This window comes from Megalops cyprinoides, chromosome 10 (genome assembly GCF_013368585.1).
Source record: "Megalops cyprinoides isolate fMegCyp1 chromosome 10, fMegCyp1.pri, whole genome shotgun sequence".
NCBI lineage: Eukaryota > Metazoa > Chordata > Actinopteri > Elopiformes > Megalopidae > Megalops > Megalops cyprinoides.
Window position 1 is genome coordinate 6,108,180 of NC_050592.1, and position 135,802 is coordinate 6,243,981.

Sequence of the window (135,802 nt, forward strand, 5' to 3'; positions counted from 1 at the left end):
GAGAAATGCACTGTGATGTAGTTGAGAGTGCTGTCTTCCTCCGAGCTCTGTGTCACTTCTTTCATGGGGACGATACAGGGATGTATGTTCTCATACACATCTTCAGGCTCCTCCTGGGATAAAAAAAAAAACACAGTGAGATTGCACTTAACTATTTATTAAACTAAATACATACACTCTCTCTCTCTCACACACACACACTCACACACACTCACACACACTCACACACACACACACACACACACACACACACGCACACACACGGAGCAATTATGTGAACTAAACTTTGGGGCAATGGCAATGGTAAAACATTGCATTTTGCTATTCTTTTACACTTTTTATTTTCTTTGCACTGCATGCACAAAACCATCTTCTAAAGAATACAAACTGAAAGACTTTTTTCTATTTACAACAGTACTGGCTCCCTCTTGTGACAGCCTAGGGGAGTGCAGCATTCACTTACTGGTATATCTGACATCTTTGAGGCTCCTGAATTAAATGTTTCTTGAAACGTTTCCAGAAACAGCGTGTCTCCTGGCATGGCTGATATCTGGTCCATCAGATCAACCTAAACACATTTCATAGTTTAGTGAAAAGATGAGGATGAGAAGTACTCATTCCGCAAACTGTACCATCACATTTTTGCTTGCAGCTCAGAATAATGGAGGGTAATAGTATAGCAAAATATGGTACCATTGAAAAGCTGATTATATGAGCACCCTCCCAAAATATGAGCCTTGTTTCAAAGAAACAAAAAAACCAAGTAAGAATAACGCTGAAATGAGGCGCCATCAGAGCTGTAAAGCAAAGCGCTGTCGTATGCTTTAAAAGACAGGAAGCAGTGGAAAAGTAAATGTTACCTGTTTGTCTTCTTCAGCAGGATCAGTGTCTACTCTGTGCATGTTCTTACTGGGGGGAACAGAAGGAAGAGAGATGAACCATTATATGTAACTATGCAATATATGGAAGGAACTTTTAAATAAAAGTTAGGTGCTTGGTACTTCCTGTAAATAAATTGCTAACTGCAAACGAAAGCATAGGTTACAGTATGTATCAAGATTCATTATGAGTGCCCCGTAGAAATTCAGAAACAATTAAAAAAAAAAAAAATCTTTGGCCAAAGGTATGTTTATATAGGGCCTTGTTTGAATAACATTTCCTGTAGATGGTATTCAGCGGTTTCAAAAAAGGAAGCGAGGCGAGGTTAATGAACAAAGAGGAAATGGCTGCGTATTGCGCAATCCATCAGAACGACCAACCCAGGTGACTAACACACGAGGTTGTGACATGTGCACAGCCGTATGGTATCTTTGCAATGCTGCTACCTTATCATGATCATCACGGTGAGAGTGATCAGCCCAGCGGACACGCCCACAGCAGAGGCCAGGGCAATCACTTTCAGCCGGCCTGCCAATCAGAAACAAGACACATCCTTCAGCCTGCAGTTATTTTACAGTACACTGTTCACTGGCTTGTTAGACGTCCTTACCTAGGCCAGCTCCGATAACATACATTTGCATGCATTATCCATCAATATAGACATTAACAGTAGCAATTCCTGTTGAATTCCTGTTGTCAAGGATACTCTACTCAACAGCTGTGCCCCACCTGGGAATCAAACTGGCAGCCTTTGGAATACAGGCCCATCTCTTTAACCTCTGAAACATACTGCAATGCCTTATCCTTACTGTTGGTTGCTAAGACTTGTCAATGCATGATGTTGTCTTGTGTCTTCTTTATGCAAATTGAATCACATACTAAATATACTATACTATAACTACTACACTGCTGTTATACCCTTCACATAACAATAAATTTGAACTTGAAACTGTCTGACTCATATTATCGTAAGCTACACTTGTTTGTCAATTCCATCTATACCCAATGCTGGTATCCCCCAGCATAGGGAAACCTTTGTGGAAATAACCTCTTTTATTAAATTTTCTTTGCTTCCCTCTCTTATATTTGTATATATATGTTCTTTAGCTGCCTGTGCAGACACCAGGCTCAGTTCAAAGGGGAAGCAGAAGCAAGAAGGGGAAAGGGCCATAAATGACCAAGCAGGGCATTCACAATGACAACATGTCTAGTGAAAGCTTACAAATGTTCTGCAAGGATAATGCAAAATAGGCCATAAGGCACATAAAATAATGTTTGATCAAAGTTCAAAGACTGCAGATGACCTCAGTGCACATAGAATCTGCCCAAATAGGAAATTCAAGAGCAATGATAAAACAGCATCAAATATAACATAACATAAAGGCTTATTGAGGGGTCAGTGTATGGGCAAGCAGTGTTTGCCAATTTAATAGTCTCTAACTACAGTACCAATAAAACACTTGGTTTATGTAGTTCAGCTGTTTTAATTAAATCCAAATTTTCCCCACAGCACTTTTCAAAAAAAAAAACACATACACACTCACATTGTAGGATATACGAACATGTGTTTTTGTAATTAATCACTCACAGGATAAACAGCAGATTTCCCTTATATTTTGATATCTTACACTAAGTTCCACTTCTACTACCTTCCACATGTAAGGTGAAAAAAAGAGAAGGCACGAGCTGTTTGTCATACCGTCCCACTCTCCATACCATAATGCTATATTTTTTTTTCCACAGGTTCTAACAGACAGGACAGGCAGCCCATATCTATAATTGTGCCCACAGCAGCAAGTAACTCCCACAAGGGTTTCGTATTTGTCAAAGGATCAATAGGAGTGCTCCATTCGATTTCTTTCTCCTTGTGTTCTATTTAAAACAAGTACCCCCTGCCTCCCAATCATCGGTGGAAGGGGGGGGGGGGGGGGTTATGTCATACCCAGCAAACAGACAGGGATGTTCGGGTTGTAACGCCTCATAACAGACCAGGCTTTGATGGGGCCCCCCTTACTGCGTCTTACTGGCACGCCTTCCCATCACACCTACCTCGAACCCGGACGGTGAGGACGGGCGAGAGGTGCGCCCCGATCCTGTTGCGGGCCTCGCAGTAGTACTGGCCGCTCTCCCTGGCGCTGACCTCAGCGATGGTGAACCTGGGGCCCGATCGAGTTTCCCAGGCCTCAGCTTCATTGATCCTGAACCAGGTGTAGTTCTCCACCTCCGGGTTGGCGTTGCTGCTGCAGGTCAGGGTCACCGAGCTGCCCGCTTCGATTTCACTCGAGGGCCGCGCCGACACTGACGTGTTCTTGGGGGCGTCTGAAAGAGACATCGAGCCATTTCATACAGGGCAGCCAGGGCGTTGCTTTCAGCAAGCAAAATCAAGTGCTAGGGAGCAGCAAGCGCTAGGGAGTGGGGCATAATTACCATATGAACTCTTGACTCACTCAAACAGCTATTTCATAGCCCTTGTAAATGGAATTACACTGTTCTCAATATTATTATGGACAATTTAATACCACACTGTATTGCCAGAAATGAGCTAAACAGCTGAAGGATAACAGGTGTGCTGTTCTCAGTGCATGGATTAATGGGATTTGGTGATAACCTAACTAGTTAGCCAGCAAATTGCCTTGACCCTCTTTTTTAATATACCCTTCTCAAACCAGAAACACTGGAGAGGTTCTTGAAGATTAGTGCAGTTTTCATAAAGGTGACATGATTTTACTGATAGTACGAGAAGAAAAGCTGATTGCCATTAAATTATTGCATGAGAAAACCTGTGGGTTCATTCTGGGCCTGCGCTGGTGATATTTGTGCACACTCACACAGCACGGGTAATTCAACAACAGGGGACGTCTCGTGTCCGTGCGGGTTCCAGGCGGTACAGTAATACCGTCCCCCGTGCAGGGCACGAATGCTAGGGAAAGTGAGGTTCTGCGTTGCTGCTTTTTTCCAGGACCGAGTCCCAGCGATCTGAAACCAGCCGTATCCCTCCGCTGGCGGGTTGGCGTTAGTGCTGCAAGTCAGGTTTACCGAAGAGCCCTCAGTTATGTCACCCAGTGGGTGGATTAGCACAACGGTGCCCGTCGGGGCGTCTGGAAGACAGGAAACAGACATGTCATGTGACACGGTCAGGTGACACTCACTGGAATGGAAAGAGGAAAGACTCATCTTCATATAAAAAACCAGCAAACCCACATACTTTCACCCTTCAGCCACTGGTTAGGTTCAATAGAGGTCAATGCTCTGAGATATGTTCCAGGGCAGAAAATGTCAGAGACACAAGTGAAAAAAATCTTGAAGTTCCTCCTCAGGACAGAAATGGCAGAAGTCTTGTGAAATGTTAGTTCTGCCCTTGCTGTGTTTTAAATAGATTATACAAGACTGAATGACTTCAGATACACTTTCAGATCAACAGCTGACTAACTGGAAATTTCTCAATGTCTAGACAAATACACAGGTAACCATATCACTGGATAAAGTAAAAACCTACAATGATGCAAGTCACTCGAGATGAATTTGCTAAGCAAATTTAATGTACATTATATTATTGTCATTTAGCAGATGCTCTTACCCAGACTGACTTACACAGTTTGTAGTTTTACATGTTATTCATTTATACAGCTGGATGTTTACTGCAACAATTATTAGTTAAGTAGTATTAACAGCTAAGTACCTTGCCCAAGGGGACAACAGCAGTGCCCCAGCAGGGAGTCAAACTGGCAAGATATGTACCTTAGGTGAGTTTTTAACTGTCTATAGCCCCATAAGATCAAAATGTGAACTACTTTGATAAATTTGATGTGAAACAAATTTACCTTTCCCTGATTTGATTCCAAAAGGAGAGCAGCCTTAATACTTTTTAGAAGCTGTACTCCTTGCATTTTCAACTACGTGCAGCCTTTAAATGAGTCCAGAGTCATATTTTGAGTAAAGAGTCCATTTAGGGTGACCTCAAAGGAGATTGTAGATTGTAGAGGTGGTGGCAGGGGGGCTGGGTGAGTACTTTTTATCAAATCAGGGAACACATCAACATTATCATGATATTTTCTAGCAGAATCCAAAACAGTGCATCTACAGATTTTGTCGAAATGGCACACAGAGACCTACACCCATGTCCAACTTTCACTAAAGCATGGCTACAGTCGCAGGTACCTACGGGTGACGTTGAGCAGGACGGGTTTGGACCTCTGGAAGCCCAGCGAGTTCCGGGCCACGCAGTGGTACTCCCCTCTGTCCGATGGCCCAACATTCCACAGCTGGAGCCGGGGCTTGAAGCTGTCCGGGATGCTGCCGCTCTGTCTGTCCTTGAACCAGGCGTAGCTCTCCACTGGTGGTTCAGCGTTGCTGTCGCAGGTGAGGGTCACAGAGCTGCCTTCCGCAATCTCTCCAGGAGGGCTGACCACTACAGTGGTGGACCGCGGGGCATCTGGCCGAAGGAAAGGAGACAGTCGAGGATATAAGGCAGGGCTCTGAGCCATCTGCATAGTAGGGATCTGCACTAGTGAGCCAACAGGGCTCACAATAATACTGACTGATTTTCCCATTAGTGGTGCTTGGATTGGTCTTCTGTTATATTCTACAGTTGCTATGCTTTCTGTAACACTGTGACAATTAGATTATTACCAAAGCACCGTAAGATAAATAAAATGTTATTGATCTAAATGACTGATTGATTGATTAACTGATTGATTACACAAAACTGAATGACTTCAGATACACTTTCAGATCAAATAATGACTAACTGGAAATTTCTCTACATCTAGATAAGAACACATCCAGCCATATCACATAATGTAAAAACTTCAAGTGATGCTGACTGGTTGATTGATTGATTGATCTTACATCCAACAGCCAACGTGACTCCAGGGGACTGAATGTCCGGTAGGGATACAGGACGGCAGGTGTAAGTGCCAGCGTGTTGCTGGTCAAAGTTATAAATGGTCATCCAGTCATCGGGCGCTCCTAATTGTACCGCGTTCCTGTAGAGGGCAAACGTCTTTCCCAAGGCTGCACATCCTTGCGCTGCACACCGCAAGTAAACAGTCTCCCCAGATGCAAACCTGTTTTCAGTTCTAGCAGGATGGACTTCTACATGAAGATCTGGAACAAACACAAATGAAAGAAGTTTTTTTTTTCCCCCACATATCTCAAGCATAAATTAGCAGTGGTATATGGAAAATATTCCAGTCAATGACTAATGCAGTGCACACTATCATATATGTCGTATATATGACTTAATATATATAAAATATACTCCACAATACAAAACATATTGTCGTACAACTTAATTTGAATTAAATTAAATTAACAGAATACCAACTCAAAATATAATATAATTATAAATATATAATATAATACTTACAGGTGAAACTTGTAAAAAGGATTACCTGTAACAGACAGGGCAACTGCATCCAGTGAGGTCCACCTGCCTTGCGCGTGGTCGGTCTCAAATCTAAAGTAGTACAGCCCGCCGTCTGTGCTTCTGATGTTGGACACCTTCAGCCCACACGTCTTGTAACTTCCAGTATACCCGGTCCTGCCCTTGTAGGAAGGGCTCACTACATTCTGGTCCGTGTGACTGGCAAACTCCCTTTTGCCATCCGCAGTGAGGCGAAACCACATCACTTTCTTTATGCTGTAACCGGCGGGGTATTCGTACCGACAGGGAAACGTAACCGCCGTCCCTGTCCAAGCGCACACCTCTTTCCTGGAGAAGGACACCGACCAGCGATTGCCCCAAACCCCTGCCAACACGAGCAGAAATGCGAATGGTGATCAGCGTCTCGCGTGATGCACGCCTGCCTCAGCAAAATTAACTGATACGAATGATTTGGCTGATGCATACGAAAAATAACAGATCAATACAGTATAAATAACTAGCGTGCAATGCAAAGGCACCTGAGAGACTTGTGAAATAAGGCATTCGTGAAGGCTCTACTGGAAGGCATCTCACGCATAATTAACGATAATTAAAATAAAACTATTACCTGGTAATGCCATGCAGATGGTACTAAACACAAACGCAGCCTCCAACATTTTTTCCTCGCGCTCTGAAAAGTCAGCATAAACAGATCCCGGTGAACAATAAAACAATCTGAAAACAATCCTTTCAGATTCAAGACAAACTATGGACCTTTATGCCAACCGGTCGATGCAGCATTTCATGTCAGACGGCTTTTTACTATACCTCTTGTCCATGGAGGTGCCCGCGAGCAGTTGTCAGTTGGCAAGTGCGGTGGAAAGTTGAAACTGCGAAATTTAGGATCCGATGGAGGTGGGGAGGGTAGAGTGGCTCAGTCCCCGTGCGCCCCTTGCGCTCTCTTCTTGCCTACTGCACGTTTACTGCGCAGACCGTCTGCGACAAGCGAAACTCGAGCTCGAACTACGCGGTGCAATAATCCCGGTCGGTGACACGTTACTCTGTTTACAATTTTAACCTGATGTAAGAAATACACGTACAGTGAAACTGGCCCATTTCCTCTGGGAAATATTTCATTAAATAATTTGGTTATACGTCTATACGTATATTGTCGTTCAGTTTTTTTTTTTGTTGATGATTGTTAATAATTGTTGCGTCAATTTTTTATCGGTGTCTCTGTGTTAAAATATTCAATAAATTGGATGTAACGCGTTGTTCCAGAGCATGAGTGTTAACATGAGTGTTAAATGTAAATTTGCGATCAGAGTTGCGAGTTAAACCATTATTTTCAGTGCAAATAAATGTGATGTTTTGGTGTGGAGTCAGACACTCACGGAATGTAGAGTTATCTCTGGCAGAGGTAGCGAAATTCAGCCAAAACCAAGTCGGTAAAGCTAGCACTTCGATGTGTTTCGATGTTTATTGCAGTCTTTGTACCGTTTCTCCTTAACAGCATATCAATACAATCTGAAAATTAAGTTAAGTGGAAATCACTCAATCAATACCGCATCACACAGTCAATGGTATTTCCTTAAGGTGAGAAACTTAAAATGCAATGACAATTTCATTGCATTTTAAGTGCTACTTTAATTTCATTTTAATTTTTAAAAATTTATTCATAAATTAATTAGTAAATATCGTTTATAAATCAATTAATACTTTTATAAATCATTTGTAAATTAATAATTTATTAATAAATTATTAATGTATATGTTTATTTATTTATTTTTGCAAAATCTGGCCGATGTCGTATATGTTATAGAGGTACTGTTTTGAAAGCTGTATCCAAGACGTTTCAATTCATCGTTCACTTTACCTGGCCGACCAATAGCCACTTTAAAAACACAGATCCATTAAACATTCTCCACCCAGTGGTAACAAAGGCTGGTACAACTGTTTAAGGAGTGTTAGGTCGATCAGGCGAAGAATTGTTCAGTGAGTTCATTCCATTACAAAGGAAAGTTAAGAAGCTGTCTGAACAATATTTGATTGATCGTTTGTTTCGATTGTTACATATTTAATCATTATGCGCGGTCGTATTGTGAAAATCTTGCCCAAATTTTAATAGTAGCCGAAACTCCCCGATAAAACGTTTCGTGGCCATTTCATGCTGCATCAACAGCAACTTTAATGATACAAATCTAGCAAATATTCCCCATCCAGGGGTAACATCTCACACCAACTTTGGCCCTGGAGCAAAAATGAAACGGACAGTAAAGAACTTGTTGGTTCTGCAGGTGTGTGTAGCATACATATTTCATGTCATCTATTCAAATACCACTTTTGCTTCCTAGCCAATTTAGGAGCCTCTAACTGCAGTACCAATTGACACCTGAAGACAGTGTGTAACCAGAGAAAACACTTGGTTTATGTAGTTCAGCTGTTTTAATTAAATCCAAATTTTCCCCACAGCACTTAAAAAAAACACATACACGCTCACATTGTAGGATATATGAACATGTGTGATCATTGGCTGTGCATTCCTAGAAAGAGTAAATGTTCTTATGCTGTATTGTGATTAATTTTGATATTAACCACTTGAGAATTATAACTGATCATAGGACAATGGTACATTTTTCCCTCAGCATCAGAGATGCTTTTTCAGAGTTCAGAGCCTTTAGTTAAACAGGTAATTGCAGATAAAAGCTTAATCAATACCGGACTTGGAAAAAATTGCTTTGTAACATAGTACATGATAAGCAGATATTAGATTATAAGCAATTCACATCATTTTTATGCTGCATGTAGCTGAATGTGTGAGACTATTTGACGTTTGGAAGCAGAAATAAAAACAACACCATCCCCAAGCCGTTTCGATATAAGAGACACCAAGGATAAAGCAGAAGCTCATCAATCCAGAATTCTTCAGAATTCCACCTCAGGCAGGATCAGGAGCAAAGAGCAAAGTCCCCAGAAGTAACTTGCGCCCCGGATCAGTAAATCAAATTCCTGAAAAGATATTGACATATAATTTGTGCAATTAGACATCATGTATTTTATCACCATTAACACCTGCTCTATCAGTTCAATAGCCCTCTTAATATTTTGATACCCACCCAAAATGTCTCACAGTCTCCAGTCCTTGTAGAAGCTGCCGAAACTGTCGGCGGCGGAGCCGTTGCGCAGTGCCAGGTCGTCATCGACGCGGCCGTTGAAGTTGCCGCACAGGCCGGCCAGCTCTGCATGGTAGGCGGCGGTGAGGGTCAGGCTGACCTTCCCGCTGTTGCAGTATCGCAGCACCAAACCGGACGGGTGCTGGATGACCACGGTGTCCTGGGATCCCTCGATGGTCAGGCCGTTGTTCATGTGAAATGGCAGAGTCACCTCATTTCCATTCACCTGCAGGAGACATTCGAAAACAGTATTCTTTGGTTTTACCATTGTACACATATTTTGTGACCAGTTTAACCATTTGCCCTCCCTTGTTCTGGAAGCACGTTGGTAATGTGTAGTGCACAGCAATCACAACCATCCAAACATAATTAAAGCAACTCTGTGTTTGTGTTTGTGTGTGTGTGTGTATGTGCAGTTAAGTTAAGTTAAGTCATCTTTCAGTTTAAAAAAATGACATTTCAGTTGCTTTATGGGTAAATGAGACACTATCATGACAACTAAATTTATAGATCATACAACTTTATGGATGAAACTGAAAAAAGGTCACTAGACAATCTAGGTTCAAGCCACAGGACATTTTGGACATCGCCGGGAAATGATTGCCTCACACTCTTCGATGTCAATGGCTAATGTCTTTGAAAGTAGTTATCCAACCTGTTGGGTGGAGTGTGAGTGAAGGATAATAGGATATCTATGATTAATTTGTTTTCTTCTGAAAATCTGCTTACTAGTCTCATTTTTTAATTATTGCTGATTGGTAATGCTACAGAACACTAAAGGTCAGATCTACTTCATTCTTAACTAATCCAAACAGTGCTGACTAGTGCACTTAAAACACTGTGCTAGAAAAGTCTGCCCTGCTGACATTGTATGTCAAAAAGCAACATCTGGAAAGGGTTCCACTGCTCTGATGTTTTCCTTTTGAACTCCACACTTAGATTTCACATAATGTGTCTGTTTGGCAGAGATATGAGGAGATGTACACATTGTGATGAGACCATAACTCATCCTCTCAGAGATGTCTTGGTCTCAAAGCTAACGTACATCCATAATCGTCCAAACCAAAAAGTGTGACCCTTTATGAAATGAGAAGTATTCTATGAGCACACGTCTGCCTGCTGAGAAAGCTTATGCAAAGGACTTTCACAAGGGCGATAAAAGCCATCACAGCATTATAAAAACTGTAGTTTCCTTATGACACTCACCATTGTGGTCAAGTCCTTTTTCACCTCAACCCTTACATCCTTGTAGAAGATGGAAGTGAAAATCACCGCAGGCTCGCAAGCGAACAGGTTCAGATGCGCAACAACCCTGAACGGGAGCTGGCTGCCGGCGGCGGGGAGGGCCAGTACGTAGGTCCCTTCCATCCACACCCTCTCCTCCAGGCCATCGAAGCTCCTGAACCCACCGCTGGGGAGCAGATGGCAGGTGGAGTCAGGCTTAGAGCAGACCCGTTTCCCTCCCTGCTCCACGCAGCTCTCCCCTTGGCCACAGCTAGCCTTCTCACAGTGCAGTTGGCCCCCCGGTGCACAAGTGCATCTCTCAGAGCAGTCAGCAGACAGCAGAGACTCTCCAGACTGGTCAGAACACACAAATAAAAGAAAACTGTTTGGCCCCTTGCAGCTTTTTAACCCACACATTTCTCATTCTCAGAATAAAGTGCAGAAACATTAGAAACAGAGAATAAGTATGAACACCAGTGTCTAACGGGGTGTTCTGTAGCCCGGCTCTGCACGGAGTGGACAAGTGTTAAGGTGTTATTCACTGTTAAGAGGATTTTTCATAAATGAAGCAGTAAGACATTCACACTGTAGATATCTGCAGAGTAGATGTAAACAGAATATCGAGAGGGGAAATGAAATTCCAAATCATGACTGACAAATTAAAGTAAGGCACAGTCTCTAGTGAGAAAGGAGACAGACAGGTAATTGGAATAAGTGAAGAAGACACGTGCTGACCTTCATTGGCTTCCCATGGTGGATACAGCCACAGGCTTCTGCAGTCACACATGAAGTACCATTGAACAGGAACCCAGGATTGCACTCGCAGCCCTCTCCGCAGGCAGGGGGGCAGACCACAGGCTTAGCATATGCACAAGAATGCTCACAAACGTGTGTGCACTTCTTATGAGTGCTGTTTGGAGGACACTGTTTGACTGCAAAACAGAGCACAAAGTTCATATTATGAAATGTTTAAAGAAGTAGCAGCATGGAAAACAATCCAGTGATATTCCCATGAAATTAAAGAAAAAAATGTATGTATATATATGTATATATACATATATATATGTGTATAAAGAATTTTTTTTTGGGCCTTCAGTTACCAATTGGTGGTTCAATCTGTGTAGGAACTCTTTTTGCAGCGCATGTCCTGACGTCGTCTACTACTTTGCACTCCTCTTCGGCTTTGCATTGAGCGTGCTGGCAGGTGACCAGCCCTGTGGATGGGTTGCACTGGCATAGACTGGTGCAGGCATCATCTTCCCAGAAAGCCTTTCCAGGAGGATGGTACTGACCCTTGTGGATGCAGGTCAGAACTGAAAAGGACAGAGCGCAGTGCAGAGGAATTAAGTGATCTTACAAGTCTCAGCTCACTCTTGGACATACAGAAGAACACAGATAATGTGCACTTCATTTCAGTAAACCAGCTGCTCTTCTACTTACGCCCACAGGCAGCAGGAGCTCCGTAGCTGTTCTGATCTACTGTGCCAATGCTGTACACACCAATGGGAGCGCTGGGATGCATGAGCGTGTGGTGACCTCGTCCTTTCTCATAGGTGTAATGAGCCCACGAATATTCAGTCCCTGCAACTGGCTGCCACTTGAAGGAAGGAAGCTTGCCATCAAAGTGCACTCCTGAAACATCTTTGCTCTTGGCCACTATAAGAGCGTAATTGCTGAATCCTTCCATGCCTTCCAAGGTGTGAGATTCGCAGAAGTTGTCAGTGGGAACGATGTTCATGATAAAGGGGTCAAATGAGGAGCCGTCGCTGAATTTGCCACCGTTGCAGAAGTAGAGGACTTGCACAGGCTGGGAGGCGGAGATGACCAATGGAGGATTTCTGCTCATCGGGATCTCTTTCCATTCGTTGGCCTTCAGCTCAAGCGTGTGGGATTTGGGACCAAACTGGTAAGTGACATGGGTGGGCTGAGAGGCAAATATAAGCACAGCGTCTTGGAGCACCTGATACTCTAGGGGTGGGACAATGAAGGATTTCCCCCAACGCTCTACAGGTAACAGCTGTTCAAATGCATGTTGGCATTTAGAGTTCTTCCAGGCACAAGCGTGGCCTGACATGACACCTACGGGCTTGTCTGATACCACTCTTGACCCAGTGCAATCCTCATTGGACTCTAGGTAGAGAACCTCAGAGGCATCCAGACTTGCAGTTAGTGTCTGACCTGCCTTATAAGCTTTACCTTCAAAGGTGACAGCGCATTTCAACTCCAAACTCACTGAAGTTGCATCTAAGCCATTGAACACAGCAATCTCTTTCGGATACCCTCTGGAAGATGGAGTGAAGACATAATACTGTCGGCCCCACTCCGTCACTGGGTACACTAGTGTGGTGTCAACTGTATTCTTCTTCTGATTGGACGAAACAATGCTGATGTAGTTGTTGGAACTGATGATGACCGTTTTGGAGTATTTGCCTGTGCCATGCATTTCAGTGTCTGGGGGCAAATCCACCGTCTCCGACTTCGGACCCTGCATGTGCAACTCTTTCTTGAACGGAGTCTTGTTGACGGTCACCACGACGTTAGTGTCTGGTAGATATGAGGTGATGTACAGCTCATTTTTCGCTGATTCCTTAACATTTAAATTCAACATGTAGACTGTGATGTACGTGTGGGGATGTGTCCCTGAAGAGCAAACGTAAAAAGACAAAAATATTGATTAGTTATTACATGCATGCAAGGGAATGCACAAAAACATTAATTGTTGTCGTTGACATAATTCCATCATTGTGTTCTTTCTTTCTGTCTATATTGTGAAAATGGACATAGACTCTTCTTTTATGTTCAATTATTCAAATTCAAGGCAGGAGACTTACATTTGGGGGCTACGGCTTTCGCAACGCATGTCCTCACATCTTCTACTACTTTGCACTCCTCTTCGGCTTTGCATTGAGCGTGCTGGCAGGTGACCAGCCCTGTGGATGGGTTGCACTGGCATAGACTGGTGCAGGCATCGTCCTCCCAGAAAGGCTTTCCAGGAGGATGGTACTGACCCTTGTGGATGCAGGTCAGAACTGAAAAGGACAGAGCGCAGTGCAGAGGAATTAAGTGATCTTACAAGTCTCAGCTCACTCTTGGACATACAGAAGAACACAGATAATGTGCACTTCATTTCAGTAAACCAGCTGCTCTTCTACTTACGCCCACAGGCCGCAGGAGCTCCGTAGCTGTTCTGATCCACTGTGCCAACGCTGTACACACCAATGGGAGCGCTGGGATGCATGAGCGTGTGGTGACCTCGTCCTTTCTCATAGGTGTAATGAGCCCACGAATATTCAGTCCCTGCAACTGGCTGCCACTTGAAGGAAGGAAGCTTGCCATCAAAGTGCACTCCTGAAACATCTTTGCTCTTGGCCACTATAAGAGCGTAATTGCTGAATCCTTCCATGCCTTCCAAGGTGTGAGATTCGCAGAAGTTGTCAGTGGGAACGATGTTCATGATAAAGGGGTCAAATACGGAGCCGTCGCTGAATTTGCCACCGTTGCAGAAGTAGAGGACTTGCACAGGCTGGGAGGCGGAGATGACCAATGGAGGATTTCTGCTCATCGGGATCTCTTTCCATTCGTTGGCCTTCAGCTCAAGAGTGTGGGATTTGGGACCAAACTGGTAAGTGACATGGGTGGGCTGAGAGGCAAAAATAAGCACAGCGTCTTGGAGCACCTGATACTCTAGGGGTGGGACAATGAAGGATTTCCCCCAACGCTCTACAGGTAACAGCTGTTCAAATGCATGTTGGCATTTAGAGTTCTTCCAGGCGCAAGCGTGGCCTGACATGACACCTACGGGCTTGTCTGATACCACTCTTGACCCAGTGCAATCCTCATTGGACTCTAGGTAGACAATCTCAGAGGCATCCAGACTTGCAGTTAGTGTCTGACCTGCCTTATAAGCTTTACCTTCAAAGGTGACAGCGCATTTCAACTCCACACTCACTGAAGTTGCATCTAAGCCACTGAAAACAGCAATCTCTTTCGGGTACCCTCTGGAAGATGGAGTGAAGACATAATACTGTTGGCCCCACTCCGTCACTGGGTACACTAGTGTGGTGTCAACTGTATTCTTCTTCTGATTGGACGAAACAATGCTGATGTAGTTGTTGGAACCGATGATGACCGTTTTGGAGTATTTGCCTGTGCCATGCATTTCAGTGTCCGAGGGCAAATCTACCGTCTCCGACTTCGGACCCTGCATGTGCAACTCTTTCTTGAACGGAGTCTTGTGGACGGTCACCACGACGTTAGTGTCTGGTAGATATGAGGTGATGTACAGCTCATTTTTCGCTGATTCCTTTGCATTTGAATTGAGCATGTAGACTGTGATGTATGTGTGGGGATGTGTCCCTGAAGAGCAAATATAAAAAGACAAAAATATTGATTAGTTATTACATGCATGCAAGGGAATGCACAAAAACATTCATTGCTGTCGTTGACACAATTCCATCAGTGTGTTCTTTCTTTCTGCCTATATTGTGAAAATGCATATAGACTCTTCTTTTACGTTCAATTATTCAAATTCAAGGCAGGAGACTTACATTTGGGGGCTACGGCTTTCGCGACGCATGTCCTCACATCTTCTACTACTTTGCACTCCTCTTCGGCTTTGCATTGAGCGTGCTGGCAGGTGACCAACCCTGTGGATGGGTTGCACTGGCATAGACTGGTGCAGGCATCATCCTCCCAGAAAGGCTTTCCAGGAGGATGGTACTGACCCTTGTGGATGCAGGTCAGAACTGAAAAGGACAGAGCGCAGTGCAGAGGAATTAAGTGATCTTACAAGTCTCAGCTCACTCTCGGACATACAGAAGAACACAGATGATGTGCACTTCATTTCAGTAAACCAGCTGCTCTTCTACTTACGCCCACAGGCCGCAGGAGCTCCGTAGCTGTTCTGATCCACTGTGCCAACGCTGTACACACCAATGGGAGCGCTGGGATGCATGAGCGTGTGGTGACCTCGTCCTTTCTCATAGGTGTAATGAGCCCACGAATATTCAGTCCCTGCAACTGGCTGCCACTTGAAGGAAGGAAGCTTGCCATCAAAGTGCACTCCTGAAACATCTTTGCTCTTGGCCACTATAAGAGCGTAATTGCTGAATCCTTCCATGCCTTCCAAGGTGTGAGATTCGCAGAAGTTGTCAGTGGGAACGATGTTCATGATAAAGGGGTCAAATACGGAGCCGTCGCTGAATTTGCCACCGTTGCAGAAGTAGAGGACTTGCACAGGCTGGGAGGCGGAGATGACCAATGGAGGATTTCTGCTCATCGGGATCTCTTTCCATTCGTTGGCCTTCAGCTCAAGAGTGTGGGATTTGGGACCAAACTGGTAAGTGACATGGGTGGGCTGAGAGGCAAAAATAAGCACAGCGTCTTGGAGCACCTGATACTCTAGGGGTGGGACAATGAAGGATTTCCCCCAACGCTCTACAGGTAACAGCTGTTCAAATGCATGTTGGCATTTAGAGTTCTTCCAGGCACAAGCGTGGCCTGACATGACACCTACGGGCTTGTCTGATACCACTCTTGACCCAGTGCAATCCTCATTGGACTCTAGGTAGACAATCTCAGAGGCATCCAGACTTGCAGTTAGTGTCTGACCTGCCTTATAAGCTTTACCTTCAAAGGTGACAGCGCATTTCAACTCCACACTCACTGAAGTTGCATCTAAGCCACTGAAAACAGCAATCTCTTTCGGGTACCCTCTGGAAGATGGAGTGAAGACATAATACTGTTGGCCCCACTCCGTCACTGGGTACACTAGTGTGGTGTCAACTGTATTCTTCTTCTGATTGGACGAAACAATGCTGATATAGTTGTTGGAACCGATGATGACCGTTTTGGAGTATTTGCCTGTGCCATGCATTTCAGTGTCCGAGGGCAAATCTACCGTCTCCGACTTCGGACCCTGCATGTGCAACTCTTTCTTGAACGGAGTCTTGTGGACGGTCACCACGACGTTAGTGTCTGGTAGATATGAGGTGATGTACAGCTCATTTTTCGCTGATTCCTTTGCATTTGAATTGAGCATGTAGACTGTGATGTATGTGTGGGGATGTGTCCCTGAAGAGCAAACGTAAAAAGACAAAAATATTGATTAGTTATTACATGCATGCAAGGGAATGCACAAAAACATTAATTGCTGTCGTTGACACAATTCCATCAGTGTGTTCTTGCTTTCTGTCTATATTGTGAAAATGCATATAGACTCTTCTTTTACGTTCAGTTATTCAAATTCAAGGCAGGAGACTTACATTTGGGGGCTACGGCTTTCGCAACGCATGTCCTCACATCTTCTACTACTTTGCACTCCTCTTCGGCTTTGCATTGAGCGTGCTGGCAGGTGACCAGCCCTGTGGATGGGTTGCACTGGCATAGACTGGTGCAGGCATCGTCCTCCCAGAAAGGCTTTCCAGGAGGATGGTACTGACCCTTGTGGATGCAGGTCAGAACTGAAAAGGACAGAGCGCAGTGCAGAGGAATTAAGTGATCTTACAAGTCTCAGCTCACTCTTGGACATACAGAAGAACACAGATAATGTGCACTTCATTTCAGTAAACCAGCTGCTCTTATACTTACGCCCACAGGCCGCGGGAGCTCCGTAGCTATTCTGATCCACTGTGCCAACGCTGTACACACCAATGGGAGCGCTGGGATGCATGAGTGTGTGGTGACCTCGTCCTTTCTCATAGGTGTAATGAGCCCACGAATATTCAGTCCCTGCAACTGGCTGCCACTTGAAGGAAGGAAGCTTGCCATCAAAGTGCACTCCTGAAACATCTTTGCTCTTGGCCACTATAAGAGCGTAATTGCTGAATCCTTCCATGCCTTCCAAGGTGTGAGATTCGCAGAAGTTGTCAGTGGGAACGATGTTCATGATAAAGGGGTCAAATGAGGAGCCGTCTCTGAATTTGCCACCGTTGCAGAAGTAGAGGACTTGCACAGGCTGGGAGGCGGAGATGACCAATGGAGGATTTCTGCTCATTGGGATCTCTTTCCATTCGTTGGCCTTCAGCTCAAGCGTGTGGGATTTGGGACCAAACTGGTAAGTGACATGGGTGGGCTGAGAGGCAAATATAAGCACAGCGTCTTGGAGCACCTGATACTCTAGGGGTGGGACAATGAAGGATTTCCCCCAACGCTCTACAGGTAACAGCTGTTCAAATGCATGTTGGCATTTAGAGTTCTTCCAGGCACAAGCGTGGCCTGACATGACACCTACGGGCTTGTCTGATACCACTCTTGACCCAGTGCAATCCTCATTGGACTCTAGGTAGAGAACCTCAGAGGCATCCAGACTTGCAGTTAGTGTCTGACCTGCCTTATAAGCTTTACCTTCAAAGGTGACAGCGCATTTCAACTCCACACTCACTGAAGTTGCATCTAAGCCACTGAAAACAGCAATCTCTTTCGGGTACCCTCTGGAAGATGGAGTGAAGACATAATACTGTTGGCCCCACTCCGTCACTGGGTACACTAGTGTGGTGTCAACTGTATTCTTCTTCTGATTGGACGAAACAATGCTGATGTAGTTGTTGGAACCGATGATGACCGTTTTGGAGTATTTGCCTGTGCCATGCATTTCAGTGTCTGAGGGCAAATCCACCGTCTCCGACTTCGGACCCTGCATGTGCAACTCTTTCTTGAACGGAGTCTTGTTGACGGTCACCACGACGTTAGTGTCTGGTAGATATGAGGTGATGTACAGCTCATTTTTCGCTGATTCCTTAACATTTAAATTCAACATGTAGACTGTGATGTACGTGTGGGGATGTGTCCCTGAAGAGCAAACGTAAAAAGACAAAAATATTGATTAGTTATTACATGCATGCAAGGGAATGCACAAAAACATGAATTGCTGTCGTTGACACAATTCCATCAGTGTGTTCTTTCTGTCTGTCTATATTGTGAAAATGCATATAGACTCTTCTTTTACGTTCAATTATTCAAATTCAAGGCAGCAGACTTACATTTGGGGGCTACGGCTTTCGCAACGCATGTCCTCACATCTTCTACTACTTTGCACTCCTCTTCGGCTTTGCATTGAGCGTGCTGGCAGGTGACCAGCCCTGTGGATGGGTTGCACTGGCATAGACTGGTGCAGGCATCGTCCTCCCAGAAAGGCTTTCCAGGAGGATGGTACTGACCCTTGTGGATGCAGGTCAGAACTGAAAAGGACAGAGCGCAGTGCAGAGGAATTAAGTGATCTTACAAGTCTCAGCTCACTCTTGGACATACAGAAGAACACAGATAATGTGCACTTCATTTCAGTAAACCAGCTGCTCTTCTACTTACGCCCACAGGCCGCAGGAGCTCCGTAGCTGTTCTGATCCACTGTGCCAACGCTGTACACACCAATGGGAGCGCTGGGATGCATGAGCGTGTGGTGACCTCGTCCTTTCTCATAGGTGTAATGAGCCCACGAATATTCAGTCCCTGCAACTGGCTGCCACTTGAAGGAAGGAAGCTTGCCATCAAAGTGCACTCCTGAAACATCTTTGCTCTTGGCCACTATAAGAGCGTAATTGCTGAATCCTTCCATGCCTTCCAAGGTGTGAGATTCGCAGAAGTTGTCAGTGGGAACGATGTTCATGATAAAGGGGTCAAATGAGGAGCCGTCTCTGAATTTGCCACCGTTGCAGAAGTAGAGGACTTGCACAGGCTGGGAGGCGGAGATGACCAATGGAGGATTTCTGCTCATCGGGATCTCTTTCCATTCGTTGGCCTTCAGCTCAAGCGTGTGGGATTTGGGACCAAACTGGTAAGTGACATGGGTGGGCTGAGAGGCAAAAATAAGCACAGCGTCTTGGAGCACCTGATACTCTAGGGGTGGGACAATGAAGGATTTCCCCCAACGCTCTACAGGTAACAGCTGTTCAAATGCATGTTGGCATTTAGAGTTCTTCCAGGCACAAGCGTGGCCTGACATGACACCTACGGGCTTGTCTGATACCACTCTTGACCCAGTGCAATCCTCATTGGACTCTAGGTAGAGAACCTCAGAGGCATCCAGACTTGCAGTTAGTGTCTGACCTGCCTTATAAGCTTTACCTTCAAAGGTGACAGCGCATTTCAACTCCACACTCACTGAAGTTGCATCTAAGCCACTGAAAACAGCAATCTCTTTCGGGTACCCTCTGGAAGATGGAGTGAAGACATAATACTGTTGGCCCCACTCCGTCACTGGGTACACTAGTGTGGTGTCAACTGTATTCTTCTTCTGATTGGACGAAACAATGCTGATGTAGTTGTTGGAACCGATGATGACCGTTTTGGAGTATTTGCCTGTGCCATGCATTTCAGTGTCCGAGGGCAAATCCACCGTCTCCGACTTCGGACCCTGCATGTGCAACTCTTTCTTGAACGGAGTCTTGTTGACGGTCACCACGACGTTAGTGTCTGGTAGATATGAGGTGATGTACAGCTCATTTTTCGCTGATTCCTTAACATTTAAATTCAACATGTAGACTGTGATGTACGTGTGGGGATGTGTCCCTGAAGAGCAAACGTAAAAAGACAAAATTAATGATTAGTTATTACATGCATGCAAGGGAATGCACAAAAACATTAATTGCTGTCGTTGACACAATTCCATCAGTGTGCTCTTTCTTTCTGTCTATATTGTGAAAATGCATATAGACTCTTCTTTTGAGTTCAATTATTCAAATTCAAGGCAGGAGACTTACATTTGGGGGCTACGGCTTTCGCAACGCATGTCCTCACATCTTCTACTACTTTGCACTCCTCTTCGGCTTTGCATTGAGCGTGCTGGCAGGTGACCAGCCCTGTGGATGGGTTGCACTGGCATAGACTGGTGCAGGCATCGTCCTCCCAGAAAGGCTTTCCAGGAGGATGGTACTGACCCTTGTGGATGCAGGTCAGAACTGAAAAGGACAGAGCGCAGTGCAGAGGAATTAAGTGATCTTTCAAGTCTCAGCTCACTCTTGGACATACAGAAGAACACAGATAATGTGCACTTCATTTCAGTAAACCAGCTGCTCTTCTACTTACGCCCACAGGCCGCAGGAGCTCCGTAGCTGTTCTGATCCACTGTGCCAACGCTGTACACACCAATGGGAGCGCTGGGATGCATGAGCGTGTGGTGACCTCGTCCTTTCTCATAGGTGTAATGAGCCCACGAATATTCAGTCCCTGCAACTGGCTGCCACTTGAAGGAAGGAAGCTTGCCATCAAAGTGCACTCCTGAAACATCTTTGCTCTTGGCCACTATAAGAGCGTAATTGCTGAATCCTTCCATGCCTTCCAAGGTGTGAGATTCGCAGAAGTTGTCAGTGGGAACGATGTTCATGATAAAGGGGTCAAATGAGGAGCCGTCTCTGAATTTGCCACCGTTGCAGAAGTAGAGGACTTGCACAGGCTGGGAGGCGGAGATGACCAATGGAGGATTTCTGCTCATCGGGATCTCTTTCCATTCGTTGGCCTTCAGCTCAAGCGTGTGGGATTTGGGACCAAACTGGTAAGTGACATGGGTGGGCTGAGAGGCAAATATAAGCACAGCGTCTTGGAGCACCTGATACTCTAGGGGTGGGACAATGAAGGATTTCCCCCAACGCTCTACAGGTAACAGCTGTTCAAATGCATGTTGGCATTTAGAGTTCTTCCAGGCACAAGCGTGGCCTGACATGACACCTACGGGCTTGTCTGATACCACTCTTGACCCAGTGCAATCCTCATTGGACTCTAGGTAGAGAACCTCAGAGGCATCCAGACTTGCAGTTAGTGTCTGACCTGCCTTATAAGCTTTACCTTCAAAGGTGACAGCGCATTTCAACTCCACACTCACTGAAGTTGCATCTAAGCCACTGAAAACAGCAATCTCTTTCGGGTACCCTCTGGAAGATGGAGTGAAGACATAATACTGTTGGCCCCACTCCGTCACTGGGTACACTAGTGTGGTGTCAACTGTATTCTTCTTCTGATTGGACGAAACAATGCTGATGTAGTTGTTGGAACCGATGATGACCGTTTTGGAGTATTTGCCTGTGCCATGCATTTCAGTGTCTGAGGGCAAATCCACCGTCTCCGACTTCGGACCCTGCATGTGCAACTCTTTCTTGAACGGAGTCTTGTTGACGGTCACCACGACGTTAGTGTCTGGTAGATATGAGGTGATGTACAGCTCATTTTTCGCTGATTCCTTAACATTTAAATTCAACATGTAGACTGTGATGTACGTGTGGGGATGTGTCCCTGAAGAGCAAACGTAAAAAGACAAAATTAATGATTAGTTATTACATGCATGCAAGGGAATGCACAAAAACATTAATTGCTGTCGTTGACACAATTCCATCAGTGTGTTCTTTCTTTGTCTATATTGTGAAAATGCATATAGACTCTTCTTTTGAGTTCAATTATTCAAATTCAAGGCAGGAGACTTACATTTGGGGGCTACGGCTTTCGCAACGCATGTCCTCACATCTTCTACAACTTTGCACTCCTCTTCGGCTTTGCATTGAGCGTGCTGGCAGGTGACCAGCCCTGTGGATGGGTTGCACTGGCATAGACTGGTGCAGGCATCGTCCTCCCAGAAAGGCTTTCCAGGAGGATGGTACTGACCCTTATGGATGCAGGTCAGAACTGAAAAGGACAGAGCGCAGTGCAGAGGAATTAAGTGATCTTTCAAGTCTCAGCTCACTCTTGGACATACAGAAGAACACAGATAATGTGCACTTCATTTCAGTAAACCAGCTGCTCTTCTACTTACGCCCACAGGCCGCAGGAGCTCCGTAGCTGTTCTGATCCACTGTGCCAACGCTGTACACACCAATGGGAGCGCTGGGATGCATGAGCGTGTGGTGACCTCGTCCTTTCTCATAGGTGTAATGAGCCCACGAATATTCAGTCCCTGCAACTGGCTGCCACTTGAAGGAAGGAAGCTTGCCATCAAAGTGCACTCCGGAAACATCTTTGCTCTTGGCCACTATAAGAGCGTAATTGCTGAATCCTTTCATGCCTTCCAAGGTGTGAGATTCGCAGAAGTTGTCAGTGGGAACAATGTTCATGATAAAGGGGTCAAATACGGAGCCGTCACTGAATTTGCCACCGTTGCAGAAGTAGAGGACTTGCACAGGCTGGGAGGCGGAGATGACCAATGGAGGATTTCTGCTCATCGGGATCTCTTTCCATTCGTTGGCCTTCAGCTCAAGCGTGTGGGATTTGGGACCAAACTGGTAAGTGACATGGGTGGGCTGAGAGGCAAAAATAAGCACAGCGTCTTGGAGCACCTGATACTCTAGGGGTGGGACAATGAAGGATTTCCCCCAACGCTCTACAGGTAACAGCTGTTCAAATGCATGTTGGCATTTAGAGTTCTTCCAGGCGCAAGCGTGGCCTGACATGACACCTACGGGCTTGTCTGATACCACTCTTGACCCAGTGCAATCCTCATTGGACTCTAGGTAGAGAACCTCAGAGGCATCCAGACTTGCAGTTAGTGTCTGACCTGCCTTATAAGCTTTACCTTCAAAGGTGACAGCGCATTTCAACTCCACACTCACTGAAGTTGCATCTAAGCCACTGAAAACAGCAATCTCTTTCGGGTACCCTCTGGAAGATGGAGTGAAGACATAATACTGTTGGCCCCACTCCGTCACTGGGTACACTAGTGTGGTGTCAACTGAATTCTTCTTCTGATTGGACGAAACAATGCTGATGTAGTTGTTGGAACCGATGATGACCGTTTTGGAGTATTTGCCTGTGCCATGCATTTCAGTGTCCGAGGGCAAATCCACCGTCTCCGACTTCGGACCCTGCATGTGCAACTCTTTCTTGAACGGAGTCTTGTTGACGGTCACCACGACGTTAGTGTCTGGTAGATATGAGGTGATGTACAGCTCATTTTTCGCTGATTCCTTTACATTTGAATTGAACATGTAGACTGTGATGTACGTGTGGGGATGTGTCACTGAAGAGCAAATGTAAAGAGAGAGAAACATTGATTAGTTATTACATGTATGTAAGACAATGCTTTAAAATATTAGTCACTTTTTATGTCTAACATTTTTGTTTATATTGACCAAATCGTCCTTTAAATTCAATGATCTACCAGTGCTTTGTAGATCCCTTGGAGAAGAGGGTCTGCCAAAAGACTAATGCAAAGGTAATTGTTTCACTGAATAGTCACCTTGTGAACCGTAGTGAATTTGAAATAGTTTTTAAATATGATCAATATGATTATCCCCGCTTTGCTCCAGTAAAAGCTCTCCCAACTGAGCATGCCAAACTCCACCTGCAGGTGGATGACTGACTTCCTGTTTAACAGAGAGCAGAATGTAAAGCTGGGGAAGCGCTTCTCTGACCCCTGACCATACGCACTGGTTCCCCTCAAGGCTGCATCCTGTCCCCCCTACTCTTCTCCCTGTACACCAACAGCTGCACCTCCAGTCACAATTCCGTCAAGCTCCTGATGTTTGCGGATGACACCACCCTCATTAGACTCATCTCTGGTGGGGATGAGTCCATCTACATGTGGGAAATTGATCAGCTGGTGACCTGGTGTAGCCAGAACAATCTGGAGCTCAACGCTCTAAAGACAGTGGAGATGGTAGTGGACTTCAGGTGTAGCTCCACCCCCCACCCCCCATCACTTTGCATGACTCCCCGGTCAACACCGTGGAGTCCTTCCACTTTCTGGGCATCATCATCTCTTAGGACCTCAAGTGGGAGCTGAACATCAGCTCCCTCATCAAAAAAGCCCAACAGAGGATGTACTTTCTACAGCAGCTGAAGAAGTTCAACCTGCCAAGGACAATGATGGTGTACTTCTACACTGCCCAATAACAAACGGCACAAAAACAGCTTCGTCCCTTCAACAGTTGAACTCATCAACAAGCCCCCTGACCCCCGCTGACACAGACTCTGCCCCTAACCCCTCCTTCCCCCCACTGACTCCGTACACATACAAATGTATCTTTGCACATCTGTTACACTATGTCGGCATTATTTAAAACATTCAGTCATCTGTCTATTCTATTTTGCACATCTTATATTTTATATTTCTATAGTCAGTATATTTTCTACCTCCTTTAATAAACTAAATTCCGATTCTGAAGTAACATGAATGAAAATGTAAACTAATTGAATGTTTTGCACAATGCAATAGCATGTGCACATGCATTTATATGGACATTTATCAGCAAATTATCACACAAATTTGCTCCATGTTAGACAGACAGTGTCCAAATGCCTGTATTATATCTATTGATATATCTATAGTTTGGAATGACGTAAAGAAAAAAAAATCTGAATCATTCATTGCTGAAAAGCACATTTCGTTGAAGAAACAGTATTGTGTTTCATTTTATCATAATGTAAGAGCCACATAAATGTGAATTTACATACTACACTTAAGTTGTGTTAACAACCCTTAAAAAGGACTTTTTTAGACTTTAGACTAAACAAAAAAGATTTACCTGGTGTTGTTAATGTGTTGTATTATTTATCAAATGAATGACGTGGATTTTGGCAGTGAGGTGGGGTACACGACCCTGCCAATAATCAAAAACCCTCTACGCATTGCTTTAAAAACCTAATTGGACTGGTTTAAGGTCGGTACCAGTTCACCTACGGCTCGATCTCGGGGGAAAGTACTCGTAACGGTTTAATATTGTCAACCTGGCTAATTGAAATATTTAGCGATTTTTTTAATCTCCCTAAAACGCTTCACCCTCTTAGCGACTAGCGACAAATCTAGAAAACTTTGCGCACCAAGGGTGGAAATGGTAGTGTTCACACCTCAAATTCATGCATAACTGATGTGGCTGCGTTTACCGCGGAAGTTCAAACCGCTTGCCTGTTTCAGCACTTTGAGCACACTGACAATGACAACTCCTCCCTTACTAAAATAAGAGCGCCGAGAAACACTTCTAAGCTGAAAAGAAATGCGTGATGACGCCATCTGGCGACTTCTAGCAGCCAAGAGCTGCCCCCATGGGAAAACAGTTCGAAGCACTGCAAAGATTTTTAACATTGCCATCAACAACTTCGATCCATTGTTAGGAGCATTGTAGGGGAAGGCGTTTTTACAGTCATCAGTAACAACAGATATTGAGTCAGTAAATCTTAAAATCCTGTTAAACATGTTTCACTTTCGTTAGTACTGTTGATAGTTTTTGTACAACGGTCCATGCTCTAAGTTTAATGAGGCTGGTTAGTCAAGTTAAAATTTTATTTGGAGTCTGCAGACGACCGAACCAGCATTGCAAAAGATGAAGTGGAGGTGAGATGTTTCAACAAAAGACAAAATATAATGACAAATAACAGATTCTCATTGCTAGCGCATGTAATTTCTTTTAGTAGTTACCTTAACCAAATACAGTATTCGAAGATTTCTTCGAATTTTTACTGTGATGGTCATGTTAGGCATATTTTGACTAAATAAATAAATAAATACTCTAAACTTTGTTAAGCACAAGTTGAATGCAGCATAGTGGTTCTGCACAGTCTACACTATATTTTATATCGCTGTAAATAAATTTGTAACTAAACTGTAAGTCAGAATAGCTATGCACCTAAAGGCATAAAATGACCTGCATTTTTTTTTTTTTTTTTTTTGATGAACATGCAGTATATTATACATTGCACATTGTGTGTGGTTGTTTGTGTGTGTGTGGGCACACGCGCGCATGCACGATCATGTGGGGGTGCGGGAGTTGGTATTAGTAGCCTATGGGACAAGGGTCAAAAGTGTCCCCCACCACTGTCAAACTAAAACCTACACCCATTACATTCATTTAGCAGACACTCATCCCGAGCAACTACCAGCACAAAAGAACAGAAGAGTATCCACTCAATTCATACACCCTTGTATCTTATGCGGATAGGCACAGATGTTTGTTTAGGTCTTGGAATTTAATCTCAATAGACATTCTGAACATAAAACAATATGGATGTGTAGTTGTAATGGTATGTTAATTTACCTCAATTATTGAGGAATATAATGTGAAGGAGAATGACTTTAGTTGTTCCCATGAACAAATATATACACTTGTCACAAGAATATACTTTCCCCAGTTTCGTTGTTCTGCCTTTAAATTAATCTCCCTGCATCAAGGTTTCTTCATTGTTTCAAATATATAGTTAAGAGTGTGAGGTGTCAGGTAATCAGGTACAATGCTGTGATAACATACCGCCTAGAGAACGTGCAGATGTCCCTGGAAAACAAAAAATTAAGAAAAACAAAATTAGTTTTCGTCTTCAGCGCACCTGGGAGTTGGTTGTTTAAGAACATAGCAAAATGTGGAATGAATTATTGACATAGTTTTACTATAGCCACGTTATGTTCTTATGACCTCAGTCTACCTGTCATCAACGACACAATTTATAAGAGATTCTTACTTACCAGCCAATGCTGCCAGCAAAACGCATATCCATAGAATATTTGCCATATTTCTGTGAACAAGAAAGAAAGAAAAATGTTCAATCCAGACCTTAGACCGTGGATTCAGAGACACCCTGTCCCCCCCCCCAAAAAGAAAGCTAATCTCATTGAATTACTATGGTGTTTGCTATGACATAAATTTGATATGCTTATTGGCATTCAGTGTACACCTTCCCCCTCAAAGCTGAATTAATTCAATGAGGTAATACATTGTTCAGCTTTAGTTTATGCTTTACTTGATTAAATTGTGAGCATTATATATTTATGTCTCTTAAATGCACATGTCCCTATCAAACGGTCTCATCCATAACTGATGACACATCTCAAAGTGAAGCTAATGCTTTTCATCTTATGAAATATAATTGTGTCATAACTTTCATTAATTCATTCATTAATTCGGCAGATGCTTTTATCAAGAGTGACTTACTAAACTTACTAAAAAAAACACACACACAAACAGTAAAGTTTCCAAAATTAATTTTAGAGAAATGTGCCTGTGTGTATACATATACATATACATATACATAAACATATACATATACATACGCACGCGCACGCACGCACGCACGCACGCACACACACACACACACACACACACACACACACACACACACCTTTTAATGAAAACCTCATCAATATTGAAATCCAAGTTATCAACTTGGAGCTGATAAAAATGCGCTTACCTGGCAGTCCCCATTTCCACTGTCAGTCCTGCTTCTGGGCAAACCGTTCTTTAAATATCCAACCCCCAGCGATATTCCCTTCCCGCCTCTCTTCCCCACCCACTCCCCTCCTCTTCATCATAACAATCAATGGTTAAAGATGAGTTTCTCTATTCTGTCAATCACAATACATCACAAACACATGCTAAATTCAAGAAATAATACAAATGAAGTAAATGATTTAGAGTTAGAATGAAACAAGTCCATGGTGCCTCACCAGGACTGTGCTTTCGGACAGCCAGTACAGGCAAATTATCTAATTTCAGGTGCAATGTTTTTATTTTCAAAGTCGAAGTTCATCTTTAACCCATCTGCTTTAACCCAGGTAGTTCAACTGGTAAAGAAACAAAAGGGTGTGTTTGTAGGATAGTTTAAGCATTGGTAAGTAATACTCATGAGGGCTATTCACTTTGTATGTCTGATGCTTCACATTTTTCATAGGTCTCATTTCTAAATGCTTTGTCTTTTGCTGAAAGACTGAAATCCATACCTGTCTGCAAGATATTCTGTGGTAACGATAAAGTCAGCCCTGCATGCTGCAGTCTGCACTTGGTGCCCTTTAGCAACCATTTACAAATTCCATTTCTGATCAGTGAAGGCAAATGATTTTTACTTTGATCAACCAAATTTAACCCCATGAAGAATTGCCGAACACCTCAGAGCTATTTCACATTTTCATAAAGCTGGACTCCATTCATGTTATATGAGGTATATGTAAAAAAAGTCACTCTGCAAGCATGCCATGTTTTTAATATGCAGTAACTTCAGAAGTAATCTGTAAAACACAAACTTTCAAACATGGCAGGACTTGGAGCGACTGATGAATATGGATAAGGTGCAAGAGACCATTTCTTACACCATGTTCTTATAGCCACGTTATGTTCTTACAACCTGTCTACCTGTCATCCCACTGCAGCTGGTGATGAAGATCTGACATCGCACACATTTCAATTTAAGTAAATGGTGTGAAGACACCATGAGCTTTGAGACACATCTGATTTGTCATGATCATTTACTTATTATGGAACAATTTCAAGAAATATAACTTTTCATTGAAAAAGCTTTGTTAGCTGGTTTTCTTTTACAGTTACAGATGATCGTACATGCAGATAAGTGTTGTGAAATCATTTTGTTTCCTTTTACAGTTACAGATGATCTTACATGGAGATAAATATTGTCAAATCATTTTTTCTTTTACAGTTACAGATGATCTTACATGGAGATAAATATTGTCAAATCATTTTTTCTTTTACAGTTACAGATGATCTTACATGGAGATAAATATTGTCAAATCATTTTGTTTTCAGGTTGCAACATCTGAATATGCAAAAAAAAAAAAAATAAATAAATAAAAGCATTCAGTCCAGTTAATGATTAAGGTCACTGGACTATAATGCTAGACGGAGCTTAACTTCGCTGCAGTGAGGACCGGTGAGCTCGACACAATTCTGAAAAAAATCATCTTTTGATAAGTGATCCTCATTAAAAGAGGTAGGTTTTTGAATTCATTAAACTACACCAGCATAGAAATATACCCTCAGATCAGCGCTCAAAGGCATGATTCCCCTGCCTAATTTTCTGTGTGCTGCAGAATCCAGATATGGCCTCAGATCTAAAATTTGTCAACACATTTTGTATCATAGCACTTATGTGACTTTAGACATCAGCAAACCTGTGGATCCACTGGAGAAAGGCAAAGGGGGTGGAGGTTGAGTCAGTGCCTGGCTGTTATACAAACGAAACGACATAACACATAATGGATGTTTTCCTCTGCCTCTCCATAACGGCAGTGACAAGTCCGTGCAGTCCAAACCCCCGGAATGTATCCACCTGTCCACTCCTAAACTCCCACTCAGCCTCTTGTTGAGAACCTGCCAGTTCTCTATGCATTCCTGTGCCATGTTTATTATGATAGTTACACCCACAAACACACCGATGGGATCCATACTTTCAACTTGTTGATATAGTGGCCGCAAAATACATGCTACTGCCTATGAAAAGAAAATCGTCATGGCAACAGATGGCTTGGGTGTATCGAGGAGTGTGGTGCCACTCTGCATTCCCCTGTGGTGTGTCAGAGGTGTCATCGCTGGTTCGTTTGTGTTTTTTGTGTTTACATAGGAATACTTGTGGGTTGAATTTTTATAACTGACTCTCAAGTGAAATCTAAGCCCGACAAAAGGTAGCAAATATCACTGAACAATAGCCCTTACAATATTCAATGTTCCCCGAATTAATCGAGTGAAACCCTATGACTCAAATCTTTAGTAACTACATAGGCTGGTTATCAGCTGGAACACACATGAATGGAAACAGGGGTCATTAGCATTATTAAGGCTGTGTTTACATGTCTATGAGTATGATTACATTTTCATGTCAAATTAACGGCCATATATGGGAGCTAACAGCTTCAGAAATGACATTTTCTTGAAGAGTGAAGTGGTATGTTAGTATATTTATATATTTTAATATATGTTTTATAATAATATAATATAAAAACATATGATAATATGTTTTAGTTTATTTCATTTACTGTATTTCAAATAAGTTGATATGTTACAAGCTGGGGTCTGGGAATGGAATTGTTCTGTCTCTGTATGTAATTGATACATTGCTCACTAAGAAACAATTAAAAAAAGTTTGCTAACAAAAACATGCGCTTGAGGCATTTCACTGCATTTAAAAGAGTAAATGTGAAATGTTCCATCTGGAGATGGGCAGAGTCAAAGGCCACACCCTTGACTCCTGCCCCACTCTGGTACCCAGAGGGTCCGAGGGCATTAGTAACGGGGTTGGAGCTTCAGAATCTGGTCTAAGATCTAACTGGATCGCGCAAAAGAGTCAAGTCCTGATTACCAAGGTATGCAGTGTTAGAGCACAAGCCATCAAAAAGTCGTCTTCCTGTGGCCTTTCCCACATAAGTAAATGGCAACGATATATATTTGACAAGCAAATCTGGCAGACAAATCTGCCTGTCGTGAGGGAGTAGGTCTGGTTGCCTCTGCAGTTGACAGTATACTGTAAAACCTGTAGAACCACAGTGAGAGGAACCAGCCAGATGGAACAGCAGCTGTCACCATCCTGCCATATAGTAGCACCAGTCCTCACTTATCACTCCAGAGAAAAATTAATTATAATGTCCTTGATTAATCTGACAGCTAAATCCATCTCGTAGGAGGGGAAAGGTTTCTGTAGTCTGCTGGAGGATTTTGCAACTTTCACATTCATAGGTATTATCAACAGTTTAGGGCTACAACAAAATAATACTTGTGTGTATAGTTAGAGAGGATCTCTACAAGGACTATCTCAGAACATTGTCTCAGATGATGATGACTGTTAGGCAGTCTGAGGTAAATATTGGATTACGCCATGTTAACGTTTTCTCCTGTCTCATGTTGTGTCAAGGAGACAAACTTTTCTGTGCATGTCTTATGATTCTGTTTTTATTTATGATGTGTTTTTTTTCTGAAATGGTATGTCCAAAAATAGATAAATAAATAAAAATGAGTTACTTTTTATGTTTCCTAATTTATCATAATCTATCACAGCAGGGCTTAACAGAAACAGGTAGAAGTAGTCAGGAAGATTATGTAATTCTGTTTTATTCTATTCTTAATTAGTCTACATTAGGGTGATTGGACTTAATGAAATAGCACATATCTGGAAGACACTTTTCATCTGGGGTATGACTTCTGCTTATTATTAGTAGTGGTAGTGGTAGTGGTAGTGGTAGTGGTGGTGGTGGTGGTGGTGGCATCAACACAGACCTCATTTTTTGTTCATTTGCACTGGATGGTTTTGTCATCAATGCAGGGCAGAGAAATTAACTTGTAAAAGCTAAATAAAAACTCCTTCCCATCCTTGAAACAACCCATGGTGGACTGGAGGTAGACTCACAATCAATAAATCCCAGAACATGTCCAGCTAATAGGCACGTTTAAGAAGGTTTGAAAAAGGGATGACCTGATGAATCGGTTTCGCACCTCTGTGGGTGCGGTACTTTCCCATCTTCTCACTTATTTATCCAAATCAACTCCAATAAAACCATTCCAAATATTATTGTTATCATTGAGTCACTAATCCCATCACCTGAGAAAACAGTTGATCAGTTCTGATACTGTATGTACTCTCTGATTGTTGTGGGTGTTGGTGAAACATACTAGGCTCAATGAGTCCAGGCAGAGAAAGGGAGAGATGACAGACGACCAACAGGTGTTTGTGATTATGAGCTGCCAAAGAAACACTGGTACCATGTGGCACTGGCGTGGCCAGTAGAGAAACTGTTTGACACCCTCTAACGATGAATTGTTTTTTTGTTTTTGTTTTTTTTTTTTTACTTTTCATGACTTAATCATGTTGGTTCATGCCCACAAAATAAGTTCATAAGGTTGGCATTTCTTTGTAATTTTCCCATGACAGTAAGACTTGGATGACAAATACTGTGGATAATGACTAACTGACTAAAAATAATACTTACATAGGTGGTTACCACTAGGGGAAAAAAAAGTCAAAATCAAAACTGGGACATATGTACAGACAGTTGGGCATATATGTATACAAGGAAAACAGATCTTTTTTCAAAATTTTTATATAAACCTGTAAGCATTCATAAAATTGTAGGAAAATAAATAAATCTTAAGAAATATACCTGAGCTACAGAAACTGGAGCATATTCATAAACTATGCAGTGCATTTCTCTCCATTTCTCCAGAGACTGTGACTGTATCAAAAAATAACGGAGCAGACTTTGACTTTGTATTTCCATTTACAGTTGTAAATTTGACATCTCTCGTTATCTCTATTTACACTTGATGTGTATCAAATATTTTGATTTACGATTCAGAAATCTGAAAGAAAACTATAAACATTGAGAGCACAAATAATACAAATATAGCATAGCATTGTTTCGTGAGATAAATCACACCAAGCGAACAAGCCATGCTAACTTTTTTTTTTACCACAGTTTTTCATTACTGCCAAACCTAACTTTGGCACAGCTCTGAAGAGAATCCTACCCATAATCACATTAAAAATACATAGATTCAGTGAATCTCGTGAAGCAACTCAGCGGCAAAATATAACAAAACAAAATAAATAAAGTAATTAATATGTGGATATGGATATTCAGTGGTCTACACTTAAGTATCAGTCATGCAAATCAAATCGCACTTTTGTATTTACACAGAAAGAAAAATCAAGTGCTGCAGGAGTTACCATTTCTCACTTAGCTACCCATATCTTCAAATATCTCATGAGAAATGTGTTCCTCCCTTTTGTAAATATGATATAAATCATATGTTTTTGTAGGACATTTATGTATTTCACACCATTAAGTTAGAAAGCAAGGAATTAACTATATCTATGACGTGTAAAAAATCTGTACATTAGCTATTGTGCTACATATTAAAGGTAGTTCCTACTAATAATGCAACATGTAAGTATATAGAAAAATACTGTGTTTTAAGAATGTAAAACAAATAAGAGCATATTTCAAGATAATGATGCAAAGTGATAGCTGAACATGCATTTCCTTTCAACTTTTTTTTTTATGATGTAGGCCCATAGGCAAATTATAATTAGGTCATATTTTTAGGAATTGCATTGGGCTTGACATGATGAAAATCTATTCTTTGCAGTTTTTTTTCCTTTTTCAAATTAGATCACCACGTTTACAGAGCTTATGACTGAACCAGTTGGTCTTTATCAAGTCTTTACCCTCCACCAAGACATTCTTCTTATTACATAACAACTTATGACTTTTTTTTTGAATGTGTACCACAGCCACAGCGTAGCAGATGATTACACAACCTCAGTGTAAATCAGAGACGAGTATCCCCATGTTCTCTGTCAAGGTCTGGTGAGGGTGTGGACATTCAGGGAGTTTTATAAAGACATACACAGCTGGGTAGTTGACCTGAAGGGGTATCATTTTTCAAGATGCCTGAGATCACTGTACACATCATTCTGCACCCCCTGAAGCTCCTGTAAGGACACAAGTGCACACGCGCACACACACACACACACACACACACACACACACACACACACACACACACACACACACATACACACACGCACACATACACACACGCACACAAAGTGGCATGTGAAGCAACCGTAACCAAAGTTATGTATTATTCAACATTACAAGATGATACATAAATATGGAACAAAAGAGTTATTCAGTCACAATTAAATCAGTCCAAACTGCAAGGAGAGAGGTGTACCTGATAGGTTGACTCTAGGTCTGGCTTCTTTCTCTTCGAGCTTGCATGTGTTTTCCCTTTACCTGGGAAGGTGACGCAGAGGGGAGGGGCGGTCATGGAAATGCTGGCTTGTTAATGCATATCCCAGGGTGAATTAAACGACACACCCACCAAATCCGTCAATCATCACAGAGATGCAAGTGTGCAGGCGCATGCAAAACCATCGTACTCAAACAAATCGCATTAAAAAGATGTCCTCATTTTATGCAGCAGGCACGCACGCACAGCTTCTCCTGGAAATGGTTCTGAAAAAGCTTCTTCGTTTCTTCAGCTAAGGTTCAATAGCTAGTGGAACCAGAGAGGGAACAGTATTGTTGACATAGAAAGTGCAGAGAAGGGCAACATGAAGAGAAGCCTAAATCACTTTAGCCTCAGAAAAAGGACACTCTGGGGTTCTGATGGTGTGTCAGTTTACAAAAGTGGACAACAGAAGCTCTTTCAAAGCTGGGGTCACACATGCGGGCGCGCGGACATACACACACACCCACACACACGCACACACGCACTCACGCACACACGCACACACGCACACACACACAAAGATTCCATGGGAGCAATTACTCACTCTCCAGGGCTTCAAGGCGGTTCTTCTTCTGACGGGAGACAAAGCAGTAGACAGAGAGGGCTATGAGGAGGGTGAGAATGATGTCACCCACGATGATGCCCACCGCAGCGCCTGTATCCAGGTGGAAGCAGGAGGCAGGACAGTCTGCACAAAGAAAATGACTGCCACATTTACAAGAAATGGAACAACACAGCAAGATATTTAATAAGGGTGAGTGTAGAGAGGAACATGAGATCTGAAGGCGCAGAGGATTCTGAGTTGAGAGCAAAGGACAAAAAAAAAAAAAACTTATGTTGTGTGTTAAAAAAAAAAAAAAGAGAGAGAGGAAGAGAACTTTGTTTTCCACACTCTCACAACTTGTAACAAACGTGTAACAAGCAGATACGCACCCTGCTGCCCTGCCACAGTGCCTGGAAATAAACAGAAAAGAAACTAATTCAGCTAGCCAGAAACACCCTCAGACAAAAACCACAAACAACGGCCCCTCAGCAAGTGGCGCAGAGAATTGCAAGCGCAGAGTGCGACCGTAAGACCAGGGTAATACAGCCCCTTACGCTCACCATGGAAATGAAACTTATGCAAAACCTCAGATATCACGCGGAAATGTGCTCAAAATACGGCCTACGGCCAGGTGGAGGCAGCTGACCAGCAGACCACAACACAGCAGCTGCCTTGCGACTTCAGTTCTGAGGAAACAAAAGCTTCTAATGCAGTTGGTTATGTTACCTTTAAGAAGATTTGGCTCTTTTTTATGTGTGGGTGGACAGATAAATAGACAGGGGGACTGATGATTTGAAAGCTTGCAAAAACTTCAATTCCATTACAATAAACCAAAAAATGTAGTAAAATAAACTTTGTATACTATATATATTTTTTTTTTATTTAAAATCTACCAAAGTGAAATAAAAATAGATAGATAGATAGATAGATAGATAGATAGATAGATAGATAGATATAAAGTGCTGTAGCAGAAATCAGTTGCATAGCTCTACTGCACTGTTTCACTGTCTGGAAGGTTCATCTGTGTTTTCACGCAGGCATGAGTGTGCATGGGTCTGTCAGCATGTGTTCCATGGGAAGTTACTCACATGAGAATGTAAAATCTCCCACTTCCTCTTTTTCAACCACTCAGTTACTCTGTTCTCCTTTAGGGGTTACAGGTACCCTAAGGAGGGGTATCGCTTTCCACCAATGGGAACATTTTTTTTTTTTTTATCAAACTCACTAATATTATGGGACATTTGATAATCATCTAGAGCAGTGTTTCTCAACCCTCTCCTGGAGGACCCCCTGCCCTGCATGTTTTAGATCTCTACCTGCTCCAACACAGCTGATTCAAATGATCAGTTTGTTATTAAGCAGCTTCAGGAGTTCATAACAAGTTGATCATTTGAATCAGCTGTGTTGGAGCAGGGAGAGATCTAAAACATGCAGGGCAGGGGGTCCTCCAGGAGAGGGTTGAGAAACACTGATCTAGAGAGTTCATTCCATTTCTTTCATTATAGGATTTAACTAGACTTTCATAAGTATTAAGCCCATTTTCGGTTATTTAGGAGTAATTGAACTTTGACCTACACATGTCAGTCATGTCACAGTGCCCATTCTGTTTTTGCAAAAAGACATTTGGTGCACAGTAATGTTTGTGGTGATTCTACCCCAGGTCATGTGCACAGAATGTTTGACAGGTCAGCTATTATTCCACAGGAAACTTGATCTGTTTTGAGCACATTTTTTGGTAAAAAGGAGCATGATCTGCAGTTTCAGAAGATAAAAAAAAAATATTCATTTCTACATGTTGTATTTTTTAATCCAAGCATAGATCTTAATAGATCATTCTAGCTGCACAGTAACAATACCTACTTTTGCCTATTTCAGAATAACTGTTTGATAATTCACAGCCACAGATATGTACAGACCAAACACACAAAAAAAACACATACTGATGCCACAGTGTCGCAGCTTTACAATTTACTGTGAAACAGTAACACAGTTTAAAATCTAACTGAACTTTGAGATTTCAGTTAAAAAATGCCATATGAACATATTTAAGAGACACTGTGAAGAAAAAAAAAATAAGGAAAAAAACCTTGCAAAGCTGAACAATGAACTACCTTTATGCCCACATTCACCTTACCGCTCAATGCACTGTTTCAACCCCCCTCCTTGGTGATATTTGCTTAGAAAGTAGTGGACTCACCGAACAGCCCCACAAAAGGAGTGACAATACAGAGAGCCCTGCCCATCCTCAGCTCGGTCCAGCAAGGGAGAAGAGAGGACAGGAGGTCTTCTTCCCTCCGTGGGAGATGTGACGGTGTGGATTTCTCGAACTTTCAGCAATCTCACCCTGTGGTTGGTCAGTCTTGCGGAGGTACGAGAGGACGATGGAGGCTGGGAGTCTGAGCTGGACTTGGAGCTCACTAGTGGGTTACGAGCCGATGTTCATGTCTGAGGGCCAGAGGTCAGTGTGCACTGTTGGCGTTTGTCAGGGGTGCTGAATGCGCAGGGGAGGAAGTGTGTGCGTTTCTGTTTCTGATTTTGATGTCACACTCTGTCCACTGGGCTCTCGCTCTCTCTCTCTCTCTCTCTTTTAAATTTTTCATCTTACTCTCAGCTCTCTCACTCACACAGGAAATGACCTATCTGTGGTTTTATCTTCACAGGTTAAAATGTTTACTCTTGATCTTACAGGCGATTTAGGTACCAACACACTATGGCAGATGAAATCATGACAGCACCAATTATGCATTTTAATTTCTCTGAAATTTCAAATAATGTACCATAGCAGGTAAAAGTGGCAGCAGCAATTCTGAGGTATTTTTTAATACAAGTACAATTTTGACAAATGGACAGGTATTCCAGTTGAGTGGGTAGCTGTCCTATTTACTGTGGTCAGAACTATACATACAACCAAACCAGACACAGAGCAGTTCTATACTTATTTTGAGGTCTCCTGTAACTGAGGTCAACATTGGTCATAAAAAAAACGTTTTTTTTTTGTTTTTTTTAAAGAAGGAAATTCCATTTAAGTCAACCTGAAAGCAAATTAAACCAAATATTACAATGGATGGATCAATTTATGGATTCATAAACTGATATTGAAGATACTCATGGGTACAGTACTGTATTTATGGATAGCATTTATTCCAAGTGTTTTCTTTATGATGAGATTTGTCTGTCATCAAACGTTTCTGAACGTTACTCTAGCACCCTTCCGCTGTCTGACCCATTTTAAAAATTAGAGTATTTCTGCATCGACCACATCTGTGGTCAGGTGTTACCATGGTAGCTACAGTGCCAGAGTCAAAGATTCTGTCCAGAGCTGCGACCACAAGCCTGGTTTCAAGAGGATGTATATCTCAAGGCGGCATTCCTGAATATCTACATATTGGATTAACATGCTGTCAAATAAAGGAGCAAACACACACATAGCAGATCACAAGGTAAGCTGCACGGTATGCTCTGTGATGCCACCGTGATGATGTTTTTCTACGTAACCGCAGGGAAAAAAAGGCTGATCATGGATTGGAGTTGTGCTGGAAGCAGTTACCTATATCATCAAGAGAACAAGAGGAGTCATTCACACTGCCTGGCCTTTCTCCATTAACCAAAGCACAACTGATTACACACTGACATCTGTGGAAACACTTAAATACTGTATTTCATATCAGTAATGAAGTCCTCTGCTGGCTTTCAGATATATCCTAAGCTCCCGTTAGTGGCACTTGTTTCAAAGTAAGGCAATTAAACAGCAATTCCCTTAAGTGACTCACCATCAAAAATAATCCCAAGTTTATGATGAAGCTCTTAATTTGGAATCTCAGGATAAAGGGATAATAATACAGTCAAAAGTAAGAATATTAAAACGTCAAGTTGCAACAACTCAAGCATACCCCAGAATAGTGACTGTGTGTCAGTGAAACAGAGCAAAGTAACAATTACTCTAAAATTAAGTGGCATTAGACTGCACAAATTAGATTATGCATAAACTGCTACTGTTTTTTGTTTGTTTTATTTATTACAGAAAATCACCGATGACAATCAGCTGCTGGGGAAATAATAGTCCGCATTAGGAATAGAGGGAAATGGTCTAAACTGGCTAAACATTCGACATGTTCTCATTTTTCAGCTTTAGGGGGATTCCAAGCCCTTGTACACTCATAAACAGACTGCTAAAACACTTCCTTCCTCTATATTTACACATAGCCCAAGCTTCCTGATTAGACTATATTTGTCTCTCCTATCCAATCCCAAAAGTGGAAAAAGCAAAAAAAAAAAAAAAATAGTGTTATGGAGTAGTCATCGGGCATAAGGCTGTGCTTCAGTAAAATGATGGCAGAGTGGGGTAGTGGTTCGGGAGCTGAGCCTGTAATCCAAGGGCTGCAGGTGTAAAAAAAAAAAAAAAAAAAATATATGCTGTTACAGCACTGAGAAGAGTGTTGAACCTGATCTGACTGAATAAACGTCCACTTGGATATGGGCAGTAATCTCTTAAGTGATGTAAGATGTACGTAATGCATTGAGGATTATTTGTTGTAGCTGCTACAATTCTGACCCTACCATTCGAATTTGATGTTCTCCAGTGGTTTCATTCCTCAAAACATGTCGCACATGTCAGATCAACTGAAATCAGGTGTTGGATCAAATCACAAAAAGACGTAAGTCCATCCGAGGTAGATAAGGAGTGTCTGCGGACCTTTGCATTTGGGGCCTCTTCATCTTGGGAACCGTTTTAATTTCACCCGATAATAATCTGCAATGTCTGACAGTAGCTCTGTTTCTGCTTATCAGCATTTCATGCGGGGACTCCTGAACATAAGATAAACACTGAAAGTCTGTAAACAGGTCACTCATTTCTGTCAGGCTTTCTAAATAATACAAAGTTCATTATTTATTTACATTTTCATGCCATTACGTTAGAAAGCATGGAAATAACATCTACAAAGTTTAAAAAAAAAAACATGTACTTTAGTTATTGTGCTATTTTAAAGGCATTTACTATTAATGATGCAACGTGTAAGTATATAGAAAAATACAGCTTATTGTGTAAAAAATAAGAGCATATTTCAAGATAATGATGCAAAGTATGATTCAGCCTCAAGGTGGCAGTCTTTCACTTTTCACAAAGAATTACTGTCTTTGGAGATATATGTATAAAATGTGCAAATGCAATGAATATAGCTGAGGTCAGCCTGAATGCTTTCTATCTCCAGGCCATATAAACACCAGCGTGTCTGTCTGTCTGTCTGTCTGTCTCTCTCTCTCTCTAACACATACTTGCTTTCCATTATGGTCAGCTAGCTTTGTGTCTGCACAATAAAGTCCATGTTTCTCTGATCTTATCTTATTCTTTTGATCTTATCTTATTCTTTTTTTTATTCCACTGCAGTCTGTCTGCTGTAGTCATAACACAGCAGATCCTCAGGGTTTAACTGGAAGTGAACTGAGGGCAAGCCAAAGGCTGGGTGGTTGGGACTGTAACTTCTTGATTTTAGACCCCGTAGCCCCCTCAAAGTATTTTAATGTCTAGTTGGTTTAACTCTGTTTTTGCTAATTTGAACCAAATTAGGCATTTATATACACAAAAATCTTCAATACTGAAATAAACTGGTTGAAGAAATATGTATGAGTGGAATTACCTGTATGGCTTGTTGTGTTACAGTGCCGATGTAATTCCTCAGTAGGCAACACAGAGTGGACAAAGTTAAAATGGAAATTTGTTCGTTTTTCCTTTCAACTGGTCAATGCAAGTAACATTGGATGGCTGTGCATCAGAGTTCTTAGCAAACCCCTATTTAACATTTTTAAGTGACCTGCTCCAATCTGATTACGATACAACGCATTTTAAGAATGACCTGTAATTCACCCCATCCTCTCTGAGCAAACTGCTTTCTGGTATGTTTGAACCTGATAGCACAGGCACATGCTTTGACATGGAACCGTGGCATTTCACCTGGTCTTTGATCTCAGTAAACAGACGTACTTAATCGCATGCATTTTAGGACGTGTGTCCAGCTCACGGAAATGTTACATTGGAATAATAACAGCAGTGCGACACCATGGCTTGATAATTTCACTTAATATTACTGCATTATTTTTTCACTTGAAGAGTACACACTGCAACTGTAACAAACACCACCTGCTTTGTGGTAAGATAAAGTCGTTGATGGTATAGTTGCTTTACTGCAGTTGTGTGTGTAGTCAGTTTTGTGTCTTGTACTTATTCAAAAAAAGCTGAAAGCTTTGAGAAAAATATATATCACTTTATTCAAACATTAACCTCAGATACATTTCCATAGTGACAATACTTTGCAACTAGCAAGAGGAAAGCTGGTAGTCTTGTCTACAGCGTCTACCACAGACAGGATGTGCTTGTTCTAATATAATTCAGAGTGACCTTTGTATCTCTCACACACACACACACACACACCATACAGACGGGATGGTACCTCTGACCCAAAACAAAGTGAAGCAATAGTGGGTTCAGGCATGACTTGCTGACAACCACACCACATAAGTGGATCTCAAACACATTATATATATATATATATATATATTTCTAAGAGCAACTTACAATTTACAGTTTAACATGGATAGAAGGTTTGCCATTTTTCTAAGACAGATACACAATAAAAACAACACAGGGCCACTCCAGGTTTCAGTTTGACTCACTTGACTCAAGAGTAGTCCTATGTCCAAGAGGTCCAAAAGGTTAGTCCACCACCTGAAAAAATGAGGCTCATCTCCTGTACCTTTGAAAAAGTGATTTTGCATTGCTGATGTTCAGCTCGATTTTCCTTTCGTTTGGAGAACGTGTGTTGCATTGCGTACTCATGTCCTCTGTGCTTTTTTCAGGCTTTGCAGTTGGCCCTGACATTCATGTACACTTTGTCAGCTGTAGAGGGAGACATGGAATTAATAATTTTAGTTCACTGCATTCTCAAAAACGTGACTCTTAAGGCATTTAATACAGTGAATTGTGCCTTTATGTTTCAGCGAGCAACTTCCTGTTGTGAGGTGATTTATATGAAAAGAAATCCAGACAGAAAAGCAGGAACAAAGAGGCAGGCCACACTTTCACAAGGCTCCAAGGTCAACAGTAAGACACACCGGGCATTTGCGCCCTGATTAAAATTCTGAAGGGATAGCTGCATATGAACATAAAACCTCAGCTCCTACAATACAGTGTTTTTTTTTTTTCTTCTGTCAACAGTGCTAAAAGTAAACGCAGACCATAAGGTGAATGCTGGAGTGAATATCAGTGAATTTACACATATCCCATCCTTCTAAGGTGCCTGGAGAGCTGGCTAAAACCTATGAAGGAAAAGAGATGAACGCACCATCTTGCTCCTAAATCTGAAACAAACATGGAAATGTTTTGATGCTTGCAGATCTTTCTCATGTCCTGACAATGGTCCACATATGGAGTGCCAAACTAATCAAAACCTGGAGCAATCAGAGGCTGTTGAGTACTCAGGCACCAAGCCACATCCGGAGGGAGTGAAACATTTTCCGATTCAACAGCATATAACTGCCATTTCAGGAGCAAAACACTGTGTGGCTCCCCTTCTCGTTTCTGCAATGAATACTGGAGTGGCGATACCCTGAATGCGAAAGCGAATCGTGCCATACCCTCATCTCTCTGACGCCTGCGCCGGCTAGCACAGTGATAGACAGTGATTACTATCAGCACGGTCAGCACCACGTCTCCAATTACAATGCCCACCATGGTGCTGGGCTCGATCTTGTAGCAGTAACCCGAATCTGAGGGGTGGAAAAGATGATTAACCATTACATCAAAAAACAAAAACCAAAAAAAAAAAAACCCACCCAAATCCTCCAGAGAGACTTTTAGAAGAAGCTTCAAGAAGAAACCCAGTTTAAAATGTAATACCTGCTGTCCACTCTTTTCCATTCTCAAGATTATCTCCAATATGGAGGCTTAAGATTGACAATATATATAAAATAACATACTGTGATACATACCCTGGCTTTCTGCAGCAAGAGCCATTTCTTATGGAGTTAGGGGTGGAGGGGATAGTTGAAGAGAGAGAAAGGCAGACAGATCACTGTTACTACATTGTAAGAGCAGGCTACATTGACATGACAAACTACAGTATATTAATGACATTTTTGAAAAACGGGCAGGTGAATGTTCTTTCTTCCGGTTTTTAGGGTACTCCTATCAGTGTTAATGTCTGTGTTCTGTTTGTGGAGAGGCGCAGAAACCACCCCTGCAGTTCAGCTGCAGGCTTCCTGTGGAGCGAGTACACAGCTATGTGGGGGCTCATTTCCTGCTGCGGGACCACTGCACACACACAGGCAAACCCGCCCCAGGTAGACAGACACACACACATACACAACCACATACACAAAGACACAAGGCAAACCCCCCTCAGACACACACTCTCACACATATGCATCAACACCTCATAACAGCTCCCCACCATTTCACACTTCACATCACCCATAAGACTGAAAGCTGTCAAAGCTACTGACTTGCATGTTACATTGTTCAGGTCTGCACAAAAGATTTACAAAGTATATTTATCACCAGTCTAACTGGCACAGATGATCCTCTGTTGCGTGAAACATCTGTAATCAATACAGGCAGTCTTACCTGCATACTCCTACAGGATTTAATTACAGATTCACATAAGATAGCTACTGTGCACTGCAAATGAAGGGGTATGTTAAATTTCCACTTCTGTATGGCAGATGCGCTGATTCAGAACAATTTGCATTACAGCAATAATAGCTTGTAATTCATAAGAGATATTCATTTAGTTAAGTACCTTGTTCACGGGTACAACAGTAATGTCACACCTGGGAATTGAACTGGCAACCTTTGGGTTATGAGCTCTGCCCCTTGCCATGATATCACACTCTGACTTAGCTGTCGAAGAGGTTCATTTATTATGGAATGTTCCTGACCTTACCATCTCTTACATTCTGCTATCAGCCACTGCAGTTCAGCAACAATATACCATAATGCAATAGTTTGGCTGCAGTCATTGGTCATGGAAAAAAATGCATGCATTTGAAGTACAAACATGCGTATCCTCCCACAGACCCAAAATTCAGCCTCAGCGACATTGCCAGCAAACCATGTCTTCCCCCACCGACACAGTGGACGAAGCAACAGGGTCTGAGCTGGAGGAAGAGAAGAGTGGTTTAGGAGGTGCTAAAGACTGTATCACACTTACCATAGAAACAAAGGAAAAGAAACACGCACAATGCATTCTGCGCCATTTCCTGTGCAGATGCTTAACTCAGCCCTTCTGTTAAAATGAAACACACACACAAAAAGAAAAAAAATCATGACTGACCTGACTGCAAATACATAATAGCTGTGATAAAAGGGATTGAGATTGACATGCAGTGGCACATATATTTCAGTATGTATTTTCCACCAAATATGCAGAATTATATCGTTTATAATTATGTATAATAATATACATAACATAATTTTATCTGTGTTTTAGAGGGTTCGTACTCAGTAATCCAAATGGTAGCTAATATCAATAATAAAGAGTATAGTTTTATAGAAAGTGTAAATTTTTTTTAGTTTTTAGGACAGAAATCAAAAATCTAATCACAATCCCATATTCAGTATTCATTATTACAACCACAAATACAACACAAATACAGCCATATACAGCTTCGTGGTGCCTTTGGTGGATCCAAAATACTGAAAAGGATAAAAAAAAAAATGCCCAGACTTGTTAAAAACCTCTTAATGCAAAAGGTCACCACACGTTAGTCAAATCGAGAATTGTGTAGGTGTTTAAAAAAAATGTCCGTTCCACAGTATAATGGCAGTAATGAGAACTGAGCCACCTATGAATGCTAGCTGGGTATTACTGGTAATAATGAAGAAGTGGTCAAGGACATCACATCATGAATGCACGCTATGAGGCACGAAGATATCAATCATCGAATATTATCACAGTCCTAGCGCTTCAATCATACTTAGTAGGATGTGAAAACAGGAACACAACAAACTATTAGTGATTTTTTTGGAGGTCAGTGGGAAGAACGGAAAATCCCTGTGTTGCACCTGCAAGCAGCGGAGATAGTTGCATTGTTTTTTGGTTTTTTTTTTTCTTTTATTCAAAGAGAATATTCAGAGACGACACGTTTCACAGTCCTGCAGGCCGTGGACCTGCTGCCTCTGCTGGATCTAGTTTTAGTTCCAGCTGATCTAAAATAATCAATGTGTGTGTGTGTGTGTGTGTGTGTGTGTGTACACGCGCATGTGTGCGCTGCTAAAAGATTAAAGATCTTTCTCTACATTTTTGCTTCTCAAAAAACCTTAAATGTAATCTTTCGATGAACTAATTACAAGGTATTAGTTGCCCAGATAATACATACTGGTCCAAAAACAATAATTTGCACATTGGCTACTCGTTTTTGTTATTTAATTCAACAATGAATTTCCTTCATTTTTCTCCTTATAACTGAGGAGTAAAGTCATACCATATTTTCACTCACACACACACACACACACACACACACTTGATACAATTTTTAACCAGAAAAACTGGAGACATGACTGACCTGATTCTACGAAAACGGTCTAACCCTCATGTTAATACATCGACAGAACTGAGACGCTCTACCGTTATTTACATTCACCTGAGCGCCTAACCATTCATACGTTAGGGTAAGCTTTGGTGTTTATTCTGTATATTCGCTGGGTTAACAGTGCCACCATGAAATAAACATCCTCATTCCAGCTAATGTGTTTCCTTAAGTCAAAGAAATACATCATATCCAAAAACAAAACAGTATTAAACAGAAAAGTAAAAAGTGCCGTTACCTTATCTCTGCAAAGGAACCCTATGAACAGCAACGCAGGACTGACTCACTTTTCCCTGTGCCTTAAGTCATGTTTTGAGTGACTTACCTCCGTGACGTTTTTTCGCATCGCTCGCCCTCGTTGCAACCGCGGTACTTCGCCTTGAAGCAGATCGTACGGCAAACTGTCAAACCAAATGCAAAACTGTATTATAAACGCCAGATTATTGACGATTATTAAAACGTTTTCTTGGAAAGAAGTGGTTTCGGAAACCTTTCGCCAAAGGAGTCCTTGTAGATAATTATCTGTAACGGCAAACGTCCCATACAGTTTGAGACAAAAAGAGAAAGTTCAAAGAACAGTGTAACTACATAAGGCTGGAGTAGACACACACTTCCACAGTGATGAGTGAAGACGTCGATGATGAAGACAAAAGGCAAACAAATTAAATCCAACTCTTTTACACTGACATTACAACAGCTCTTATATTACCCTTGTATGTTGTGTTATATAGCAATTATCCAATTTGGATTTAATCTGTAAACTGTTGATTTAGATTCATTTGTGTCATGTCTTGTGGCAAATCACACACATAATACATCTGAAAACAAACAAACAAACAAACAACAACAAAAAGAATACGAAGCTAACCATAACCTCAGGGCAGTAGGTAGTTGTATTCGAACACAAGGGAGGTTCAAGAGTATTTCCCTAAAGTGTGAGACTCAATCCAGTAGGTAGGCATAAAGTACGCGCATCCCCACATTTTGGTCTTTTTTCCCCAAGAATTGCTTTGAATACCTCCCAGATATTTTTGAGAGATGGTAAACGTTTCTAGTTTTCGCATTGTCTCCCAACAGATGGCATACGTAATACACCGGTCTGTATGAAAGTTCGTAAGAGTTATATTTTTCTGCTTCTACTAAAAATCAGTTGTTTTAATTGAGTGCTCCAATGCAGAAACGGGCAATAATACAACCACATGCAAAGCAAGCTAGCAGGCGTTTTAGGTGACGACACGTCATCTTTTTTTTATAAGTTGCTGAAACCAAGAAGGAATTTGCTAGAGGAAACACTCCGACAATAGCAACAGTAACTATTTATCTTTGGACCACATAGAAGAGGTGATCTGTCTGAGACCTCTCAAACAGATCATTGGAGGTATTGCGCAATCTGTCGAAAGACAATCTAGTTTCTGTGATTGCAACCACCACAAGGTGGAGACAACTCATTTACAGGTACTCCAGTTCCACAATACTCTATTCGCGCCGCAAAGAATCCTATCTGCACTAGAATGAAAGGCAGCTTCTTAGATTTTCAAATTTAGGTATTATTTACTTCATGAAGTGTAAGATGCGGCTACGTTATTCAAATACAACAGTACAATTATTGAGTTGATGTCACTCAATCGCACAGCAGTTAAGTTGCTTTTGCATACCCCTATCACTAGATGGAGCATGACGTCAAAAGGCATTGTTGGATTAACATTCAAGAGGTACCCATCCATTTTCACGAGACCGACAGCATAGTGTGACGTGTACAAGAAGCTGCGCAGATGGATGCATACGAACAACATCTTAAATCACACAACAAGCGGAAACAGCCAGCGCAAACAGCATTCAATACATGCACGTATTGGGGAATTTCTAGCGTCTGAGAAAAAGTGAACACAATTCACAAGAAAGGCGGCGTGCAATCAAAAAATACATATGGACGGATACCTCCCTCATCAAAACATTACTCCCTAACACTACAATCTTAAAACGCTATCAATAAAACAACCATCCAAATATTCCTTACCACTTTTAAAATTAAATTTAAGATAACTTTTAATCGTAGATTCGGGACTCATCACACTCCATCGAGCAAACACCATTGAAACTCGTTATTCATTTGTTTCGGATAGCTACTCCTTGGCTCGAAAACAAACATTGATCATGGCTGTAAAAGTCAGATAGTTACTGCAACCTAAACTGCAGCTGTGTGTGAGTGTCTGCAAAAGCAAGCAAACGAACCCAAAAAAGTGGCACGAGGCTAACTTTCAGATCCAAGGTAGCAAGGTGAACCTACCGGCTTTGGGGACCTCTTCGCCGGGCCTGCTCTGTCCTCCAGGCTTCAACAACCTCCGGAGCCACCGAAGTGGTTGTTCCGTTTGGTTTAGTTTTCTTCTTTCTTCTTATTTATATATACAAATAACGATTGCACGCAATCGACAATCCAACTGGCTTCAAGGATCTACATGTCGTGGTAAACCTTAGACCTAGCGCTCTTCTGAAACAAATAGGCTGCAAGCAACTATAAATCGTTGTTGCCCCCTGACAAACTGTACTGGCCTCCCCATCAAAACCGCATTCACTTTGTCTCACCGCTTCCGCCACGTTCAAACCTGCCGCTTTTGGTTTGTGATTTGTGTCTCTTCCGGGCAGCAGCTTACCTTTTTGCGTACCTGCAAGGTTGTCTCTGGTTACGTTGCAGTACGTGCCAAGTAAAACCTAAACCAAAATCGCGTACATGCATTGAATGTGACCCATTCCTAAAGGAAATCAACATAAGTCAACATAACTGGTTTTGCCGCATGAAAATCATGCTCCTCACTGTTCACATTGCGTTTGTTTACCTCCCGAATCCATTAGAACATACAGTAAGTTTAAAACTACGAAATCTCTCTTTAGGCTCTTTATGCAAAAAATAATACTTTCTGGCCAACAGGCTTTGATCAGGAGTGCTAGGAGTACACCCGGCTCAATCTCTGGAATGTACATAATCGTCCCCATGTTTTACCTGTCTGTTGGTGCCACACCATGTATAATACAGGGAGCCATCTAGCGACCTGGTGTCAAAATGCGGTCTGTCATGAGCTTCCTGTAGGTAGCCTATACAATTTGCATCACAAAAGTAGTACACTGACAACATGAGTAAATATGAACTTTAAAATTGTTTAAAACTCTTTTGCAAATTGGTGTCTGCTACTCGGTTTTCTAAAACACAGAGGGTCTGTCAACAGACAAAGAATAACTATTCAATGATATCATCTGACAAAAAAGTACAAAACAAAGTAAAAAGATGTGAGCTCTAAGACAAAGACACACATCATAAATGAGAACTATCCTGAGGTGTAGTAAGAGAGTCATGGTTTATTTAGTCCTCAAATAAATACCACAACAACCATGCCAACACAGAAAGAAGCAGCCAGATAGCCTGACTGAAACAGTGTGTGTTGTTGAATAAGGCAAGTGCTTTATGACTTTAAAGGACAGCCTTAGTAACCAATAGGTGGCGCCATTTGGCTCTGAAATTGTTGCTGTGCAGCGAAGTGGGTATGCACAGTACAATTGCCTCCTTGCTTACGACCCTTCAGCAGTCGCGCTCTCGTAGTATGTGGTTTTCTTGCACCTCGTAATATTTGCCGAAGGTTGAATAATGGATGTATTTTCATTTTAGTTCAACAGGAAACTTAAACATGAATGCGCATATAGTGAAGACCAAAAACTTAACACATCCTAATTTTCAACCAGATGCCTAAGGTTTTTTTTTATTATTATTATCTGATAACGGAGAGCTAACTGTCCTTTCGCTCTGTAGCACTCAATGGGACGCTGAAGTACCTGACAAAAGTGTTCAGCTCCAGTCTGTTTTCATAGGGTCATTGATGTCAAACAGAGAGTACTGCTCCTGCCACAGCTCAAAGAAATTTCATGCATGGACTGGGCTGATATGTTGCAAATATCACTTTCTTTGCAGTTGATACATTATACTACGCTATTGGCATCTAGCACACACTCTTATCTAGAGCGACTTATAATTATATCCATTTATACAGCTGGATATTTGCTGAGGCAATTGCATGAACTACCTTGCCCAAGCATGGAATTTCAGAATTTCAGCAATAATTGTGGGAAACTTGAAAGAGCAATTCAAAGAGCTCAGATATGCTTTTATTTTACCTTTATTTTTACCCTGATGTCGAGCAGCACCACACTGAGTTGCTGTACACAAAGCCAACCACACAAAGTACACCAGTCCTGTGGAGACTTTTGCTTTCACCAGTGCTTGTACCATGTCTTGGTGATACAGGGGGACTAGGTTAGCAGTCAATTTTGCCAAGTTTAAGGTAGCTGTCAAGGAGGTCAAGTACCTTCTCTACACGATTGGCAATGGGTAGCTGACACCACAGGAGGACAAGAACCAACCCCAGGCTGAGCTGACACAGACTCAAGGTGGAGGTATGTTTGATTGGCCAGTAAAATCTCAGAAGGTATTAGATCAGTTCAAACCCATTACCAGCAACAGAGATCAGATTTAAACAGGCCATTCCTGGTGTGGGCTGATGCCTCATATGTGGTGCTATGGCAAGGTTTCTCCAAAGTTCTCGGATGTGAATATGCAAAATGTACTCTTTACAGCATGCACACCTATTTCTGACATTAAATGGCCTTAGGAAGTAACTCATTCTTCATTACATCCATCCTATATTTTAAGTGTCAAGTTAAGAATAATTAATAGTTTGTTACAATTAATTGTTACAATAAGTTGGGACTGTTAGAATAATTGGTATAGCGCAAAGAGGGCTGTAGGTACACAGTCAGATGCTGTTCTGATGAGAAGCTGCCCTTTGTGCAAAAGTGTACTGATGTAATGGTACCCTTAGTACGGGTTCTCCACTTGTGGGAACATTTATTATCCAGCCTCACCCAGGTTTTTCTTTATTATATTAAGTATTGTGTATAGTGTAGCATGGTGGTAAGGAGCAGGGCTTGTAACCAAATGGTTGCAGGTTCGATTTCCCCACTCAGACACTACTGTTGTACCCTTAGGCAAAGTACTTAACCCACAATTGCCTCAGTAAATATTCAGTTGTAGAAATGGGTAAAATGTAAAGCTGTAACCTGTGTAAGTTGTTCTAGATAAGAGTGACTGCTAAATGACAATAACATAATGTATACATAGCGGTTGTTCATCACTGTAAAGGTTTCCTTGCACTTATGCCTGCATGCGGGGTCATTAAATCACCAGCATGTTTTGCACTGCACCTTAGTCTGGATGTTCACTTTTTGTAATCTGGCCAAGTTCAGCTATTAGAGGGTCAGATTGATAATGTTTTTTTATCCTAATTCTTGCATTACATTATTCTCATCTAGCTGGGGCTCTTATCCAGAATGATTTATAGAGGTTATAATTTTTTACATGTTAGCCATTTATACAGGTGTATATTTACTGAGGCAATTGTGTTAAGTACCTTCCCTGACGGTATAACAGCAACGTCCCAGTAAGGTATTGAACCAGCAACCTTTTGGTTATGAGCCCTGCTTTTTTTACCACTATGCTGCACTGCCACCCCTTATGGTCTTGCTGGTGTGTAACTTTGTTGTTGTAATTCTTACCTGTGTTTGATAACCGGTCAGAAGCTGGTCTGGATAAGAGCGTCTGCTAAATGAATGCAATGTAATGTAATGATTAAGGCTACACAATGTGATTTTAGCATTATTCTTTTTTTCTAGGTGAGGACGTTTGGCCAATTATTTATTATTAATACATAATAATAAGTCATAACTGAAAAGGCTCTAACTAATGTGCAATCTAGTTTTGCTGATCGGAGAGGATCACTGAAAATGGACGTGCGCAAGAAAGATATGAATCGCTTAAAGGGTTAAAAACGTGTTTTACAAAGATGATCGAATTTGTTCCCAGCTCTGCCCATGTAATTCCACAAAATCACTCCGCAGACATAATTCCTACATCTTGACAAACATATGCGTAATTGCGATGGCTTATTACTTCACCGCGTTCTTCCATCCATCAGAATATATTTTCCTCGTGTCAAGATAGTTATCAGCTCTACCCCGCGTGCACGAGTGAGAGGAGGGGGGTCGCCACGATATTAAAGAACTAAACTTCTAATTGGCTGGCGAGCGTAAAGCTAACCAATGGGAAGCTTTCGTTCGTGGTCTCTGTAGCGGCGGCTGTTGCCATAATATAATCACCGCTTGTCTGTTGCGGAAGGAAAATATTGAAAGGTTTGCTGAGATATGCCACGCTGGAAGTTTCCTTTTTACCTTGACTGAGGAAGAAACATTGCGACAAGGACGATATTGCGTGGGTCTGCGCTTGTCTGATAGTAAAATTCATTTAGTTGCGGTTCACGACGCTGTTTTTTCTGAACATGAACCGTAAATGGGAGAAACGCATGTCTACAATATTTGTATTACAGTGTACAGGTACTGCTGCTCTTCAGAGCGGAAGTGTGTTTTCGGTAGTTTAGACACAAGAAACTAGAACTTGCAGGAAAGTAAATAATGACTACTGTTTCCTTAAATGTGCACAAAATCTAAACGAATGAATATTTCACTTTTGAAGACCTGACTGTAGGTCATGTTCAGTCCAATGAATATGAGGTCAATTTAAAATCAAGTAGACCAATCACTGTAGACATGTTTGGACAATATTTAATATTATGATCTTACCAGCGAAAGTGATGTTGCCTGTATTAAATAAATAGATTGTACGTGTTGGAATTTGTTAAAAAGATTTGCTCAGGAAACCGAGGACTAAGCATGAGAGAAGACTATAGCCTGTAAACGTCCCCCCCCCCCCCCCCCCCCCCCCCCCCCATCCGTATCACGCTCTCCTGTATCAACAGGCCGCATTGCACAATATCCATCATGACAAACTGAAAAGGGTTCAACTTAGCGTTTACTTAGTTGATGATTTCAGGCAGCGTCCTGAAGTGGGCGTGGATATTGTGATGTAGTAGTGGGCGGTGTTGTGGGCCAGCGTGTTGTGTGTGTACATAGTAAGCGAGGAAAACGAGAAAACCCAGGCAGAACGTGAAAGAAACGTGGTGAGGTCACATACGCTACGATCTCGCAGCGAGTACAGCGGCCCGCTGTGAACTTGTTAGATTAAGAGCAGCGTGAATTCTGAAGGAGCTTCAAGACGTGTATAGCGACGCAGAGGGACCGTCAGAGAGAAACAGCGCAAAGGGATTTTGACATGCACTGGCCGAAACGTGAGTTCTTGTCGTTATTAAAGTATAAACGTGTTATTAAATATTATTGTTAGTTGTAGTAGAACGCTAATAGCGAGTAATGTAAGTGTACCATAATGACACATGTATGTATGTTCGGTGCATAACAGGATTTAACAACATCTTCATCCCTCGGTTTAACTAGCTGTTTTTACCTCGAACTTCGCTCACCAGGACGCGATATCAGTACCAATGTTTGCTTTGCGCTGAGTTTGATTTGCTGTCAGAGAATAAGTGACTCCGGGACAGTACGGACAATTTATGCGCTACTAACTCAGATTACCCATTCCGTGACCGCCAGGACACAGTTAACACTGTCGAGGCGTGTATCGCAAAAGATATTTCGTGACTGAGACATGTTCGATGTACTGTATGTAAGACTAGCAACATGTTAAAAAGCCAAAGATGCAAAAATGTCGAAGTCGAAGAGAAGTACAGGTAAGTCGTGACAAAAGTAAAACTAAGAGTCGACATCAAATTGTATTGATGCGCTGTTGTTTTTGTTAAATTTCAAATTTCTCGTATTACTGTCGTGTTTTAATCGTTAATACAAATTGCAGTGTATAAAGTGAATGGGTGAGGTCACAAACAAACAAATCCAAGTTTGGGGGAAACCCTTTTACCCCTCCTAGTTCCTCTTCCCTCTTTGCCTCGGTTTTAAATTTCAGTTCCCCTTTACATCGATTGGGGTTTGCAGTTCGTCATAAAAAAAGAGGGGGGGGGGGGGTTATGGGGTTGTGTGTACTACGGTTCCCTTTTTATAATCGGCTGTAATCAAGCAGACGGGCAGAAAGGTCGTTGGAATCCCCGCTCGCCCACGCCTACTGTATGACTCAATGGCTAGGGATTTCCGTCATTATTTGAATATTAGAACGAGAGAGAGAGAGAGAGGACTTATGAGCGTACAAAGGGTATCCCGAGACCCCCCCCGCCACGCCCACGCGGTCCGTCATTGAACCAGGTCAGCCTGTAAGTGGTAGCTTCGCGGAGGCTAAATGTCACGAAGTTCTTGGCTGATGTCACTTTTCTTCAAAGATGTGCAGTTGTTTTGAACAGTTGTTCCCCTTCACTGTTGTACTGTCCAGCATGGGTTTTTAGATCAGCAACAGATAGTTCTCAGTTGTTTTATTCAGTTGGAATAATTTAATTGACAGAGTGATGTTTTTGTTGGCCAATCATGTTCAGAGGGGCAGTTTTATTTATTATAAAACTGTGGCTGTGTAGCATAGTGGTAAGGAGCAGGGCTTGTAACCGAAAGGTTGCAGGTTTGATTCCCTGCTGGTGCACTGCTGCTGTACCCTTAGACAAGGTACTTAACCCAGAACTACCTCAGTAAATATACAGCTATAAATAGATAACATATAAAAAAATGTAACATATGTAAGTCATTCTGGATAAGAGTGTCTGCTAAATACCAGTAATGTAACATTGCATTGCTTTTACAAATATTAAGTGCTGTGATAAGTGTACTGAAAGGTACTGTGGGGCTCAAAGTTTTGATTGCTAATTGAATTTTCTTAACTGTGGCTTGACACATCAGTTTCAAAAGAGCAAGGTAAAGCACAGATCGAGTCTCATGGGCAATTCCACTAAGGGATTACATAATTTGATTACATCATTTGACATCATCTGAGGGTGCATACTAGTTGTTTGTCAAGTGGACACTGGGCTGGAGTAGTCTTGTAAAAAAAAAAAAAAGCAGATACCTAAACATCTAGACATACAAAACAGGCGCACAATAAACTTTTATAGGAAATGGTTCTTTTACCTGTACTCTGAATCGCTATATAGGTAAATAATGGACCCAATTATGTTTTGTGGACAAACCTTACCATATTTTCTTGAGTGTCACTTTCCATACACCTGCACTATTGTTTTTCCTAGCAACCACCCGTCATTTCCCTGTATCTGGCATTCATGGCACTGGAGGCTGGTACAAGTAATCATTACAATCGTTTGCACTTCATATCTGTACTGTTCATACTTTAACATATTCTCTGCATGACTGTGTCTGTTTATGGACTTGCAAATTATGTGACAAATACTATGGGACTTTTGGATTTCTGCCCTGAGAATGAAGTACTTGGAGAGTAAGACTTAAACTGTTTGTCCTGAGAAACAATCACAGTGAAACATGTATCAGACTAAAAAGCATTCATTTGCATTGACATCTGCATGTAAAATGCTTGAGTCAACACTTCTGGAATTTGTAAAGGAATACCCTCACAAACAAATATTTCTGCATAATAACTGATACATTATAATGGGAGGGTGGTTGGGGGGTGGTGGTTGTTATACACATTTATTTCAGGCCCTGATTGTTACACATGATGCTGTCCTGAGGCTAGTTACTGAAACTGATAAATCTGTTTAGCATGCTCCCTTCCAGTAATGAAGACTGGTGCTGCTCAAAAATGAGGTTTGAACATGAACGTAGACTCTGTGTAGTGGTTAGCATTGCTTTTGCAGGATGTCTCTTGGTCTTTGCACGTCCTACCAGACAACCATTTGCATGAGTGGTATTTTTAATGAGGTGCACCTGGTCAACGCACTTGGCAGAAATCTGATTTGCCTTTCCGCATAGTGCCCACCTCCGCCTCGCAGGTCTTCCCTGCATTAATATTCAAAACTCCCACACAAAGCTGAAGCTTAACTGCTCTTCTACATCTCCTTACTGCAGTTCCTCCATTAGACAGTTAATACTGAGAAACATGTCCCACAGCAAGTATCACAGAAAAACACAGTCACTCTGTATATTGGGCAAAGTAAATCTTCATCCAGAGTTTTGTGGCGGTTTTGATTTTCATGGCAGCATTCACTGCCAACCGGTTGCGAACATCTGTAGTTAAACTGAGCTCTCAGTCACTAGACATCCCTCTTAATGGCTGCATGTGGGTCATTTCAACAAGCCATGTGTTTAGCTGCAGCTCGCTGGTCAAAGGCAGACAAGGGTCCATTTTAAAAACAGGCCGCATCTTCATCACATTGTCTCAAGACACATTCGACTCTTTAACATAATGTCCTCATCAGATCTCAATACCGAAAGTATTGTCTATGTGTGGGAGATGTCATTATTTACCTGTCATTACACCGAGCTACCAGGCTGCTTCCCGCTTCATCTTATCACAAGATTCCATGAACACAGCTCCTTGTGTAAAATGTATGGTGACTATACATGTAGGGCGACAGTGGCTCAGGAGATAGAGCAGTCGACTGGGGATTGGAAGGTCCCTGGTTTGAATCTGGCTCATCCTGGCAGAGTGTCGAAGTGTCCTTGAGCAAGACACTGAACCCCCAACAGCTCCCAGTGGCCAGTTGGTAACCCTATATAGCAGCCTCTGCCACTGGTAGGTAGATGTGAGGCATATAACTGTAAAGTGCTTTGAGTACTCAAATGAGTAGAAAAGCGCTATATATGCAGTCCATTTACCATTTATTACCTGGAGCTACTACCTTTCAACCCCACAGCACACCTCCAGCACACATTCAAGTGCACCTGGACACAGGTTCACGGAAATGAGCCACAAGCTTCTGCTTAATGTACTCACATGGTGGAGGACATTTTGCAAGGTGCTCCATATGCAAGTCTGTGGGAGGAGGTGGCCTTAGGAAAGAGAAACCAGGACATTTCAATTAGCAAGGCAACAGAGAGAAAGAAATTCGCAGGGGGAAGTTCAATGACAAACACTGTTGGTTGTGAATTTCTGTAATTGCAGAACCATGTCCTGCTTCCCCCTTTTAAAGGCATGACAGCATTCACTGGGAGATGGAATGCACAATGAACCTAAATGAAACTGGACTTGACAGCTGATCATAAGATAAGAAGGAAAAGCAAAATGAAAATGATCCCCTTCCTCAGCATGAGGTGCTACGGCTTCCAAACATAGCCATCTTTATCGGGCCTCAACTGAGACCACTTTAGTCCTTCACAAGATACAGCTGGAAGTTCACTGCTGTTGCATGGAACCCGCTTCTACTCATTCACACATTTTCACATTATGATTAACAGGCAAGAAACTTGACAAAAACGAAAATGTTTGTCACACCCGAATCTGCTGTGGGCGTTGGTGTCTCTGCGAGTGTCTCCCCGGAGAATTTGATTAGCGGGGTATTCTAACCACCTGTCACCCTGAGAAAAAAAAAAAAAGAAAAAAAGATGAAAAACAAGTCTCGCTCCACCCGAGATGGGAATCACCGCGCTGGGTTCACTGATGCTGATACACATGCAAAAGATGGCGTGTTGATCTCAAGTACTCTGTGATTACCTCAGTGAAGCATTGCAGTAAGTCAAGCGTATCAGGCAAGCTCTCAAGGTCCCAACAGGTGGAGGCCTTGTGCAGATACACATTTAGCGGCGCACCAGTCCTCTGCTCTCAATCTAAAAGGCAGGAAGATAATGTGGTTTGCCGCAACGAGCGTAACGGAGCTCGACAGGAAGGAGATGAGACCACGTCACAGAAAATAGTGAGTGAGAACATTCTCCATCCAGTAGGTAGTTTCTTGTGAAGCGCAGGTAGACCTTGCCATCTGTTTCCCTTGTGGAATACATTCCTCACCCGTTTCTCTGCAAATGTTTTTTTTTTATCTTCGGCGGAAATTTCTCTGATCTCCCTTCACTGGGGTCAAGATTTCAAAGAAATGTTACCCCCAGTATATGTAGCCCGGTCGGCGTCTGGAAACCTCCGATGTCTGTGTTTGTATGAAGGGCTTGTTTTTTTTCTTCTTCTTTCCTCTAAGTGGAAAACAACAATGTAAAGAAAACACCATACAAATAATGAGATGGATAAGGGGAAATCACAGACCCGGGGAAACAGGTGGTTCTTGTTTTTTGAAATGGGATGAGCATTTGAGAAAGGGCAGGTTACAGTTACCTGGAGCCAGTTTCAGTGGAGACATTTCATTTGGACTCTGAAGGGGTTGAGTCGTGTGACAAAAGCAGGTGAGAGCAAGCCGGTATGATTTTGGGGAGCTTCGTTCAGTTTTATGATTTAGATATTTACTAATTAAAATGCAAGTAGAATATTTCTGTTCGGATGAGTGGTTTAACTGCATTGTTGATTCTCGTTATTAGTTTTGATTTGTTGCTCAGTACTCTTTATTGTCTTCTTTTTAGTTTGATTATACTGAATGCTTTACTGAGCTGGAGGGACAATTGTTTGCCTTCGGTTTTAAAGGAAATATATCCTACTAGTCCGTTTCATTAGCAGATTATGTTTACATTATTTTCACAGTATTATTTTCTCAGTCAAAAGCTGGCTGCCACAGAACGCCGCAGTACCATTTCATCAGTGGCTGAAGTAACCAAAGGAATATAAATCAGTTCTTTTGAAGTCATGGCTCTGACTTTATGTCACAATACTGACAGTAAAAATGAAAGTAACTCAGGAACATGATCAAGGCTAATGTTTAGTCACATTGTCCCATTGGTCATGTCACTTTCATTTACTGAAACAAAATAACACTTAAACAGTATCTGTTATCCATGATTTTTCACTGATTGTGTGGTTGTGCTGGGAAGAGATTTTCTGTGTTTAGCATTAATAAATGGACATACTTGAATGTACGCTTTGTATGAATTTCCTCAAGCGCTTGCTGTTGAACTATATTTATTCTGTTGAAGAATTTCTGATCTTATTATAGTATTTTGTATTCCCTCTGAACTGACAAGGGGTTAACTTTTCATACTTGACTGTTATTGGCATCCACAGAGCCAAAGGAAAGGTCGTGTAACTCTCTGCCCACTGTGAAGAAACTCTTGGAGCAGAAGCGAAAGCAAGAAACATCCTCGTCACCTTCTTCCTCTTCCGCGGCAGAGGCCAGCGCAACTGCCACCGCTGTCCCGGTAAGTCCTGTTGGACCTAACGGTGTCCATCTTATAGAGAGGCTGCTTATTGCTTATTTAAGCATATGTTATAGAGAAGTAAATGTATTGAATTAGTAAATGATATATTATAAATGTTTACTAAATCATATTGTGAATAGCATGCAGGTCATGCAATTCTTGTTTTAAATCTGTTTTTCAATTATAGGTGTCAACACCAGCACAAGCTACTCCAACAGGCAAGTACAGACACTGTAACAAACTGACAACCCTTACATATGTTATCTCAGAGTTACTGGGGCGCGTGTGTGTCCAAATACATGTAAAATAACAAACCACGTGAAAGCGACCCTCAAAACGACTGCTTCACGATCCCCCATCTCACCTCCAGGTGCCGCCGGCAGCTATTCCAACACCATGGGTGCAGTGGGACCCATGCCGACATTCCCCAGGTGGGAGGTGTCCAACCCCCACCCTGCCCCTGCCCTGCAGCAGGACTGCCCATTCTCCCCCGTGGGGAGCAGCTACTACCTGTCGCCCCCTGAGGGGTTCACTCAACCCTACATGCCTTCCAGCTTCACCACGCAGCAAACCCCGGACTACAGCGCTGCCATGAGCGTACTTGCCTATGTAAGGAACCTTCTTCTTCTGTGGATTGACTTTCCCCCGGTGTTCCTTTGTCCTGGGGTGTTTGTGGCTACCTAAAGGAGATTTAGGCTCCTGATGAGGAGGATTTTGAATTTTTATGAAGGTCCATTTTGATTTCAAGTCTGAGTCAATGTAATTTTTTGAAAAAAAAAAAACATATTCAGTTGACAGAGATATTCAGTTAAGTCCTTTGTGGTGTATTACACATGACATTACACATGATGTTGTCAACGGCTATTTTACCTCTCCAGCAGCTTGTATTCAGATCAAAACCTTTTCATATTGAAAAAAATAAATAAATAAAATAAATATGAAGTAGGTACACATATAGGTACATTCACAGATGTGTTGGATAACGCATGGGTACCTGGGCATAAAAACCCAGAATAACTGTATCTTGCCTCGAATCCTGGACTCATAACATGCCTGGTTTGCTGCAACCCCTTCTCTCCTCAGCCGGACTGCCCAGTGACATCGGCTGTCACAGGCACGCTGCAGCCACCTGGTTGTAGCTGGGTGCCGGAGAGCAGCATCCAGGGTCACATTAACCCCGGCCACCAGGGCTACGGGGTGCAGATAAACACCGTGATACTGGAGGAGGCCCGGATGTTCCTGCGAGGGATGGACAACAGCAAGAAGATGTGGCAGGACGAGGATGGAGACACGTGAGTTCACTTTAGTACATGCAACCTTATTACCTGAACTTTAGTGCTTTTGCTTTGCAAGTCACTGTAGGTAAGAGGATGAAGAGACACCAAATGTAAATATATTAAATGTACATTAGCCATGCACAGCAGATTCTGTGAGGTTGAAAACTAAAGAAAAACCACTCAGGTTAGAGATGTGAGGTGGGCTAAGTTTAAATAATGCTGTGGATCTTTCCTTGAATAGTTCATTACAGAATTTACCAGAATACCATTTCAGAACCAGAGGCTGAGTAAGGCTTAACAACCAAAATGTGTCTATAAAAGATGCGACAAACCATCTATGAGCAGAGACTTCACCATTTTTGAATTCTCCCTGGAGCTTCCTGTTGGAACAAGCATGCATGTCAAGTGACATCACATGATGTCAAAAATGTGTGCGAAAGAGGAACCAGGCTAAAAATAATGTAGGAAGGAGGTCAGAGGGAAACAGAGAGAAGTTCAGCAAAAAAAAAAAAAAAAAAAATCAGATTGCGAAAAACATTAACATTTCCTATCCATCTCTAACTTGTTGTTGTACAGGATCCTGCACATCTACACTGCCAAGGGCCTGAGGGAGTATGCCTTCGCGGCTGCAGAGAACTTTCAAGCCCTTGGAAGGCTGGACTCCAAAGAGCACAAGGGGAAGGTGCGTACCAAACAGCTCTGTACAGATGGAATTATGGGAGCACTGTCTGCATCAATGCATGTTCAATGTCTGCACCAACATGGGTTCTCTTGTCTCTGGGCTTTAAAAATAAAGTTTTCCTAATTGGACACAGTCTAATCTGAGTATATGACTTGGGGAACTGTTATTGGAGTTGGTCTGTTTTTTGATTATATTACATTGCATGCTTTATTACATGGAAATGGTGAAATGCTGACTTGTTGAAGTTTTATATTTGAAAAAGCTTTTGCTTTTGTTCCAGTTTTAATTTTTGAATGTTAATTTTAGAGATTGATCTCGAGTTTAAAATGTGTTGAGCAATCGAAAAACTTCAGAAGTGCTTTGTGGGGGATTAATCATCTTTATAGGGACAATTTTCACAAAGGAAGATTCTGTGACCTTCCCTCTGTAATTATCATTTGTGATTGAAATTGATCGGTGGTGATATTGACAGGTGAAATAAAAAAAATACATGTCCTGCTCCCCCTTCTGGAGAGGAACTGTATTTCATTCCTCTGTTCTAAGAAAACTGGCTAGTTTTCCCTTTGTTTGTGCTTTGGTAAGACAGGAGTAAAATATTTGGAATTTCCCAGCTTTTCTAAGGAAATAAGTTGGACTTTCACTTACTCATGTGAAAAAAGCACACTAATATTAAAAAAATGCTAGGCTATGCACAATCTACAGGAGGAATATGCTTTAGGTTGGCTGTTGGGAAATTCCTACTGACTCATTTCTTCATCCTGGCCTCCTCTATCCCAGACTGCTTTGCTGGTGGCAGTGACAGCCAACCAGCCGGATATTGTCCAGGACCTCCTTTCGCTTGGGGCAGACATCAACGCCTGTGATGTCAAAGGTCAGACAGCACTCCACCTGGCTGCAACATATGGCTTCCCCAGGGTAATGGAGGTAAGAGAGTCCATTCATTCCACTGCAGTTCACTTAAGTGTCCATTCAATTTACAAAGTTACGTTTTGTCTGTGATAAGCTGATTTACTGTATAATGTAGTGTTGCTTTGCATTTTATGTATATCCATTCATGGGGTCAAATTGAATGAGATTCTTTAAAAAAAAATACATCTGACCAATCCAGCAATTCTGTGGTAATTATAATAAGCCAATGGTTTCAATATTTTAATTCCAAAATCCTTGTATTCACACTTTCACCATTGTCCTCCATCTATTTTTTTATGTTTGTGTACCTGAATAATGGGTTTATTGTTGAAATTTGAAAATCTGTTTGTCCTTGCCCTAACTCACACCTTAAGTTGTTTGTGTTTAGAGTGTGCTTAGAGTAGGTGTATTTTGAGCAGTATGCTTAGAGCTGTGTTTACATTTGTTACAAAATAAAGTTTTTGTAACTGCAAATACTAATCGTCATTTAATGTTTTTAGACCATTTTGACCTTTGGACATAGTGTGGACCTGGAGGCTCGGAATTTTGAAGGTAGCGTACCTCTAAGCGCGCAGATGAATTGCAACACACAACAGCATTTTTTCCCCCCCCACACATAGTACAGAGAGAGCAGTGCAGTTCCTCACAGTGCAACAGATATTTTGAATGTGACTGAGCAGGTAATGTCATTACCATGTTGGAGCAAATCTCTTGCTTTCTGGACACTTCTAAAACTCTCATGTAGTGTCTCCAACCGGCACTTCTCTGTCTCTAGAAACTTGCGTCTCCCCTCAGCTGCAGGTCTGTCACACAAAATCTTCACGCATGTCTTTATATTAAATTCAAAGGAAGGCACAAGAGCTGCACTTAATCAGAGGATGGCAGTGACCCATTTGTGGCGAGACTCCCTAGTGGTGCATAGTCCTGTAGTTACATGGTGAAGGACAATTAAGGCAAATAGATGCATGCTTTACATTAAATACACTACATTCATTTAACAGATGCTCTTATCCAGAGTGACTTCCTGCACAATAGAACATAAGTGTATCCATTGAAGTTTAATGAGCAATAGTGTCAGACCAGGCTAACAACACTCCCAGACCAGTGAGTTTTAGCATAAGACTATTCAAGCCCTACCACAAGTTAACCACTTCGACTGACTAGGCAACAGAAGCCAAGTGTACTACCATACATCAGTCACTAGAACACAAAATCCAAAACACAATGCAATACTACAAGTAAAAATAAACAAGTAGCAGGTGTTAGGGGGTGGGGACTGAGGTGGAAGCCAGATGCAGTCTGAAGAGGTGGGTCTTCAGTCTGCGTCGGAAGATGGCCAGCGATTCTGCCGTCCTGATCCCCATGGGGAGTTCATTCCACCACGGAGGGACTAGTTCAGACCGGGAGCGTGTCTGAGGTGATGTGTGTTCACTCTGCCGATCTTCTCCCCCTCAGGACAGACCCCTTTGCACTGCGCTGCCATCTCCCACAGTGGCACTGTGAAGGCCCTCTTCTCCGCGGTTCCCGGGCAGGGCGACGCCGGCCTCCAGGCTCAGGCGGAGGACAAGCAGGCCTGCGTGCAGCTGCTGCTGCAGTATGGAGCCTCTCTGCTCAGCCAGGTACGCCCAAGCGGGATGATACCATTGCCAATTCTGCTACTACTAATGCTATTTCTTGTAATAATTATAACAGTAATAGTTTGTGTTTTGGCTTGCATGGATTCGGGGAAGGTCTTTACACTGAAATGGAGGGGTGACTATTTGCCTTAGTATCTGCGAAACTTACTGGACTTTGGATAGGATAGGACCATTCATGCATTCCTGTATCATAATTGCATACTGAGTATCAATCATCTCTATTATTTGACAACAGGGTTCTTAAAAGTTACAGATATTGCAAAGTTATAGATTGCAGTTAGCTCAACTCATTTCAGGGTTCTGAAGTGTCACTCCCCCCTCCCTACTGCTTGAGACTGACTTTGCAATGTTTTTGCTCACAGGACATCAAGAGCAATAAGACAGTCCTGCATTTGGCTGTGAAGGAAGGGAACATTCACCTGGTGCGTTACCTGCTAAAGCTTCACCTGTCTGACATGCAGGCCTTCGTGAACATGAAGGTGAGCAGCAAGCCTGGAACACCTATAGCCGTTTACTGTGATCTCAGTTGTCTCAGGTGTTGTGAAGGAGTTAAAATGGGGCACAGGGTGTATGGATGTGGTTGGATGTGTTGTGGGCTCACCTACAATTTACAGTTACATACTAGCAAATCCAGCACTGTTAATGCATTATTGACAGATTCAGACTCATCTATCAGTTTAAAGTTGTAAGACCAGGAGGGGTATGACCACTGTGCTGGAGCTTTCTACTGAAAGCCACATAAAACCATCATTCAACACTAATGTAAATCATGGTCTGTTCTGAGGTATGACTATAAAAAACATTCACAGTGTGTCAGTAATACATCAAAATCATGGTTTGGGGCAATGCAGAAATATACATACCTTGTGTTCCCTATAGACCTTTTTGCACCCTCCAAATACATTTGGATTTGAGATGAGAACGAGCGTGTCCCACTCTTTGAGCTGTGCTCGTAGAAGGGCGTTGGGATATAGAATGTTCATAACGGCCTCTCTCTGGTTCCCCCTGCAGGCGCACGGGAACACTGCACTTCACATGGCGGCCGGTCTGCATGGCAGTGGCCACCAGGAGGAGATGATCCGCCTGCTTCTGAGCCGCGGGGCGGACCCCAGCGTGCGAAACCTGGAGAACGACCAGCCGGCGCACCTCCTGCAGAGCGGGGAGAGGGGAGAGCAGGTAGGGCACCCGCTGTTCCTGTGTCCTCCCAGTAGTCTGAGACCGAGCTTCAGCTGGGACCATTACTTTACATTACATTACTGGCATTTAGGAGACGGTCTTATCCAGAGCAAATTACCTAGGTTACCATTTTCACATGTTATCTGTTTATATACCTGGATATTTACTGAGGCAATTTTGGGATAAGTACCTTGCCCAAAGGTACCACAGCAGTGCCCCTGCTGGGGATCAAACCTGCAACCTTTTGGTTATGAGTCCTGCTCCTCACCGCTATACTATACTACCGCCCCACGCACTGTAAAATCTGCTGTATGAGTCTTGATTTGAGCATCTTCAGAGCAACCAAAAATATGCATGTGACTAATACACAAGTATTGGTGTATTATAGATTGTTAGGTTCACTGTAAATGTTTCAGTGATGAACAGAACCGATTATTAATTCTCAGGGTACCCAACAAAATGTAGAATGTTTGTTTATATTTTCATAACATGACTAATGTGGAGGGAGTCATTGTGCCTGGTGTCATTAACATTCCCTTATCTGAGATATTCCATGCCAGTCTTCTCAGCATAATTTATGTCGCTCCTGTAAATTTCTCTGCTTATTTTGCTCTCTGCTCTTCCCTCAGCTCAAACTCATCCTGAAAAAGCGAACCGCTTCCTCTCGTCGACGTATCACATCCTTACAGGACCAGGAATGACTCGGACTACTTTCCAGTCCCAGCGTATCCCTCCGCCTCTGCTGCAAGAAAAGGGGGGATCTACTGTATCTTCGTATGAGGAAATTTTGATAGAGAGCACCTCTAATTTATTCTAGAGCAGATATTTTATACTTTTAGATAGTACACCTCACTATCAGGATTTTGTTTTCTTTCATGGGGGAACAGCCTATATAATTTATTAGTGTTCGCATATGAAACCAGAGCACATTCTTTTTTAATATTTAAATGTTCAGTAAACATTCAGGACATGGAATTTATTCATAGAATTCATTATACTGCTGCTGCGTGGATTATTTAGAAAATGTTGAAGACTTACAGGATGTCAGCATCTGTGTGTGCTTCACTCCCTGGTCGTGATCTTAGAGACACACCCAGTGGAGTTTGGCATTCACTCTACAGCATTAACATTCAACCTGGAAAATCCTTGTCATGAAATCCAAACATGTATTATGCCTCTTATGGGGCGAATGTGAGTCCAGTCATAGATTGCTCAGTAAACACCAATTGATTTGCTTTGTCACTGAAGCTGAGGAGGTCTAATTTCAGTACAGCCTCTGTGGGAGGCTCTCCTTTTTCAGAACTGGAAAAGGCCTCTGTCTCTTACTTTATTAAAGTCTGATTTCTGTGAAATCGTTAAATAGGCAAAAGACAACTCGGGGTGGATGCTCCCAATGTTGTCTTCCCCCTCGAAGCTTCCCACCACTATCTATGCTAACCATATTGGTTCACTGAGAAAGTGGTTGCAATTTCAATAAGCATGTGTCACACTGCAACAGCGTGCAAGTGCTTAGGCTTTTCACAATACATATTTATTCTCTCCTCTCAGTTGTAATACAGCGAACATGCACAGCATGTATTAGAACCTTATTTATTATGCAAAACCGAAGTGAAATGAAAGTTCTCCAAAAATGTACTGTCTGAAGGGAATATGAAGGGAGTGTATAGATAGTATTGACAGGGCAGAGCTCTTATACTCTTTTTTTAAGAGACAAGTCTTCCCCACGTAAGGGCAGCCAGGCTTAAAACTTGTTTTAAGAATTAATGTAATAGGTAGTGGAAAAAAAACGCCTTGTGTAAGAAATTATATCTTTTGTGCATTACCCCTAAAGTTAGGAATGAAGGTTATGAATCAATAAACAATATCTATAAGTGAGAAGGACCTTAGGGCACAGGCAACAAAGGACATTTTAATTCAAGAAGAGGACTGTGAAGGAAGTAGTGTTTTTAATGTTGACATTTCTCCACAGCTATGCTGTAATTTCAGCATTTGTTTTCTGTTGACATACACATAACCAAAAATGTAAATTGCTTTTGAGACCAAGTCAGTATGTTTATGTTGGTTGTACACACAGCAGCTTGAACATCACGTCTTCAGAGGAACAGGGTTAATATGCAAAGTTACACCGAGTCGAGTAACTTAGTAGTTAAAAAAACCAAAAATGATTTTGGAATGATCTGGTGACTTATGAAACACTCAATGTGTAGTGCCAGTATGCAAATACTATTGACTTATGATGATTAAGCTGTGCAGCGCTGAAGAGGTTCAAATATTCATGCTCATAGAACAATACTTATTACAGAAATGTCAACATTAACACTTCTGAGACAAAAACATACATGTATTAAATATTTATGTTATACATTATGGAAACAGGTGTGGAAAGACCTTATGGCCTTATGGCTTTGCCAAAAGGGATTTAACAGAAAAAGACTTCTGTTATTAACATTTGTTATCAAGACTAGCTGCTTATCTTTCATGAATACTTATAAACGTGGGTTTATTTTTAACCCTTAACACACATAAAGTCATATGCAGGTCAGTGAAAGGTTGAATTCTGTCAGCCTTTGCATTTGAAATCTTTTCATTCTGAATGTAAACTCAGTTTTTCATTTCCTTCTAGGAGAATGAATGAATGAATGACTGTGTAATTTCACTATGAAGCTGTAGGAAGGTGGATTTGATTTCAATATAACATGTTCTTACTGAATGTAACCTCCGGAGTCATTGCATTGCTTCATCTTGATCACTGCCATTAAAATCTATTCTTTAAAGTGTGTGACTTGTGTCTTCTTCCACCCATTTTCTCCACCATCCACTCCAAACAGTGCCAAGAGTGTGTCCCAGTAAACATCATCATTATGCAACTTAGTCCATGGTGAAGGTATTTTAAGTAAAGAGCTTACCAGAAAACTGTTCTTTTGCCTTTAGGTGAAGATTGTGTTTAACATTCTTGAAAACAACGATACATTAATTAATTTGTGTAACATTAACAAGTTTTGCTTATGATATTGTTTATCAAAAGGTATTTACACCTCTGCCTGGCCTGTAAACCTCTCCTGTTTTTACAGGTAATCATACAGTAACACCATGGGGTGTGAAAAGACACAAACCCTTAATTCTAATGGATTTTTCCTCAATATTTAAACAAATCACTTCTTCCCCAACATTTCAGTTATTTGAAAGATTTTAAGTAATTGTGAATATTATAAATTCTGTCCTGAAAAGATATATTTTAGGCAGACAACACTAAAAATATTTTTTTCTAACATATATTTAATATTTCTAACATCTAGTGATTGCTTCAAGCCCTTTTAAAAAATAATGCATTTAACAAGTACAGTATGTGGCATATGTAACAAAACTGGATGGAAATTACTACTAAGCATCCACAGCTATGGAAGAAATATATCAACATGTTATTGTAAAATTCATTAGATTTTCTGATCAATGTATAACCTAAACAACCATGGAAGTTAAAGAAAATGAACAGTGGCAAAAAGGCAAAGGCAAGTAAGTTCTGATGAATTATAGATTTCCACACCCTTGAATGGGATTATTTTGAGACCGCTGTTCTCTAAGATTTCTCCTAGTTTTTTGAAGACATAGTCACCAAGAAAAGATATGCAGGGTCATATCTTTATTAATCTCAAACACTTTCGTCTTTCGCACTTTCGTTTTGTGCATCTTTGAGAAAACATTTGGTGTTGTTTGGCTATACAATGGCTCAGGTTCAGGCATAATCTACAAGGGTAAAAATAGCTCTAATATTACTGAAAACAAGTAACTAGCATGTTAGTAGTCTACTTTCTCAGTAACACAATTATTTCACTCTGTTCTCTGTAACTCCATCCTTGGAAAATCCTCATTCCCCACCTGTACTCATTCTCACTCAGATAAATTGATATTTCATGTAATATTCATATTTAAAAGTACTGTGTGTGTAATACAGTAGTAGAATACATCAGGTCATGCAGAAGTTGCGGAGGTGATCCCAGTGAAACACGAGGGAGAGAAAGCGGGGAGCTGCTCAGCCAATCCGCTCTGCCAACCAGACCTGTTTCCAGGTCATCCACCAGGGGGCACCAGAGTAAAGTTTTGGCGTACAAAACATTCCCCGTGCTCAAAGGGGTGACGTGGGTCCTGATAATCAACATACATTCAGGCCTTTGTACTTCTGCTTATTCTCAAGTATGTCAGTTAACTTATTACAAGTTAAATCAAGTCATGAACTGTAAAGTGCAATTATCAATGACTTTTCAGTTACCCTGTTGCAATAATATGGGGCTATTCCGAAGTGAAATGAAGGGCTACTAAAAGAGGTCATAGGCCAGAAATCCCCCACAGCAAAGCCAGGATAAACAGGGAAACTGATCACAGCAGGGAAAGCAGTTTGGTACAGAAAAGGCTTCCAGAGAGAAGCAGACACTGGTGAGAGTGTTGTGGTTTCCCACTGAGTCCATGTGTCTGTTAGCACCTGTGGCCGCCTTTCCTTTCTCCGGCGTGAATCCTTCGACAGCCAGCCGCCCCCTCCCTCGCCCCCACTGCTCTCTCCTTATACTGTCTGAGGGGGCACTGCAACAGAAGAGGAAGGACAATACGAGTCAGAGTTTCCTCGGGGGGGGGGCTGATGAAGACAGAGAGACCTTTCCGCCCTAGCCCCACTCAGCCTCACCTTCTGTCTTTGCTGGCTGTGAGCCTTCAACTGGGCTAGAGCTGAAAAGCAACAAAAAAGGCAATGAGAGAAAGGCAAAGAGAAATGAGGGCTGCCACAAGGGCGGCAGTCTTGAGCGAGCAAGCATGAGACTGAGGTGCACAATCAAAGAGCTCAAAGCTTTATGGCCATACTCTCCCAAAAGGTACTCTTCAGTCATATCTGGTGAAATCAATCAGAAAAGGAAATAATTTCTTATTTTTGTTCCATTTGAACTGTTAATTACATTATTAGATCACTTATTATGCTAAATAAATGATGGTGGCGCTTTGGTATTGTCCATGCTCAATACCTTGAGGACATGGTTACCTGAATTAATTTAGTGTGATATCTGATATGTGATTAAGTGCTTGCATGGAACAAAAACCAGAAACCTCTCCAGCACTCAAAGATCATAACTGCCTACACCATGCACTATCAACTTTACTTGAAAATATAACAACCGAACAAAAATAATGACATCAAAACAACAAAAATAATGGCAACCAATCTTCTTTATTTGTGTTTTTTTTTTGCTATTTTTTTGGCTAATTTGGATGAGACCTGTGGGGCAGAGATTAAATATTTTAGGTTTCGACTATTTAGAATAAGGCTCGTGAGAGCATCTTTTGAAAAATATCATGGCCAGAATGCTGTGAGCCTCTACTGACATGTCTGCAAAGTGCAGTATGCAAAATTCCCTGGGTTCGCTCAGTTCACGGCTCCGTAGGCTTAGGGGCTGAAACAGAAGTAGGGGGACAGATAAGGACAGACAGGTGTGGCTTACAAGCAGCATGCCCCCGGACGCCAGAACAGACACTGCGAGACCACGCACACACTGCCTACCCACACACAGCGAGCGCGTCGACGCTCTGCCTTCCCAAGAACCCACACTCCACGGAGCGGATGGGAAACCCTCTGCTAGCCCACAGCTGTGGGCGGCAAAACCAGTCGCTTTCGGAAAAAATGTTCTGTGATGGATGGAGTAAATTGCTTCATGTATATTTATGTATATAAGAATTGTCATATTGTTTCCATTAAAAAAAAATCCACAACTCAAGAAGAATCCCATGAAAATTGGAGAAACTGCTTGGAAGGCCGGTATGTAATCTGGTATTGCTAAAACAGAATAGTCTAATGAAACATTTTATTTTTCTCTCTGTGTTCTGAGTCCATCTTAGAATAGCATAGAATATATATATATATAGTATAGCCATGTTGCTATGCTAAGATGGGCTCAAGGAAAAGACTATTTTTGTTTGGGTAGGCAATGTCTGCAGACAGAGACATCTGCCCACGAAGCTGGGTGAGGGGGCTGCAATTCTCTAATCTCCCTCTGGGGGCAGCATTGTAAGAGGAAAAACAAATGGGAGGAGACAGCCGAGACTAGACACAGATGCTGTGGACCCTCGCTTTCATTACTGCCTGTTTTCTCTCTGATTTGCTGCATATGCTCAATTCCAGTACATTCCGCATGCACAGCTGGGAGCCACCAGGCCGTGTGCAAACCCTTACTTGGATGTCGATTTTGAGCATTTGAATTTTTTACCTGTTGGAGATAAAAATAGTTCTACAGGTTAGAGGGAGGGAGGGGAGCACGGGTGATACAGCACGGGTGACGGGCTAATATTTCATAGTGAACCTGAAAAGGGTTTGATTTGGATTTGATCATTGTGATGCAACAGAGACTCATGAACTTAGTCGCTGACAAAAATCAGTCTGTCCAAGACAAAGCCAGTTTTAAAGCATTGCATCAATGTCGTCTGGGTAGGCATGATAGAACATCATGATTCAGACCCTGATACCAAAATGGTGCCATCCCTGACTGAGGAGCACAACTTCAGTGAAGCACCAGAAGTCACAGGGTATTATTACATTGAGCTGGTGGGACAAATGCATTTCAGTTTCAGAAAATAGAACAACAGATACAACACTTTCGAACTTAATAAATACGAGACTGCTGGTAGAAAAGTTACTAAAATTGAGGTGTGCAGAGCCTCATTATCCTTCCTGCCTGTATTCCAAAAGCAAGATCCTAACTTGATATTGACAAACTAGATATTGACTGACCTGATTGCATGGCATTGACTGATTTGGCTCACTGCATTACAACAATCTGGAGGGAGCGCTGTACTCACTCAACGCAATGAGGATCCCGAGAACAAACATGACCACCGCCAAGATCACCCCTGTGGTCCTGAGGGTCTCGTAGTCTGAGGAGAACAACACATCACTTTAGCGACTCGCAAACACTTTCCCTGTTCCACACTTTTTGTGGTGGCTGCGGCATTTGAATGCGCCCGTGTATTACACGCTACTTCTTTGTGTTTTTTTCATGAGGAAAGTTAGAACCGTACGCCATCCCGGTGTTTCATAAAACACACCTTCAAAAAAGTAATTATCAAGCCAAGATACCTCACGATGACACAGGCATTTCAACTATGGCGTTTAAGGTTTAAATCAATCAAGAAATGCTATTGGACAGAGACACTTACCATACTCAAAGGCACTTTGATCAATAACCATCGATTCTGAAAGAAACGCAAATGTATGCAAGGTTTAACAGAGGTGCCTTAAATTTTTACAATTTCATATTGGACCGTTCAAAAGGCAACTCTTTAATAGCATGATCTTTGACACCGTGGTTTCAGTACCATGGACAGAAACATTGGAGCAGCGCTCGAATTTATCGGGCTAACTTGAAACTGTTCGAACATCAGTAGAAAAAATCCCCAATCAAAAAAAAATGTCGGATAGGTTTGGCGTTTCCCGGGACAACGTAAAGCGACACACTTACAATAGTGAATTCATATACAATATTTAAGTGATAATCCAATTGATAATCAATGCCACACCCTGTACAGGGACTGAAGATAAATCGCATTTGAACGGAACGGAAACCGGATTTCACATGCACTTTATAAACAGGCTATGGCATTAATATAAAAATACATGCTTTATTCTGCTTCCTCTTTGCGTTCTCCTGACTATTGAAGCAGTTCCAGTGATCTATCAGCTCCAAGGAGGCAATTAATGCAGGAAACCCGGGCTCAGCAGAAAGGGATGCGGGGGGAAAACTGGGTTACAAGCGCATATCCGCACTTTCTGGACTAACCGCCTCAGCAGAGTGAATGTACAGTAGGCGTCTTATCTTATTGGATGTATGCAGCTGCTGTCAGAATACATGCGGACTTAAAACAGAGCAAGTATGCGACAGTAAATGAAAGAGTTCTGCGCTTTCAGAAAAAATACCGCATTAAATAGTGTATAAATAATGATGAAGATACTACCCTGATGATGATGATGATGATGATGATAATAATAATAATAATAATAATAATAATAATCCAAGTCACAAGTGTTATTTTATTTTTCTTTTTTTTCTTTGGAGAGATCAGCGGCTTGGCTAAGACGTATTTAGCTTATCTATACTCAGAAGTGCAGTCTCAGATGTAATTAGCCTTACATATGACGAGAGGATCAGACTACAGTATGGGTGTTGCATCTTAGCATGTGTGGAGCATTTGGTAATGCGGATTTATGTTGCTGAACCCCAGGTTTTTTATTATGGCTTAGTTAGCGCTTTGGACTACAACCCCTCCCCTCTCCTTTACAGATACGCCCTCGACAACTTGTTTTTTTCTTTCTTTCTTTTTTCCCCCGAATATTCCTATACATCTCCGATTTTATTAAGGAATATGTTCCCATTCTACAAATGATAATTACAAATGTATCTAACAACATATACAAACATTGAAACACGAGCAGGGCCAACGTTAGCGCCCCAAAATTACGCGAACTGAATAAAACAGTCGAATTTTGCTCATGGTGACACAATAGCTGTAGTGTGGGGTGTTCCTCCCAAATCTGTGACCATTCCAGAACAACCAATTGAATAGAAACGGAGTTTGGAAAAATATTATGTAATTTTATACTATGTAATACTATGTCATTTTTGGTAAACACATCTAACAATAATAACAGTAACACTACTGATGCTTCAGACTGAACTACACACACACTTAAATATGACACTTTGACTATGTAAATGTAATGGCAAAGGGAAGAAATGTTTCTAAATAGGAAAAGTCAACAACCAACCACGGAAAATCAAAATCTGTATCAGTAACTTAAATATTAAGATATATTACCAACCTCCTGTAGTTGCCATGACTGCAGTGTGGATAGTCGCTTCGATCTCGTTCGTGGTCCGCTGCAGTGTTGCACAAATGTGAATTGGAAGAATTCGCGGGAGGCTAGCGGGTGAAGAGGAAGGAAAATAACTGCAGTTTTATGTAGCACAATCCTAGGGATGAGGATAGGGGGCCACCTGATGGTGGAAAGATGCCATTGCGTTTTCTGCAGACTTCTGGCACCTTATCAATAAGAAAAGATCCCTTGAGATACCCCTGACGATATGCGTGCCAGCCAATGCGGAGGTACTTCCTCTGCATAAGCTCCAGTACTTTCCTGACTTTGGAACGCGCAACTGCTCATCGCTGAGGCTGCGACAACAGGTTCTCGTTTCTTTCTGTGTACGCGTTTATTTCAGCCATTCTCCAATGCAGTCCCCGAGGTGAACGGGCTACCTAGCAACGACGGTGCAAGGAACTGCGACTGACTAAAAATTAGGGAGACCCAGCAAAACGGGTGCTTTCCCTGATATCTATGATAACATCAAGCCATGCACGTATGTCGCACTGAATATTTGTTTCTCTTACTGGAAAGGCATTACATAGGCCTACAAATCCGACTACATTACAGCTATTTTTGTTCACGTGAATCAAATTAAGTGATGCGCAACTTGCTATTCTAGCAACTTTTCAGACTTTAGCCACTTCCATGTAATTCCAGAATTCAACTGCTCATTAATTAGTTAATTGGTCGTCATTTCGCGGCTCAAAGTATGTTTTAAACCGTAGCCACTGTTTAGTCTTTCCAGGACGCCAGTGCTCAGTGCCGTGCAGCCACACAAAAGCTATCTTCCTCAAAGGGCACGTCTTTCTTCAGATAGTTGCTCATATCACTATTAATTACCGGGAATTAAAACGGATGAAACATGCCCAATAACGTGAATAGTATAGTGTAAGCGCTCTAACATTTGATCGGGGCATCCCCGTTTTTAATAGTTGTTTGTATCCAAATTCACTAGACATATTGCTTCAGAGCAATCACACTACAAATCATATTAAGGTCCGGGTAACACCGCACTAACATGCACACGTTCAGAGATGAGCCACTCGGAAAAACATACCGTCCTTTCTTGCACACGATTTGGCTCGATATGTCATTGCATCTTTCCGGACAGGTGGGAGTTACGCTCACAAGGAAACAATGCTGCATCAGCGAAACCGGTATGTGCCGCATTTCCATTATGTGGAAAACACTTACAGTCCGGGACAGCATGCGTCCACCGTCACGTGTCACTCAAAAATAAGAAACAGTCTGGACTATCTCTGGTTTATAAGTTATGATTTGGCCAAACGAAGCGATCACGGTAGCCTTGCGCCGGTGGAAAAGGCTCGATCTACATGAAGTTGAAGTATCTGCGCATATTACGGCTATATTTAAGTTGATCATTGCACCGCCAATTGTCCAGTGATAGTGTTTAAATAAGGATAATGAATACAACAGAATAAGATTTATATGATAAGTATTTGTAAAATAATGAACAGGGAGATTTGGTCAAAATATTTTATTGCCTCTAACATCCGAAGGGAGGTTTCTTAAAATACAACAAACTCAGTTAAAATCGTTTTCAAAACCCTTTCGAAACAGTCGTATAGAAAAAAAGAAATAAAAAGCAAAGAGAAGACATAAAAATAGAACGTTGGACCAGGAAGAAATTTACAGAAGCTTCCTGCGCTCTTGAAACGGGATCATTTCAGTCGAAGGGAAGTCCTCTTCGGTTCTGGACTCTTAGACTGCTCTCTAATGGCAAGATGTAGTATTGCAGGAAGATCATGAGCAGAGGTGAGATGAGGATGGCAAACCGGTATAACTGCGAGAAATGAAGACACTGGCAGTAGAAGCGAAAAACATTATTAAATGTCTTCATACACTTCTAAAATGAAATGTACAATCTAAATAAGTATAAATTAAATACTTCCGATTTAACATTTTACCTCATGGTCTTGTTTCTAATACAAATCTAATATCTAATTTAAGACATTGAACTCACCGTCCATCTGTTGCCTTTATTTTTCTCCTGCAACAGAAATGTAAAAACACGTTCTTTAATATCCCAATGTATTTGTAAATCCTGTTTCCTTCCAAAACGACGGGTTTTCACCGTCGTATGGTCGCCTGTATCTGGAGCACAGATACATACGATATGTTGAGCAAATATGTGTGTAAAGATAATTTAATTTTGGTGAACGACACAAGTTTTAACAAACTCACATTTCATGGCTCCTGCCTCTGCGTCAGGTAATCCAGTCCTGGGAATAAGAGTAATTCACATACAATGTTTTATCACACTGTCAGTTACATTACATTATTGTCATTTGGCACACACTCTAATCCAAAGCAATCTACATAGGTTGCAATATTTACATGTCATCCATTTATACAGCTTCATATTTACTGAACCAATTCTGGGTTAAGTACCTTGCTCAAGGGTACAGCAGCAGTGGCCCAGCAGGGAATCGAACCAACAACCTTTTGGCTACACGTCCTACTCCTTACCACTACGCTACACTGCTGTTATGACTCTCCTCTGACATTCCTTCTGGATGTTTTTTGAACAAGTGCTCAAACTCACCGTTGCTGCTGATTGAACCTGCAGCGACACTTTCGGCCTACAGAGAGACAGAGAGATGGAAAGAAATGAGACCAACTGAAACAGTTTATGGGACTTTTTTTTATGGGACAGTTTTAGATTTTCTTGATCCTATACAAGCATAGTCAAGTTTCATAAGGGGAATTTCACATGTGGCATGCATATTCTTCCACACTATACATACACATACAGGGTTAGACAAGATAACTGAAACACCAACTAACAAATGACTTGTATCTTGGGAGTTTAAAGCAACATTACATTACATTTATTTAGCAGACGCCAAATGATGAGACTGAAAAGATTTTTTTTAAATGAGAAATATTTGGCACCCACATGGTTGGTGCAAGGGTCACAGAAACAGCAAAATTTAATGTGTCAAGGTGAGAAGTGTCTAAAATCATGACGGCATACGCTAAACAAGAAAAGTCCATCAGGAGAGAGGAACAGTGCCCGCAAGCTGAACCTCACCAATTGAGACAGACGGATGTTAAACAGGATACATGCTAAAAATCACAAAACAATGGCCTCAAAGATTACCACAGAACTGAATGAAATTCCATGACCCAGTTTCAATAAAAACACACTGTTAGCGTCACAAAGCTGATACTTACGGTAGGGCTGCCATTCACAAACCACTTAGAACCAAGGCCAGCGCATAACACACACATAACCTGGTTTTATCAGCACAAAACCTGGACTTCTGAGCACTGATAGAAAGTACTATGGTCTAATGAGTTGACTTTTACACTTTTTTCCTACATCTAGAGGGGTTTATGTTTGGAGAAAGCCAAAGTGAACCTTCAAACCACATTGCCTGTTCCAAACTGTGAAATGCTGGATCCATTATGTTATGGACAGCCATCTTGTGGGAGTCACTGAGTGAGATTATTACTCTGTATAAGTACAGTCACAGCCAAGGAATACATAGCCTTTTTAGGAGAACAGGCTTCCCATATTCCATGATGATAATGCTTTCATATACACTGCTAAAAGGATCAAGTGTGATTTCATGAACATCAGGATGAAGTCAAACACCTTCCTTGACCTCCCCACTCATCAGACCTAAACATAACAACCTTTATGGAGAGTTTAGGACACAATATGCAGAGTAGATTTCCACCTCTTTCCTTTCATAAAGAATTGGAGGCTTTCCTTGAAGAATACTCAAATATCCAACTAGAAGCAGTTCAAACATGTAATGTAATGTAAAAACATGTATTAACTGCATTCCAAGGACTGACACCATTCTGAAAGCAAAAGATGGGTCACCTCTATACATAATGTAAATATATATATCTATATATAGTTTACATATATATATATATATATATATATATATATATATATATATATATATATATATATATATAAACTAAGAATGACCTCTGTGCTTGACTTTGTACTCTCTGCAAATATGCACATTGTGCCAGATATCATGTCATAACCAACATAACCAAATCTAAAATATGATGTAATTTAATCTAATATGTAATCTTATATAGAAATGTGTGCTTATATGTACCTGTGTGTATTCAGAGACATGAACATTCTGTGCTTGAACTTCATTTCAAGTTCTTGAAAGACGTCCATGCTGGAAAATGAAGCCCTGCAGAGGCTGTCTGGGTGTATCAAGTGCACATAAAGGAGTCACTCCATACAGGGGTGAACAGTTTTATAGCTCTGTGTGTGTGTGTGTGTGTGTGTGTGTGTGTGTGTGTGTGTGCGTGCGTGCGTCTGTGTGTGTGTGCGTGTGTCTGTGTGTGTGTCAGTGGCTGGTATTCATATGTCCTGGAGGGGACACATTCAGACTGACCTCCAAACTAGAGTTGTTAACAGTTTTCTGCATGTTGTCTTTAAAGGCAGGAAAGCTTTGGTTGGCCAAGTGCTTTCCCAAAGAGAAATCAGGGTAAAGAGCACCTCCTTATGGGCCAGCGTGGAGTGGATGAACCGAGATTGGGATTCATTACTAATTTATTGCTGGGTGTGGATGGCAGTGCAGGAGCCAGTGGGATTCCTAGGACAGAGCTGGTCTGGGTCCAAGAGGGTAGCGCCATTGGGCACATCGGTGGGGGTATGGGGAAGATCAGGTTTCTTGGCTGCATATCTTGTTCGGGATGTGCTGGCCTCAGTCCCAGGCCAAATGTTAGAGTGTTCCTAGACTTGTTTATCAGCCCAGACACACAGGACAGCATGGGGGAAGCATATATAATGAAGCTACTGTAATATGTGACAAGCATAATGATGATTTGGAAATATTCAACTTTATATACAGGGAAAAAAAAAAAAAAAAAAAACTTAAAGCTTAAACTCTCTGAAGACCACAGAGCTGGCGAATTTATGCTTTACCTTATCTTCAAGTTCAAGACATAGTGTAAATTTGAGACCACATCCAAATTTGAAAACCACCTCCTTATGTCACAATGGGTTTCTTTGGAATGTCCAGTGAAAGTGTTCTACTGCAGCATGCGGCAGGGCGACCAAATGGCTTTAACACATTAACAGCACAAACTCACTGAGGATGAGGACGATTCCCATCAGGAAGAGCACCACCGCGAATATCAGGCCCCCGATTCGCAGAGACTCGTAATCTGAAAGGCAGCACAGATCACACCACTTGATCTCCAGGGATTTAAAAGTAAAGCCTGGATTTGATCCACATTCACTCTTAATCACAATGTGATTGTGGAGTATGCCAAAGTTTTGAATTAAATAAAAAAAAAAAAAAAAAAAAAAAAACATACAAAAATTACACTTGCATTTTTGAGTACAAGTGAAATAAATGTCTCTGTCAGACTAAGCTGTGTTTTTTTTCTTTTGCCACAACTGAGTCTGATTGGAACAACCCAAGAGGTAGAACATATTTGGCATCCCCTAAGAATCCCTAAGACCCCCTTCCCCCAATTGTTTCTGCCTGCTCACTTGAATGCAAGCGTTGCTTGGAAACTTAATGAAAAGGAGCAGGAAATGGAACCATGGTGGTACATGGGAAGATGTGTAGCGTGTTAGTAAATTATGCTGCAGAAACTTGACCCCCTTAAGTCAATGTTTTCCACCAGCTGGAGAATATTGGGGGGGGGGTGGGGGGGGGGGGGGTGCTCATGTGATGTCCCAAATGTGTCTTACGGAACGTGACCTTCCAGATCTTGGCGTTTGGGATTTCTGCTTTTCTACTTACCATAATGAAATGCGCCGTCAACATCTGTGTGGGGGGAAAAGGCAAGACGTAAATGACATCTGGACCAAATGAAAGTTACCAGTCACTAAAAATCTGAAAGGTACTAGCTGGAAAAAACTGAACCGAAGCAATTAGGAGTGTGAATCATGTACCATGCATTTCTTGATGCATTATTAATACACTGGCTCTGATGCTAGGCAACTGTGATTAACACTTTTTATGGGACAAAGTGTGACTTAAATCCTCAATCACCATCAATCAGAGCAATCCATTACCTTGTGAAGTGAACACAGCATACGGCTGAAAATGTCTGCTTACACAGAATGACTTTTTTTGGCTAGACTTAGAGATGAATATTTCCATAATCCATCCTTTCACTGCTGTTGCTTGAATTTCCAGGTAATTACATTGGTTGGTGTGTCACAGTATAAAAAAAATATCAAGTGAATGTCAAACTTAAAAAGGAAAATGACCTGGATGAAAATTACCTTTCATGTCATTAATACTGGATGCTGGAAAAAAAGAGAAAAAAAAAAACACCTCATCACATGTTATACATGCTTTCAAAGGAGACATGACTACACACATTAAATGAAAAACAAGTCACAATAACAACAATAACAATACATAAGGGAACAATATCAATAGTCTTGACTTATACAGCACCCTTCATACAAAGCTGGCAGCCCAAAGTGATTTGCAAACCAGAACACAATGATAAATCAAGAACAATTTACAAAATAATGCAGACATAACCCTAAAACAGTTTGTTGGTTGGGTATCAGTCCAAAACAATTCTGACAAAATGCACTTGCATTTAACAGCTGATCATAAGGCCAGGAAGGATAAGAAAACCCACTGTTTCCTGTATGGGATGCACGACTCCCTCCCCACAAATGGTTAGTCTCGCGGCCATAAAAGTGTCATTAGAGCAGTCCCTTCCCTCTTTAGAGAAGCCATCGTGCAGGCAAAGGGTCTGAATAAAACGGGTTTCCCCAGTGGATAGTGGGATGAACAGCGGAAAGTGAGAGGTGCCAGGTGAAGCCGTGCCAGCGCGGTCTCCACAGGCCTGATGCATTGCCACTGCGGCGTATCACTCAGTCATGAACACTCAGCCCTGCACACTGCCTCCAGGGTTAGCCACTGGCCACTGTATGCAGGCATGGCCACAGGTGTGCATTGTGCAGTTGCTGTTATCGCCATCATGGAAAAAGGATGCAGCTAATCAGGACAGAGTCCGTAAGATCTTAAGTTGCACTTATGCAAAGAAAAATAACCGGGTAGAATTTCAGCGCCCACATATTGCTCAGAAGTAAAGTTAAAATGTATTGATCCAGATATCCATTAGCAAGAACTCCTGCCATAACTAAAAAAAAAAAAAAAAATTCAAACCACCACAGGAAAGATAGTGTGTGTGTCTGTTGACTGTGCATGTGTGTCTGTCCTGGCAGGTATTCAAAACTGCAGTCTGGGAATCTGCAAAAGGGCGTAAATCTCCCACGAAACCATTTGGAGAGCTGCACTCTTCTCCTCCCCCAACGGCATCATATACACTTTTAAAAGTTCCTGTTAGGGCTGGGCGATATAGCCGTCACGATATATATCGAATAGCTATTTTTAGTGCAATAACAGCAATCCCCGGTATGTGGCGTTAGGTTTCTTCCCATATAGTTTTCCCTTAAGTCATACCTGATGTGGGAGCACACCTCCAAAGTGTATGAATGAAAATGCATATCAAAACATAAACCAAACACTAGCAAACTATCTTACTGCACTGGTCAATGAAGCAAATGGCACTACTAATATTGATGCTATCACCTCATGAAGGACAAAAGTTCATGCCTGTATTATTTCCACTCACTTGCCATTTTTGTTTTGTTTTGAGTATCTTTGGTCACAACGTATATATCTCATTAAACTCTGTATTTCCTTAGAAAAACGTCTCTTAGAACCATAACACTGATATATATCTACAGATAAGACCTCTTTTCACTTCAGCCCACTTCAGCCTACTGTTTATCTTGGGCTTATCACAGCCAGACTTTTTCCTGTTCAAACATCCCTCGACTTCCCTCACAGAAAAACGTCTTTCACCAAAATGGAAGACACTGACAACAAATGTGTTGACTATGGAGGAGAGACACAATATCAAATACAGCAACAGAGAAATTTAAGACATTTTCACATTAATAAGGTTCCACAGCAACGCTACACACCAAGTCTGTGAGCAAGCACAATCCTTTACAAGGGAAATGACACAAATTCACCAGAGGATGGCGGCATTTCCTCCAAACTTTTCAGGACAAGTTAGAAGCAAAACAACCACTCTCCGTTTTCAGTCCATATAAGATTTAATTGCGAGTTACTGGAATACGATGGAATGCTTTGTAGAAACCCGCTTAATCCACCCTCCCCCATCTGACAAAGCCGAAATGTAAGCTGGCAGGGTTGCAATAATAAGACCCAATTGTTGGAGGGAGACCATTTCTATTCTTTCCAGAGAATTCGCACAACAAGGCAACTTGCAATTGGGGGGGGGTAGCAAGGTGTTCCCATCCATGTGATCACAACACACAAACCAGTCCGATTAGGGCGTTTTACCACAGGCTGTGAACAGAGTTACACACAAGCCACGGAGCGGGAAAGCTTCACTGGGACAAACCTTGACAAGACACCAGCGGCACGGCGTTAGCTTCACGTTGAGCAAGAGAACGGCCTCTCATTCCCTTACCACCACAGCCACGTCTAGCGCTGTATCAACTTACCTGGCATTTCCCTGCCAAAAGCTGACCCTGTTGATGCACAGACACACGCAAGACCAGCTCAGTTGTAGCTGTCGCCCCCAAAGACAGCGATGAAAGAATTCCTTGCTTGTACAACTTTGCTCTAAGTAAAACCAGACTAGGGTTCAGCAGTGAGGTGCTCCATACAACTCCAACACTGACCTTTAGGTATTAGCTGGGTATGTGATGCTGCAAGACATTTGCAATTTTAATAACCATGCAGTCATTCTGTGAATATTTTGTCCCTGTTCTGCTGCGCAAAGCTCTATACAGCACTTCTGTTAATTGTGCTAAACTAAATAAAATCCATTTGGTTGACTGATTGATCAAATATTGATAAATGTGTCGTTTTAGAGGGGGGGGGGGGGGGGCTGTGCTTTGTTACATTTCAAAGCACATCCCCCAGCATGCTGATTCAAGATACCAGAAAGATATTGCCCTTACTGAAAAGTAAGGCTGACCGTGAAGCAAAACTATGGATAATGAGAAAGCAGGCACTCACCCAACGCAGGGGCCACACAGGAGCAGAGTGCTAACACCAATGACAGATCCATACTCCCTGCAAGCGAGAGAGAGGGAGGGAGGTGTGGAGGGGTACCTTTAGAGCAGAACTGAGGAGATTACTGGAAAAAAAAAGGATCAAAACTCACAACACATCACCACTTTTCAAAACAGGGCTTACTATCGAACTTATATTACGTCCTCTTTGGGGGGGGATTCATTACAGACCATCTGAAGATTAAAGTGAGAATTAGCGTTTGACTGGACATGCCGCACACAGACTGACTGCTTGCCATGAATCTGAATTGTGTATAGTCAAATATGAAAGTGAAGCGGTAGGAGTTAAACACCACAAGAAACACAAATGTACTTCTAATTAAAAAAAAATAAGTTAACGGGTTGACAGATTTATTTGGGGGACAATTGAAAACATGCAGTTAAAGGTTAAAGGTACCCTTCGTCTCCTAAGGACACGCAACATACTTCCTGTTCCTCTCTCCCCTGCCATTACTTCTCCCAGCACAGGAAAACTCAGACCCTTCTGGGTCAGTCTTATTTCTGTCTCTGTGATCCAAGTTCGAACTGGAATCAGCCAGCTCCTCTGGGATCACTTACGTAATGATCAGGAGGTCCATGACTTCTGACACCCAGAAGGATAGTGGGGTCTATTTCAGGCACAGCACCTCAGAATAAGGAACTACTGAGAGCAGGGGGCCGGGAGGTGACCGGTGTTGAGTTCCGCCTGATATTTGGTCAGTGGGTTACAGGCGTAACTAGGCAATTCAGGCACAGAGTCACTGCTTCAATCAGGTCAAAACCACATGTGCACCAGTTTCTCTGGAATTCCTATAAAAAGCATTAACAACAAAAACAAGAATTCTGACTTGTCATACACATGTGCGCCATCTGCTGGCTCACAAAGGAACAAGGGAACAGTGCCCAGTCCTCCGAACATGGAGAGCTACACAACAGTAAAGTGAAACAATTTATAAGTACTCTTACAAAAACAAGACACAAAGTTCCAGGGTGCAGAACGGTCACATAGCCAGCTAGCCAGATGGTGGGGGATTTTATGAATAACTCTGAAGTACAAAACATTTCTTTGGATGACAGGACACAGATGGTAATGTAGCTCCAGTCAATACCTGGAAAGCTAACAGTGTAGTTAAATACAACCTGGACATGACTGCAGTCATACAAAGCACATAACATTACTGTTTCTGTGCAGAGTGTGTTGTTTAATTTTTATTTTATAAAAAATGGAACATTTTTGGAAAACAGGATACTACTCTGAAAATTGGTCTGAATAAGAGGTTACTTTCACCCCACTGCACATTATTAACAGTCCGACGGGAGGTGTGTGGGCATGTCCAACATAATGATTTGCCCTCTGTCATAAATGTGGGTGGTGTTGAGGAAGTTGGCATCAGCATATAAATCTTTGATTCTGCAACTTAAAATAACATCTTTTTTCCTCATAAATTCGACATTAACAAAAATGTAAAGAATGAATTCCATTCATCCATTGTGTAGTTATTGTGTACTTATCGTGGAACATTCACCCTTGACTCTACAGGGATTTTGCAGAAGTAAGTGGAGGATTACAAGATAAATCTATTTTCGTACATTATTCCAATCCAGATAAAACGGAGCAGACCAAACTGGCAAGTAGGCCTTTGGTTTGTTTATTCAAAATCGCCAGGGAACATAGTTTGTCTTTTCCCCTGCTGTTGCCGTTAGTGTTCATTACACCCACAGCTAGCCACTGTTTAGGCCAATGCTTCCCAAAGAAACACGGCACATGCTGGGTTTTGTTCAATCTTATTTTTAATTAATTACGCTCAATTAATGAATGCCTATGTGGATCTGCCATCTTTTTAGAGTTATCAACAGTAAATAAACGCGTTAGAGACGTTTTAGTAAAAGTAAATACGTTTCTTTATCGTAGTACTACTATTGGTGTCTGTCTTCTAATACCCACACACAAATTACCCAAAGTATTTGAATGCTGTCAAACCGAGACATCTTTACTCGTCTTTTCTTACCAGCAAGAACTGTTTCAACAACACTATTACTTTACACACAACTTTCAGCAGGTTATCTACTTCACACTAACATATATATTAAATGATATACGTACATATACGTATACAGAAATTACATAGCAGCTGACATGTGAGGTGAATGGCTGAATTCAAGCCCACTCGAATGCATATGCAAACTATTTTCACCGCCCGTCCCCTCAACATTTGACCAGGACACAAATCAACCACTTAAGGCAGTAGTGGAAACTAGACTCTGTAATCCAATGAAGGACACGGGGGAAAATACGCTCGTTTCAAAACTCGATTTTTGTTCAAATTTGTATGTCATAAAAATGACAATATTAACGAAAAAAGGTCAGAATACGCTGGAGATAGCAAGCTTCTACCAAAGTTTACACCATTTTTTAAGGGGGCTTCTCTGGACGCGCTCCTAATATGATTTTACACACTCAAATCCAAAAGCACGCAGTCTTTATAAGTAGAGGCAACGTGTACGGGCATCTATAGGTGGCGGTTGGGAATAGTGGCGAGGTTAAAACGAGGCCGTCACGCATTTGCAATAATTGAAAACACAAGAATATGAACAAAACCACAGATAAATCTCTCCGAGAATGAACCCATTGACGGTCACGTGTTGTTTCAATCTTTCAAAGGGGCTCTGTCTGTGGTAGACATGAACAGTAACCAATAACCGCTAATTCTTCCAACATAATCATCGACACGCCAAAATGCACTTATTTAAATGTTCTGCAACTTTTAGTGTTGTGCACGACAGCTTCATGACCGGCCCTCCCATTATGCAAGCAAGTTCGACCAACTCAACGGTTTAGTACTTCTTGCGTTTGATTTGTATGCCGACACCGTAATCTTGGATGAACTGGCGTTATTTTCCACATAAATGGAGACGCATGCGGTAAATGAGATCAAACCAAAAACTTCGATGGCCAGTGTGTTTACGCCATTAACAAAGAGACCAGAGCAAAATTCGCACACTCGTGAAAATGTTCGTAAAAGTGAACTTACCTGACTAATGTGTCTTTAAAACCAGAAACAGCAGAGAATTCGATAAACTCAAAGCAGCCTATATGCACTACCAAAACAGGCGACACCCAATATACCCACTCAAACTGGTCAAGTTCCGGTTCAGTATGCGGAGTATTTATTCCCAAATTCTATCATTTAGATGCGCTTAAAATGCTTAAAATTTTGCGTGAAGATCCGATGCGATACGTGCGTCTTTGAGGCACACGGACAGCTGAACTAAAGTGTAACTCGGCCCCTGAAATGGACTCTTTCCAACTTTCAACAATGTTTAGCGGTCTAGGGGAGGAGGGGAGGGGGTTGGTCGAAAAACTTAGGAGACCCACCTCGATTACCCCTGTGATAAACTGCAGTTGTTTACGAGAGAAGTCGCTGGCCTTGTCCCTTTAATTGTTTGTATTTTTCTTGATTTTACAGAACGCGACAGAACACCGAGATCTTTAACATGCCGATTCAAGAGTACTGAACTTCTATTTAGAAATATTCATATACTTACATTATACGCTTCGTGACTACAGATGAAGCACGTAGAGAAGTATGCAAAAAATTCGACATAGGATATACCAGCTGACCAATGCACGTTGCGTCCCAATTACTTGAAAAAAAAATCTTTGCAAGTTTCCCAAATATGATACTGCCCCATGGAGAAATCAGCATCTGCTTTTCAAATGATATTTATATTTGCTCTCCTGATATTTCAGTTGGGGGTTGTCTTAAAAGGGACGCTTTTATTTAACATCAATCTGTCAAGACATGCGTGAATATAAAGTTACCTTGCCCTGTGCAGCATCGGATGATCCTCCAACCAACAGTTTGTCGTGCCTGAAAATTAGGCAGTTACGGGGTTACTGAGGGTAAATTCCAAACGGAGTTCACAGTAACATGACGGATATGGCGTGTGTAAGGTAACTGATGTATCGGTCTGCGCGATTTCCTCCCAGGGTATAGCTGTGCTGTCTATACTCGGAAGAAGCAACTGAAGAAACTCCACTAAAACAGCACAAATATGGATATATGCTGTACAGTATGTGTAAGCTTTTACTACACGGGCTTGGCTGGGAAATATGAAATACAAAAAGTAGGAAATCCTAATGTTTGAATACCTAAAACGTCTGGGTGCTGCATAGTTTGGCTTTCCTGTGACTTGTTATTATCAGTCAGTGGGAGTAAAGCTGTTCAGGGGCGGCCCTGTGTGCTGACCCTTTGGATCAGCATGGGGGGTCAGCTGATCCCTTCAGAAATCCAAGGGGGATGGATCTGGCTGTGAATTAAAATTGTTCAATTGTTCCCAGATGTAGGGTGTATGGAATGTAGCTCAAGAAACTATGGTTACCTCTAACACCTAATCCACTGAAATCCACTGCGTGCGTGTGTGTGTGTGTGTGTGTGTGAGAGAGAGAGAGAGAGAGAGAGAGAGAGAGAGAATACCACAAAACAATATGCAACGGGCACTAATGATGAACCAACAACAAGCTTACAGCTGTAACTCAAATCTTCATACAAATCCTGTTTTGGGTATGATTTTCCATGCAAAGGCATGTGGAGTGGAGTGTACAACATACTGTACTGATAGAGCGTGGATGGTAGGGAGAATGTAGCACTCCTATGTGCTTTAACCATTTTTGAAGTTTTGGAAGTATTTGAGGTATGGCAGCTAATAAAGACATTTTAATTCTGAATACTGAGGTCATTCTTTGATTTCTAACTGAACACGATTCACCACTTCCCTGCATCCGGACCTTTGCTTCACCTGTAATGCAACAATCAAGTGTAAAAAAAAAAAAAAAATTTCAGAACAGGTAAATCATCATTGTGAATTAAAAATAAATAATTTTTAGATTCAAAATGATACTGATGCCACTCTTTGGCTGACAGGTGTGTGTGTGTGTGTGTGTGTGTTGTGGGGGGGGGGGGGGGGGGGGGGGTATTCTGTATTATACTATATTCTGTTATTCTGTAATATGACTCCAGAGTCTAGGTGTGCATTCCTGGTGTCTCATTTCAAGGGATAGCCAGGCTATTGTTTCCCTGGTTTTGTAGCATTTATTTATGATCAAATGATGTTATTGGTATTCATTGTCATGTTTTTTCAATGATCATAAAGCCTGTGAGACATCCTATAAAATGTTGCATAGAAGCTCAATATGTATATATCTGCTCATAGTAATATATAATGTGGACCACATTATTTACTATAAAGCAAATTGTTTCTATGTTTCTGTACAACTTTTGCCGGCTGGCCTACTTTTATGTATGTTATTCATGTGTCATTTGTGGGGTTCAAAACGCTTTCAATCCCTCTGGGCTACTAAGCTCCACAGTCAATGGTCAGGAGGTCACATGTACTGTTCCCACAGCAAAAAGGGTCAGCAGGCTTCAATATTTCTCACACATTTAAGCAGATTGGGTGGCCTTCCTCCTTCCTGGTTGGTTTCCACAAAACCCTCTGGGACTTGAAATGTTGCTTTGCCTTTTTATATCTATAATCATATTTTGTTCCTGAGTGGATGACTGGTGAGTGCTGGGATACATTTGGTAAAATTGCTGATTCATTATGTTGATGCACAATAGTCAAGGGCAAAGGAAAAACAGGAAGTTACTGTGTGATGTCGCACACGTCTCTACTCAGATTTCAGAAATCAGGCTCAACAGGATTCATAACGGTTGCTGAAATGGTGAAGCAGTTTATATGAAGATAGTTTTAGTAAGTCATGACAGAGGCTACACCCTGGGGGCCATTACAGAGAGATTATAAACTTAATTTGCTGTATCTGACAGAACACCATATAATAACAGAGAAGATAGGCAAAATGCCTCATTCAGTTCTCTTTGATTAGGGTAGCAGTGTATCATAGTGGTAAGGAGCAGGACTCGTAACTGAAAGGTTGCTGGTTTGATTCCCTGCTGGGGCACTGCTGTTGTACTCTTGGGCAAAGTACTTAACCCAGAATTGCCTCAGTAAATAAAAAAAAAAGTGTCTGCTAAATGTCAATAATGTAATGCACAGCTTTTACCCCTGTGAGGTCTGGGATTTCAAATATTCCAGCATGCCCAATTATGTTATTTTTGTTTGTTTGTTTTTTAAATAAGATTATTGTACTGGTTCCTCGTCTATACAAGCGTGAGGTTTAATGACTTCACTGATCTTATTAAAGCAAAGCACTGTAGTCAAACCCAGGGAGCTATTGTTGATGAAATATATGCATAAAGACTGTTTACTATGCACAGGAAAAATAAATGACAGTCTGAATTATCCTGTTGCAGATGTAACCTTTTCCTTTTCCTGGTTCTGTAACAGAGTAAGTGGCGGCACTGACACCTGTGCTTTGTTGGTGCAGCTTTGGGCAAAATAAATAAACAGATTGGCTGTCCATCTATTTCAGGTAATTTAAATCACTGTCACTTAAGTACAAAGCTATCGCATGAAATTCTTTGTGTTCTCTAAAGCATTTCCTTAACCTCATATCTGTGTTTGGTGTCCTTAGCCAATGGCTCACAATCTGTAGATTTTTTATGCATCTTTTGAATGTAACTTATATGAAATAGATTATGCTACTTGCTGTATTATGTGTTTTTTTTCATTTTTGGTATGTCACATAGTCCAATGGATGTATAATTTTAAATCAGGCTTTTTTTTTCTTTCTTAGACTCTGAATGACCGTGGTTGCTCAAGTTGGCCAATCACTGCACTAAGCTATTTAACAGTAGGAAACGACTTCTGCTGGACTAGACACACTATTGTTTTGCCAAAATGTGTATACTGACTCTTGAGATGCCTGAAGAGTATTGAGAGAGACATCTCATAATTTCGGTGAGTATAAATATTCTCTGTCAGCATCCATTCCACCCTGCAAATTTGCCTTCACCGAGGTGGGACTGGGGCTGGTTGGACGCGAGACCTCCTTGGAAAACCAAGTTGCTGCTTGAAATTTTGTTGATGGGCCAGTAGGGGGCAGCCTTCCTTCTCTTCTAAATGGAAAACTAATGCAGGGATACACTGCTGCATGGAAGCTGCCTTTTGGATGAGACTTTAAACTGGGGTCCTGATTGACTGTGGTCATAAAAGATCCCATGACTTTTATTGCACAGAGTAGTCAGGCTCTTTCAATCTGGCCATCTAATAATCTCATTTCAACTGGCAAAACAGTTCCCTCTCTCTTTCTGCCTCAAATGATGTGTGGTGAGTGTTCTAGTGCAAAAGAGCTGCAATGCATCAATCAGCAGGGAGTACTACATATTATTGGTGGTTGAGGTGAGTCACTGATCTTCAATGTATAAATATGTTCTTGATAGGTGCTAAATAAATGCAATCCATTATTATTACTATAGTTCCACACTCAAGTGTGTATGCACACAATGGTATAAAAGTACAAAAGCTGAAATGCTCTCCAACAATAATAAACCCACCATGACCTGAACGTTTATTGGTCATGCCATTATTATTATCCTCATTATACTTGCGGTTTGCTTTTATTTTGAGAAATAAAAAAAGGCTGACTTTAATTCATCTGGCTTTTAATTCATCTTTTTATTCAACACTGTATGCGAAAGCACACTCTTGAGGGCAGCTGCCTTTTATGAAAATTAGCCTTGCCCTCAATGTTTGCTTAACAATGTATAAACCTGCCACATTTTGATGTGGCGCTACGCAAAAGCACACAGACTGGTGGTGCCCTTTATTGTGTTTCTGTTAATGATTCTTATTGCACCTGTATGAGATGCTTTTCTTTAGGGGACCATTGTGGCAATTCCGATAGGAGCATTATGGTATGTGTTTTATCCATGGGAAGATGTGGTCTTTGATCGGGAACACAGTGGTAGTTCTGTTCACATACAACCTGACAGAATCATGTATAAAAATATATACATTCACAAGTGCTGTTTTTTATTTTTATATGGAATTTAAACTACCGGGTGTTGAGAGGGAATGGCAATTCAGAGAATGAGCATATAAATGCCTGCGTGATTTTAATCATATTTTGTAAAGATATTAAGGTGCTACACTGACATTGGCTGGGACACATCACGGAATATCATGCACTCAGACACTTGGCATTGAAAAAGCAAACTGAATTTGCATTGAGAATGGTAACATTTTGAAAAAGGGTCTTGAGACTGACTTTCATGTTGTTAATGTGGCACTCAACAGTAGCAATTTCCTAAATTTAGAGTGCAATAAAATTTGTGCACTGTCGTCATTTGGGACACTTTTGAGGAAGGAGGCTGCACTGAATTTAAATACTTGCTCTGTTCCTTGCTGATGATGTCAGCATGTCCAATAGGTGGCAGTCATATTCCACAGTTCAGAATTTTAAGGCCAAATGATGTGCAACCTTGAATGCCACATCCTTTCCAAATGAAAGGTAAGGTATATATGAACATAAGCATATATGTATGCCCACCAGGCTCGGTACAGAGGGGTGCACTGTATCCTAACAGTGTGCTATCAGTTTTATTGCATTAACTATCATCATATGCGTGTACATGAGTAAAAACTACAATAAAACGAGAATGTGTGTATACACACCCACCCACACACACACACACACACACACACACACACACACACACACACACACACACACACACATGTTCCACACCTGGTCTTCTTTTTAAGGACAGAAACTGCTTTTACCACTCACTGTTGAACCCTGTAATGTGCATATAAGACTGTATGAATTCCACATGCCAAAGTTCACAGTACCACTATTACTAAATCATGCCACATACTGCGGTGCCACTTGTCATATTTGATGAGTATAACACTATAACATACTGTATAACACTGGCAAGCTAACAAATGACAGACTTTAATGATGGTTTATTAGTTATTTCTTTAGACTATTGAGGAAAAGAAACAGGGAAATATTTAGTCACATATATCGCTTTATTTGTTACTTCCAGTAAACATCAGGAACAGTTCAGATCCCAATATGTTAGCTCAGGACAGAAAATGGACAAGACTGTTTAAAGTATGACAGGTAAGTAGAAATGATTCACACATTCCCCTAGAGCATTTTAAAAATATTCAGTTAAAAAAATATGCACCAGAATCCGCACCCTGCCTCTTCTCTTTTACTTCACATGCTATTGACCTGAGTAAGTGAGAATATCTGAAGGCTGAAACAAGCTCTTCAAGTGGAAAAATAAAGTGTCACCGTTTTACAAGAGGTAATTACTGATTTAAGTGGCATTATGAAGGAGAAACTGTCTGTGATGTGAGGCTCATTGAAGTGTACACGAGGCTCAGTGTTAGGGGTGTGCAGGTTTTCACAGGCCACTGAAACACAAGAAGAAAGAGAGACATATATAAAGTGTTTGTCAAGTGGATCTTCTGCACTGTGTAATCTTCCACTGTAATGCGTATCACAAATTTGAGACCCAGACACTGTGGAGTGCAGACCAATCAGACACAGGCATCAACAGACCCTTGGGAATAATTCCTTATTTTTTCTAGATCCATTTCTAATGTAGGCAGGTAAGAGAAGCAGAACAGGTGAGAGCAGCGGATTAAGCTCATTAGGGAAGTAAGGAATGATGAACTCTGTGGTACAGAGGGAGAAGTAAAAAGGATCGTGCAGCCCTATATCACAGCCACTAGGTGGCAGCACAGAGTAGATGCAACACAAGCAAGGCAAAAAGAAAAGGACACGCTCATTAAGAGGCACACACACAGGGGTGATGCTGATGTTCTTTGACTGAGGAGAGACAGCAAATCACTACTATGCAAAAGCCTTAATGAAATTAGACTCAGTGTAAAACCCTACTGCAGCACAACACGAGAAAGGATTCCACTTTGATCCTAATGTCTATTCCTTCCCCCAGCACATTGAGCTGTAATGTCCACTGCGGCTAGTATAACCGCACTATATTAGTGCTTTCTGAGGATAAACCTTGAGCGGCTGCATGCACAGCTGTGTGGTGTAGTGGTAAGGGGCAACCAAAAGGTTGTTGGTTTGATTCCCCGCTGGGGCACTGCTGTTGTACTTAACCCACAATTGCCTCAGTAAATAACCAGCTGTATAAATGGATAAAAATGTAACCCATATAAGTCACTCTGGATAAAAGCTTCTGCTAGATGACAATAATGCAATGTAAATAGCTAATGACATAGATGTTCACACTTGTTCTGTCCATAGGTTCTGTGTGGCGCTTCACTCACCAGTTAGAGAAGTCCCCGGCCTGCCATGAGTTGATGACGTCAGACACGCTGCCGGACACAGCCCCGCCGGCAGTGGTCATGTCGTCCTTGGCGTCGCCGTTGTAGTTGCCGCAGGCGCCACACACCTTGCCAGCCAGCGGGGTGCTGATGGTCACCTTGACCCCCAGGGTGAGGGAGTAGGAGACGCGCACGACCGACGACTTCTCCACGACCACCACGCTGTCAGAGACGCTGACGGACACCTCATTCTCCAGCGTGCTGGGCAGGGAGACCTTCTGGCCATTCACCTGTGTGTGGATTAAAGGAAAAAAAAAGAACCATGAAAGTCTGCTCACGAGGCATTGTGGCCTTAGAAACTGGATGTTTAACTCATCTTGAAATCATCTTGAAATGTTTTTTTTTTGAGAGGACAGTGTCATTACTTGTCTATCAGGTCTAGAGATATTGTTTTCTAGCCTCTGGCCTTTGTTAGTTCAAATTCTACATGGAGGAAGTATTGAGCGTTAAGCTTCTCGGCTTATAAAAAGTCAGGACAGGCCATATAACCACTGGGTAAAAGACAGTAACGTGCAGGTGACCAGTACACATGGTTTGCATGAAACAGTGTGGTCTGCTTAGCTGCTTAGCTTAGCATCTACTTTCATCAAAGTCATCTGTCATAAGCTAGCTTGTCTACCAGTTTAACAGCCCCTCGCAGAATCTAAAAACACAAGGTCCTCAGTCCTCCTGTCCCCCTAACTGGCAATCCTTCTCTCTCAACCCCCCCCCCCCCCCCCCCCCACCCCCACCATCCAGCTGTCCCCCCATCCCACCCCACCCACTCACCCAGGCCTGCTGCTCCTTGTTGACGGCGATGACTGCGCCCTTGAAGAAGACATAGACGGCGGCGACGGCGGCCTGGCCGCCCTTCTCGCACGCCCGGACGTCCGCCACCACGCGGAACCACTGGGCGGAGCTCTGGTCGCAGAGCGCGGCGACGTGGTAGGCCCCCAGACGGGCCACCTCCCCCTTCATGCCGTCGAAGGAGGCGAGCTGGGCGCCGGGTTTGACGGTGCAGACTCCCTGCTTCCGGTGGCAGCCCAGCACGCCGTCCCGCAGGCCGCATTCTTCCCCACTGGCACATTCCACCTTCTCGCACACCACCACCCCCGAGGCGTGGCACTCGCACGCGTAGTTGCAGCCCTTGTTCACAACCCGCTCGCCGGCCTGGCGGGAGGGACAGCAAGGTCAAAGCAGCGCAACGGCGAGAGGCTGGCCATACAAACAGCGTCCAAAGTGCTCTCTCCGTTCGGGTTCCAACACCCTAAACGGCTCCAGCACCACATTTTATTGCTGTGGTCTTATTGCTTTTATTTATTGTCTTTTGTCTATTTATTTATTTATTTATTTATTTATTGTTTTTTGTACAGCACTTTGGTCAACTTGACTTGACTTGACTTGGCCAAGTCCAAAAGAAAGCAACGGCACGTCCACAACGACTGCAACAAATCGTTTTTTATGAAGGCATTTGTTCTTGTATTTCTCAGACAACCTTAAAGTTTTTTCTTGTCTGAAAAGTAAGAATGAGAAACGCTTGCGATATACTTTTCTGAGATGCACTTGTTTCGAGTTGGCTATACACCCAGCAATCTGAAACTAACTTACCGTGCAGTAATTCAAAAGGACATAGAGTTGTGCTGAGTGAGTAAGTAAGTTGGCTGAGTAGCTATTCGGTCTGTCTGTGGTTAACTGAGCATGAATGAAGCGGAACAAAATGACGATGGTCATTCTTACCACGATCAAAAAAATGCATTACTGATAGCGGAGCAGAGGTGTACAGAACGAAAGGTTTTTTTAGAAATTTGAGGTTTTTTACTGTGTGGATTGGAAACATAAATAGCAATTTATCCTCAGAGAGCAAAGCTGAGCGGAGAGAGAGAGGGTTCCACCTTCAGATATCGTCCTTCGTAGAGGCACCCGCAGGAGTCCATGGCAACGCACTTGTCGCCGTCGGAGACAAAGCCGTCGTCACACTGGCAACCCTCGAAGCAGGCCTTGGAGCAGGTAGCGGGGCCCGCCAGGCTGGCGCAGGTGGTGCCGCAGGTGTCTGCGCACAGCTCGTAGTGGCTGTTGGCCGGGCAGGCGACCGCTGCAGGGAAGTGGAAGGGAGAGAGGGAGTGAGCGGATCTGGACGAAGGGCTTTCAACAGATCCAGCCGTTGTTAGCTTTACACATTCTGTCCCTTTTGAAATTAGTTTCAGTAAGGTTAAAGGTCTGAAAGCCATGACAGCAACATTGTTCTGTCCATTTTACCTGGAAAAAAAAAATATATATATATATTTATATATTTATATATTTATATTAATATATATATATATTAAAACAACCATCCAGAATACAAAAGTTGCAGATGTGAAAGATAGACATGCACGAAACCGAAACACGTTCACCAATACACTGAATAAGGCAGCACCTGTATGTATAATTGCCTCTAAATAGTCTACACATGAGCACAGTGATAGAGTACACTTAAACTCACAGGACTTTCATCTGTACGTGTTATGGTCAGAAATCTGTCTCTACAAGGAATTGTCAGTGCTAGTATGGAACGGTAGTTAAAGAGCTGGATGTGCAACCCAATGGCCGCAGGCTCAATTCCCAGGTGTGGCAACACTGTAACCTTAAGTAAGATATTTAACCTAAATTGGTACAGTAAATTTCCGTTCAGTGAATACCTGTATAAATGGATAATATGTAAAAATGAGAGCTACGCTATGTGATCCGGATATGTGCATCTGCCTGGAAACTATGCAGTATATAATGGATGTAATGAATTCTTGTCAAATGGCACAGTCAGATACAGTTTGTATCCTAATTTATCCTAACCCAGGCTGCCGCCGCGCCCCTCATAGACTCACGGCAGAAGGAGCCGGTCCTCCAGGGGCGGATCTCCACCCCAGCGTCCTGGCAGGCAATGGCGTAGGCCTGCACGCTCTTGCAGAGGGTGGCTGTGTCCCCTCCGAGGGCACAGACGTCAAAGACGCAGTGCTTGAAGTAGGGGTCAGGGTCCACCTTGGCATGGCAGGCCTGGAAGGGCCCGCCGGCGGCGCTGATGATGCCGCAGGAGTCGGGCTTGCCGTGCCGGGCCGCCTCGGCCTGCGGGCACACGGGACAGTCACCCCTGCACCCGGCACACTCCGCCTTGGCCATTTCCAACGCCCATGAACGGCCAAAGTCGTCTACGTTAGTGGTCAGCCCGCCGTCCGGCAGGCGGTAGTCGTCCCCGCCGTTGCCGTTGTAGTTGCCGCAGAGGCCGCACATCTTGCCCTGGTAGGTGGAGGGCACCACCACCTCCACGTAGTACACGGCGTCGTACAGCACCCGCAGGCCGAAGTCCGTCCGCACCACGATGTTGTGGCCCTCCTGGTTGACGGTGACGCGGCCCTCATCCAGAGAGAGTGGCAGGTTCATCAGCTCACCGTCGACCTACATCAAGCCACGGAGGAGAGGAAGAAACATGACACCTACTCCCTTTCCCCAGAGCATTACATTACATTGCATTTCATTACATTACATGACACGACATCACATGCATTTACCAGACGCTCTTATCCAGGGCAACTCTACTTCCAGCACAGTAGAACAGAAGTGTGTCTATTCAGGTTGAATGAGCAACAGTGTTATACCAGGCTAACAACGCTCCCAGACCAGTTTGTGTGAGCATAACACAAGTTTATTTGTGCAACCTGACTAGGCAATGGAAGCCAAGTACACTACATCACAATATTACACGTAAAATAAAGATAAAATCCTAGAGGTACTGGTGTTAGGGGGCGGGGATTGAGGTGAAAGCAGTCATACACCAATGATCCAATTGGATTCCTTAGGAGGCAGCAGTACACTCTTTAGGCGCTTCATCTTAATTTGTTCCATTTAGAACCTGATTACGTGAACAGTTCAGAGACACCCTTACCGGCGTAGCATTGCTTTCATCCACCCGCTCTAAGTAAATGAACAACGCAGTGAGATTTTTGGCACAGATCTCTGCACCAGCGGACTGAATCGCATCTGTCTGCAGTTCCCTCTGAGCTCCTGTTAGGCCAAATTAATCTATCCTTCACTTGAGTGTAGAAGCATAACAGCATCCCTCCGCTCAGAGCTGGAGCTAAGGGGATGCCTATTATTCCGGCCAATGCCTGTGCACTTGCAGAGAGATTATCAAAAAACTTTCTGGCTCCAAGTTTATTTGCAAAGAAAGGATGCAGAACTTTTCTCATAAAAAGCACTTTATGGCGGCTCCCATTTTTCAAAGATGATTTAAATTTCATTTTTTTTCTTATTTTCTTTTTTTCCCCGAGTACATGTGTCAACAGAAGGGCGTAAGCCACAGGCTGGGATTGAAATGAAAAATCATCTGTGATGACTATTTTATAATATGAGATTAAGAGGAATCATCTATGATGAGTACCCTATAATACAACATTAAGAAAAATCATCTATGATGACTGATTTAAAACATCTACGATGACTATCCTATAATACAGGATTAAGAGAAATAATCTATAATGACTATCCTATAATGAAAGATTAAGAGAAATCATCTACAATGACTATTCTAAAATACAAGATTTAAAAAGAAACACTCTATGATGACTATCCTATAATACAGGATTAACAGAAATCATCTATGATGACTATCCAATGATAAAAGGTTAGAGAAATTATCTATGCTGACTATCCTATAATACAAGAGAAATCATCTTTGTTCTTAACTGAATAGTCTTACAAAGCAAAAAAACAAGGGAATTATTTCCTAGTCCTATGTCGAGAGGCTGAGCTCACCATCACTTTCCACCTCATCCCCTGCTTGATGGTGACGACGACGCCATAGACCGCCACCGCCACCGACTTGGTGACGGCCACCTTGCCGTTGCCGTACTTCTCGTTCCCTTCCTCCACGGTGAAAGGCACCAGCTGCCTGTTACCCTCGCACAGCTTGGCCAGGACGTAGACGCAGGTGCCCTGGAAGTCGAAACGGCGGCCGTCGAAGGAGATGTAGTGGGGGTCGCCCGAGGCCACGCACTTTGCCTCCCCGGCAGGGTGGCATCCCTGCACGCCGTTCGCCACCTTGCACACCTCACCGGCGCCGCACTTGAACTTCTGGCAGGAGACGACACCGTTCTCGCCACACTTGCACTCCTCCTCGCACTTGCCCTGGGGGTAGAAGACCTCGCACTTCTTGTAGTAGCGGCCCCCGTAGGAGCAGCCGCACTCGGCCACGGGCACGCAGGCGTCCCCGCTCAGCACGAAGCCGTTGTCGCATTGGCAGCCCTCCCGCGAGGGCAGCTGGCAGCGCCCCGCCGCAACCAGGCTGGCGCAGGTGGCGGGACAGCCCGTGGCGTGCACCTCGTAGTGGCTGTTCTTGGGGCAGGCGGGCGCTGAGGGAGTGGACACCGAGTATCAGAGGTCAATTGGTATGTTCGGGCTGAGGGTGTTAAAACCGTTTTCCTTAGCTCCAGTGTGATGTTCAGTTTTGTAATGATTACACTCAGCAGCAAAGAGGACAGAGTTGAGTAGATGAGGATGAACTGTACATGTGTTGTTTTTGAGACAAGAATTGATATTGCTGTGCTGTGTAGATTGTACAAAAGAACAGCTCTCATGACAAGATTATCCCAGAACACGATTGTGTGCTTACTGATCATGTGACTGTGGGTGAGAGAGGCAGGATGACAAACTCACGGCAGAAAGTGGCGCTACGCCAGGGCTGTATGGCCACGCCCTCCTTCTGACAGGCGGAGGCATAGGCGGCCACAGCCTCGCAAACGGCTGTGTGGTGGCCTTTGTAGTAGCAGGCGTCGAACACGCAGTTCTGCAGGTAAGGGGCGGGGTCCACGCGGGCGTGGCACTCCTGGAAGGGGCCGGCCGCGTCGCTGATGACGCCGCAGTAGCGCTGGCCCTTGTAGGTCTCCATCTGGGCGTTGGTGCAGACCTGGCAGTGGTCTCCGGAGCAGCTGGGCGAGCAGCCTTGGACCACGCCCACCTGCCAGCTGTCGCCCAGCTGGGTCTCGCCTGGTGCCGGCTTCCCATCACGCATGATGTTGTCGTCGCCCGGGTTCTTGTTGTAGTTCCCGCACAGGCCGCAGACCGCGCCCTCATAGGTACTGGGCAGAGTGACCAACACCTCGCTGTTCCAGTTGAAGGTCACCCGCATTCCGAAAGCGGTGTCAATCACTGCAGTCCAGCCACTGCGCTGGGCCACCAGCTCGTTGTCGTTCAAGTAGAAGGGCAAGGACACGAACTGGCCATCCACCTGATGGGGGAGAGAGATATCAAGTGACTGCTACTCAGATTAGTCACCACATATTTCACAGTGCCCTTCATGACAGGGTGCAGTCATTCGTTTTAATGGAGAGCTGCAAAAGAAAGCAAAAGAGAAGGACTAACAATATGCAATAAAAAAGGCTACCTGAATCAAGGCCTCTACAGAACAAACTGAAAACTGTTCGAAAGGTATCAACAGTCCCTTTCACAGTGCACTGTGGAGTGGAACAGCTCAAGCATTTATGCTTGAAAGGTACAGATGAATCATTTTTATATTCCAGCATCTGTTTCCACTTGGCTGGATCCCCACAGATTCCATTTCAATAATTATCAGATAAAAAACAGAGCGAATTCCCGTGAGTGCCTTTTATGGTCTTTCAAATGAGACTTGGAAAATGAATGAAGCATCAGCAATTTTCCAATTAGAAGTAAAATGACAAACTGTACAATCAAATGAGGGTAGGCGGGGAGGGGGGGGGGGGGGGGGGGGGGGGGTTTAAGTAGTATCAGAGATACAGATAATGCTCCAAACCTCATGCCTTCCTCTGTCTGCGTCCGGCACTTACCAGTATCTTGAATGGGTAGTCCTTGCTGATGGTGATGGTAATGCCGTACACCTCCACCGTCACCACCTTGGTGAAGGACACGGACTTGCTGCCACGGTGGTCGTTCTGCACCGTCACCTTGAACGGGACGAGGTCGGTGTCCTTGGCGCACAGCGCCGCCAGCTGGTAGATGCAGGTGCCCTGGAAGTCGAAGCGGCGCCCGTCGAAGGTGCGGTAGTGGGGGTCGCCAGCGCCGCTGCAGGTGGCGTAGCTGAGGGGCTTGCAGACGCGGGAGCCGCCCTCCACCGCGCATCGCTCGTTGGACTTGCAGGCCGACTCGCGGCACACCACCATGCCCAGGGCCGGGTCACACTCGCACAGCTGCGTGCAGCCGTCGTCCGCCCAGAAGCGCTCGCGGGACTTGTAGTAGCGGCCCTGGTAGGAGCAGCCGCAGGTGTCCGCCGGGACGCACTTGCCAGCGCTGAGGACGAAGCCCTTGTTGCACACGCAGGTCTCCACGCAGGTGCCCTCACAGGTGGGCTTGGCGTCTGGGAACGGGCAGGACACTGGGCAGGGGCTAGCACATGCCTCGTAGTGGCTGTTGGGCTGGCAGTTCATGGCTGAAGGAAAGGAATCAGAATTAAAACATCATTACATCACATTAATCACATTTAGCTAATATTAGCTCTTATCCTGAGCAACTTACATCAGTTACAGTTTTTTACAGTATTATCCATTTATAAAGCTAGATATTTACTGAGGCAGTTTGTGGGTTAATAACCTAAGCAAGGATACAGCAGCAGTGCCCCAGCAGGAAATCAAACCAGCATCCTTTCGATTAAGAGCCCTGCTCCTTACCACTATGCTACACTGCCACCAGTATACCCACCCAAACATGTTATAGCTGTGGTTTGCTTCCTTGCTGCCCTATGGTTTTTCATGAATTTATAATCAATGAACAAACAGGAATATCACAAATGATCCATTAGATGTAAGACATCTAATTTGGATTCATATAGTCTTCTCTTTTTCAACAAGGCCTTTTGTGGCTGATATTTCAATGATGCAAATTTATTTGAACTTTCCTGCTGTGATTTCCCTGTTTAATCAGAATCTCCCAGAAATGAATTCAAAGTTCTTCTAAGGAGGGCATCACAGCTTTCAGTTTATTTGGTGCTACAGGTACGCATGAATTGAAACTGCAGATTATCACTCCATATTAACCATAATAAAAACACTTATCTAAACAGATTTTATGCTTGATGCCTTTTCCTGAAGCTGGCCAGGGTTCAGTGTTTACTTCTGATCATGTTATGTTCGTTCCCTTAAAAACGAATACTTTTTATTAAAAATGAGTAATCAAATCGGAAATGAGCTAACTTGAACAGTGCTGAGCTGCTTTCCACTTAGCGTTTCTCCAGCCACAGTAAGAGACCTGTCTGGACTTATTTGATTCTTGAATATGAATTAAACTGGATCTCTTAGATTGCATTAGCAGTCAATATTATTTAAATTTTTTTTAAATCATATTTGCTTGCCAAATCCTTTGACAGTGCTTGATTTCCCTTCATAAGCCTGAGTGAATCTGAAGAAGTCCACAGAGGAAGAAACTTCTCCTGAGATAATTATATGGGTAGGCAAGGCAGAACACTTCAGACATTAGCTGCAGGTTCACAAACCTATCACACCTGCCAACAGCATTGAGCAGTATCTTCATGATTACTCAGTATGTGAAATTATGTTGTTATATCTCAAAGGCAAAATAAACTCTGATTGCCCCTGCCACAGACTCCCACCCAACCCTAACCCTAACCCTAACCCTAACCTCCCTAACCCTAACCCTAACACCCCCCCTCCCCCCCCCCAAACTTACGGCAGTTGAACCTGGTCCTCCAGTTGTCCAGAACGATGCCCTCCTTGCGGCACATGTCGCTGTAGGAGGCCAGCGACTGGCACAGCATCTTCCGGTCGCCGTTGTTCATGCAGACGTCGTAGACACAGCTGTTCATGAAGGCCTGCGGGTCCACCTTGGCGTGGCACTTCTGGAAGATGCTGTTGACCTTGGCGGCAAGCGCGCCACAGTAGGCCTCCGTCTGGTACAGCTTGATGTCGTTGTCGTTGCAGTCGGGGCAGTCCTTCTTGCACGTGTCCCAGCAGAGGGGGTCGTCCGGGTCCGCCACCCTCCAGCTCTTGCCCCAGTCGACGACGGAGGAGACGGGCTGGCCGGCGGGGTTGCGTAGCTCGTCACCAGCGTTACCGTTGAAGTTGCCGCACAGGCCGCATACGCTGTCGTAGTAGCTGCTGGGCAGCTGGATGATCAGGTAGGCGTTCCAGTCATAGGAGACGCGCAGGCCGAAGTCCGTCTGCAGCACCGCCATGTTACCCACCTGCGTCACCCTCACCTGGCCGCGCAGAGCTTCGAATGGCAGGTTCACCATCTCGTTATTCACCTGCAAAACAAACAGGGCTGCTGAAAAAATTTTAACTTCCAACACAGCTCACAGTGTGACTGCATCGCAATGGCAGGAAAGAAATAATAAAAAAAACACTATCGCCAGAGCACTGCACTCAGATATAATGTAATCACAAAATGAAGATATAAAATAATCAGAACTCGATCTCTCCCTGTGATGGGTTGATTTATTACAGTATTAATAAAATATTGTAGCAGTTGCTATGGGAGATCTACCCACTGCTCCTGAAACTGTCGGTCATAAAGAAATTTGGCCACAGGGCTAATATTTGAAAATAAGGTTAGATAAGATATTTCAACAATCAGTCTCTTCTAGGAGCCAGTGACACAGCACCACTGATGAAATCTCAGCTCCTGCCAAAAGGTGTGGTTCATATCTTGCACAAGAGAAAGGCACGTCCTCTTTGCATTCAGAGAGAGCATTATCTATACAAAACATGACAAACAGCTCTAAAGGCTCAATCCGAATCTGTTATTTTTCTGAATCACATTTTGATGTTCACTCTGCTCCCGAAACAAACTGTACAGTGCCCTGTATATATATTTACATAATTTATTGCATTAACTGTGTGTATGTTTATGATTTATTACCAATCGCCCACAATCTGCCCATGACATTTACTAAAAATTCTGGTGCTAAAAGTAGACCTACTTCCTTCAGACCTTTTCCACTGCATGGCAACGATCATTTGTAAGGACTTATCTTTTTGATCTTTTTGGTCTGCCAGCTGAACCTGTCCAGCAAAGAGCCTTGAAGCCATGAAGTTTACATTAGCATTTTAAAATTAGTACTGAACAAATTTCTGTTGAGCTCAAACATTTTTCAGGGTTGGCATCGCTCAGCAAGGCTTTGTTTCATGTGTGAGTGTGCTTTACTGATAGCTCATGACCTGCTGGCCTAGGGGTGTCTTCCTCTAGACAAGTGGTTAAGTTATGGTAGCATAACTTAATTATTTAAGACTTGATGTGACTGTAGCACATTTTGGGTCTTCTAGGGAGGAACTGTGGTTTTTCTAATCCCTCACCATGATACGTCCATACTGGTACTTGGTGACGACGAAGGTGAAGCCGTACACAGACACCTCCACCTCCCTGACGAAGGAGACAACAGTGCTGCCGCGATTGTCGTTCCTCTCCTGGATGGAGAAGGGAACCAGGCCCGCCAGGTCGCCACAGGTCTTGGAGATGGTGTACTTGCAGGTGCCCTGGAAGTCAAAGTTGTAGCCGTCGAAGGTGTGGTAGTGGGGGTCGCCCCACGCCCAGCAGGTGCCTGTGTACTGGGGCACGCACACCGCCTCGTCCTTCTCCACCCGGCACGTCTCCTTCACGCGGCACTTTGCGTCCTTACAGGGATCTGTCACAGACCAAACGGAAACCCAACCAATAGACTCCAATTTCTGGACTGAGTTTCACTACAGTAGAGAAATAGTAGGCTCTTTCTTAAAAAAAAGCTGTGTTAGATTATCTAAGCCAGACATGATAGAAATAAAGGAAACATTCTGTTACCTTGATATTTACAAAAACATGCCTTCTTTCAGAACCCTCTCTAATTTGCATTGTGCAAGTATGTAAGTGTCTAAGAGTGTGGAGAGCGGTTGTAAAGACAGTTTGTCAGCATTATCTGTTTCATATTTAACCCAGACTCCTAAAGAACAAATACTAATCATCTTGAAGAACCCTGAATGAATGCAAAAAAATTACACTATTGAAGAAGGACTTCGCAAGCAGCAGCAAGCAGGGCGCTCTTATGACTATAAAAATACTTTCAGCTTGTGCTGTTTCAGCTGTGATATGGGACAAAAATAGAGAGAGAGACGAGAGAGTTTGAGGTGTGGGCCATTCTTGCCTGTGTTGAAGCAGGCCTTCACTCCTTTCCTGACGAGACACTTGGTCCCACCCGGGCACGTGTGGCTCTCGCAGATCAGGCCTTTGACGGCATCGCAGGTGCACTTCTGAGTGCATTCGTTTTCAAACACCACCTGTCCGGGCTGTGGGGAAAAAAACAAAAAAAACAAGAGGAAGTCACACCAATCCCACAATACGCATGCTGGCTGGATTTATACCTACGGGTGCCGGGACGCCGCACCCCACCTTGTAGGTGTGTCCGTTTGCGAAGCAGCCGCACTGACTGGACTCGACGCAGTTCTGCCCGTTGAAGACGAAGCCGGCGTCGCAGGAACATCCCTCCGTACAGGTGGACGAGCACTTGGCGATCTCGGTCAGGCCCTCGCAGGCAGTTTCGCAGCTATCTGTGCAGATTTCGTAGTGGCTGTTGGCCGGGCAGGACATCGCTGGAGTAGAGGGGAGGAGAGGGGAGAAAGAGGTCAGAGAATTTCAGATAGAAAACAGGCCAAAAAACAGATCACACCATCCAAGTTTACAGAAGAAAAGACTACGACAGCTTACAGGGCTGAGCGACAGCTTGGACAAAAGCATGAACGCGGAGAGTGATCATCTGCCTGATTGAATACGACGTTCACAGTCCATACACTGAAGTCTGGAAGCCAGTGTGAGCAAACCCTGAAAAACAACCTGTAAGCAGGACACTTACGGCAGAAGGACGCCGTCCTCCAGCTCTTGATCTCCACTCCCGCCACCTGGCAGTTGAAGACGTAGGCGGCAACATTGTCACAGAGCACCTTGCGGTCTCCCTGGGAAACGCAGATGTCATAGATGCAGTCGTTGAAGTAGGGGATGGGGTCGAGCTTGGCGTGGCAGGCAGCGAAGGGCCCCTTGGGGTTGGTGAGGATGCCACAGTAGCCCGGCTGCTGGAAGACAGCCTTCAGCTTGGCGTCGCATTTCGGGCAGTCGTTTCCGGCGCATCCGTCATCACACACCACCCCGGGGATGGCCACCTTCCACGACGCCCCGAAGGCATTGACGTTGCTGGTGACCGCACCGCTGGACAGGCGGTAGTCGTCGTTGTTGTTTTCGTTGAAGTTCCCGCAGAGGCCGCAGGTCTTCCCTCGGTAGTTGCCCGGAACGGTGACCGTGACGTGGTACACCAGGTCGTAGGTGACGACCAGGCCGAAGTTGGTCTCGACAGTGTAGTGGGCGCCATCCTGGTAGGCCACCACTGCACCGTTGTTCAGGTTCACTGGTAGGTTGTTGAATACACCGTTAACCTGGGGTGTGGGGATTAGACAACTTTTAATTGAATATTAATGGAACATATCTTTGCTAAATTCATTCACAGTTGTGAAGTACAGTCAGCGCAGCTGAATGCAAATCTGGAACAAGTCGTCTTTACCACCAAAATCCTGACCAACACAGGGAAAGGACAAGGAAGCACTCCTTGCATTAAGGAAGAACGTTTAACATGCTCATACATTTACTGTAGTGGTAATTATATAATCTGTTATTGGAGAGGGAAAGCAGCTAAATATTTTTTTACCATAGATTTTAACATAATCACTAATATATTAAAGCATAATATCACCATTTTATAGATTCAATCGATTCAGAGAACCACAATATTAACTTGACATCGATATAAGAAATGAGGTGTCCTCGAACATTTATGAATGAGTTTTTTTTTCCAGAAGGAAGAGGTGAGGTCAAGGTCTGGTCAGGATGCGGTCCTACTAACCAGTATGCCGAACATGTTCTCTCTCATGATCAAAGTGTAGCCGAAGACCTCCACCGCCACCAGTTTTGTGACAGAGACTTTTGAGCCTGGCCACACATTCTTCCACCTCTCGTTCTCCACCTGCACGGCGAAGGGGACCAGGTGTGTCCCTTCCAGGCCACACCCCTTGGCCAGTGTATAAGTGCAGGTGCCCTGAAAGTCGAACCTAAACCCGTCAAAAGATTTGTAGTGGGGGTCTCCTGAGGCGGAGCAGACCCCCTTCCCGATGGGCTGGCACTTCCGCACCCCATCTACCACCTCGCACTTCTCGTTGGGACCGCAGGTAAACTTCTTGCACTCCACCTGTGAAGCAGACGTTCTGTCAGTCACTCAGTCACCTTTTATTTGGTATAGCATTGCAGTGTGGCACAGCAGTAAGGAGCAGGGTTGAGTAGTAAAGAACACAGTAGGGCACAGTAGTAATGAGCAGGGCTCGTAACCAAAAGGTTGCTGGTTCATATACCCGCTGGGGCACTTGAACTTATACTCTTGAGCAAGGTGCATATCCCAGAATTGCCTCAGTAAGTATCCAGCTCATCCACATGTAAATAGTTACATAAACTGTAACTTATGTAAGTTTCTCTGGACAAGAGCTTCTGCTAAACGACAATAATGTAATGCAATGGTACAGTGTCCTTTGCCATCAGATTGTCACAGAACACTTCACGGTCCACTATTTCCAGGGGGAATAAAAGAAAGTGAGAGTAAATGGGAAAAGCTGAATAATTACTCCCTGACCCTCTGCAAAAGGTGACCGCCATTACCTCCCGCAAGCAAGAGCCTTTGTCTCTGGCCTGAATCCCAGAACAGGTATTAGCCTCAGCAAAGAACACCTTGCTCAATAACGGCGGAAGTGTTAACAGCGTCTCGGTGTCGCACCTGGCCGTCCTGACCGCACTTGCACTCCTCATCACACTTGCCGCCGGGGTAGAAGACCTCGCCGATGCTGTAGTAGCGGTTGTTGTACTGGCAGCCGCACTGGGAGAAGGGCACGCAGTCGTCCCCGCTCAGGAGGAAGCCATCATCACACGCACAGCCTTCCTTGCACAGGGCCTTGCAGCCGGCAGGTGGGCCCAGGCTTTGGCAGGTAGCAGGGCAGCCGGTGGCGCACACCTCGTAGTGGCTGTTCGCGGGGCATTTGTTGTCTGAGGGCAGGGAAGGGGAGTAGTTTTGAAAAAGGGCAGAGCAATCAGATTAATGTTATGAATGATAACAAGGGCAGTTTGGGTGGTTGTGCATGGATTCCGTTGAGCTGGATGCTGACATATTATTTTATGACAGTTTTTTTTTTCTTAGACAGATGCCTTAATATGGGGTGACTTATAATACTACAAGGAGATATTGGTGGGTAGATTTCAGATATATCTACACCTATATATACATATATATGTGTTTATCTTTATGTGTGTGTGTGTACATATATATACTGAGTATGTTTTGAGTTACTGAATGGTAAAATAAACGGTTTCACATGTGAGGTGAATATGAGGTGATATTTAATATAAGGTGTAGCCATGGTACTCAACATGATAATACAGGCTTTAATTACAGGCTACTGCCACAACACTTACAACAGAACTTCTCAGTTCTCCAGGGGTAGATGTTGGCCCCAACATCCTGGCAGGCGGAGGTGTAGGCAGTGATGGCCTGGCACAGCACGTCCTTCCTGCCCTTGTAGAGGCAGACGTCGTAAGCGCAGTCCTCGAAATAGCCAGCGGGGTCCACCTTGGCGTGGCACTCCCGGAAGGGCCCCTTGGGGTCGCGCATGATGCCGCAGAACTCGTTCGACTCGTACAGGCGCTTCTGTGTGACGTCGCAGTCGGGGCAGACGCCCTTGCAGCCGTGGACGCAGCCGGGGATCTCCTCCACTCGCCAGCTGGAGCCGAACTCGGCCGGGGTGGTGGCCACCCTGCCATCCTTCATTGTCAGGTCGTCCCCCCCGTTCTTGTTGTAGTTCCCGCACAGCCCACACACAGCCCCCGCGTACGTGCTGGCGAGCTTGACGAACACCGCGCTGTTCCAGTTGAACAACACTTTCAGCCCGAAGCCGGTCTCGACCACAGCGAACCAGCCACTCTTGTAGATAGACACCTGTCCATCTTCCAGCTGTACTGGCAGGTTCGTGAGCTCACCATTTATCTGCAAGCATTAGATACGACACAGAAATTATACAATGGAACAATAGGATTGTTTTGTCATGATTAACTAGTTTAAATCTAATTGTAAGTCACAAAAATGACATACCATGATCTTTCCTGGGGTTCGCTTGCTGATGACGATGTTCATGCCGAACACTTTGATCTCCACAAGCCTGGTATAGGAGACCACCTTGCTACCCCGGTGGTCATTCTGAACCAGCACCTCAAAAGGCACAAGGCTAGGGTCTTTGGCGCACAGCGCCACCAACTGGTAGACACAGGTGCCCTGGAAGTCATAGCGGCGGCCGTCGAAGGTGCGGTAGTGGGGGTCACCCGTGCCGGCGCAGTTGCTGTAGGAAACCGGGTGGCAGTTCCTGATGCCGTCCACGACCATGCACTGTTCGCCCTTCTTGCATCCGGTGTCCTTGCACTCCAGCTGACTGTTGCCGGCATTGCAGGTGCAGCGCTTACTACAGCCGTCGTCGGCCCAGAAGGATTCCCCGGGGGCGATGTGGCGACCCTGGTAGGAGCAGCCGCAGCGGGACGTGGGCACGCACTTACCCCCGCTCAGGACGAAGCCATTGTTGCAGGTGCAGGTCTCCACGCAGGCGGCCTTGCATTTGGAGGGGGCAGTGGGGTCGGCACAGGTGGCCGGGCAGGCACTCCCGCACAGCTCGTAGTGGCTGTTCTCTGGGCACTTGGCGGCTGGAGGGTGTGTGAGAGAGAGGGAAGAGAGTGAGTACAGAAGCAGGAACCTAACCGCGAATTTCAGAAAATTGCACAGAATATGCAGCAAACCAACAGAAGCGTGTAGGTGTCACAGGAGCAAGGATCTGCATTTCTTGAATTCTTCAGCTTAAATCAATGCTGTGCTGAGCAACCTGCCACCCATACACCACCTACTACCCCATGTCATTTCAGACACATGACTGCAGTTTCTAATGACTGTGTCATCGTCACAACTGCACAAACACACAAACAAACACACACACGCATGCACACACATACACACATGCACACACACACACACGCACACGCACACACACACACAAACACACAAAAACACATGCACACACACATTCAGGCCATTACTCACGGCAGCGGGCGATCACCCTCCAGTCGAACACCTGAATCCCTGCATTCTGGCAGGCATCAGCGTACGCCTCCAGGGCACGACACAGGAAGTGCCTCAGACCGTCCGCCATGCACACATCATACAGGCAGTTGTCCACATAAATGCGAGGGTCGATAACAGCGTGGCAGAGGCGGAAGGGCCCCTCCACTATGCGGGTCAGGAGCCCACAGAAGAGCTCCCCCTCCCATTTCTTCAGGAGGTTGTTCTGACAGCGTTCACACTGGCCCTGGCAATCGTCCCGGCAGGCGGCGTTGCTGACCAGGCCCGCCACCTTCCAGCTGCGGCCAAAGTCCACCGCGTTGGGTGCCTGAGAGCCGCTGGGGGTGGCGAAATCGTCACTGGGGTTACCGTTGAAGTTGCCGCACATGCCGCACACCTTGCCCGCGAAGTCGCCGGACACAGTGACCACCACATAAGACTCCCAGTCATACTGCACCTTCAGGCCGAAGTCTGTCTCTATGATGACTGACCAGCCCCTCTGGAACAACCTGACTTTGCCTTCACCGATGACCACCGGGAGATTGTACAGGCCGTAGTCAATCTGGAGGATATTTCAGATGAAGAGAGCAGCTGCATCAAGCATGACAAATCATATGAATATGGGAAATCATAAATATGAGACATCACAAATACACGAAACTCCAGATCATTGATGTAAGGAGAAATATGTACCCTGACACGTCCAGTCTCGGAGCGAGCCACGTGGATGGTGACGCCGTAGACCTTAACTGTGACCAGGCCCACGTAGGAGACCCGGATGTTTCCACGGTTCTCATTCTGAGTCTCCACCTCGAAGGGAGGCAGGCCGTCATCAGCCTTGCAGTTCTTGGCGATGGTGTAGCTGCACGTGCCCATGAAGTCGAAGCGCCGCCCGTCAAACGTGCGGTAGTGGGGGTCTCCCTGCGCCCAGCAAGTTCCCGAGGGCTTCTTTTTGACACAGGTCGGTGTTCCTCCATCCATCTTGCACTCCTCATCCGCACTGCATGTTATGCTATCGCATGACAGCTCTGGTAGGGGAAAATCAAAGGTAAGAACCGCGGGCAAGCAGCTAGTTAAACACCTCATCAAGGTGGTGCTCCACTGGGCTTACCTGACTGACCACAGAGTGCTGGTGCTCCATACCCATTCATATGGCAAAAGCCGATGCTGTAGACACCAATGGGTGAGCTGGGATGTGCAGCGCTGTGTCGGGCCTCGCCCCCCTGGTAGGACATCTCAGCCCAGGAGAACTCAGTTCCGGCCACCGTCTTCCATTGGACGTTCTTGGGAACAGGGGCATTGTCAAACCGGAATCCTGGCAGGTCACCAGTGCGGACCAGGAAGATGGCCATGTTCTTAAAGCCATCCTGCCCATTCAGAGTGTAGGAGGTGCAAAAGCTGTCGATGGGCAGGATAGTCGTGAGGAAGGGATCGTAGTCTTCGGCACTGGTTTTGGCCCCATTGAAGAGGAAGAGAACCTGGATGCCTTTGTCAGCAGTGATGAAGACTGCATCCTGGGATGTCAGCTCTAAATCAAAGCTCTGACCTCTCTGCATGTGCAGCACCGCGACCTTGTTGCGTGACTTCACGCTGACTTGAGTGGGCTGGGAGGCCTGGATGTTGACGGTGTCGAATTTGCTCTGGAAACTCAGGGGAGCCACAATGAAGCTCTTTCCCCATTTGTTGACCGGCAACAGCTGCTCATAAACGTGGTTGCATTTGGAGAACCTCCATGTGCAAGTGTGGCCTGTGGTCACAGCCACTGGAAGCTTGGAGGCCACCCTGGTGCCAGTCAGGTCATACTGGCTCTGGAGCAGCAAGCTCTCAAAGGGACCCAGTGTAACAGTGATCTTGCTCCTGGGATAGTACACACGCCCCTCAAATCTCACCACTTTACTAGGGAAGATTTCAACTGTGTTGGTATCCTTGTGGTTAGTGACGGCAAACTCTTTGGACATACCCCCGGGGGAGATTGGAGGAGTAAAGATGAAGTATTCTGTCCCCCACTCGCTCACAGGGTGGATCACAGAGGTGTCGGCAGTATAAGGTTTGTAGTTGAGGGAGGCCACTGTTACCTCCTTGGTGGCTTCGATCAGGACGGTATTGCCAGATTTCTGGCTGCTGCATATTTCCACACGGTGGTCTATTGGAATGGTGACTCCTTGGCCAGCTCCGAGAGTGCGTTCCTGGACAAAGTTCAGCCGGGAGACACTCACTTTGACCTTAGTGTTGGCATGCAGGGCAGAGATTTGGATCTGGAACCTTTCACCCCTATAGCTACTCCTATAATTCTCCATGAACACAGTGGCAAATTCTCTCCCTGCAGACCCAGCATGGCAGAGCCCTGAAAAAAATCCAGTTCATGGTTTAAATGAATGCTCATGAAATCTGTTCATCTTCTCAAACGAGAATGCTAAGGCAAATGTTATTCCTTTATGCAGGAGCAGATGGTTATGTTTTATTATGAGAGGAAATATTAAAAATATATAAAACTGTTTTCCCTTGGAAGAAAAGTAGAATAACAATAAAAAAAAACGAAAAACGTTTTAAACCATAATTGAAATATGCGTTTTACAATTTCCACCTCCCTGAAATATAGCTTGATTCTGACTTTGGAGTTATGATTCTGATATGAAGAAATATGAAAGAACATAAGTATGGAATTGTGGAGGAACTGAGCAATCGAAGGTTGATCTACGCTAAGGTATTTGACGGGCTTCTCAGGAAGTTTGTGCCACCTGTTTTTCAGTATCCTATGTTAGTGATGATTAGAAAAATGAGCTGACTGGACACCACACTTATTCTTAAAAAATGTTGCAATCTGCACTTTATGATATATTATTGATGTACAGCATTTAAATTTTTTTTTTTTTTAAAAAAGGGACATCCACACCATGCAAAACAAAACAGCAATCAAAATTACCTACAGAATGCCTTAAATACTGAACAAGCAATTTCTCAAGATTGAGTCTTTGTAACAGACCAAAAAATACGCCAGTGTCTTTATATTTTATATTATCAGTATTATTTATATCATTCATATCTAGTTTAAATAGATTTGCTCTGCAGACATTTATTTGACAAAAAATCTCTGTTTCACAAACACTGTTAATTACAGAGTCCCTAATAATAATAAACAAATCTACTTGTAAGGCATATTAAGTCACAAGCAAATTTAAAAGCCCCCATATCTCAAAGTTCATGTGACAACTTAAGGGGACATAATTCACATTATACCATGCAAGAGCTTTAAGATTAAATTCATTCCCCTGGAGATCAAGTAGCTGAAATGGTTCTGAACAGCTAATATAATGACAAGTACCAGAAACAAAGAACAAGCAACAGTCGAGGTGAACTAATGTTCACAAAACCTTTATGGTTTGAAACGGAAAGTAATCTTATTCCCTCTGTCCTATAGCAGACATTTAATGAGTCATATAAATGGCTTAAAATGAACTGTTTACCTCATTAAATCTGAATGGAAGAAGGCAATTCATAGTGCTTGAATCACACAGCAGCTAGACATTACACAGCATTCAACACAATCGTAAATAAATCTTTCAGTCACCAGCTGCCATAAAAGACCCCCAATCCTCAAAGCCAATTTGACTGCGTAATGGGAATCTAATTGATATCCTCTTTAGTAATTTTTTTTTTTTTGAGTGAATATTCCTACATTGGTCCCACAAAACACTTTTCAGTTACATCTGTGCTCTGCTGGATATAAAGCTTAATGACTCAGACTCAGTAGCAGTTTAAAGATAAACACCAGTTGAGGACTAAGGGTTCCCAAGCAAACCTCAATTTGAATACCTCTGCGGTCCGCACCACACTTTCTCTCTCATTTCAATATTCAATTTGGGCTGAAGAGCACATTTTTGGCCAAAATCTTTTCACAAAAGCTTTCATGAATTGACGTAACAGGGGGCTGAGGCTGGTTTAACAAAATTCAATATTTCTTTCCATTCCACTGCAACATGAGTTAACATGAAACTTCAATGCGGAACAGCCTGCCCTATTTTTGGATGTTTTGCACTCCCCTCAGTTTTAGGCCGATTACTAAGGATCTATAATAGCTATCCACCCATGCCATATATCATTTTGTTCAGGACTAATTTGTTGAATGGATAATGCCATTATGACAACTGGCCATATGAACAGGAATTCAATATGCCCTTTTTATATAAGGCAAAATAATTACCACTTCATGCCAAAAAAGTGTTTCCTTGAATGCCCCTACAAAAGCAAATGTGTCAGCTGAGGTATCTCTACAGAGACTGATAAAAGAGTCTGTCTGGATTTTAGACACAGAAGTACACATATACAAAACATGTCAGAGGCACATTTCATTGCTTTGTAATGTGATAAAGTATTAGTCAAATGAAAGGCAAAAAATATGCTCAGAAATTTTTAGGTTAGATAAACATTTTTTTTTAGTTTTAACACCGTGCAAGCAGTAATTCTATTTACATATGTCATAAAATAAAATCAATACAAAAACAACAAAAACTATATGAATTATCCGTAACTGTAATCTATTAGATGCAACTCAAGTCAATTTACTGTATATTTCAGTTAATAAAATAAAAAAAGAAAAATTGCTTTCAATAATCATTGAATTTGCTCTTGTCATCTATGTGGTCAGTTGAGATAAACATCCATGTAAGACCTACATGTGTGGTATATGGCAAAAAAAAAAAGAAAAGACTTCTCCATTCTGAAATGGCCAAGAAAAGTAAACAAGAGAACCAGTGGTGATGCAAAAATACAGGCAGACTTTGCGCTGCTATTGTGGAGCCGGTTTTATGTTTACTGACGATGCATTCAACACTTTCAAAGCAGCAAGCCTCCCGTACATGGCAAAATAAACGAAAACTTTCTGTGTTATGTGGAAAAATGACCGAGTTATTTAATGGAGAATGAGGTAAGCTCACTTGGCCCTCAGGGTCTCAGGGCTTCAGGGTTCTAATCACACAAAAGGACTGTGCTCTGAACCATGTGCACCGCACATCTATTTATACGTGGGCAGACTTTCCAATTTTACAGCACGCAGGACTTCAAGGCTGATGCACATCAACGTAAAGCTCGCAAATTACTCATTTCATGAGGGCAGGAATTCAGTGGACATAAGACTGCCACCTTGATAGACTTTGAGTGGACATGGTTTTATGTGAAGTACTGGAAACCCTCACGACTTGTGGATTTTCAGTGGGAGGCTTTGAATATTTTTGCTCCAGGCAGTACCCCCTATTCCCTGTTCTTTACAATTATTGTTTATTGCATTGTTTTTATATTGATATTTTATATTTATTATTGGTACAGTACAGTCTTTACTGACTTCCTCAATTCAACTGTGAATGGCAATGGTCTCATCTCAAAATGACTTGAACCTTTGATTGGTTTTATTAATATCATTCTTTCTACAATAAGAATGGAAAAAAAACTGAACTGTCTGATAAACTTTTGAACCATTAAGGTGAAACCTTTACCTTCACATTTGTCACAGACCATCTTAAAAAGCTGTTAGAGGCATGGACACACATCCCAAAATCAGACAATTCTTCATTTACATTATTATTTTCTTAATTACGTTTAATGATAAGAAGGATATGATAATAATAAAAAGGTCTAAAACTGCATGCAAGGGGGCAGGTGTAGATATATATATTTGTATAATCATTTCAGCTACCTCCAAGCAGCAGTGGTTATACTCTACATGGATTTTTATAAGCTCAAAACTGCCTTCAACTATTGGAAAAAAAAGAAGAATGTAATTTTAACTTTTCAAGATGCATTACAACTTTATTGAAAACAGACTTCAATATTGTCCAGTGATAACTGTACTGAGAAGTGTATGCTTTATCATCTATATATATATATATATATATATATATATATATATATATATATATATGTGTGTGTGTGTGTGTGTGTATGTCATTTGAATGTCCCCACTGAATTTAAATTATGCAGACAATGTTTCACACTACCTAGAGCTGGCTTTACAGATCTGTGTTTTCAATCATAAAGTGGATTTTACCCAGTCATTTTCATTTACTGCAACAGAAACGTGTTATTAATTATTTCTAACTGAACTAGTGATATCCAATACTGCCAAAAAAAAAAAAAAAGATTTAAGACTTAGAATGGATAAGAATTGAAGAAATAAGAATGGGTTCTTATTGCACTTACCACAGAGCAGAAGAGCCGTAACAAAAGGCAGTAACACTTTGGTCCCCATGGCTGAAAGCAAAGAATAATGTGTTAAAGTTCCTGTTCATCATCAATCATTCTGAAAGGGACAAAGAGAACTTAAGAGTAGTCACTTTGTTAGTGCAAGTTCAAATGATGCGACACATAAAGAACTCAAGGTCGCCCATATTATTTGCCATAAAACAAAAGTTTTCCACATTATGCCACATACAAATAAAACAAAAGGAATGAATAATGGGAGGATCATGAAGTAAAATCAAGCAGTAACATTTTATCACTGAATTTAAATCAATGGTAGAGATGGATGTAATAAACCTGAATGAAATCCAACTCACATGCAGAGGGCCGCTGGCATGTGGGGGCTCCCTGGGAGCCATACTTAAATACAGTTCAGCTCCTGCCCAAACGCCCAATCAGAAACCTCGCACACCAGTGGCTCCAGAGGTGGGCATATGACCTCAAAACACAATAACTTCTCACACAGTTCGCCTCTCCCTGTGCCCTGTCTCTCTCTCCCTCCTCCTCTCTGTAAGACACACTACACACACACGCACGCACGCACACACACAAAGCCACTCACACACATGCACACAGACAGACAGACACACACACACACACACACACATGCACTGCATCAACAGGATGTCACTGGGGCAGTACCACCCTTTCCATGGAGATCCATGTTGGCGGGAGTTCAATATCACGAGTTTGATAAGATAAATTCACACAGAACAAACATATGAGCAATACTTAACAAATATGAAGAACAAATGAGCAAGTCAAATACATTTCTATTCGATGTATAATCCACACGAATCTATTCCCCATTTCTTTCCGTCCCTACTGTTTCAGTTCAAGCCAATAAAGAGTGGAACTGTGTGTGGATCAAAACTTCAGCTTCTTCATAAATATTTTCTGGCATAGGTTACACTAACAATAGGGCTGTGGTTGTATACTTTGCAGGTTTATACCTTAAAAGTATGCGCAATTTTGTGGACAAGACAGTACATTACATTAATTTATGACCTAAGATATAAGGACACATGGCTTAACAGGACAGTCATACATAGCTAGGCCTACAAAGTACTCATGACACAAGGGCAACAAAGTGGAACAGTGGTAAGGGAAAAGGGCCTGTTACCAAAAGGTTGCTGGTCTGATTCCCCACTGGGCCAAAGCTGTTATACCACTGTGCAGGTACTAAACCCACAATTGCCTCAGTAAATATTCAGCTGTGTAAAGAGATAAAATTGTAACATACATGTATGCAAGTTGCTCTTCATAAGAGCATCTGCTGAATGGCGATAATATAATGTGTGCACTCTGCTTACAAGAATTACAAGAGTAAATGCAATATCCCCCGAAACTGAGACTTTCTAAGAGCCACAGTTTCACCATGCATGCATGTTTTAAGAGGCAGGGTCTAGCATCAATGCAGACAGATTCTCTGACATTTTGAGCTGCCTTCAGTCAAGTAAATGTAGACATAAAGGTTGTATCATACTACAGGTATCACAGATTAAAAAGAAGAAAAGAAAAAAAAGAAAATCAAAAATGCTTTATTAATCTCGATTACAGACCCCATTAAAACAAATAAAATTTGGGGCAATATGAAAATAAATACCATCCCAAAAAAAAAATCTGGTCCTCTGTGGACATATCATTACTTGATTAATTTTGCTATCAGCACCATTACATTCAATACCATATTTACCTTATAGCCTCCACTAAAGCCCTGCAACTACTGTTGGATAACAGCCTTACGGTAGGAGCACTTGCAAAGAATAACAGGTGTAACCAAACAGCACTTTATCCCTTCCCTGACACAGCTTGGCAAATATATGATAAGCACGGGACACGGGTAATACATCACAAAAGAGGGGAATTAACACAAGTGGCCACAGAAATTATTTCACATTTTCGCCTTTTAAATTCCATGACACAGTAGCATTGGCCCACTGATCAGTGCCTTTGAAGCAAAGCTATAGCTACTCAGCACTGTGGCTGGGTGCTACTGTGCCAGCAAAGTAGATGAGATGATACTATGTGCATCAGGATCACAGTGTTGAGATGGCCATTTCAGAATCTTGCCCTTTCCAAAACAGGATTGTTCTGTTAGTGGTAGTTTGTGTTTTTCCACACTTATGTATACACAGTTAAAGCTAAAGTATATTGACATATAGACCTTATGAACATCAACAGTACTTAAAGGTTGTTCTATGACACATAAATCTCATTAATATTTTGATATGCCAAGCATTTCCTAAACTGATATTAACACCCACTAGTGATATGTTTGATTGAGTCTTGTTATTAATACTTGTTACTAAGTATTTTTGCTCACAGCGAAACAACAAAGGAAATTTCTCCAACCAGTAAATATTGGATCTCTTTTCAGTTTATTGCAGCAATGCTGATACATCTGCATTGCCTCCATCTGCTCCTTACAGTATCCGGTCTGCAGTCCCATGTACATAATTCCTATGACAACATTTCTACAGAAACAATCAGACTGAAAAAAAAAAACATGTAAGACGAAATAAATATACAAAAAACTTGTTCCAAACAAAGAATACCTTGTACAGCATTTACGCAGCTTTCAATCTACGCGACACTGAAACAAGGATACAATGTGCACTAATTTTAATTTTGTGGATGGGACATGTTTAAAATAGACATTTCAGATTACTTCCAGATTAAATAATCTATTGCTGATGATTTTTTTTTAAACACCACGCAGCTGGCATGAATATAATCACTTGAATGAGTGTTGTGTTGTGAATGAGTTCCAGCCTAACTCCCAACAACCACATTACTGACTGGCAGACAGCATCTAGGGCAGTCAGGTCCGCAATATAATTTCTTCACGGGAATAACTTCAACCTCGTCACAGGCCTAAGGGCACTAAGCAATCCTTCTCAAGTGGTTGCTGTGGCAAACTCACATTTTTAGACATATTGGACTCAGTGGATTGCTGACCTCTGGCATCTGACCTCACAAGATTCAAGGTCCCCTACAGAGTGTGACAACCACAGTGGATGCATCCACCCATGCATCCAGGTGAGGTGGACAGAGGGAAATTTGCTGTATGTTAAACACACAGACTAAAGGATCAGAGAAGATCACAGGCTTTGTTGATGTAGAGGGTGGAAGGAGCAGACAAGTAAACGAAGATTTGGCAGAATATCAGAAAGTATGCGCTGCCCATTTGATATGCGCAGGGAAAGTAAACACATTGAAGATTTATGTAGGCGGGCAAGCCTTTAATCAAATAAAGCAAGACAAGAGAGGACTCAATATTTGATCGTTCTTCATACATCATAAAAAAAGTAACAGCAAAATGGTGAAACATTTGGCTTGTAGTCGTGCAATACAGACATTTACTAGGACAACAAGTCATTCCAAGGGCAAAAATCCACAGATCCATGTGTGCATATGAATAACAGCAAACACATAAGAGGGTGGAAAAAGGTATTTATGCACACAGTATAAAATGCAAATGCACATCTGGATCTGGCTGGATCTCACTAATTTCCTGTACCAATAAGCACAATGCTTTCAGAGTAGGGGTTGAAAATGCTAGTTTGAGGTTTTGGATACTCAAGTCGCCTTCCTCCGGGGCTCGGAACAGGTAAGACTTTGTGGTTTAGATGACATCCCGTGCACTTCCAAAAATTTCATTCTGGGGGAATAAAATGTGCCCAAAATGACAACGGGCCAAAACAAAGCCAAATTCATACACAATGAACACAGCAGTTCTGCTCCAGGTTTAATACTTGGCTACAGGAGTCATGTTAAGGTAACAGGAGGACTGGCAGACATATTTTTTCTGATAATTTAGGTTTTATTTGCTTCTACTATACCACAACTCAGTATCCCCTTTGCTGGAATGGGAGAGATCATCTGAGTGATCCCCCAGAGACTGGTCAACCTGCCAGAATATCACAGAGATGGTTTCACTGGGGAGGGTGGCATGTACTCCATCAATGAATTATCAGTATATACATTTGTTGGCAATATTATGTTAAGGTTTAAACCCTTCCCTTTCATGCCATTCCACTTTCAGTCACATCGCAATCAAATAATTCCTTTTATGTCAGAAATTTCATACAGTGGTGGCAAGCATGAAGTTCATCATTACTCAAACTGTTTTCTGCTCTTGGTCAGTTTAATCTCTAGTGTAGAGTTGATGTTAAAAGGTACTTTAGTGTTTTTTCAGTCACTAATTTGCAATGTTATTAGAAATCACAATTTGCAATGTGCACATTAAATTTATCAAGAGGAAATAAAAAATAGAATTACTTTGGGGAAAAAAAAACATGTTACAGCTAGAGAGCATGCCCTTTTATATGATTATTTGATCTAGGACCATTTAGGTATGTTGCAAAAAGATACAAATGGCAAAGTACGAACTCCCTTGGAGGAGATTACACTTTGAGCATACAGTCACACCCCAGCAAACTGTCATTGAACTAAACAAATTATTACAGAGTACACTCACAGGAATTTCAGCAGAAGTACTTTGACGCAACCAAATTCTGTTGACACTTGCGTTTTTCTAGGAAACCACAAAGTATACATATACTATACTAATATACAAAGGCCTGTATAAGAGCACAACAGCGGAGTCCTATCTGAGAATTAATTTAAAAAAAAAGACAAAAAAACAAACACGAAAATTAATTTACACATATTTATAATCAAGCATCATCCCCCTACACTGCCAATTGACATGTAGGCAATAATTTCAGTTGCATTAACCAATACTGTAGGCATTACCACATGCATCTCCATAAGGCTTCCCGAGCTCAGACATAACTTCAGGCCATTTGGAATGTCTTTAGACAAAACCTCCGTAAACCTGCAGTCTCAGGTCCGGGCTGTGAGAGAAACTGATGCAGCCGGCTTCAGCAGGGCTGACTTATGAGGGAAGTTGTTCTGATTTGATCAGACCAGTGTGTAAGAGCAGCTGTCCTGGAAGTCAAAAGAATGCCTGTCAAAACTGAGGACATGGAGGACACCAAGCAGGGAGCAATTGAATAGGTCTGCGGTATAACAGCCATGAGCACCACTGAAAATCTTGCACCTGTTCCCCTGGGGGTGGAAACCAATGTGGAGGCAATGGACCATGGGCAGTGGATAGGTCACAGACACAGTGATACTCACAATTCTCTGATGACCTGGGCCCACGTTTATCAAGCACCTCAGAACAGGACATAAATCCCAAGTGCCGAAAATTCTGAGTGACAGTTTGGTCCTGATCTTACTTCGAAGAGCAGAAGCGATTTAAAGATTCTGTAGACCATCTTGGTTGGTATTTAGAAGTCCTCATGAGTTATTCTAACGTGTCTGGAGTTGCCAACACATGGATACATTGATGTGGTATGCAAGCAATTTTTGGGAAAAGATATATGTTTTTCATGTATTTAACAAAACAAAGATAAAGAGGGTATTTTTAGCACCCAGCTCATCAGTCACTCTGCCTATGGGAGGAATGTCAACATTTTCCACTGAAATAAAATTAATTTTGAGTGCATGTGTTTCCTGGTGGGGAAAAAAAGGCCTTTTATTTGAGTACAGTTGTGCCCTGCTAGGATGTCACCTACTCAGTGATAATGGATACCTTCAAGGAAACCACAGCGGATGACTCCATTCCTGTGACCATTTGCAGGCACTCAAGGAACTCAAGTACAACAGCCAGATGTCAAACATTTATGTTGCATTTCAGCATCTCTGCATTTCAGTTGCATTTAGTATCTTATTATGTCTTAACATGCCTGAAACATTATTTCCCACATTAATTATGACATCATGAAATCATGTGTGCTCTAGCAGAGATGGGAATTATTCCATTGTAAAAGAAGAGTTCACAGTCTCTGTGAAGAAATCAGCAACAGCCCTGACAGAGCAGCCTCACAAACAGCAGCTTGTAGCAGCACAATATCTGCAAACTTAGTGCTCGCGTTGGCACATGTGGGATTTCCTATAGTCCTCCTGGGCAGAAATCAGGAATAAAAACGTTAACGGTAAATGAACAAACAATAACATAGTGAAACATTTTATGACTGTGGTTATTAGAGGCAATTTCGAATAACCGCTTTGTTGCTTTCAAGTTGTTAAAGAATAGAAGCTGTCCGTGCTAATTTGTCAGCATGTAACACTGTGAAATGTTTCATCATGTTCACAGCATGTAGTGGTATGGCGACATAAACACAATTGTCGAAAATCAGCCATTTGCTCAACATTTGATGAATGGGGAAAAAAAGCTGTTACCACCATTCGTTTGCCGCACTTCATACGTCACATTCACTGCGGTCAACTCAGGCTCTTAGGCTTTGGAAAAAGTAGCTGTAAGAGCTTTAATGACTGCCTACTCACAGCTTTTAGCAAAAAATGTAAAAATGCTTCTTAGGCTATTCTTAGTGTTTCCTAAGCAGAGGGCATCAGCAAGTTCATAGTATTTCCTTACAGAAATGGTGCAGCTACACTGGTCCCAGGGCACACAACCCAGCAGACTGCTGAAGAGGCCATGGTTGCAGAAGGAACCCCGCACACAACTAGGCACAGCTGAGCTTGGCGCAGAAATGAGGACAAGCTGTTCTGCAGTATTCAGAGTGCCTGTTCACCAGGCTGGGAAAACCTTACAGTGAATGAGTCATTACAATACCTCCTTTGATGCAAGTCTCCTTTATTTTGTTTAACAACAGTCCTCCCCATTCACAATAAGTATACTGACAATACTAAGCATCTCAAGTATAACACCCGACAGCATAATCACAATCAACCTTTCAAAAAATGAGTTTAAGGTTCATAGCAAATTACTTTGTAGTGTAACAGCAAGATACTCAAATGCATTTTTGCATGGGGGGAAAAAGGGAGTCTCAGCACAATATGTTACACAATTGTCTTTATCAAAATTTCAGAGTTTCCGCTCAACAGCTTGGGATAATGAAGATGTACAGAATAGGTGTTATGACTTGACACTGCTGCATGTCTAGACCTGACAAATTAAATGAAAACACAAGCAGTATGGAAACGTGACACATTTCATTGGCTGTATGAAGTTAAATGTGGACAACTTCTTTTGCATGAGGGTTAAGAAGTAAGACCTCCTTTAATATGACAATTCATGGGGAGACAACTCTGCACTATCAAGTCATATCAGAGAACAGCCCCCCACAGGTGGGCACGTGAGGTCTTCAATGATGAGTCAAACTGTTGGCAGACTGTGGTATAGGCCTGCAGAGGTCTGTCAAGGAGCTCCTGGGACCCTCCACCAAGATGGGGCGTCGCCCGCTCTACTTCATTTAAGCTTTCAATACAGCACAACAGCACATTCAAGACATGCCACAAACAGCAATGCTGTACTCAAAAGGAGAGTTTCTACTTAAAATGCATGCATGGCTCTAATTTTTCTCCTCACTTTAAGAGCACTATATCCCATTCAACAAATGCATATGTTCTACAAATGCCCACACACACACACACACACACACACACAAACACAGATGAATTAACTCAATCACAGGAGCGCCGCAGAAATCTAAACCCAGACGGCGGTCTCACAGACCTCGTTGCTCATTTCAGCTCCGCTCACTCTGACTGCGCGCCTCGGCACTTGCTGCATGACCGTGGTGTAACCATGTGTTACGGGTATGTCACATGACGTCAGGTAAAGGGTGCACGAGAGTAGGGGTCACGGGTCACGTGACGTCAGGGTCCAGGAGTCTGGCCGTAACACCGCGCACCAGCGCAATCACCTTGCGAAAGAAGGAGGCGCTGACAGTTCTGCTTATCTCGTTCTCTCCCCCTCACTGGGAAGGTGGCCAGGCCTGTCTTGGTGCTTCCTGCATTGGCAGCCACCACGTACAAGCAGGTGCCTCTCATGTCACAGCTCGCAGGCTTGAACGAGCGCTCCAGGCCTAGCAGACATCACGAACCGACCTCTTGCAGGTCGGAAACCCCTGCTTTCTGCGTACACGTCTCAAAGTACCCACTGTGGGTGAGCCTTTCCCTCACATGGGTCTGAAAAAGAGAAAAAGCCATGACTGGTTAATCGCATAATGCACATGCAAAGGAAAACACAGAAGTCTGTCCATTCCCTGACGCACTGGGAGTTTGGAAGCAGAGCTATATATATGAGTGCGGTTTAACAGAATATTTGACTCTCTCTGGCTCACCGGGGATCTCTTCAGCTTCAAAGGGCATTTGGGCCTACTGACCTGGACTACTGAATTAACATGTTCTGAAACTTTTCCACTGACCAAACAATCTTGACAAATTCTATGCATTGAAATCACCCTAGTTAAATAGAAACACTTATGTAGATAAATGTTTACAATGTACATGTACGTTTAATGCCATCTGTTCAATTCAGTCAGTAATTGTTCCATTTATTCCAGTGTGGATTTTTCCAATTCACAGATTCATTTGACAAGGGTGGTATATTAAAAATTGAGGCCTGCATTTTAAGGACTTATTCAAGTGGTTAGGGCAGGGGTCAAACATGGTAGAGAAAAAAAACTCAACGATCAAAGGATCTCACTGCCAGCAGCTAGAGGCTTATTAAGCAACCGATCAATATAGTGGATGGCTGCCTGATGTATGGGAGCTCATAACCCCGTCTCTGACCGAGCAGACCTCCTTAGCATGGCAGGCGTGTGGTTTGCAAACCACTGAAGGCCCACAGACGCAGTTCACAGAGCAATTCTACAGCAGTCTTCCTCCCCCAGGCTCAGGAAGAAGGAGAGAGAGAGAGAGAACAGCGCTTAGACAGCCTCAGAAGAATCATTACCATGGTTACTGTGCCAAGCAGGTTGCTATAGTTTCATACAGGAGCATTGCCTGGTGCAGTCCATCAGGTTTTTTGGCGCGTTACCTTGAATCGCCTCCCTTCCAGGAAGTAGCCGCACTCTGCCATCATAATAGTACCCACGAGTCACCCTGGCACCCCTCCGCGCACCCAGAGGTGCCCTCCACAATGCGCTGTACCTCCTGGCACGCGAACGAGCACACATTTACACACTGGGTGTAGCGAGTGAACCGAGGTCATGGGAACACTGCAGGAGCAGAAGCATGTACTAGCGCTCACTTCCCAGCCAGCAGTGAATTTAAACGCCTAAAACCAACAGAATGTCATCTTACGGTGACCCACACAAAAGGAAACTGGTTTGACGGTCACGCTTCATTTCCCGCTTAAAGGGAAGCATTTGCCAGTGTCCCTTACACATACACGAGCAGACACACACACACACACATATATGCACAGAGAGAGAGACACAAACACAGAGAGAGAGAGAGAGAGAGAGAGACAGACAGAGACATGCAAACAGAGAGTGAGAGACACACACAGACAGACAGACAGACACAGAGAAAGACAGACAGAGAGAGACAGACAGACAGACACAGAGACACTCTATGACCCTGCTCTTTAATAAAGTGTGACCCTGACTTCCCTGCAGACTGCCACGTAGGCCTGCAGCCCGTCACACAGTTGCTCTGCTCACCCCTCTGAAATGCACAGGCCGTACACGCAGTTGCTGTAATAGGCCTGGGGGTCCACCACGCGGTGACAGGTGTTGAAGTAACCGCTTAGAGAGATTATGAGGCTGCAGTGCTGGTCAGAGGTGTATCATGGTGGCAGAGAAACACACAGCAGGCAGCTGTCCCCACACCCATGAGCGCAGGTTGCATTGTCAGCTGGGTGTTGCCAGGACACGCCCAAGGTCAGGAGGTCAGTGGTCAGGGTGCCGTCGGGCAGCTGGAGGTCATGTGCGGGGTCGCCGTTGTAGTTTCTGCAGAGGCCACATACCCCATTCCTGTACATCTCAGGGACCCTCAAAGGTCAAAGGTCACCATAACCGACTCAAGGGCCTGGACAATCAGGTACAGCCCCTGTGTACACACTGTCACATTACTAGTGGAGAAAGCAAGGGTCTGAAAAACTCCATTCACCTGAGCAAAGGGTTGCATGAAAAAGTGGTTAGTAGCAGGAACAATTTACAAAGCCTTTACAATTGCTCTGTAGATCTTATCCAGAGCGACTGCTTGCTTAGAAATTGTCTGTTATTTAAACATGTAAATTTAAACTGAAAATGTAATTAATGTCAACCACCTTGCCCAAGGGTACAACTGCAGTACCCACCCAAGGAATCAATAGGAAACTTTTGGTCTTCAACTCCTGCACTTTACCACTTAGATTACACACACATTTTCCCTTCTCTGGCAGTGTAAGTATGTGTCTTCAAGTCTTAGATTAATGCATGTCAGATTCTCTTGAGCTCCAAAACTCAAAGCAATTGATTTAAATGCTAAGAAAAAGCAGAGCTGTGAGAACCAACAGTCCACAAAATTAAAGTACATTTAAATTGGGGGAAAAAAAGTGTTTTACCAGAACTTTTCTGCTGTGTTTTCCAGAGAGTGTCAACTCCACTCCATAAACTTTCAGACGAATTTTCAGATGGCCCAACTCTTTAATCTGGAGGAGTACAGTGATTGCAACTACATTTAGATGCATGTCCTCTGGAGTGCAGCTCTGGGTCAGCGAGTAGTTACAGGTACCAAGGAAGTAAAAATCCAGGCTGTCAAAGGTGCCGTAGTGAGATTCTCTCGCTAAAGAACACATTCCGAAGCGGGTACGTGGGCAACGTTTCCGATGACCATTTTGAACCCTGAATTCTTCATCCAAGGTACAGAACATGGAATGGCAAACCACTTCTCCCACAGCTTTGCGGATACAGCGCTCCCCGAAGGTGGAGCAGCCGCAGTCCCCCGTAAGGACACAGAGGGTGCCACTGAGCAGGAAACCAGGCAGGGAGACGCAGTTTGCATAGCAGGTGCCAGGATGTGATAGGGAGGCATTGGGGGTCGGAGAGGGCCAGCTGGGCAAAGGTTGTAGACCGTGTTCTTTGGACAAGTTCTTGGAAAAGATTAAACTTATAACAAAACTTCCTCTAGTTTTACAGGAACACAGATGCAAGCATGCTCATTTGGTATCACAATATTGCCATCTAGTGGCACATTGATGCACTCCAGAGCAGCGTTTCTCAAACCTCTCCTGGAGGACCCCTTGTCCTGCATGTTTTAGATCTCTCAATCAACTCATTATGAACTCCTGAAGCTGCTTAATAACAAACTGCTCATTTAAAGCAGCTGTGTTGCAGCAGGGACAGATCTAAGATCGCCAATGGTATTAAGTGCAAAAGAACCTGAATTTATAACAAATCAATGCCACTTGTGAACCATTAAGTCTGAAACGGAGTTCACCAAAAGTGTTTGCTTTAATATTCATAAAGAACCAACAGAAATGAAATGGTTGGGTTTTCCGAAAAGAAACAAAAGGCTCAACAAAAATGACATACTCACCACATAAGTCTTTGCTCCTTGAGTCATAGACCTTAACGTTGGCATCCAAGCTGCTACATAGTTTTCAAGCTACTAACACAGAACAGACTGGTGACCCTTGCACAGGCAGAGATCACTGACACAGTTGTTGTAGAATCTGCTGGGGTCCACTTTTCTGTGACGAATTTCGAAGGGTCCGCTAGCATTCAAAAGTTTTCCACAGGACCCAGGTCCAGAGTAGAGGTCCCTCTGGTGAGCAGTGCATTCTAGGAAATCTCCCTTGCGGTCATCAACACACTAGGGCTGGACACTCACCCTCCATCTCCTCACCAACTCAGAGGGGCTCTGTGCCTCCTGGCCATCCTGACCCAGGATGTCATCAGCAGGGTTACCACTGTAATTCCTGCATGGGCCACAGGTGGCGTTGGCATACTTGGACAAGGTGGACGGTCAGGCGTACAAAGTAAAGGAGAGGTCAAAATCGAAGCAGATGAGGGTACGAAGTCTAAACACGAGCACAGAGACCTTGCCATTGTGGAGAACATAAGGCACGATTTTGGTGAGTCCATACACCTGTGGAAGGCAGGTGGAGAATAGGGCGAATTTCAGCTTCAATGCACAGGCATCTTAATATACAGTACCAATGTCCACCACACCTACAGAGAATAGGTCCTGGAACATAATGAAGGAGAAATATGTGAACTGTCACTAAAATGATTGTGTAAGTGTGCGCAAGGGAGAGCTGCCTTCAAAAAAAAAAACACATAAAAATGATATGGTTTTCAGCTGCAAGAGTAGAGAAAGAAACTTCTGTAGGAGCAGACTGCTTCCATGCATCATTCCTCTGGAACACTTAATCATTTAAATGAAATCATTTTTTTATTAGCAGTCTTGGTTCTTGCTCTGGAGAGTGAAAGCAGAAACAGTCTTGTATGGAATCTGCTAGGTTGTAGCTTAGGCCCAGTGCTACCAGAACTAATGCATAGGGAACTAACAATTGACTTTGACTGAGATATTTGTCATTAAATCTTAACCTGCTGCTCTGCTGAACATTTGATTTGTTTTACACATCCGGCTAACAGCTAAGAGCTCTTTATCCACCAGTTGCAGTGTCCACACACCAAGTTTGATTTTGAGTCCAATACTTGAAGAGAAAATACTTATCCAACGCTATACATGGAGCCAAGAAATTACTGACAACACTTCAATTAATCTGATCATAAAATTAAGCAAAATGACATGTATGCGTATTTGCATAAAGGGTATTTGTCCAGCTTGCTTGCCTTCCTTTAATCAGCTACAGATTGCACAGGCCTAATTGTCCAATCATGCTGGAGCTGATTGCTTCACTTTGAGCAGCTGGATCAGTAGTGGTACAATCTACCTGATAATCAGATACCCATCTATTATGTAAACAGAAGAGTTCAGTGAAGCTTAAGTAGTCATTGGGGAATATTGCCATAGGAAAACAATTGCAATTTCGAGGTTAAAAAAAAAAAAATCAAAATAAAAACCAATCATACAAATACCGTTAACAGAACCATCAATGGGGAAAGTGAGCAATTCTCTAGGACATGTTTGATCATCTCATGCTTCATCTCATGTCTCATGCTTGCAGGTACAGACTGTGGTGACAGTGTAGCATAGTGGTCAAGGAACAGGACTTGTAACCAGAAGGCTGCTGGTTCGGTTCGGTAACCAACAGTTGTAGACCATGATTCCCACTTTTGGAGCGGCCCCACATCGTAGGGCCCCATCCCGCAGTCTGCAGAAGGCCAGGGCGGAGCCTCCGGGGTCAGGTCGTGGGGCAAACTGAGCCACATGGTTCATAGTGGCTGTTCTCTGGGCAGTTCACGGCTCAGAATTGAAACGAGCAGAGTTACATTTCAAAGGTGGGCTTTTACAGAAGTCAGACGAGTGCTGGAGACGGGACTGAATGTCACATTAAAGCATCAAGACACACAGACGCTGATGAGATAATGACACTTAATTGATGCTCGTCAGCAGGAGCGGAAGCGATTAACGTACAATTATTCAAGCCAGCATCAACCCACAACATTGCAGCGAAAGGCTTGTGCACAGCCATTTACCAATTATAGGACTATCACCGGGGCTGACGACGAGACACTGCTGGAAAAGGAGATCGGCTCCCCGCCTCCAGCTAGGCAGGCACTTCCTGTAATACCCACGACAGAAGGTGCTGTCCCTCCACCCTCGGATTTGTACCCTGGCTGTCAGACAGGCATCGGTGTAGGCCAGCAAGACCTGGCAGGGCAAGCCGGGCTCCCCCGCCTTCATACACAGATCGTTCCGGCAGATGTCCGCGCCCTGGGGTCCAACACATCGCGGCAGAGCACAAAGGGGCTGTCTGGCGACAGCAGGAAGGGACGTACGTCACCCTCTGACGTGCCGAGGGCCTGTGCCGGGCACGACCCTCCGCAGCCTGGCCTGCACAAGCCGTCTCCGTCCTCCACCCTACAGCTCCACCCGAAGGCGGTCTCGTTCACTGCAGCGCTCCCTGGAGTTCAGAGGTCATCGCCCCCATCAGCATTGTTGTTGCCGCACAAGCTGCATATGTCGGAGAGGGACCTCGGGAGGCTGACCTGCAGGTAGCGTAGCCAAGCGAATTTCACCGAGAGGCTGAAGACCGCGTCTAAGACTACAAAAAGGCCATTCTGGTGAATCTTCAGGTCCCCTGCTAACAGCAGGTTTCTCTGGCCATCCGCTTTAAGAGGGAATGAAAAAACATATTGGTCACCAAGAGACAAGGGGTCATTGGTGGATTGCAGCCAGACCACCACTACACAAGACGGCAACATGCATTGGTGGAAGCAACAGGCTAATTTGGAGAGCCTTACCTGCAGACAAATGCACTCAAAACTACAAATTACAGAGCTACAGACAAATGCGGTCAAGGGGAATTGCAATTATGCCAGACTGGCGAAGCGAACGTTTTTCTGAGAACTAGGCCTCAGTGCTGAGAAAGTGCGGCTGCCCTCACAGGGTTCACTCTGCCCATCTGAATTCATGCCGTGTTGAAAGAGTGTAACTAGGCATTAAAGCATCTCAGCTGCCTTGACAATGCTCAAGAGAAGCGGATGGGTGCGCATGAGTTAACTACCTGACCCGAGGTTCAGCTGAAAACCAGCTGTCAATCAAACCCACAGAGTGCAACCCCGTGAACTCCTACTGTGCAATTATAAAATATTCCTGCACAATGAAACACAATTACAGCCCATTCGACAAGTCGATGCGCCAGAGAGAAAAAGTAATTACCAGGAATGGTCTGTACATTTCAATCTACGTGGCTGCCGTAAAGCCACCGTGATGGATTTTAATCACACACACACACCTTACCATACGTGGGACTTGTCCCCATGCTTTATGACAATTTGGTCTTTAGAGACAATGATGTGCACAGCATTCAGCGAGGAGAAGAGCTTCTCTGTGTGGTTTTTCTGCACCTGGACCGAGAAAGGGGGCAACGCACTCTACCCACTGCACTTTTGGGCCAGCATGTAGGTGCAGTTGCCATGGAAATCAAATGCCCTCTCTTCTAAAGGTGTAGTGGCGGGGGCTGACCTAGCAGCCAGCATCTGGCGCTGGGGGTGGAATTGTGTGGAGCATACAATTTTTGCTTCTCCAAATTGGGATGATCGTCTGCAAGTGAAACAGCCAATCAGAAAACACCTCCCCCTCTTCAAAAAACAGCAAGAAATACAGTGGTTCAGAATGCTATGCAGTTCAGTGCATTTAACGAGGAATGGGCTTTAAAGACCATTCTCCTTGGCTTGCATTACACTTGTCCAAGTCTCTATTTATTTAAATCTAAGATTAATGAGGTGTGATTTAACCATTTCAGAAGGGCCACTGGTACAAGTGGCGGTGGACTGGCAGGGACTGCACCTTTATTGCTTCAAAGTTACATTGCCAGGGCTATTTTAGTATGGACGGCTGCTCCCAATTTGCTGTAAGAAATTAAAGGCAGATGCACACTCAGACTGCTCAAACGTACTTCGATTTCATTAATGATATAAATCTTGGAGAATGGCGACAACTATGAAAAGCATGCAGGAACGTTCGTAGCAGTTAGTGGGTTTTGACAAGCGTATACCTCTGACTGACATGTGCAATGACTTTTTCCCTTTGGGCTAGTCTTTAGTTTTATGGCAGAGCCCCAGGGGAAACTCTGGTATGCTGAAACAGAGCCGGTCTCAAGGTTTTTTTTCCCCCCATGTAGAAGTGTGTGGGGGCAGGTGGCACGTTACAGAGGTAAAAAATCTAGATCAGTCATGAGCAGGGAACAGAGACTGCAGCTATCACAGCCTCACAGCCAAGCGAAAGCCTCCCAAATCCCTTTCACAAGGTAATGCAACACAAAAAAAAAACCAAAAAAAAAACCCCTATGACACACACCGAACCGAACAGCCACGCTGCATGGGCATATGACACTGCCAACATGGTGGGTGCCGCCCACAGTTCCAGGGAATCCAACCGAGCCAGCGCGCCCTCACCTCTCCTGATGTACGCCTCGGAGCCGTTGGAGAGGCCGCACCCGAAGCCCAGCGGGCAGGACGCTGAGTCACACGGCAGCGCGCCGGGAGTGGTGCAGTTGTGCCTCTTTCTGCATCCTTTGGCCTGGGACGCCTCTCCCAGCTGAGGGGAGAAAAAAAAACATGAGTCAGTTAATCAACCTCTCCTCTCTCATGGCCTCGAAAAACAAACAGCACACAAAGCATGCACCTCCCCCCCCCCCCGAGGAGGGGATTGTGAAAGCTTTTGTTTGAGATTAGTCATAAAAAACACACGAACAGGTGCCATGTGCATCCCCCCCCCCCCCCCCCCCCCACCCCCGAGTCTTTTCCTGCATGATAGCAGGACCAGGTTCTTTAATCTCTGGGAAACCATCCAGTCGCCCAGTTAGCAACAAGGCATCCTCCCTTTAGGATGGGGCCAATAGAGCAGTGGGGGGGGGGGGGGCAGAGACCGGACCGGACCGGATCACGAGAGAAACCGGTTTCAACAGCACTGCTACAGCTGCTGAAGACATTCCAGCACTCTGGATATGCTGTGACAATTAAAAGGAGCAATCAAAGCCACTTTCATCGGGTTAACGTCTAATGTGGAGTTAAAGCAGGAGTTAATGGCTTTGTTTGATGCCAAAAATCCAATTTCAGTTCACAGCACAATTGAAAAAAAAAAAGATTAAATTTAGCTAGTAAACTAAAGGCTGATCTTTACATATAAACTAGATTTCTTCTTCTCCCCACACCCCCCCTCACACCCCTATGTTAAATCAGTCAAGTCCAATTTCTTAATTGAATGTTGATATTTAAATTTAAACATTTTCATAAGATGCAAATGTATACAAGCTACAGATGAGAGTCGTCTTTGTAGAGCAAGAATGAAAGGCAGTGGAGGCTCCAAACAAACTTTTGGCTCAAACACCAGCAGATGGGCCTACTAGCTCTTATTCAAAAAGCCTCTATTTCTACTCTGCAATTTAATGGTGGTGGGCAGGGTGTGTTTAACATTTACATTTACATTTATTTATTTAGCAGACGCTTTTATCCAAAGCGACTTACAAAAGTGCATACAGTAGGTACAGCGACAGTACGGGGACAGGATGTGTACAGTTCCACAATGAGACAGTTCTCAGCTGAGAGCAAGGTCTGTTTGAGGACGCAGTACTATCAGATTTTTACAATTACAGCCTAAAGGGCAACTAGTACGATATACTTTCGAACGGCAAACTTCAACAACTTCAAACGGCGCAATGAGCGTCGGGGTAAAGGCGGCAACAAGAGACAAAATTTAAAAGCACAATTTAAAAAGCACAGCAATTTACGACAGCACTGATGGGGGGGGCAGCAATTGTGTGCTGGGTCAGTCCAGGTAGAGTCTGAAGAGGTGCGTCTTCAGGCCCCGTCTGAAGGACTGGGGTGAAGGAGCTGTCCGTAGCGAGACCGGGAGTTCGTTCCACCACTGGGGAGCGATGTAGGCGAAACGCCGATGTCTGGCAGAACGAGCACCTCCTGCCTTGACCATGCAGGGGGCAAGGCGTCCAGTTGCTGCTGAGCGTAGGGGTCGGGCTGGTGTGTAGGGCTGGATGAGTTTAACAGGTGAAAATGCAAAACCCCCACATAATCAAACATGCCTCATAACAGTGCCCATTCTGAAAGCAGCTGCAGTCTGCCTCCTTGACACAGCAGTCATCGCCAAAGTGGCGCCTCTCAGCACAGGACCAGGACCAGGAGCAGACAAGCCACATGGGGACACAGGCACAGGAGGTGGTGCAGATGTCCACACACACATCATACCCCCAGTTATCAGGGCAGGACAGGGCTGGAGGACATTAAAGCAATGACTCAGCTGACAGCCGAGCAGTGCGCTGACAAGCATGAAAAATTAAAGTTGCGTGACATCAAGACTTAAACTTCAAACCACTTGAAAAAGAACTGGAAGACCATTCACCAGCCAGAGTCTCTACTCATGACAGAGGCTGCCATTTCTCCAAGACTGGACCTCAGCACCAGCCTCTTGGCAGGCCGCAGTGCAGGCCCTCAGACTGCTCTACAGCTCGGCCCTGTCCCCGTGCAAAATGCACAGGTCGTAATGAGGTCTGGAGTCCACAACGGAGAGGCATGCCCCAGAGGAGCCCAGGGCCACGTCTGTGGCCGTCTCCACCCGCATTCTCAGGCCATGCAGAGACATGCTGACAGATTCCACACAACTCCATTTACCTGAATGGCGAGAGATGGCGTAAAAGACATTCTCTGAAAAAAGCAAGCCGTCCCTAAAGATTAGGCCAATCGTGGGTTCCAACGCCTGCTAAATATGTATGAATAGCACCATTTGCAACTACATGCTGTAGAATCAATGTTTCAGACCCAACTTAATTTGAGTCAAATTGCCATCAAACAGACCCACCTCTTCATGTAGTTTTTTATAGCATTTAAATGGCAGTACTCAAACAATAGCAGACACTGGTAGTTGAAATTTTGAGCACTTGCTTTGTATTGATTATGGCTCTGGTTAGTGCAGCACTTTCACATCATCGTGGTTGGATGTGGTCTGACATTTTCTATGTGTACAGTTGTTCAAATGTCCTTGTTAAATGTAAATAATTGCATAAACACTGTAACTTGCATCTGTGTGTTGACTAAATTTAGGGACAAGCCACTGCACAAATAGAAAATTCCATTGACATCTCAACCATCCAAAATGTGCTTAAGTGCAATTGAACATCATCAGTTCTAAATAGAGTTAAGAGTTCAACCTGTTGTAGCTGACAAGTGTAGCAGTGTAATCTGTGTGGTTACCCAAGAAAACCATAAATGCTTATGCACACATAATAGATGCACAGTGGTCTGTACTACAGTTACAAAAAATTTACTGCAGAACTCCAAGGACCTCACATCCTGGCAAGCTGCCACATAGCTTGCAAAAATCTGACACAGAATGACCTGGCTGCCGTTGTTGAGACAGACATCCGTGACACAGTTTTCAAAAGAGGCAAGGGGATCAACTGCTCCATGGCAATCCCGGAAAGGCCCCGGGGGGGGGTCTGTCAGCTTCCCACAGTCGTCACTTCCAGACAATATGCCCCCCTCCTGGGCGGAACACTCTGACCAGTTGTGATGAACATAATCTGAACATCCAGCAACATTGCTGATTTTCCAGTGAGTTATGGCAGTGGAATCATGGGAGCCAGAGTCAGGTTGGGGGGTCAGATCATCCTCGGGGTCCCCATTGAAGCTTCCACAAATGCCACAGACGGCACGAGAGAAAGCCTTGGGTACTGTAACATTTACAAGGCTGTTCCAGTTGTAAGTGACTATGAGGCCAAAGTCACAGTCCACAGGCAGTGAGAAACCAGCCTTGTAAATTTTAATCTTGCCCAAGCTTAACACAGAATGAAGGCCAAACAACAGGCCATTTACCTAAAATGGGAGGGAAGGTCGAAAGCAATGAAAAGCACTTTGTAAGCTTGTGAGCTACTCAGTGAAAACAGCTGATAGTGAAAATGTGAACTCACCAAAAGCTGCTCCTCCATCTCCCAAGAGATCTGGATAAAATGACCATTTTGGAAAAGGACTCCCCCTCGTGTCCCCTCTCTCAGTCTGCACCTTGACTCTGAAATCAGGCAGCGAACCCCTGTTGGGACAGTGTGTCGCCAGCAGATAAACACAAGTCCCCTCAAAACCAAACCTACGGCCATCAAAGGTTGATATAGTGACTGTGATGTCTAGTTGCGTGTGCACTTGGCTTCCCTTGGTTTCTAGGCTGTTTAGTCAGATTAGCACAAGTTGTGGTAGGGCTTAAATAGTGATATGCTCACACTTACTGGTTTGGGAGTGTTGTTAGCCTGATCTGACACCATTTTACTTATTCAACTTGAATGGATACACTTCTGTTCTGTCGTGCTGGAAGTTACTATGGATATGAGTGTCTGCTGAAGTAATGTAATGTAATAGGGGATAATTATCAGCATTAAATTAAAAAAAAAACTTTGGTTATATTAAGTACTTGCTGAACATGACTAGCTTCCTCAAGGGGAACCCACAAAAGCCATTAGATCAGATCAGATCAGCTTCTAGAATACTGGTGCAAGTTCTTATGTTACATGCCTGTAACATTTACATGGTGGTGCACTGCCTTCTCATCGGCATCTGCTCACAGTCGAAGTGGAAAAAAACCCAGGGGCCAGCCAGCAGAAATGCAACACTTACTGCAGTTGGTCCATTATCTCCTGGGAGACATGCTGATGCCAGATCTCTGGCAGACATCCAAAACAAAACTCATGAGGGCGCAGATCATTGCATCGTCCCCCTTATGCATGCACAAGTCAGCTTTGCAGCCGTGGACATAACGGGTCGGGTCGATGGTGTCGAGGCAGTCGGCGAAGCGCCTGCAAGGGTCCTGCATGAGCCTTGAAGGCCTCCTCCTGCTGAGGGATGCAGCGGGAGCAAGTCTGGCCCACGCAAATTCCACCACCCCTACGGTCCCACTGAGAGAGGGAGAGGTGTCGGCGGAGTTATCACAGAGTCCACAGGCTACGCTGGAGAGCTCCTCAGTCACCTCCACCACCAGGTGGCGGCACTAGTCATACCTCAGTGCCAGGGCGAAGTCAGTCTCCAACATGACACCAGAGCTGCTTGGGTAGAGCTTCAGCATGTAATTTTTCAGAAAGCACAGCAGGTAGAGCTTAAGGCCATCAATCTGCACAGCAAACAAGAATTGAATTAGATTCAATTTTATTGTCATTGTGCAGAGTACAGGTACAAAGCCGATGAAATGTTAGCATCTAGTGCAAAAGAATAGTATTATTTACAGAAGGTGCAGTTAAGAGAAATTACTACAGTATAAGTGATGCCATTTCTTACAGTATGTACAGTGTTCTTGATAGCGGAGAGCAACATATATACAGATTATTATATATGTATAATATATTAAATGTGTTATACATAGGGAGTGAAGTGGACAGAGTTGGAAAGGGGAGTGTATATATAAGGGTTGTATATACAGTATAGACAAGATATGTACAGATGGTTATATGTAATAGTAATCTGAAACAGCTTGAAGCAGTGCAAATATAAAAGTACTGAGACAGTGCAGTAATGAACGCAGCTTTCAGTGGGCAATGAATGTGTAACCATTAATACAGCTTTGTTTGGTTTGTTGGTGTGATAGCTGAAAAAAAAAAAAAAAACAGTCATCCTCTCACCGTGACTTGCTGCATCTCGCCTTTGACGATGGTAGTGTTGATTCTGGGCAAGCTGACATACACCCGACTGAAGGAGGGAGCAGTGGCATTGCCTGCGTCTACAGTGTCTGCATCTCCACCTTGACTGAAGTAGACATGTTGGAGGATCCATGGCAGGGCGTTTGAGGAAAGGTGTAACGGCAGGTGC

At 43.2% G+C, this 135,802-nt stretch overlaps 6 protein-coding genes and 2 long non-coding RNA genes across 8 annotated transcripts; 1 reads left to right on the forward strand and 7 right to left on the reverse strand.

The window, feature by feature from the left end:
* Nucleotides 1-17,156: 17,156 nt before the first annotated feature.
* Nucleotides 17,157-23,543, reverse strand: LOC118784364. Its single transcript, XM_036538577.1, has 8 exons — nucleotides 22,376-23,543; nucleotides 22,051-22,248; nucleotides 20,662-21,861; nucleotides 20,337-20,534; nucleotides 18,946-20,145; nucleotides 18,621-18,818; nucleotides 17,326-18,429; nucleotides 17,157-17,161 (listed from the first exon to the last, which is right to left on the reverse strand). The coding sequence occupies exons 1-8, from the start codon at nucleotides 23,541-23,543 to the stop codon at nucleotides 17,157-17,159; spliced, it is 5,271 nt and encodes a 1,756-aa protein (XP_036394470.1).
* A 9,836-nt stretch (nucleotides 23,544-33,379) lies between these two features.
* Nucleotides 33,380-37,112, reverse strand: LOC118783913 (transmembrane immune signaling adaptor TYROBP). Its single transcript, XM_036537838.1, has 5 exons — nucleotides 36,800-37,112; nucleotides 34,992-35,012; nucleotides 34,603-34,746; nucleotides 33,999-34,060; nucleotides 33,380-33,753 (listed from the first exon to the last, which is right to left on the reverse strand). Exons 1-5 carry the CDS (start codon nucleotides 36,843-36,845, stop codon nucleotides 33,697-33,699), a joined length of 330 nt encoding a protein of 109 aa, XP_036393731.1. The 5' UTR covers nucleotides 36,846-37,112; the 3' UTR covers nucleotides 33,380-33,696.
* A 4,304-nt stretch (nucleotides 37,113-41,416) lies between these two features.
* Nucleotides 41,417-47,677, reverse strand: hcst (hematopoietic cell signal transducer). Its single transcript, XM_036539644.1, has 6 exons — nucleotides 47,471-47,677; nucleotides 45,422-45,584; nucleotides 43,806-43,880; nucleotides 42,586-42,612; nucleotides 42,232-42,363; nucleotides 41,417-41,494 (listed from the first exon to the last, which is right to left on the reverse strand). Exons 3-6 carry the CDS (start codon nucleotides 43,849-43,851, stop codon nucleotides 41,451-41,453), a joined length of 249 nt encoding a protein of 82 aa, XP_036395537.1. The 5' UTR covers nucleotides 43,852-43,880; nucleotides 45,422-45,584; nucleotides 47,471-47,677; the 3' UTR covers nucleotides 41,417-41,450.
* Nucleotides 47,678-52,262: 4,585 nt separating this feature from the next.
* LOC118785173 (NF-kappa-B inhibitor delta) lies at nucleotides 52,263-64,663 on the forward strand. Its single transcript, XM_036539742.1, is given in 12 exon segments — nucleotides 52,263-52,406; nucleotides 58,133-58,266; nucleotides 58,454-58,540; nucleotides 58,543-58,875; nucleotides 59,350-59,558; nucleotides 60,120-60,225; nucleotides 61,003-61,149; nucleotides 61,635-61,686; nucleotides 62,590-62,753; nucleotides 63,134-63,250; nucleotides 63,783-63,947; nucleotides 64,577-64,663. Coding segments are annotated over 12 exon segments (1,602 nt in total). The 5' UTR covers nucleotides 52,263-52,390; the 3' UTR covers nucleotides 64,649-64,663.
* A 2,915-nt stretch (nucleotides 64,664-67,578) lies between these two features.
* On the reverse strand, nucleotides 67,579-73,982 carry fxyd7 (FXYD domain containing ion transport regulator 7). Its single transcript, XM_036537885.1, has 6 exons — nucleotides 73,895-73,982; nucleotides 72,796-72,896; nucleotides 71,136-71,171; nucleotides 70,779-70,853; nucleotides 68,623-68,663; nucleotides 67,579-68,522 (listed from the first exon to the last, which is right to left on the reverse strand). The coding sequence occupies exons 2-6, from the start codon at nucleotides 72,809-72,811 to the stop codon at nucleotides 68,418-68,420; spliced, it is 273 nt and encodes a 90-aa protein (XP_036393778.1). The 5' UTR covers nucleotides 72,812-72,896; nucleotides 73,895-73,982; the 3' UTR covers nucleotides 67,579-68,417.
* Nucleotides 73,983-74,250: 268 nt separating this feature from the next.
* LOC118783950 lies at nucleotides 74,251-78,626 on the reverse strand. Its single transcript, XR_005005213.1, has 6 exons — nucleotides 78,600-78,626; nucleotides 77,938-78,012; nucleotides 75,404-75,440; nucleotides 75,043-75,080; nucleotides 74,822-74,848; nucleotides 74,251-74,659 (listed from the first exon to the last, which is right to left on the reverse strand). It is a non-coding gene; the product is annotated as an uncharacterized LOC118783950 (long non-coding RNA).
* Nucleotides 78,627-78,988: 362 nt separating this feature from the next.
* LOC118784839 lies at nucleotides 78,989-85,243 on the reverse strand. The gene is made up of 4 exons (XR_005005255.1): nucleotides 84,952-85,243; nucleotides 81,885-81,941; nucleotides 81,365-81,391; nucleotides 78,989-79,111 (listed from the first exon to the last, which is right to left on the reverse strand). It is a non-coding gene; the product is annotated as an uncharacterized LOC118784839 (long non-coding RNA).
* A 5,592-nt stretch (nucleotides 85,244-90,835) lies between these two features.
* LOC118784768 (IgGFc-binding protein) lies at nucleotides 90,836-114,885 on the reverse strand. Its single transcript, XM_036539178.1, has 22 exons — nucleotides 114,881-114,885; nucleotides 114,525-114,575; nucleotides 109,444-110,676; nucleotides 109,026-109,360; nucleotides 108,315-108,894; nucleotides 107,325-107,923; nucleotides 106,652-107,219; nucleotides 105,960-106,225; nucleotides 105,042-105,383; nucleotides 104,004-104,577; nucleotides 103,544-103,743; nucleotides 103,299-103,440; nucleotides 102,478-102,806; nucleotides 100,853-101,429; nucleotides 99,001-99,599; nucleotides 97,853-98,423; nucleotides 96,953-97,548; nucleotides 95,029-95,596; nucleotides 94,060-94,259; nucleotides 92,957-93,337; nucleotides 92,132-92,418; nucleotides 90,836-91,249 (listed from the first exon to the last, which is right to left on the reverse strand). The coding sequence occupies exons 2-22, from the start codon at nucleotides 114,571-114,573 to the stop codon at nucleotides 91,240-91,242; spliced, it is 9,006 nt and encodes a 3,001-aa protein (XP_036395071.1). The 5' UTR covers nucleotides 114,574-114,575; nucleotides 114,881-114,885; the 3' UTR covers nucleotides 90,836-91,239.
* Nucleotides 114,886-135,802: the final 20,917 nt, after the last annotated feature.

Bases quoted from the DNA above. Each gene is read 5' to 3' on its own strand.
- LOC118784364 (XM_036538577.1), bottom strand. From the start codon at position 23,543: ATGTTCAATTCAAATGTAAAGGAATCAGCGAAAAATGAGCTGTACATC. The intron at 18,819-18,945 runs GTAAGTAGAAGA...TGTCCTTTTCAG, and splicing joins AGCTCCTGCGGCCTGTGGGC to TTCTGACCTGCATCCACAAG. The intron at 18,430-18,620 runs GTAAGTCTGCTG...TTTGCTCTTCAG, and splicing joins GAAAGCCGTAGCCCCCAAAT to GGACACATCCCCACACGTAC.
- LOC118783913 (XM_036537838.1), bottom strand. From the start codon at position 36,845: ATGGGCAGGGCTCTCTGTATTGTCACTCCTTTTGTGGGGCTGTTCG. The intron at 35,013-36,799 runs GTGAGTCCACTA...GTTTATTTCCAG, and splicing joins TCCTTTTGTGGGGCTGTTCG to GCACTGTGGCAGGGCAGCAG. The intron at 33,754-33,998 runs GTACACCTCTCT...GTGTCCTTACAG, and splicing joins ACCTAGAGTCAACCTATCAG to GAGCTTCAGGGGGTGCAGAA.
- hcst (XM_036539644.1), bottom strand. From the start codon at position 43,851: ATGGCGCAGAATGCATTGTGCGTGTTTCTTTTCCTTTGTTTCTATG. The intron at 42,364-42,585 runs GTATGTATCACA...TCCACCCCTCAG, and splicing joins TCTTGCTGCAGAAAGCCAGG to ATTCGGGTTACTGCTACAAG. The intron at 41,495-42,231 runs GTATGGCACGAT...CTCCCTCTACAG, and splicing joins CAGGCGTCAGAGAGATGAGG to CTGACAAAGTGTACATGAAT.
- fxyd7 (XM_036537885.1), bottom strand. The intron at 68,664-70,778 runs GTGAGTACAGCG...GTTGCTTTTCAG, and splicing joins CGGGATCCTCATTGCGTTGA to CTCTAGCCCAGTTGAAGGCT. The intron at 68,523-68,622 runs GTGAGGCTGAGT...CTTCTGTTGCAG, and splicing joins ACAGCCAGCAAAGACAGAAG to TGCCCCCTCAGACAGTATAA.
- LOC118784768 (XM_036539178.1), bottom strand. From the start codon at position 114,573: ATGGGGACCAAAGTGTTACTGCCTTTTGTTACGGCTCTTCTGCTCTGT. The intron at 103,441-103,543 runs GTGGGGTGCGGC...TTTTCCCCACAG, and splicing joins CAAACGGACACACCTACAAG to CCCGGACAGGTGGTGTTTGA. The intron at 101,430-102,477 runs GTGAGGGATTAG...TTTGTTTTGCAG, and splicing joins ACCAGTATGGACGTATCATG to GTGAATAACGAGATGGTGAA.